This window comes from Brachionichthys hirsutus, chromosome 14 (genome assembly GCF_040956055.1).
Source record: "Brachionichthys hirsutus isolate HB-005 chromosome 14, CSIRO-AGI_Bhir_v1, whole genome shotgun sequence".
Taxonomy (NCBI): Eukaryota; Metazoa; Chordata; class Actinopteri; order Lophiiformes; family Brachionichthyidae; genus Brachionichthys; species Brachionichthys hirsutus.
Window position 1 is genome coordinate 4,285,500 of NC_090910.1, and position 136,596 is coordinate 4,422,095.

The 136,596-nt window shown below is 43.8% G+C and overlaps 2 protein-coding genes across 2 annotated transcripts; one reads left to right on the plus strand and one right to left on the minus strand.

Moving 5' to 3' along the window:
* Positions 1-12,135: 12,135 nt before the first annotated feature.
* mpp7a (MAGUK p55 scaffold protein 7a) lies at positions 12,136-90,664 on the minus strand. The gene is given in 20 exon segments (XM_068748210.1): positions 12,136-12,407; positions 17,047-17,190; positions 18,467-18,575; positions 21,165-21,258; positions 24,075-24,155; positions 28,620-28,790; positions 34,954-34,986; positions 35,547-35,567; positions 36,097-36,121; positions 36,123-36,151; positions 41,463-41,527; positions 42,174-42,370; positions 44,177-44,251; positions 44,841-44,926; positions 45,227-45,308; positions 56,218-56,349; positions 62,537-62,617; positions 71,649-71,726; positions 79,591-79,709; positions 90,628-90,664. Coding segments are annotated over 20 exon segments (1,839 nt in total). The 3' UTR covers positions 12,136-12,227.
* Positions 90,665-117,300: 26,636 nt separating this feature from the next.
* On the plus strand, positions 117,301-131,420 carry waca (WW domain containing adaptor with coiled-coil a). The gene is made up of 13 exons (XM_068747851.1): positions 117,301-117,507; positions 117,707-117,737; positions 118,509-118,701; positions 122,042-122,133; positions 122,912-123,027; positions 123,118-123,230; positions 124,896-125,150; positions 125,847-125,969; positions 126,204-126,352; positions 127,028-127,134; positions 128,588-128,774; positions 128,870-128,997; positions 130,351-131,420. Exons 1-13 carry the CDS (start codon positions 117,467-117,469, stop codon positions 130,418-130,420), a joined length of 1,605 nt encoding a protein of 534 aa, XP_068603952.1. The 5' UTR covers positions 117,301-117,466; the 3' UTR covers positions 130,421-131,420.
* The last annotated feature ends 5,176 nt before the right edge of the window (positions 131,421-136,596 follow it).

Below are 136,596 nucleotides of genomic sequence, written 5' to 3' on the forward strand. Positions count from 1 at the left end.
TTAGTAGTTAGAAGTAATCGTCTGCTGTATCGACTACTCAAATGGACACTGGTTCAAGAAGCCACTGGGAAAAATGCACGGGGCCTTTCTTATAGAGCGATAACGAGAGCAATGCCAAAGAAAACATAACTGCTCCTTAAAAAGGCTCCGCCTGACGGATATCTCCACATTAACCGATCGTTGTGTCACCCATCAAAGCAGGCATGGTAAGAACCAATGAAAGGGAAGTTCGGCAGTAATTAGGATGTAGAATATGTCGTAGTTTGCTGAAAGTTATGTGCATATTGTCCACTATACATGAACATTAATGAAAGCTGGTTCTAAATGAGTCTCAGCAAACAAAACCTGATACTGTTGACAATATTTTTCACAACATTGTTATTGGTTGAGGTACTTGTGGACATAAGCCTGCAATTGTGGTTTTCAAATACTGCGTACAGTATGTATTTTAAGTGCCAATCGTGTAGTGCCAGTGTTTTCTTTGGAGTGGACGGGCACGTGTCAAATATAGAACTAAGAGAAAAATTCATGGCCGTAGGGATCCTTGAGGAAGACAATGATGAAGACTCGATCCTTGTGATTGAAAATAATTTGTGTTTATTTTGGTGGTGATTCTGAAAGGTGTCACTCGACTTCAAGAAAATCTAAATGAGCACATTTGTGACCACAAAACATATCTTTGAGAAAGTCATTCCACCGTAAACCTGAATATTCTAAGCCCCTCTGACCAACTGATGCGGCGCTTTCTTTAATTCAGAACGCTGTCATTTAATGTAAAAATAGGAAAGCAAACATGAAGCCATGTTCACAACGTCAACGGCACGACCTTCGCTAACATTTCCACGGCTGCAGATTGAGAATCCCAGTGTCTGTTTGAGAGGGCAGCGCCTTGTTTCACATATTGTGCTAATTTTATTTTATTTTAATGAACACTTTGTAATATATTAAATCAGTGCAGAGTGGATGGAACATAATGTACAGACTCCACAAGCCCCCCTCAAGGCTGATTGGTTTCCTTGCAGCTGCTCACAGCAACTTGTGGCTACAGTTCAGTTCCCTGTGGTACACCTTCCTTTTCTAAACAAATCTGTAATGGAGTTCCCTTCCACAGGTGTATGTTAATAGAACTACAGGGGCAGCTCCTCTACAAGGAAGTGCATTGTGGGATTAAAATGATCAGACCCCCCCCCCCCCCCGGAAAATATCATTGACGTAGCTATAAGACAAAGTAAAGAAAACATGTAAATATACAAATCAATAACCTTTAGTTCAGGGTCAGACAAGGACGTATTTTAAAAGTGAAATTATTTGGTTTTTAAACTTCATATTGGAAACTGAAATAGAATAAAGTTTAAAAATGGATTAATATGACATTCTTAGTCACAAATGTGCCGAGTGTACTGTTTGACAAATAAATGAGAGTTCGCTCTGAATTCAGAAGAAGCATTCCCGTCTCCAAGACCGAAAACCTTTGGTTCCTACATACCAGTGGGTTAAGCCCTGGCAGCCGGTGACCAGCGTGTCATCACATACTCACATTCACATGTGTACAAGTATTAAAGGCAAACTCGTCCGGCCAAGGCTAATTGGCCTGTTGCCTTTAGGCAAATATTTGTAGTTGGGCCCCTTCCTTGTCCCCACCCACAATTACCCTGGCATCTCCACAGTCCCTTCCAGTAGTCCACACAAATGCCCACAAGCCAGCCAGTACTCCTGTGCCGGGGTAAAACTGGCTGGACCCGGGTTTCTCGTCCGTCAGCTGGTTTGAGGTACTTTCAGCAACTTTATCTGGGGATGCCTAATATGTGAGTGGAATAAAAACTAATAAAGTAATAATAATCTTACAACTAGTTTTCAGGGGTCTCTTCCAAAGCCACTTTGGAGTCAAGTAAGGGGCCCCGGGGTTGGTGCTGGCGAAGCTCGGTAGCCCGGCCTCGTGGTGCCGGGCCCTGGGAGGATGGATGATGACCTTATAGAATATAATGAGCAATGGTTTCCATTTGGTGTCAGTCAGCAGGCTTTGTTTTGTGTCACTCCGTCATGTCTCCTGTCACCTCTGGATGGCTCACTGTCAAAATAAGAATGGAAAATAAAGTATGAAGAATGAGTTAAAACGTCAACGTGAAAGCCGTCTGGTTCACGTGAGGATATGCTGGCCCCACCTTGACCTGTTTACCAGTTAAAGGCTTCTAAATACCCTTGAGCTGGCAAAATCTGTTCTGCGGGACTGATCGCGTTGCTTCTGCCCCGTCTCCCCGCCCCCCCCCGCCTGCAGATAGCAGCTGGTTCTACTCTTTCAAGGCATTCAGCATGCTTAAATAAAAACACAGATCTCTCCCTCTTTCCTCTCTCCTTTCCTTCACCTCCTTGCTCCTCCGCCTCCCTTTGCTTCATCTCTTACAGTAATTATTAGTTTGAGAGTATGGTCTGAGAGGCTGTCCACATTTGGCACTGCCTCAACCAATAACGCTCGGAGAGCGGTAATGTGCTTTGACTTCTGCTTTAGAACCTCTCCAGGAAGACATTGGAGGCCCTTTGTTCCTCCCCTCGGTGTCAGGATGAAGGTAGAGCTGAGAGTATGGGGAATGCAAGAGTAATGAAAGGAAAGGGGGGGGGATTAAATGTGGATGTCGAGTGGAAGATAGAAATGGAAAAGGTGGGAATGGGTAGAGCAGGCGAGAACAAACGAGGCCGGAGACATGATAAGTGCATTGAGAGGAGGTCCTCTGTCCTCCCATCATTAGCAGGGAGGTGCTATTTGAGATCTTCATTTTGGTGGCGTGCCAGTGTTGGCGCCGCCGGGCCAATCAGACAAAGACAGAGGAATATTACTCCGTGGAAATAATGAGACCCCCCCCCCCCCCCCCCCTGAAAGGCCTGAAATGAATTGCTGTGAGCAAATCTAATTTTCAAGGGCTGTACCTGGAGACGACTCGGCTGCTCATCACATCGTTTATTACGAACAGACGAACCTGCTCTGTTTGTTATTCTTAATCCATCCAACTCAAATGGGTTTGAACTCAATCTGTCGGGCCTTCGCTTTTTTTTATGTGTTGGTGATTATTACCGCTGCAAAGGAGAATTAGATGTTGTACGTGAACCCATGTTTGAATGTTTGTGTTTAAAGGGTATTCGCACATTTAGACGACGTTTTGTTGTTTTATTTTTTTATTTGGTGAAGGAGAATTTAATCTCAGGAATCTGGATCAGTTTCTTCAACAACCAAAGATTATTTTAGATTTTGCAAAAATTGCCAAAAGACCAAGTAAAAACAAAAGTGGCACAATAGAAACATTTAATTGGATAATTTAATAGTGTTCCCAAATTTGTCTTCCTCCAGTTCCTCCTTTCATTTTAAGAATTTTGGACAGTTTTAAATATATGTTAAATAAGATAAATTATATTTAATTTTTGTCACATAATGCAGAAAATGCTATATTTATTTTGAAAAATGCAGTTCTTGAGTGTCGTTTAAACAGGCTGTATCTAAGAGCTACACAACATTCAGCTTTTCCATTAGAAATAATGACGTCGCGGAGAGACAAATAACAGAATAATTTTCATGATCAGTGTTTTCTGCCAGCATTCCTCCTTGACTTTATTTGCAGCCGAAGTGATTATTATTATTTTTATTCTTCACACCTCTTCAGCAGTGTGTGTGTGTGTGGGGGGGGGGGGGGTATCAAGCAGAGAAACTGGATGAATAAATCCTGACTGGTGTTTGAGGCTTTGTGGAAGCGGCCTGCTGACCGGGTGGCCTCGCTTTACGGCCACCGATGGCCTTTGTTTAACCCACGTTTCATGGGGAGTGAGATAACAGACGCTGACCGCAGATTTAAAAGGTGTTTGTTCTATTTCTGTTAAACTGTACATTTTAAGGCATAGCGAGAGTTTTAAAAGGAAACACACACACACACAAACACACAAAAATACTGTGAAACTCATTCAGCTGTAAAACAGCCGAGGTGCGAGCCAAGAAGTTCTGTCCATCGGCTGCGTGAGACTTCTGTTTCATTTGAGACGGCTCCAAGTAGTTGCAGCTTTCGAGATAGAAAATCTGTCATTTACACATTTATATTTACGCTCAAGAGGTGGCCTGTAGTATTAGTAGATACAGTCTGGCTAATGGTTATAAAATGCGCTCATACTCTACAAGCTATTTATAGACACCATATTTTCAGACACTCTGGCTGCTACATCCTACTTTGCACCTTTAGTCATTGGGAGGCTGCAGAAGCAGGAAGGCATTTAGTGCAACAGGCATAGCGTGAGCATCAGGTAATGGCCGTCTCTTACCGGCTGTTTCCGCAGTAGCCTTTTGAGCAGTCAAGCATCCCTGCAGCCTCTTTGAAGCACAAGGAACATTGTAAATATGACTGGTCTTTGTTTCAAAGTTATTAATGAGCCAAAGAAAGACATTAAATTTCAACAGTGGAGCGTAACGATGAAGCTCTGACTAACCAGTCCGTGTGTGTGAGCTCCATCGCTGCTCTGGACTGCACACACTCCGGATGCATCCAGCAGCCTCTCTGGGTGGCTGCTGAGCGGTCAGTGTCTTTCAATAGTGGGCATCCCCTCCGCCCAGTTAAAGGGGCGCTTCATTCTTTTAACCTCCGGCCCAATGCACACCCGTCCCTGTGGAGCGTCACTCCATCCATCGATCGTCTCGTCGAGAGCCGCTTTTCTGCTTTGAGGGTAAAAAAAACAATTTGTATTTCTACATGTTCCTCCAACAGGTCTGCTCAGGACAGGGCCTAGCATCCCAGACTGTGGCGTCCTGACCGACCTGCGGCTACGTCACCCTTGCAAAGGGACACGACCCTTTCCGAAATCAGGCTGCTTCTTGTTATTCTTCCTTTGCGTAGGATCCCTCTTCCTCCTCTCATTTGGTCCCCTTCTTTAATGATTCCTGCCTTGATTTTGTTTGTTTTCATCCTTCGCTTGAATCACGTGAGCTCCGGTCATACCTCCCAGGTGGTTAACAGGCCATCCATGTTGGGGAGTTCTTGATTGGAACCACAAACAGCTGGCAGCGAGTGTGTGCGCAGTCACCCCGCGCTCCTCCTCATACCTAGCGATAAAAACAAAACAAAAAACATGACAACGTGTCATAGCACGGTTTGTGGCGTCTGTAGGTTCAGAGGCCATGCCTTGGCTTGTAGGCCCTGGAAACAAAGGCGGCAACACATCTGCCATCAAGATCCTCCCCGGTCCGTCCTGCACGGGGTTGATAAACTCCAAACTCCTAACATGTCATCATGTCCCCCATAACATGGCAATAACAATGTGATGCTGCAAGGTCTGTTGCAAGGTCTTCAACATATAGATTTGATCAACCTTTAGTTTCTAGGGAGTGCTTGTTGCGTTCACGAACACGGCATGTTAATTGAACCTGTTTTTTTGGGGGAAGGGGGGGGGGGGGGGGTTTGCAAGCACAGACTCGCGATGATGAATTACTGTACGTGAAATCAACGCCAAGTCTCGACGTTCGTTCGTTCGTCCGACATTTTCCCCCCTATCAGCCCAACACGTTATTGAAACCGTCAAGAGCACAAATGTATTTCATGTTACATTTGGCATTCAAATCGAATAATTTTCAATAAATTAATAACAAGGCCAGGTCCCACCAGACTGGCTTTGCACCGTCGCAAAAACAGATGCTTGGTGACGTAGTGACTGCGCAGCTGTAGCTGCTGAGCTAACCGCTAACACGCAATCCTGCTGCAAGCGCAATTAGAACAGCTTTTGCAGAATAGCTGTAGTTTGCTCCCTGTCTTTTAGCAAGTATATTTCTGCTGGTAGAATCACAGAGTTCATTAAAAGATATATTTGTACTTCTGACTCAATTCTAAAAATAGCTCAACTCTTTTATGGCGCGGCCTCCCACAAACAGGGCGACTAAGCCGCAGCATGATGGCCTCATCCGCTTTTTAACCCCCCGGCTCTCTGCTGCCTCTGAAGTTTGGCGCCGTCATGTGAGATTTGCTTGGATTTAGTTGTAGCATACAAATCCACTAATCACAGCAATTAATTTGAAATGGATTGATTTTGCCATTCTTAAATGTTGCCGTGAGCTCTGTGGATGGAAAAACGACGCTACCGTTTGAGTTTTCATGCATCAGTGCTCCGAACTCTGCACAAAGTATTCCGTTCTCCATTCAGACACAGAAATTCCAACGGATCTGAAGGAAAAGAGAACGAGCAGAAACGTAAGCTGTAAGGCCGGACAGCTACATATCTGTCTAAAGTTTATAGCACAAAGTGGATGAAGATCATCTTTATCGCACCGCCGTGCTGATATTTCACAACAATTAGTTCCTAATAAATGGAAATACACATTAACACGAAGGAAAGACTCAATTTGCATCTCAACCAACATTTAATAGGCACTTTACTGTCCTATGTCCTAATCTATTCAGGATTATGTAAAACCTTTAAATATACATCTGACAGGTTATCGCTGTGCTATAATGAACGATTCATTCAAACACCACTTTCCTCCTCACAGATCTGCGTCCTGACCTCCCTTTCGGTTTCAGAAGGCTGTCGGCCCATCTGAGGCCCGGAATGGAGCCGAGAGCTTCTCATATATCTCGGAGGTCCTGGCCTCAGGACTCCGTGGTGTAGCTGCTGCCACGTGAAGGTAACTCTAGCAGATTCAATATTTTTGACCAATGACCAGGGCCTCCTTGTAATCCACTTAGCGTCATCACACAAGGTCAGCACGGTTACCGCTGCTGGGCTCTCACACACCCCAGCTGGACGCGCTGCCACATTCCTCCTGAGTGGAGTAGGCTTTGGAAGATAGTGGAACACTGTTTTGCTACTTACATTTGCATGTATTGGGGTTTTACAAAGTCGCATAGTCTCTCGTATGGAAGCAGGCCCATTTGGAAGGCAGCTGATTAACTGGAGGGGACCCCGATAGTGTCGACAATCATTTGTATCACCTTTAAGGAAGGTCCTGATCTCATGAGCGCTCCTTCCAGAGATGACAGATCACAGTCTAATTAAAACTGCTTTGATAGAGAAAAAAAAGAGTCAGACGAAGGCTGCAAAGAAAGTTTATGAAAACACAGGTGGACACCTCCTTCCTCCTTCCTCGGGCCCTGTGACCTGCTTTAGCTCCACAAGTGTCAGAGGAACTTTCAGCACACAAGAACCCTCGGCAAACTTTTACCCGTTTGTCTGATTTTCAAAAAATACATCCTGTGAAGCCCAAGCGGGGCGGTGCACACATACGCCACCCTGCATTAATGACCAACTTGTGCTACGGCTATTAGACCGAGCATGTTGTTATGATTTTCCACACACACTAAAAGAAAAGAGTTCTCAGGCTGGGAAAGAATAAAGGGCATCCTCTTTGCTCCCCACCCTCTCAGTCCCGAGTTCCTGTAATTGAGAAATACAGCTCAAGGTAACATGCCCCGAGGACCTTTGCCTACAGACATGAGGTAATGGGTAGGGCCAATTAGGCTGAGCAGAGAGGATGGGCAGAATCTCCTGCCCTGAAGCCGCATTAGTCCACAGAACTTCTCCCTATGGTCAAGAACATTTACCCAGGGATGAGGAAAACAGAGAGGCATCGCTGGCTGGCTGGTAAAACCATGGCGATGAGACTGAGTCACCACATGAAAGGCTTGGGTGAAGGCAGGAGAGAAGAATGGTGGAGAAAGAGAAGCTCGAGTCTGAGAAACAAAGGCTCATTCAGCATCCCAGCGTGCGTCTGCCTCCCTGCACCTCTGATTCTCATGATGTAGTCGTCCCGACTTATCGCATCCTGCGCCGTTCGGGATATTGGACCCGACACTGCGATTTTCAATGCCGTAAATCAAAACGGCTGCAACTTGAGACGCGGATGTTTCGCACTAATGGTTTCCGTAATGCATCGGGAAGACCTTGTCAGAACCTCAACGACATTCCGCCGGGTCCAGGATTGGACTCGACCTATCAGACTGATCCACAACTTGATACTCCTTAGATCGTCTAATCGACCCACGCCGCCTCTTGGTGAGCTCTGGCGCTCGCCTCCGAAACAATGGACGATGCATTGGATTTACGGACATGAAAATAAAGACATCAAAAGGGCAAGAAAGAGCGATCCATGAGACCTTCCTGTAGTATGCCTGTAATCTTCAGGAATTTAGCATAAAGGCTGAGCTTAATTTACTATAAATCCACAGATTCATAGTTGCTCTGCTGAACTGCAGAATGAAAAGGGGAATAGACGGAAAGCAGGTCTGCTCTGGTGAGAACCAGAACCGCTCGTGTCCGTGGCTCGGCCTCCCCTCACATGGCAGCTCACCTTTCAATGGATGAAGATGAAGAAGGATTTGTTATCTTAAATCAGTCAGGGACTGCGGGGCAGACTTTTATACAACTATATGAAGATTGATGAAAGCGTTGCCTTTCTTTACTGCCACTTACTGTCGGGCAATGCCTCTTGCTGTTCTGTTTCTTGATCATATACACAGAACCGGTGTACACACACACACACGCACAGTATTTTTCAGTCTTACATCATCACTCATCTAAAGTACCTTGGCATATGTTGCAGATTCCGGCCCCGCCGTTACCCACGAAGGGGAAACCTAATCTGCAAACACGCGTTCCTGTCGTCCCAAGTCGAGAGCGGACCAACAAGGGCATCCAGACTCCACGCAGCACTCCCACCTCTCTGACAACGGCGTATGTGCTGCTGAAGGAGCAGGGCGATGACACGCCAATGAAGCGCAACCGTTTGTCCGTCACCACCTGCAATGATGTCGGATCAGCCGCTCATCATCGGTCACAAGGAAACATCTTGGGAGTTCAGGGAGCGTCTCATAGCCTCGAGCGGAGTGCTATCAAAACAGGGACACCCCCAGTTAAATAAACACAGACAAAACCCTGCAGCCGATGAGATCGTCGCCGAGTAAAGAGATGAAGCAAGTGTGATGGAGTGCGGGGGGGGGGGGGGGGCTCTGAGAAGGGGCTCAAAACAACAGAGTCTGAGATCAGGACACCTTTCCTCGTGAGAGCCTTGATCTGCCTTTGGCATTGCAACAAAGGCCTGTTGTGTGTTCGGCCTCCGGGTTTCCCTCAGTCACCGTTATCCTAATTAAGAAGACAAGAGGGAGGAAAACACAGACGTGGTGTCGTCGTTTCCTCCCTTCAGCCTGCTTACCTCTCCTCATCCCCCTTAGACGGACTTCCACCCCTACCTGTTACCCATCAACGTGAGCAGAGAGGAACAGCACTAATTGTGAAGGAGAGGTGGCCTTATTTGGACCACAAAAGCATTTTTATGTAACTTCCTCACCTGCAGAACCTTCCGGTTGTGTTGCTGGCTGGAAGTCGGCCTTCTCAAGAGCAGCCTTAAAAAATCATCTCCACCGACCCCTCTGTTCACAGAGCCGCTGTGCCGAGTTAGCAGCTTGGCACACAACTATAATGAGACACTGGGGTTTAATTGAGCTGCAAGGAGTCATTGGATTAAGTCCGGCGTCTTGATCCAGGAAACAGTCTTTCTTTAGGCGCTCAAACTCCACCTATCTTTCAGCGCATTTTCAAAATCCGCAGACACCGGAAATCTGAAAGAAATTTGCAACACCACTGCAAAAAAGCTTTCATGCTTGGTCGACCTGGAAATTTGGCACATCGGATAAAAGCAAAATGCAACAATGGAAAGAGCCTTAGAGAAGCAGTCATCATGTCTGAAATAACATCAAACATCATACATGAAACAAACATAAATGCCATATTCATTTAACATTTTCCACATCAATTTAGCTCATTTGAGGTTCGTGCTTTTGCTGTGGCTCTTAAATTACGTCATGTGGTGACTTCATCCTTTAAAATTGTTGAACGGGACAAAACTGGAAACGTAGCACAAAAGACTGTTACTCTTAACGTGTCCAATTAATATTTACGTAACAGCAGGGAATGGAAATGCAGTTATTTTCTTTTGAGGAAATTCTGTTTGTTTTATATTTAGATGGAAACTTGGCTCAAGACAAGAGCACATATGAATTTTATTTGGCATGTGAAATTCTGGAGACACAAAGTAGACCATCAGGAAGCCAAATTATTAATACTCATTAATTAAAGTTGGATGGAGTCATTTGCAGGGGCTGATATGTGAGAAAACAGTCAGTGATTGACTTATTGTCATTTAAGTAATAGAAGGTCACACTTAAAAAACTACGTAGGATGCACTGCTTTAACTTGTTGAACACACAATATAACTCAACACTCTGGATATGCAGGTTTAGTAGGCCTTTTAATATAAATTATAGCAGGAAAAATATAAAATCTTATTTGCCGCATAAAAAAGCATTTAATTTTCCTTCAAGAAATTACAAATATTTTCTGGAAGCAAAATAAATCAGATTTTGATAAATAAAACCAAAGTTCAAGGGCCAGGAATTCAAGATGTGAAAAAAGGGGGGATTCTTTAAAAAACAACAACAAAACAGTGAAAAAGACTCACGTGTTAAAGTCATTTATAGCGTTTTGTATTGTTACTACTAAGCAGCAATAACACTCACACTACCGTTCCATCAAAAAGATACAGATCAAACACATGTTAATATCATAGGTGGGAAAGTTACAGTAAATCAGCAGTAAAAAAGAAATAGTCTCTTTACAACCTGAGCAGACAAAGACAAAGAGCATCTGTGCATGGAGACCGACGGCCAAACTGAAGCTATCTGTGGACAATGTGATTGGATAAAAGAGACGCTGGCGCTGCTCTCAGGTCTGGATTCCATGTCTCTCTCCAAAGTTACAAAAACATACCAGCAAGTTTCAACCTTGATAAAAACTCCAACGAAACCACAAGCTCAGAGATTTCTGAACTCAGGCTAGCTGCTAGCTTCCAGGCTAATCCTCTCTCCTCTCCAGCGCCACACATTTATATCGATAAGAAAATAAACTGGCGAGCCGTTCCCTTAAAGTGTAAAATGTTACCATTCATCTTTTAGTAAACTGACTCCAGTTTTAACACGGCTGCAGCATAATCGATAACAACAGCCAGAATGAATGAACACATTGTTACAAATTAATAAATCAGAGCTAATGGGAGGTTCAAATAAGCAATGCACTAATAAACCAATAAAATAATTCTCATAAGGCCAGGAGTAGCTACTTAGCATTTCTTTGAGGTCAAATCCTCGATATGTGCGGTGGGGCCCCCATATTAGAAGCTGAAGCCACATTTATGCGAATAAAAAATTAAGACTCCACTGTAATAAAACACAATTGCGAACCTTTTCTTCAAACCGACAGCCAACAGTGTCCATTTCTGGGAATTTAAGTGGCAAAGCTGTTATGCTGGGCATCTGAAGGGTGGCTTAAAGTTGCTCCTAAATTGAATACATAACACCTAAATAAAACGGCTCTCTATGTGCTTTGTCGGGGAAAATTAGACTAGTGTGATGGAATGAAAACACTTAGCGAAAGACGAGACTGCTGTGCATAAAGTTGTGAGAAAGGTGGCTACAGTCGGGGTCAGGTTTCCCCGAGACGTCACGATGTGTACAAACTGTAAGAAAAATAACTCGAGGATAGAAAAAATATATTAATTTCTCTTAAATAAAATTACACTTACTGCCCTTTTCTGACGAGTGTACCTGAAAATGTTTTGTTTGGAGTAACAGTCACGGAAGCGTTGCAGAAGCACAGTCAGACACAAAAAGGCAAATTCGTTTTCTCTTCTCCCTCACAAGTTGTGCTCTTACAGAGACAAGTTGTCCACCAAGAAGACAGATGCCAGTCCCTTTGGTTTCTAACGGTCTAATGTTACAAACACACTAAAGACTAAGTCCAGGTTGGCGCGGGCCGCTGGTGTTCTGGCAGGGTCGCTGGTGCGTTAATGGTCCAGACTCATTCCACATCCTGGCTCAGACCAAAATGGCTTCTAGTTGGGTTGTGTGACCCCCAAACTATGCACCAGATCAGTGCCCAAGGCTCATATGCTGGACCGGTACCCTAGGCCTCATCCCGGTTTGATCTGGTCGGACCTGAAGAACCAAATCAAGACCACTGAGGTGCAAACCTGACCCTAAGCAGAAGCTGCTTCTATTCTCCGTGTAGCTTAGGTATGGCGATGCAGCCGTCCCGTTCCGTCTTCTTTTATTCCCGTTATACCCCCCCAACACCGTCCACAGCAGACGCAGAAAGACGAAACACGGCCTCGTCGTTTGTCCAAGTCTTTCCCTTTTCTCCTTTGACAGTCTGGTTGGACCTCAGGAGTGAGTCCAGCTAACTGGAACCCAGTGAGTCTCCATCTCCACTTTCCTCAACGCCAACCGCAGCTCACCGAAGGCCGTCGAGAGGTCGTCGTTGACGATGACCTTCTCAAACAGGTGGCCGTACTGATTCTCCATCGCCTGAGCACTTCTCACCATCTCCTGAAAGTCTTCCTCCTGTAAGACACGCAGAAGACGACGGAGGTGAACCCAAAGAAAGATATTTGGACCAATCAGAGAACAAGAGGCTGTCTGTGTGCTGCATAGAGATATATGTTTACATACTGTAAATGCAAATCATCTTTGGCCTTGAACTAAACAGGAACCTTGCATACATGGTAAACATAGAAATGAGTGCTTTTATTTATGCAGGTCGCTGTATTGATGATCCATGTAAATTAGTCTGCCGGCTAAACGGTGACGATTAACTGAGCTATCAGACTCTATTGTTTTGCTCTTGTTCTGAGATAAAAATTTCAAAATAAGCTTATTATTACAAGAAGGAACTAAAAAACAATAAATAAATAAATAAACGGATGCTGACAGAGGCATAAACAGGGGTAGTCCAGAAGGATGAAACGAGTCCTGTGTCATTATGCAAATGATGTGTACAGGGCAAAGAATGGAACCACAAGCTGACTATGTGGAACAGCCAAATAATATATTTTTATCAGGTTGGGTCAAAGTGGCTGCACCGATTTAGTTTTGTGTTTTCACTGGAGACACCCAGCTTTAGATTTCTGTAGATACGGGTTTAGAGGAAAGCTCCTTGCCAACACACAATATGAAATACACACAGATGCCCATTCATGCTCAGACGCGTAAACACACACATACACACTTATATGCAAGCAGGACTGTAGTGTACACACACAAACACGGCCCTGTTAAAGTTTAAAATGACTCAAATTTTGGCGATACTCCTTCCAGTCAGGAGTTACTGCAAAATGTTTCGGGCAGTTTTCCGCTTCGTGGCGGGTTAGCTGTGCAGCTCCATATAAACATCAACTCGCTGTGACACTTCGCTTAAGTCCCGTCAGCTTTTTCGACCTGGCCGGCTGGCAAAGGTCGTCCTCTCATGCTCTATTGTCTTTTGTGAGGAGGTTGCAATGGTTTGATGTACATGTTGGAGGAAGAGGATGAGCCAGGCTGCAGAGAGTTAACAGGTCGGTGAGGAAAAGCTGCTCCTCAGTGGGACCGCAGTCAGGACCAGCGCTTAAAGGTGATTACTGCGTCTAACGCCAGGAGGTTGACCCCCTCCGGTCCTGCCTTGGCGACATGGGAGGCGGAACTGTCTTGTGAGTGTAATGTTTCCGTGTCCACCGGTGAGCCTCTGTGTCTGTCTCCAGTTAGGCCATTCCAGGTAAGAGAGCATTAATCAGAGCAGGAAGCTGCTAAACAGACAGCAAGCTGGGTGAGGAAATGGAAAGAGAATAGAAAAAACAGAGGAAGAAAATAATAAGGTAGCTGTAGGATGAAATAAACAGGGCAGCGGGACTATAACGAAGGTAAAAGAGGAAAATGGAAAGCCGGGCGAGTGGGAGTGAGTGGATGTTCTTTGGCGTTCACTGAGCCATGCTGGATCGCTTTCCTCTAAGCTGATGCCACTTCTGGAGGGCTGGTCTGAGGAAAAGCTCCAGAGACTCATTTCTCCCGGCTGCCTTTAGGTTGCTTAATTTCCACATGAGAACGATGTGGCGTCTTGAGCCGGTGCGATCCCAGAAAACACACACCTGTTCATTCAGCTTTACATTAAGGTTGCATAATACAGTAATACCTTGACATAAAAGTATACTTCGTTCCTGGACCGAGCTCGTAACTCAAATCACTCGTATGTCCCCAAAAAATAATTTTATAATAATATAAAATAACTGAAAACAATTTAATCCGTTCCGGCCGTCGAAAAACACCCAAATCAAGGCTAATAAAAATTTTAAAAATGTTTTAATTGCTAAATAGAAACATACACACACACACTATGGTATGCAGTATTACTGTACAATAAAATCTGGTTTTATTATGAGATTAACAGACGGCCGCGAGGAGGAGCGATTTAGACGGTACGTAACACCTTATTTATTCTGTAATTGTACGTACACTTACATAAACGCTATGCCTTTGCAAGGATTTGTGTTCTTGATAGCATCCTGCTGTTTGAGGATTGCACATATCGTCCATGTACTCCACTAGTACTGCCGTGCCACTTACGCGGACACCACGGAAACGCGTGCAGGAGACGAGTACGGAAGGGTGGTAAATACCTGAATGAGTGACGCGCTCGCAGCGCTCGGCCATTTAGCGTCAGCATCTGGAAGTTACTAGTATCTCAAAGCAAAAATATTGCTCGCAGGTTTGCTCGCATCTCGGAACACGTGTATGTCGAGGTATTCCTGTATGTGGTCAGAGCATCAACTTCAGAATGCACGCATGTGCGGTAGTCACATTAAAGGTTATGGGTAATTAACTCAAAGATGTCATGCTGCAGCTTTTCACTTGCCTTCTAGAAAAGTCTGTCTGACGTATAGCGTAATTTACTATGATTTAAATTATTCTGGCTTCAAGGAGCTATTTTATTTTAATTTTATTATCATTGTTGGTCAGACGTGACTGACTCGCAGCCCCTGCCATTTAAACGTGTCAAGTCCGCTATGAAAAGGTTCTAGAATGATTGAATCTTTCCAAATAGAGCCATTAAAGTCGTCTGGTGAAAATTCCTGGACTGGATCATATTGCAATATACTATATCGTATAAAAGAAAACTAATGCAATGCCAGTTATTTTTTTTTCCAGCTAAATCTATTTTAAATGATTGAACCCATTGCAGAAGATGTGACTTTTTCGGCAATGAGCACATTAGGGTCTGAGTTATGCGTTACAGCAGCATGTTTTTGCTTGTTTCAACATCACGCTTCAACTCCTCTCCTGAAATCTGAATGGGCTCCAGTTTAAACAATGGTGCTAAAGTCAAACTGTTCTGCTCAAACAATGAGACGACTGTTCCTCGGCTTTTACCATTAAAGCAGACCTGCCTCCCCGAGGGAGACATACGGCTGGCGGCGGACGGAATGTGCCAGAGACGACTCATCCATCAACAGCTTCAATTTCAGAGTCTTTAATAATAATCTGGGGTGGCTTGTGTCCTTCAGGACGCGCGGACGTTTTTGCTCCCTGGCTGAAACATGCCTCCTTGTCACCGTCCAATGAGGAGCATTTGTGCGACTTCACAGAACAGGACAAGCCAACAACAGTACAGCAACGATAACACATTGTTGACAGGACCCCTGCTGTGAAGTGAGGAGGAGACAGAGGGAATCTGAATGACGCAGGTCTATAATCTGCATGTCTGTGCTCAGCGTGTTGCGAGTATCAGTGTCCTTCCACTGTGACCTAGCTGCACACGGTGTGTGTGTGTGTGTGTGTGTGTGTGTGTGCGTGTGTGTGTGTGTGAGATCACACCTGGATGTGCCTGACTGAGCAGAGCAAAAGCCCCACAGGCAAAGAATCTGCTCGTCAATGAAAGCACAAGATTGAAATGTTACTCAGAGTTCATAGATTGGTTCTTCGCTGTGTTGCAAAAGGGGTTTTAATGTGATAGTCGACGCAAACGTTTATGAAGCATGTCAAAAAACAAAAAAATTAATAATTTTGACCGGATTGAAGAGAATTTAATACAATACAACTGCTGTAGAAACAAGAGACATCAGGTGGGGAGACATCAAAGAGTCAAAGCGTGGCGCAGAATGCAGATCTGTCAGTAAAATCTTCTCTCGGTTCACTTTACTGTCCATCATGTGGTCAGATGCATGCTGCTCAGCATATTTCTGCCTTATACATTGTTTTTCAGGAAAGGGAGTTTGATGTCACTGGATTTTATTCTTTTTTTGGGGGGGGGGGGTGGGGGTTGGATTGGATTGGATTTTATTCTTCAAACATAAGGTCAGCGGTGCATATTTCAATATATTAAGCTTAAAATGAAGAAATAGTTCTGGAATTTGATGGACAACTTATCTTCTAGTTTTCAAGAGAACAATTTAGGCAACTTGAGGTGTCTCTTGTTTCCATGTGTTTTTAATAAAGACAACCCTGCCATGTTAGATTCACGCCTTTACACTCCAGTCCTCAGCCCATCACCTCCTCCACTGCTAATCTGCGGTCTGTCAGTCCCCGCGTCTCCCTCAGCCTCCCTCACTCCTCATGTTTCTCCCCTCCTAGTATCCCATCAGGCCACGTCTGTTGCTTTGTTGACTGGGATGTTGGCCTAAACGCTGCCTGTGGTGAGCGAGACACGCGAGCAAAAAGCGTGAGCGTTGAGCTCCGGGGACCAATGGGGCTGGGAAAACCATCATCCACCCTCAGCCCGACACCCCTCCTGGTCCCCCCACCAGGCAGCTTCTACTGGCTAATTGGTTTCATCTGCGTCCCTGTTCGGCTGGGGAAAAAGGTGTGTAAGGTATGACCTCATCAGTCAAACACACACTCGAGACGCAGCGTCCAGTTTTCCTGTTGTTTCTTTGGCTGTTGGTCTGTTCGGTGTTAAGTCATTTGGTTGGACTGTGGTCCCCTGATACACCCGTCATGTGACTGAACTTCTTCTAACATAGAAACGTTTATTTTCTTAGTCCTGATCCAATTTCCTGACGTGGATCACCAATTTCTCTTTTAGCTTAAGCCACTCCTGAAGAGCATTTACAAATATCCATCTTGGGAGGATGCAGCTGAGGCGCTCGCTACTGTTGAAGGGATTTCCTGCGACTGACTAAATGAAGGAAATGTTTTTATATCTGTAATGAACAGCCGTTGATCACTCGTTCCTTACCGTGAATGACTTGGCAGTTCCCTTGTCATCCTTGCCTGATATGACTTTGGCGTTCTGTCTGGTCTCCCTCAATCTCTCGATTGCCGGAGGCTTCACAAACACTATGAAGGGTTTAAATTCCGCCGTCCGCAGGTGCTTTATTGTCTGGGGGGGGGGGGGGGGTTGACATGAGCAGAAAAAAATTGTGTGAAGGGAAGAGTAGTAAAACCAGAATGCAGAAGTCATTTATGACGTTTTTGTGTCGATATTAAAAGGATTCAGTGAACACTTGTCACCTGCAGGTAGAACAGGACGGACAGTCAAATCAAAAATCTTGACTGATCATGCGGCGGTGACGCCCTTCTATGTCCTTTTGCTGAGTTGCATAAAAGTGTCTAAGATTCTAAGGACCGCTCATCATTGTTCACTCTTTCCGTTACATATTTGTATTATTATTATTAAATTACTGGTCCCATTTTAGCAAATAAAATAGCTTGATGCTTTGATGCATCTGGTAATATATCAGTTCTTTTCGAGGGCAGAGTTTACACATTTCATAATGTTCACATCTGGCTGGCATTCTAGTTTCTGTGTTCTGGTGGCAAACACACCACAACTCTGGTTCCTGAAAGGTAGACGAGAGGTCAGAGTCGGTTAGCGGTGGCGTCAGGCTTCAGGCACCGCTTCTGGTGCCGTGATCAAGGCATCTCACTCTGCTAATAGCCAGTGGATCCAAGCCCACAACTGATAGGAAGGTGGTGCAGAACCCAAAAGGAGTGGCAAGCGAAGAACGATTGTCATCACCCGCTCACCACACATCAGCACGGGCCCGGTGTCAGGCTGTGACGCTGCTGATCTTATCCGTGAGGCATGTTGCAGAATGGGCTCAGAGTGAAGCTATCGGCTTACACAACAACACGACTGTATGCCAAAAACAGAGGAACACATGCTGAAACGTACATGAGCTTCCACAGACTCTTCCTCACACACTCCAGCCGAGGGCTCCCAGGCGGAATCTTAACGCTGCCCAGGCTGGGGCGGTTTGAAAACAAGCCAGGCTAATCTATAAAATGGTGTTTTTTGCCAGTGTGCCATTATCCACCGAGAAAAAACAAACAGAGAGGAGCTTGTCGGGGCAAGAGGCTGGAAGATAGAGGCCTGGATTTGCATTAATAGGAATCGTGCTCCAGGATTTGGTGACCTCCACGACACATAAGCCAGAGAGGAAGCCTTCAAATAGAGGAAATTTAGCAGCAATTGCTCCTTCAAAATGGCACTTTTGAAACCTCCGCTGGTCGAAGCTGACCTTCGGAAAGCCAAGAAAATGAGAGCTCCGTTTCTGAGACAGCAGCAGCAGCAATGGGTTAAGCATACAAGCATAGCAGAAGCGAGGGACAGTGGGATTAGGAGGGGATGCAGAAGAGGGGTTCATGTCACTCACATGTGGCTGGACATCCAATAAACACACTTTATTCTTGGAGAGGACGGCGCGTACAGAGTCTAGATTTGTCCCGTAGTAATTCCCTTTGTATTCGCCATACTCGATGAACCTGAGGGGTAAAATGGACAGATAGAGAATGCGGAGATGAGAAGATCGCATCCTTTGTGATGCTTCTGTACCAGGATTATTATTCAATACAATTCTAATGTCCTTTGAGAGTAACATTAGAATCTCCTAATCTGGCAGACTGCGTCAGCATACTCTTGAGATTCATTTTAGAAATAATGACATATAAAATCCCCACAAAGACAGGAGGATTACTGTTTCAACCGCTGACAGATCGGAAGATAGCATTCTCGAGCAGAACTGAAAAACCAGACGTTTTGGCCCGAGCGTGTTTTTTTTATATAATCCCTTTACGCTGCCCCTTCAATCAGTAACACCTGTTTGTACCAGAGAGACCACAAGTCCATGGATGCAAAAAAAAAAAAACCTTCCCTCCTTCAATCCTTGAGGATTTATGCCCAGCAAGCAAATGCGTGGGCACAAAGCAAACAAAACACTTTTCCACCAGATAATCTTCCCTCCGTCACACCATTAAGATGTAGTGAAGAAGAAGAAGAAGAAGAAGAAGAAGAAGAATAAAAAAGCCACCAGGGTATTTTTAGCTGAAAACAAGAAGGAAAAAAAGTGAGGAAAGTAGCGGCGTGGAAAGAATGTGAAGCTAATAGGCTACGTGGTACGGTCTCAGACGGCTCATGACGAGTGTCGGACAGAGTGCCGGCCTCAAACCGACTGATGCCAAGCAAGGAGAAGGATTTATGGTAATTGGCCGTTTAAGAAGGTTTTACTCAGCACATCTTTAATGTAAGGCTGCATTATGCCGCCAGAAAAGTAACATTTGGATCGAGAGAAATTCATTAAAGCGCATCCAGTAAGTGGCCCGAGTAATGAGTCACACCTTGGAGAATGCGCTGCTGTTCATTAGAGGAGAAGGTATATAGATTACAGAGAGACATGTCCATGGAGCTCTGACCATACTGAATGGACCGTCGGCCATTTGGACACAGAACAGGGCTTCCCTTGGGAAAGTTGTTCGGGCTAAACACACGTCGCTGTGGCCTCATTTCAGAGAGCTTTTATTTCTGCTCATTGTTTCTGCAGCATGCAACGAGGCATAACGCAAACAAGTTCATCTCACTCCTCGTCTACTTCGCTGCCCTGTAATTACAGCGCGGAGTGTCCCACGCATCCACCCCACATCACAGCTCGGACACTCACCCCTCTGTCTCCCTGAAAAACATTGCATGACTTGATCTTCACCGCAACATAACCTAAATATACAGCCCCCCCCCCCTTTCCCTTCCTCTCCCTGCATGCCCTGACACTCCGTATACACTCACCACCACAAGCCTCCTTCCTTGTCTTTAAGTAATGCGTGTGTGTTTGAGTGCATAAATGTTCTGCATGCACACCCTATAGTATATCGTTTCTCCCGTCCTCCAGTTCACGTGAGACCAGCGGAAAGGCATCAATCATTCCCCTGACCATTACAACTTGCAGTTCAATTTGCTGGGCCACAAATGTCGAGGCGGGGCCTCGGTGTGGCCGGATTCAGAGCGAGCGCCGGAGGAAAGGAAGAAACAGAGACGGGAGACCTCGGGGCGACTGTCTGGAGATGTGTTAGCGACATAGGGCTGGGTCCTGTCAACGGAAGCTCACACAGACGATGGCAGGGAGCCTGTGTGACAACAAAGGCAGCCGCCGCCGGACCGGCCGGGGTCCTGCCCTCCCTGCTGCACCGCCTCGTAGCGGGAGAGGGAGGCCGATGTTTCGCTGTGAGTCCCAGCTCACAGATTCTGAACGCAGTTAATTCCATTACACTTAGCTTCTGTACAACATAATGCTACATGACAGCTTAGCTCACTAACAGATTTGCTGGGGCGAAAGTCAATTACCGGTTCTAATTTACAAGGCAAACATTTTCTCTTGCATCTCTAATGTGAGGCGATGTGTGTCACTGAACTCTTCTAATAATTAACAAACAACCCAAACTGTCAATTATTTATTATTATATAGACAAAAATACGGGAGAGAAAACTACGATTTTGCAAAAGTTACAAATAAATCTTATTTTAAGAGAATTACGTTGAAATTTTACAGAACTATGATAATTTGTCATAATTCTACAAGCGACAAAAGTCATAATATATTTGTTATTTGTACATTCAACAACAAGAATCGTATTATTATATAGTTGCCACATTTTCAAGCATCGAAGAATATGTGACATTTTAAAACGCTGATTTTATTTTTTGATATTCTGCCATTTATCTTGATAGTAGGCGGAGCTCCAGACAGGATCCAGAGGTGGGAGCGTGGCATCTAAAAAAGAATCCCTCGCTGGAAATCAGCCTGTGCGTCTTAGAAACAAAATTATTGCAATTTATAACGAGCCATCACTGAATTGAGATTGACTGATCTCAGGATGTACTCGTATGTTGTCACATTCCAAGTGAAGAACTTGAGTGATACAACTCTATAGAATATGAAACAGCTGTTGGTATTGTGGAGCTATATGTGGTAGGGGGGGGGCATTAGTAGAAATGGGGGGGCACAGTTGATTCACTTTAGTGAGAGTTATAATCTGACAGTTTAGCCACACTAATTGTTTAGAACAAAACACTTCAGTGCCTACTTGTTGTTGCGGATGTCCGTTTCAAAAAGGTGCTTGGAGATGAAGTGGTACTCCACGCCATCGCTCTCCGGGTTCCTCTTGGGCCGACTGGTGTCTACGAGAGCAGGAGAGAAGCAGCGATTACCTCAGACCTAGACTCGGTGACTCACTGTTGAGGCTGAAAGCCTCTGAACTAAACCCGTTATTAACATCGCAGGAAGTCTGAAACACAGCTCGCGTGGCCATGCCAAGCCTTGTATATATTATTGTGTAATAGCGCCATAAAATACACAACCTGTCGGGCTGCTCGGCCACATAACTGACATTCAGTAGACTTTTACTGCGTGTCATTAAATGTGTCTCTTGTAATGCGGCTGCTGTGCCTGTGGAAACGGGAGCCAGAGCGTTAGCCGCTGTAAGGTAACTGAGTTTGGGTTCTCTGTTTACTTGGACATAAACCCTCGCTGTAAAAAATGAGCAGCACGTGGACAGAGTGTTTGAGCATACCTGTGGATGTGTGAGGGTCAAGGGGTTGACTTAAACTCCGGCTGGTCTCACAGGATCAAACATAAGACCCTGACATCGCCAAAACAAACGACTGTTAAAGTTTCATCGCCTGCTGCTGACAAATGTTTGCTCATTTCCTCTCTAGATTGTCCTTTTCGTCAGCATGCGACGTGGTTGGACGCTGGTAGTAGTGCCTTTCCTTACGATCCGAACTGATATAAAGGGTTCACGGAATAATGAACGGCGGGATTCATTCAGTCGCTCGAGAAGGAAAGACCACGGTGGTGGAGAAGACACCGAGTCGGACCTGTCATCGGGCTCAAAACATGAAAAGAAGGCCAAAGCAGTCTTGTCACGAGATAGCATATACTTATACCTCCCATTCAGACATGTTGTAAAACACACTGCCAAACAGCACCTCGGCAGTTAGACCAACCATCGGCCATGCGCTACTCCAACATAGCTTTGTGGTGTAAAAAAATAATTACAGAGAAACGAAGGAATATTCATCCATTCAATCCCAAATCATGGAAAATATCACCAACTTGGATTGGGATCAAAATGTTTAACCCCCCCGACTCTAATGGCTCATTGCAGTGTTTCCTGTCTTTCTTAGGAGGCTGGTTTACATTTCGCTACGACATTCGGGGGGGGGGGGATAAAGTCTAAACCGGGGCCACAAATCGGTGGTCTCCAAAGCTCCGGTTTTCAAATTAACAAAAAGGGGCTTAATCGGAAACAACAGCAAGTGTTAAACGCATCCATGTGTCCATTGGCAGCAATCAAACCTTCAAAAAAGAAAGAGAGGGAGACGAATCTTTTCCTCTAAACAAGAGCCAGGATTTGTACCATAAGTCTTCCATATGAATCAGGCTCTATTAAACGAAGCATCACAGGTCACATTTGAGAACAATTAACATGCCTGGTGGAAAATAAGGCCCCACTGATGTGATTTTAATACCAGGGACATTTCAAGTGTCAGACTTTGACCGGGACACATCAGTTATGCCACACTGCATGTAGCAAACACAGCAACTAATCGGTGGTCCTCATATTTCCTCAAACTCATGTTGCAGTTTCCCTCCAAACCACATATTGTAACTGTGCAATTACTAATGCCACTGCCCCGCTTAAGTATATGAATCAAAAAGATTTATTTGTCCCAACATGCTGGCTTTCAGGACATCTGCGCTGCAGAAACTAAAAAAGCTCACGAGCCTCGGTGAGTCAGTCGTTTGCAGCAGAGCTGGATGATGTTCAGAAGTTTGTCCCTGGGCCTTGAAAAAGGGGCGGAGGCAGCGGAAAAACGACAGACAGAAAGAAATTGAAGAATAAACTGAGAAAGAAAGGAGAGTGGGTAAGCTCAGTGCCAGTTCTTGAGGCTATGGATTGGCATGTCTTCAGCAGGTAGAAAAACACAGTTTCCTCCGTCATTCAGAGATTGTCATGGAGACTGAGACAACCTGACAATTAGGCTGCACAGGAGGAGAAACAACTCCCTGGGCCCTGTGAGGGCCCGCCACGCTGCCTGAGAGCTGCTGCTCACTGCCAGACGGCTCCCGGTGTGTCGACCTTCAACGCTCAACAGTACGAGCGCACGGGAAGCCTTGGCCGGAACGAGAAAGACAAACATCCTTCATATAAAGTCATTATGTGGAGTTGCTGCCGGGGGGCACCGTGTAATGGGAATTTGATGCGGCATTCTGAGCGCTTAGGCGTCTCTGAGAATGTTGCTTCTCTGTTTTTGTCATTGTGGAACAAGACAAAATTCAAATGGAGTCGGACGAGCACAGAGGAAAGCACAGCACCGATGTTTGAATGGTTGTTCTCCCGCTTGTTTCTTTTAACTCTGTCGCTATCTCAAGCATTGCTTGTTGAAACAGAGAAGAAGCTAAACTCCATGAAGATAAAAGGAGTGCGCTTGTGTGTACTGAGATGCATGAGCTGATTTACAGGTTCCCATTTTGTTTCTATCTCTACTTGCTATCAAATTAAATGCAAAAATGTCAAAACATAAAAAAATAAATTGAAAATGTAATTAAAAATGTTAAATGTTCCTACACATTTGTTCTTTATTCTAATGGTTTTAATGAATGTCAATTAGATTTCCTGTCTAACTGAATTATTTGATAATGAGTTCAGAATGTAAATATCTGAAAATTTCTGCAATAATACAGCATAATATTACATATATTATTATGGGTTGAACGTGATTACTGTATTTATTGTTGAGGATATCTGATGCCCCTACTCTGTAAATGATCATGTGTATGTCATCCACACATTTGACAAACAGCAATATGCATTTTTTTTTAAACAGCGAGAAGACAACTGGAATCCACTTGAAGATGTCTTAATGCTAGTTTTGATCTCAGGCGCTTGGGGCAAGACGGAGCGTGACAAAGACTCAGTGAATGAACTTACGTGGAATGGTCACACTGAAGTGCTGGGGGTCTGAGATCAAAAGTTTCCTCTTGAGCTCATTTGAGCCAACGCCTGTTGGTCCTGCACAAACACATAAAACATGAAAACAACTGAAGAAGACGCTGCAGTCAGAACAAAGAGAAGCAGCTATTCTGGTCCTTTCCTCTTCACTTGTTTAAGAAAAACCCCAGTCAGCATTTCTGCAATGTTAAAATACAACTTTAAGAGGATCACCGACTATAATGGACGGGGAGTCTATTTGTTATGTTTGCTGTGCGTAACTAAGGCTGCAGCCATTTGACGCCATCAGCCCGCAATGAACTGTGCACGTGAAAACATGGCAGCCACCGTGTATCAATTTATGTTATGTCATAAAATCTGTTTTGTTTACAAGACATGTTTATATATTTGTGTCAATGTATTTCCATAGTAGAGGTCTATGGTTGTATTTTTGTAGTTACAGTCGGGGTTCCCTTTAATACTGAGGAACACAAACATCCAGCAGCTTCGGAACTTATTTGAAACAAGTATTAAAATACAGAATGCAAATTGTAAAATTGCAAATGTTGATGACAATTGTTTGGGTTTGGTGAAAGACTGGAATCAAAATACAAATTGTCTCAATTTCCCATCTTTCTTCCTCCCGGTCTCTGAAACCAAAGTGCGACCTCATCTTATCTTGAAGGAGCTGGTCTCCATATCTTTGATGAACTGGACAAGACTTTAGTTTTGGACTCAAAAGGTTCGGCATTTCCAGTGTTGACCACAACTCTGCAGCGTGTGGCTGTTGTGAGAAGGTGCTTCATCTGGGCTTTGAGATTCCTCGCATGCCTGACGTTCTGGGCAGGCACTACAATCACATCAAACCTTATTGGAAATCTGTTTCTCCAGGCAAATGTGTATAGCAGGCCTGTCGGCTAAAACAAACAGCCGAGGAGTTCACTGAGTGATGTTGCGTAGGTGGAGAGACAGGGACAGGGGAACAGAGAGGGCGGGAAAAAAAATGTCGTAAAAGACAGGTTCTTATTGCTAAGAGAGAAAGAGAAAGATCCTATTTCCTCTTGTGCTATCTGGGCTAATCCTCAGACTTCATCTGGCATGAAACGAGGAGGCTAGCGAATGATCCACAACCTGACAAATATGTGTTGACAACGAGGCTCTGTTCTGTCTAATTTTTTGAATACCAGCCTCATTCAGACTGAATGCTTTCCCGTTATTTCTACACATGGTTTGGGCCCTATTGGGTGACTTCTGTCAATGATAAAAGCCGTCTCCTCAGCAATGCTCTACTGTGTACTGAAATGAAAAACAATAAATAAAAAAAGGAGCCCAAACTCTTTGGACCGATGGCACGAGGCACTTTGTGGTTGCCGTCTCGCGTAAACAAGCAACATGGCCAACCAAAGACAGCGATCAATCTTCGCTGGAGAGAGTTTTTCAATGAGGGCGGGGAGGGGGGGGAAAAAACTCTGCGGCGCTGGGAGTCGAGTGCTTGGTTGATTTATTAAAATGAGGAAATGGAGTTCATTTTGAATTTGTTTCGGGAGTACAGGAGGAATGCAGCAGCGCTGTTTGAACAAGGCTGCGGGCCGATGTTGTTGTAGGTGCCGAAAGTGGCAGAGCGTGCTAACAGAGGCTCTTTTATGGGAGCTATCGCAGCGGTGCAGACAGTCATCCCAGCAGGCCACAAGCCCCCTTACAAGTTTGTTTGCTTGAGTCTGAGCCTAGATATCAGGGTTCACACACAGGGGACCAACAGAGTCATTTGTGTTACCCAGGGTATGACTTATTGCCCCACTTCTGCATGCTCGTGAAACCATTTTCACCTTGTACATCACTCCCCTGCTTTGCCACTTGTGATATCAATAATGCATGGCAGCAGGCCTTCACAGAATACCTCAGGTGGCGATTAAAGCTCATTCCAGCTGCATCAGTGCCTGCCAAAGCGGCCCAACAGGCCCACTAGCAACCTTTACAAGCAGAAGCAGCCCCCCTGCGGTCCCGTTACATCGTTTGACCTTTAACAGGCCACCTCTTTGTTCATTGTTTCAAAGAATGCCCCAGTACAACAACAGCAATCTGAATGCCACAATAACGGGGCATAAGTTTCACAAATATGTTTGGACAAAGCTATAATGTTCATATTGCGAGTTTATGTTCTGTCTCTCTGGCCCCGTTGAGGCACCTTTGGCCTTACAGTTTGCCATGCCAGTAAAAGTGTCAGACTTCATTACTGCGCTCATTAGAGACGCTGCTTTCAATATCGTGAGCTTAATAACCTCCAGGCCAAGAGCAGAGCACATTACATACAGCTTGCACAGGGAGACCAGGTCCCGGCCTGCTGAGCCAAAGCTCTGGGCCTCAGAGCCTTGACCCAGCTTAAAACTCGGCAGACCCGGCCTGCCAAATACTCGGGTCAGAGAACATTACAGCGCTACTCACAGGGGTGCTGCCACATTTAGAGGATGACAGTGTAACCGCAGATAATTTACAGGGCAGTGCTACGACGTTTTAACAGCAGGGAAGTCCTCACTGTTGGATACCAAATAAACACTCACGTAGGGTATCGGGGCATTTGAAATATGTCATGGCTAACCCAAAAATTAAAAGTTTTCAATTCATCAGAAATGCAGAAAGTTCAGTGTGTCACATTACAAGGAAATATGGAAATCAGCAAACCCTTCTGTCAAGTTAAATAATCACATTTCCTTAAAGCCACCAGTGGTTAAGTAAAGCTATGCATGCATTATGCATAAACATATTTTCATTGGCCGTCCGGCTTAAAACGTATGAAAACCAAGATAAGCATCTAGAATTTTTTTTGAAGCCAATCTTAAGACTGTTCTTTATTTCAGAGCAACATTTGACAGCCGGTATTTCGTTAGTGGCTACTGTCAACCCGGACATGCACATGAAGGAAAATACGTAATACCTTTGTAACCAACGTTCTACAGACTAGTAAAAGAGCTGCTTCCAAAATGAGTAACATGCCATTAGTTAACTGTCATGTGGGGTTACAAGTTAGCAAAAAAAACTTCTGTTTTTAAATCTAAAGAAATATGAAGAGATGTGTAAATCAACCTGGCAAACAAGGTCAGGCTGGAATTAAATAACAGATCTTATTTATTGCACCTAATTGTAACTTTGCACTGCTATTCAAGAGTGCTTTATTCTTTATTCTGTTATTATAATAAGGTTAAATACTGGTACCTGTTTTTATATTATTTGTCCAGATTGTATCAGCTGATAAATGACTGCTGGTATTATTATTACAAAAAAAATGTATTTATTAAAAGGCAGTATATGATTAAAAAGAAAACAGTCTTATACATTGAATTGAAGTGATAACATGACACGTTCTCCACCTATACAGAAAGGTACAAGCACGGTTACCAGAAACGTTTTTATAAAAATGGAAAATCAAGAGACTCTGGGGAAAGGAAGACAGAGCGAGAGGGAGGCAGAGCAACATAAAGCAGATCTTGGCCCTCCACTTCGTTATGAGTGAAATTGTCCATAAGTTGTCCTCCAAATTATGGAAGTTAATTGAAAATATTTACATTAGCATGACAGGTGGGAGAGGTTCAGCATCCTCCTCCGTCTAAGGCTGTGTCGTGCTGGTGGGAAAATGAGGTTGCTAATTAGCAACACATCTGATGAAGTCCATGCTTTGCGTGGAGAATATAAGTGAACCACGGCCTTGGTTAATCAGGCCAGGAGCACACCTCTCCAGAAAGCATGCATGAGGAAAAAAACAACCTTGTTGCCAGCAGTCTTCATTTTTAAATTAACCTCACAATCTGTCAAAAGTGCTGCTGGAATATCTGAAATGTAAAAAAATGAAGACTGGAACGGGCCAGATGAGTTCCCAGAGTGCATATCTTACCCTCATGATTGGAAGGAGTGACACTGAAAAATTTGTGGAATTTATTTTGTTCCATTTGTGTCCGGGACATTCTTGTCATTTTTTATTTATTTTTTTGTTGCAAGTAGCATGCTTAAAAAGGAAAATGTGGAAAAAGCTAGAACTCACTGATGGTACAGTTGGCCCTCAGAAAGATCTGCACCTGGCTCAGCAATTGTTCCACCATCCACTGGCAAATCTTCCAACCACAAACACTGAATAAGAAGCTGCTAAATTCATTTCAAGGCCTTGGCACGTTATAAAGTTCTTTGGAAGGCTTTGTTACACCCTCGCTCTGCAAGGCAAGTGTTTACAATTTCATCAGCTTGAAGAGGACGTTGGGAGGCTTGAGCCATGAATGAAAGGGCTAAAACGCGACTGATGAATATGAGGTCTGCACTATCAATTCCACTGAGCGATAACAGAACAAGTTATGGATCCTGGGCAAGCCTTCTCTTGGTTGGGGTCATGTGAGGGCAAAACCAAACCAGCCGGGGCTTCTGGAGATGCAGAACGTTTGAACTCAGCGTGTCATCATGTCTGCATGTTAGGGTATTTATGCAATCTATGGTGCCAACTTTAACGTCAGTAGAGCTTTAGAGGAGCAGCAGCTCTTGATAGTGATTTTCGCCTCTACTCACCTACTAAGACCACTAGTCTGTATTTGGCTCCGTTCTGCCTTTGGTACCGCGTGACCTCTTCGTATGTTGGCACGTCTGCCATGTCATACATTTCACTCTTCTTACACTCGTACATGGACTTGTTTGTCTTCTTGTCCTTCCTACTGAGACGGAAGCTTCTTCTGAACCCAGCTGGAGGTCAGAATGAAATTACAAAAAGGAAAGGAAAGGAGACAAAAAGAAACACATTAATCTACAGTGACTGTGGCAGCATTTAAGTCTATGCGGGTAAAGTCCAACAAAACGGCATACACATAAGCCTGCAGCTGTGCAAATCGATTTATGGTTGTTTCCGTGTCTTGGCAAACACCTCATCAGTTCAATGCCCAATACCTCATTTTGTGTTACGCGGCCCAGTTTTATGACGGCTACCTTTGCTTTAGGTGAAAGAAGAACAGTGTAACACTCAGCCAAACAGTTTCCCTGGATATCACACGCAAACGCTTAACTCACATTTTCCTCTGATGACATGTGGTGGATTTTAATTATCTTTTTTTTGTTGCATACCTCTAGGAGAATGAGGTGATGTTTAAAGGATTTAACATTTGTGAAAAGCTATAAAATATAACTCGGTGCTTTCTCATTACCAATATTTCCTCTTTAATCAAGGCAGCAGTGACTGATGCTCGGTTTTTTTATTATTACATTTATCTCGTAGTAATTGCCTGCTACAGGATGTGACTTAAATACAAGCCGGCTAATGTTTCTTCATTCAACAGTCGGTCTAAGATTTACAATTCAGTCACACTGCTAATTTACATAATGGTGAGTTAAGTGTGTGTGTGTGTCATTTCGATGGCCAAAAAGGGATTGCTGGTACGTGTGTGTGTGTGTGTGTGGTTTCACCAGAGATGAAGAGGGGATGATGAACCTCTTAAAATAATAGAGAAGAAGGGTGGCTTTAGTCCACAAAAATACTTCTCATCGTATTTTTACTGGTGACTAAACATGTTGCCATTGAAACAGAAGTTATGCCAGTCTGCTGATTTAGACATACGTAGGTCTGGTCAAACAGACTGCCCGGGGTATTGCTCGGTTAAATACAGAGTTGCAAGTCTTACCTTTAGCTGAACTTAAATTTTTTTAAGTATTTCTCTAAGTACATATATATTTTTTATCCTCAGATTGTTTTTTAGCCTTCTCTTCCACTATTTCAATTTTGAAATGAACTCAAATAGATAATGTAAAAACACCAATTAAGGTAAAGTTGCATGAAAATTGTTAATGAAAAATAAAACACACTGTAATGGTGACTTTGTGTGTGTGTGTGTGCGTGCGTGTATATATCCGAGTGCATTTATAGTTCTCCTTTGAACATTTCGTACAGACTTTGTTCCACTGTGGGTATGCCGTGGCTTATGCTGTCTGTGCCATTTCTCCTGTGGTTAATCCACTCATACCTCTATCCCCGCTCCGTTTTAGCCTCCACCACAGTGGAAAACACACCACTCATTTGCATTTCTCCTGTAAAGCATCAAGCTGTAACCAAAACGCCGAAGGGCTGACATCATTATGATAAACATTAAAACGATATCCTTTTGAAGGCAAACAGTCAAAATACGTCCCATCTTCAGTTTTCAATCAAGGAAGGGCTGATTAAAATTGGATTGAATTACTTTGGATAAAAGATTTGGCTTAATTTGCTTCAAATAATATTAAAATAATTATCTGATTCTCAGGGAAAATATGGATAATTAGAATTTTCGATTCTTGTATTGTGAACAGATGTTCACAATCAGTTTATCCATACCTGAAAAGCTAAGACATCGTTCTTCTGAAACAAAATAGAAATACATCCACATATTGCTGTACCCAGCATGGTGGAATTGTTCCTTCTTTGCGTTCATTGCCAGATCGCAGGCACATTTTAATGACAGCCGCATACCACCACCCACTTTGTCAGAGTGCGTTGACGTTGAATAATAAAAGAACTCCGCCTCCATATTTATTGGCTCGATTTAAGAGATATGGTTACATAATTTTCATCTCTACCTGGAAAAGAATCAGTACATCTTTCAAAGAGCCTGCTGACAACAGTTCCGTTTGAAGTTTCCCTGGAACCAGAGCTGAAGCGTTTCAGTGTCCCGGTGTGACTATCTACACACACACTGCCTTGGAGTGTGGCGTGAAAGTTTCCCTGCTCAAGTCTCACAAGCACATGCACCAGGCCGTGACTGGGTAAGTCCCAATGGATGCAATAAACACTTGTGTACACCTACATGCTCCGTCGGTCACGGTTTCCCTCTCTAACACACCGATGCTTTGATTTTAATTTCTTTCACGGAAAAAGAAAAATTGAGGAAAAAAGAGAAGCATTTAATACAGTGGAAACACAAACTGTAATCAAACACACAGAGAGACAAGTTTAAAAAAAACTGCCGCTTTAAAGTCACGAGCAGTCAAGCAAGGCCATTTTCCAGCATGATAGTATCTAACAACTACTTAAGAAATGTGCCATGTTTGTAAAGGAAGTGCCTGAAGGGCTCTAAGAATAAAAGTGCGACTACAAACTGCCCACTTGGAAACTAACATCCTGTGAATCGCTACAAAACTGCACCTATACAGGAAATGGCTAGAACTGTAGTACAAATAAAAAGTACAGCCCAGTAAAGACAATGGGAGTCTGAAAGGTCTGAAAGAAGAGAACCCTGAGAACAATATGAGCATCAGGCCCTCCAGACATCATGCATGGGCGATCAGCAAGATCCCAACACGGAGAATGAGAAATGACGGCTGTTTTTTCCTCCAATCAAACGTGATTTCCTGCAAAGGAGGGAGAAAATGTGTGGCAAAGCAAAGAGAGAAAAGTTTCATAGTGAAAACACCTGTCGGGGGGGGGGGGGGGGGGGTGCAGCGAGGGCCACGATCGAGGGCCTGTGGCCTAACTACTGTAGAGGGGATCCGCTGACAGCAACAGTGCCATCCTCGCTCTCCCAGTGGGGGCCCCTCGCGCCTGTGGTCTAACGGAGACGACATCTATGGCATTAAGCGGGCGTGGCAGCTGAGGATTGAGTGAGTATTACGCTCCAGGCTCGACGCCGCGTGCTGCGGTTTAACGCTGTAACACTTAGTCCTGTTCATGGGCACCGAATGTGGGAAGCATTACCGGCTCTTTCAAACTCATTATTCTTGCCGCCCATTACAGGCTTGGTTGGAGGGCCTAAGGCTCATGGGACGACGCTTTCCACACTGTCAGCCATTATTATCCCAGGAGTGCGTAAAGGGAAGAAGAGTACTGCTCCTCATGACGCAAATACAAAATCCTGGCGCAGACAGAAGGACTTCTCCGTTTGATTTAGCACCGGTCACAAATGATGCCTTGGCTTTCAGAAATCACGGAAGCATGCATGCAAAAATATGCCTGCATTGCTACATATCTGATTCATGTCATTGTGGACAACAAAATATACTGTAAAGAAGTATCCAGAGGATTCAAGATATCAAGGAGAATTAAGAGGGGACACAGTAATACCCAAAGTAAAGGATATACCCCAATAAAACAGAAGTGTGTCATTCAAACACCACCTTCCCCCCCCAGCTGCTAACATCTGTGAAAATAACTATGCTGCAGCGGTAAAGCTGGCTCCATGGCTGATTTGATGATTTTATCAAAACGTCTAACTACGTCCAGAAAACAGTGTGTATCTGACTCTAGCGCTGGACTTTTGGGACATTAATAAAACAACACTGAAGTGAAGTTGTGCAGAGAGAGAGAAAAAAGTAGTGCATTTATTTACATTAACTCGAATTTAATAGATTCTAGATCCTATAGATATTTTGTGACTGTCTGAGGAATTGCTGTTATACGATGATGGAAATATGCATATGTGGCAATCCGCCGGGATGAACTAATTCAAATGTTATCTTGGAAGAAAATACTCTGGTAGTAGTTTCCGAAGCCTTTGCTCTAATCCATTGGAAAGTGCTACCCAGCAAAATGTTACAGGCTTATTGTGGTGGAACATGGCGTCTGGACTTTGGCTAAAAGAAATCCAGTTGTGTCAAGTGATATTTGTTTTTTCCTCCGTCTTCTCCAGCAAGCTCTTCGAGTTTGGGTTTTGTCTCATTTCACAACAAAGCGAATGTATTGTTGAACACAAATATATAAAAGGTTTTGGGATCATTGTAATTATGAAATAATTGGCTAGATGACAGCGTTCCCATTGGTTTCAAGGGCCTAATGTCCTAATTGTAAATAATAGAGTTAATATAGAAATACATGATGACTAATATTTATATACATTTTAAAATGTGATTTTCAGGTGAAGAAAATTAAAGTCATAGACAAAGAAATCAACACCTAATTTAAATAACTGGTAAATAATGGTTGCTCCAACACACTGATAAAACCACACCTGCAGTCTCTGATTGTACCCAAATGTTAGCTATCTTAAATAAAAATAAAAAAAACTTCTATCTTAGGATGCACATTTCTACAATATATTGGCCCAGTACCGTGGGGAAATACCAGTATGGTGCCCTACACCTCCAAAACCATTAAACTTGCTGCATGATGAACTCATCTCACTTTAATCAGCTTACAAACCTTTTCCATTTCTTCATAATTTGGACATGGATTGTGTGGATTTTTATATATTCAGCTTTAACAGATCTAGATCTCTTTCCATGTCCTTCATTTATGCATGCATCTTTCTCTCTTTGGGTGTTGAATGCTTTGGAATCAGTTTCGAGGTGTCACCGAGCCTCCATATCACAAGTGCATTAATTTTCTGGTTTCGATTTCAGCTGATGGCACTAAGTCGTCCCCCCCCCCCCCCCCCCCCAAAAAAAATAAAAATAAATCTGCATCTGTATCTCTCTGTGTCGTGTTTAAACTCCTGAAACAAAAGTCTGGAAGACAAGAGGCGAATATGCTATTGGAGGCAGCTTTCCTCCTTCTTGAGGATGTCTTTGGGCCTTACAAGCATTGCATCACTGTGAGAGGCACGAAGGAAAGCAAACCAAAAATTGAGGACAACAATTGTCGACACCGTCCCACCCTCCTCCTACATTTCCCCATGCAAACTCAGTAGCATTGCAAAAGCATCTGTAAGTTCTAGAATTTCAAAATGTTACGAACGGACCAACTTTAAATCATACGACCACATCCAACAGGCTGAAAAGCCACGCAGCAAGTACTCACATAGAGAAGATGTTATTATAACTCACAATTTGTTTATTTTTTTTATCCTGCTCCTCCCGAGGTTCTCTCATTTCAGTTAAACCTCGTTCTGGGCTGCTGGAGTCAAAAAATGCTGCTAACCCACTTGAGTGTTTGGGTACCAAGGAGGAAGAGGAGAGGCTGAGGTCAATGACCTCATGAAGGAGGCAGGGTGATAGTAAGGGCAGGCCTGAAGGGGACAGAGAGTAGTGGGGGGGAGTGGTGTTTGGCATAGTTCAGTGTTGAGAGGTGACCCTGATTGAGCCTGGCAGACGTGGCTCAAACTCAGTATTTATAAACTCACATGTGACTGGATAGCCTGTGAAATCTGGAGTAAATGGTGAAGTGTGGAAGGAGGGCTCTGAGGACAGTTCACTTCTCGACCTTAACCACTGACGATACACATAATTGGATCAAGAAGGGAAGATGGCAAGAGAAGGAAACTGAGACAATTAAGGAAACAAGGGAGACAGATGAGCAGAGGGTTTTTCTGCAGCCCTGCTCGTAGGGCCCGCTGTCCTCCAGGGGAACTATACCTTGAGAATTGCTGGAGGACTGACAGTGATAATAAAAACATGATGGAGAACATGGTCTGACAGTGGATTGGAAGCAACTCTCTGGGAAGGGCTGCAGAACCATAGCAGGCCATGGTAATTGTCATTAAGTCTGACCAGGACCACATCAACGAAACGAGCTCTCGGCTGGACCTCCAAAACAAGCCGTCCTTCTAACCTAAATCCGCCCAGAACCAAAGATGTCTTCAGACCCACAGCAGAGGCAGAACAGGATAACTACTACATTCTGCAAATCCGTGACATGATCTGCCAGTGCACTTATTCTGTCAGCAAAAGAGCCGAAATAGCTTACCGTTGGCCAGTGTACAACTAGAGAACTGTCCTTTGTGTTTTTAGAATCCATTGCACTGGGCTTGAAAAGGATATGTTGAGCACAGCATGAAAAACGGGGGGGGGGGGGACAATTCCTCATTGGAGCATGCCGGGGACGACAAAGACTGATCTATGAAGGAAGGGCTGAAGGATTGGGGAAGCATTAATGGAGGGAACACATGTTTTGACCAATGCCTTCACCACTTCAAGAGGGCAGAAGACAAATGAAGGAGAACACAACTCTCACCTAGTTGGAATCCGCTACGAGAGTCGGCATCTTCTGGTGATGAGAAGAGAAAGAAAGAAGCGAGAGAAGAGGCACAACATCATGTTAAAGAGAAAAGACAGACAAGAGCAAAAGGAACCGGTCCCTCTTACCTCATATTGTAAAGATGGAAGTACAAGTACATGGAAATATACAGTAGTACATACAAAAACACATACAGGGAAAGTTAAATCTGATTATATATTTTTTTCGTTAAAATATCGCTCACTCTTAATTTCCTTCACTGCTACCAAATGAATGGATAAATGGAGGCGAGCATGGGAGTAAGATTCTCTGAATGATGTCTGAGATATTAGCTTTGACATGAGAAGACGGGCCATATGAAAACAAAACGAATGGAGAGCAGAGGTTAGAGGAAGAGCTTTCACCAATCACAAATTATTTTACTGTTTTAAGGGTCTATTCAATGGGAAATGTCAGATTAGTAGTACCTTTGATCTCGGCTGTGAGTGCAATAAGGGGCAAGGGATGCAAACCACACAGTTAGGAAATATTATGGGTCACAAATACATAAGTTGAGGGACAAGATGAGAAGATAAGGAGTGTAAACCTACCAAATCCTATAGCCACATCAGCTAAGAAAGGCAAAAAACAAATGACAAAATCAAGAGCTAACATCATGTTTTCATGTCTGTAAAAGTGCTCAGCACCATTTAATCACCATTAATCTACAATATAATAATTATCAATTATCATCATTGTTTCTAACAAGTTAAATTACTACACTAATATGGCGAAAACGAAATTTAAGCCCTGATTACTACCTCAGCACTCCACTGCGAGTCAAGGTCTTCATTGGCGGGTGAAGTACGCACCGTTACATACAGCGATTCCCTTATTTTTGTAATTACTTAATTAAACAACACAATATGTACTTTAAGGGGATTCTTAACCCAAACCATCCATGTGATGACATTAATGACATTTAAATGATGACAGAGATGCAGTTGAAACCTAAAGAAAAAGCAAGTAAATTGACCATTTTAAAGCACTATTCTGTCATAACTATGTCTTTTATAATTACCTATAAAAATAACTCACACTCAGTGAAGAAACATTTCTACTGTTTCTATTTCGATAGGCGGCATTTGCAGCCATCGTTACCCGACGAGACACAGTCTGCGGACTGCGGTGCATGTCTGTTGTGTATCCACCGTGACTTCATCGAAAGAAACAACCGAATGAGACGCCGCTCTGGAATGCAGACCGACATAGTTTGGGGATGGCTATGACATTGACATTCCTAAATGAGACAGGGATACAGTACGACAGCCTTTGAAATGACTGCAGATGTTTCTGAGTGACATCAATACAGCTATAAGAGGATAATTTGAAATGGTAGCCCATTGGCGTGCGTGTGTATGTGTGTGTATTTGGTTTAAGAACATTTGGATGCAGTTATGAATGCTTCCTTCCCTTCACATGGTCCCCCCCCCCCCAAACAATGTTAAATCAAGACATACATAACAACATCCACCACAAGGAAAGGCTCACCTTACAGCACCATGGCCATCGGCCCAGGTGCGCCGCGGCTCCGGGAGAAGTTACGTCACAGTCAGACTTAATGACTAACGAAAACAGCCGTCGCTACCAATCACTGCAGAAGTTGTTGAACGCAAGAAACATCAAGCCTCGGAGCAAGGACTGTTTGGAAGTTTGGACCTGTCTGCCTTTATCTGACATCTTGTTTCACATTAGCGGCAATGTTCCTCTTGATGTTGCGCCCCCCCCCTTGTTGTAATGTGTCATTATAAGTCAAAACAGCACCAAAACCCTATTTTCAGTATGATGAGGAGCAATTCTATACGGGAAGATGGAGGGAAATTTGAAAGAACAAACAATATGAGCAGGTAGAAAGATCTAAAATACATCCAAGTGCTGCCCTTCTGACCATCCCTTTATCATCGTGTGCCTATCTGTCCCAGGAATAGTGTGCATCGCCTAATGGCCTCGCAGCCTTGTACGCCAACATTCCAAGCCCATCGAGTCATTGACAATGCACAATGCTAATTGTAAGGACCAATGGCCAACCTGTTTTCTGTGAGTGCGCAGCCAGGCCTGCAGTGATGGCGGCAGCAAAGCCTATTATTTACCGAGCGGAGGGAGTCATGGCCGCGGAATTCTGCAGACATTCACAGTGTGCAGTCATCCAGTCTAACATCAATTAACTGACCAGCTTCACTGGATACCTCATGGCCAACCGGCCCCCTCGAAAACGATACCAACTTCTGGGCATATGGTGTGTTGCCCACATACCAAAGATTCACCACAGAGGATGGCAGAACGGCTGAAATGAGGAAAGTGTTGTAATGAAAGGATGGACAGCATGAGTGGATCTATTGTTTGTTAAAGGACCTTCCCAGTTTAGTTTCATTTGGGTTCAGCCTGGTAGATTTGGCTCTTGTTGTTGTTGGTTATAAGCAGCATAGGACTATTAAGATCTGGAAACATGGCTAATGTTTTAGCATGGACTGAAAGTGTCTCGCATACAGAACATAAACACTTCAGCTCCATCATCTAAACAAAAGCATTCAAAAATTAAATCAAGAAATGAGCAGCTAAACCCCTTTTAATCCTTCAGTGCACAAGAGAACCGCTCTGGCCTGTGTTGAACGAGACGTCTGTTTTAAAACTGTGATAATAGTCTGGATAATACTTTTACAATTTGTGTTTGATTTCTTGACACTTAAATTTGGAGTTTGCAGTCAGCGGCCAGCGTGATTAAATATCTAATGTAAAGCAGGTAACAAAACAATCCTCACCATCATGAAGTCAATCAATTTGATATCATCAATTGGAATCTCAGAAATGTGCATTATAAATGGGCTTAAGCGCTGCAGTATATGGAGAATGAGACATTGGTGTGAGCCCATCTCAGCACCCTGTAAATGGTCTTGAGTTATGAGCTGATGTAACCCTCACAGCCAGCCAGCGTACAGATGGCCTTCTCTTTGAAAAAGGACGACATAATCACCTTCTCTCTTGCTTGCTATATCTCGGTTTCCAAAATGGCTAACATGAGACCCGTGCAATTTTCCAGATGACAGAATGAGATCTTTGTCACACATCATTTCATCTCCAAATTTAGAATAGTCTGGGTGAAGTAGTGAAACAGTGTACAGGGCTGGTCTGCATTAAGAAGCTGACCTTCGATTTATTATCCTATATATACACATATATGACTAAATGAATTGTGAGACTGACAATGACCAAATGAGCACATCAGTTCTACTGCAAAGTAAAAAAAAGAACTGCGCTTTAAACAAAAGGTTGGTCTAAATGGTGTTTTATAACACTAACCATTGAGAAGGAAATGGAACTGCACCCATCATGCTTCTAAATCTACTCCCATGCCTGTAAGCATTTAAGTTGAAAAATGAAATGGATGGATAAATTGAAGACGGGGTGGGGGGGGAGGGGGGCAGGTTTCGGGGCCACTTAAGACCAATCTGGGGTGCCATTTAAAAATGGTTCAGTCGCTCACAGGAGAGAGAAGGGGCAAGAATAAGAGGATAAGCCCTCATATATGAAGAAAGTTGTGGAGACCCCAAGGTGAGCGATAAGTGTGTGCACGTGTTTGGCACACTGCAAACCAAAGCAAACAATCAGACAGTGGAGAGGCCTGCATGTCAGACAGAGGTGCAGACATGCTGCAAGAAATCCCAGAGAGGCGTCAGTATGTTCAGAGAGAACAGATGGGGGGGCTGGCTGAAGGCCAGGTATCGATAGAAGGGAGCTGGCGGGGGGGCGTGGGGGGGGAGAAACCCAGAAGGCAGGTAAGGAAGGCTGACAACATGTGAAATGGTTGATCTAACCCTTGTACCCGATTCATTATTGGCTTATCTGAGACAACTGAAGGGTACTTTAGACATCAATTCCATAACCAAAGAATAGATCTACAGAAAAAAAGCAGAGTGAGGAAGGGGATTATTTATATCCCACAAATGTTGGGTGTAAATGGACACGGTTAAGCAGTGTTTGCCACAGCCCCTTGCCAAGACCAATGTTGTTCCAGGCGACAGAGCTCCCGGGCTGGAAAGAGCGAGAGAATAAGACCCACACCTCAATCAACCCCATCGCCGTCTGCTTGGTAGCAGCAACATCTCCACAGTATTCTTCAATGAAGTTGTACTTTTATGGCAACAGAGCCCTGACAGTCTGTTGGGTATGGGGGGGCCTGGATCCTACTACCAGCGGACATATCTGCTACTATGTGCGACAGCTGGCCCATGAATTGTTGCATCTTTTTTTTTTTATGCAACTGAATCCACAGTTAATAACTGCATTTTTTTGTTTGGTTTTTGGATAATGAGAAACAAATTTCTGTTTGTTAGAGTGAATGCACGCATGTCAACAAACTCCTTATTCCTGCAAACAGGACTCCGGTAACCCTTACAGTGTGTGTCTGACGTTAGGAAGAAAGCATTGCTACAGTAAAAATGAGTCTCATGTTCCTTTGCCACAATTGACTCTACGACATTTTACACCTGCCGTCTACATAGAAAGGAATGGGGGGGCGGGGGTTACCAATCCCATAATTCATAAGAGGAACTGGACCATTAAAATGAAATAGTGAGGGAACAGTACAGCACTGTCAGTCTTTTTAGCAAGCTATTTCTGGCCATCCTGCACCAGTATGCCAGTATGCGGTTGAACATAACCAGGAAATGACAACATCCATAATTCAGGAGGCTTGAATCTGAGGTAAAGGAGTCTAATGCTAATTTTAGAGGTGGTCAGCATAGCTCTGTTGGTTATTTCAGAGCTACATTTTTGAAAGAGTCACATTACAGTAAGGGCTGCCTGCCATGCTGAGGGGCAAGTAGTCAAACGGACAACACGTCCGGCTCAAAGTGGTAATCTGCAAAGGAAAGCATGGCCTATAACAACTAGCTTTTGCTTCAATGGCATCATCATCCAACAGGCCAATAAAGTAAAATACAAGTGTGGTGTATTTTCCCCAATGGTTCATATGTTTTGGAAATGCAAAATGAAAGGGGGGGGAGAGAGACTATAAATTGTAGAGGACAATCTAAGTGCTCTACATATGAGGTAATGAATATAAAGACATTGGCAAAGATGTGAAGACAAAAACAAAGAAGGGAGAACAAGAAAGGCATCATTTTAGCATGGTGAGGGAACGTATATTAAATATTTCACTGTTGAGGAGTATTATATATGAAATATTTTATACTAAATTCTTTGTTATGATAATGTATGAAGCTTCATTGTTTTTGGAAGGCAGAGACAACGCTAACGCTAATGTAGATTAATGTTGTTTTCGGTACAAAATGTACAAGAACCACAGCAGGATGTTTTCCACCTCCAAGGCTTTGGTCCAGCTGGATGGCCTTCTCTATGTGCACTAAAGCACAATATCTACGAGCTAAAGTCGTATTTAGCAAACGTTTTAACACTGCTGAAATATTCATGATTTGGAGAACGCATATCTTGGAGATCTCGTAAAGAGCTTTTTAGGTCAGCTGCTCAGGGCTGCCACTGTCAAAATCTTAGAAGGAACAGCTGCAGGCCTTCTTTTAAAGACAGATGTGCATTTTTGACTTGACTCATGAGCAGCTTTCTAAATACTGGCTGAATTTTACATTGGAAATCCACAAGGAAAGCCATGACAGCAGAAAAAGAGGTTATTAAAAAGTTATCAATAGATCTGATTAACACCCTTCGAGAGGCAGAGCATGCCTGAAGGAATATGCAAGATTTAATTGCCGATATGGATCATCTGCATTCAGAAGTGTAGTTAAAACGTTACCATTTTAATGAATTCATTAATTAAAGACGACCAAGATGCCTGGACAAATATTACACAAAGACAACCCCATGAGATCCACCACATGTCAAAGTATACTTTGGATCCAAGTAATCTTTATCTGACGACCTGGAATATTTGCATTTCTAAGGCTAAAAGAAAACTCACTATGTGAGACGGCACTCAGAAAGCACAGCCTTCCATCAAGGCAGCTTTCCCTAACATTGCTGTTATAGGCTCTCGCAACAGAAGGTATACATATAAATGAGCATGAGTTGTGGGGCCTCAATCACATTTTATGGTTTAGCGTTGGATCGTTAATTCATCATTAGATTCTCTGAGATGCGGAAATTTCTGGTGTTTTGGCTGGAAGGCGGAAAGGCTCTAAGAGTTTTTTTTTTTCCAGAGGGTGAACGACCTCCCCCTTTGCATTAAAACTTTGGATGGCTGAGGGCACATCAACAACACATGGAAAGGGGTATATGGTGAGAAATGATAAGACAGACTGAGAGACTGAAACATGCAGCAGACAGGGAAATAAGTAAGGAGGGTAAATTCCTACAGAACATTTGTTCAGATGACAGGCATGAAGTAGTGCAAGTCTACAGCACACCTCAGTGGTAGGCCAGTGTGCATGAGTCTTTTCATTCGTAGTTAGTCAGTAATTTCCTCTGGTTTATCACAGTAGACGATGCATGCTTACATGACCGTCGACTAGAAGTCCTCTGAAGCAGGAGAGTCGCAGCAGGTCGCTGCAGTGCAAATCTCCTGGAAAAAGACAGAAAGAAGAGAAGAAAGAAAACGGAAGAATGAAACCATCAGTTTTCATGGTCTCACGGGGAATAATAAACACTCTTCCTATGCTCGAGAACACAGTTTTCAGCAACCACCATTTTCGCTCAGTCAGCTGAGACTGGTGAAAGAAAAGCGGCGATGAGGCGAAGGCAACACACACTCTCTATTGACAAAACTTAACGGTTAAAAACTTGAATGTTTATGAAATGCTGTCTTTGACTCTCCTCCCGCTCTGTGTGTGTCTGTCCATTTCTCCTCCTTCGTGCTCTCAGAAGCTGCCAAGAAACTGCCCCGGCCTCATGAGCTCTGTGCTGCACATCAAGTGCGGCCGTCCGAGTGCACGCTGATGTGCGATTTTCCATCCACTTGCTGTCCAAAGTGGATCAGCACCAGCACTATCATTTTCTGTCATTACTCATTTCAGGCCAGACATTGTGCGGAAATCCAGACAATTTTGGCAGCGTGAAGCAATAATAATAAAAAAAAAAAACAATAGAGAAGATTGTGAGAGAAAGCGAGTGAAACCTTTGTGATTGTGACAGCAGTAGACAACTGGGCCAGCCTTGTTAAGAGGCAATAGTAGACAAGAGAGGCAGATCTAGCAGGGGTCATTTCTTACCTCTCTTGGAACTGTTTGGATGGGATTAGGCCAGCACGCAAACTGGATTCTCCCTCGTGCTTGGCCTGCCACCAGGTTGCATCATCTTGGCTCACAATCTGAAGGATAGAGCGATTCTTGAAGGCCAGTCCGGCCTCCTTACATGGGATGGCTTTATCGTTCTTAGGGTCGTAGTCGAAAAGTGCCTTCATAAACACCTGGACAGAGGGGTGGAAGGGAAAACAAAGAGCTGGATTGAGGGCACAACAGGAAAAAGCAACGGGTTGATTTCCAAATTACCTTTCCCTTCATTGACTGGAGTGCAAACTCTAAAAGGAAATCCCTGCCAGCAAACACAGAAGGTGCTTCACCAATGCTCAGGACGATTATTCTTAAAAGATCATTGCAATCAGAGGTTGGAACCTGAAAATGCAGGCCAAGTTAGTCCCCCTATGCTGTTCCATCAACACTAAGGATGGACTAACCCCTGTCACCAGCTTTCAAGCGTGGTGATGCTTAACATCTCCGGAGTCAATGATTGCAGTTGGAAGCACTCTGTTCCACCCACTGATGAATTCTAAACACAAACTAATATCAGGAATCTTTCCACATAAAGGAACAAACCAATGCAGAAAAAACAAATGTGTGTTCTTTCTGTAAAGACTTGCTCTAATTTACTTTGGCAGAAGGGATGGGACACACCTCATCAACACAAAGGGGTTTGGAGCTTATAGCGGAAAAATCACTGACATCTTTTCCTGTTGTGGGAGGCAAGCTATAACCTAGAGCACCTTGCTGCGTCTCCTCTCCAAAACGAGCTCTGTCATGATGAGTTAACACTCCTAAGACACCGCAGTAAATGTGGAAAGAGAAGAAAAGAGAGTGAAAGTGCATACAAGTGAATCAGACAGAAAACAGGAGAGCGAGGGAGAGATTTAATTTGTTGACGTTCTGTTGATTTAAAGAGCTCGTACAATGTACAAAAATTATGTTTCAGACAGAGGCAATCATAGTAGCCTCTCCTAAACTACAGAATGCACTTATCCAAGAACAGAAATGGAATAGAAATATAGAAATAGATCATTTCCTCGATATAAATATATGAATTGAAACTTGATAATTTCCTTGATATAAATATATAAATGCAGAGACTATTTTCAAATATAGTCTCGGCTAAATGCCTTTGGAATCCAAACCAGGCGAGTTTAAACCGTTACACGACGAAGAAGGATGCAAGTCTCTCACCCTGCCATGCACACTGTTACATCGTGCACAATGATAAAATGCTTTTCACCATGGAGCAGGAGATCAGTGAGCGGATACCGCCTGTGTGTCTACTACTGATAGATGAGCTTGTGATAAATGGTGCATCAACACCCCAGTGGGTGAAAATGATGGTTTCCTGGTTGGAATGACAGTCAAACCAGCTTTAAAATAAATAGCTCCAAGCTACTGTCTTGCTGGTGCCGTCCGCATGAATGAAGATAAATTTGTGCGCATGTGGTTAGGTGTCAAACCTCTGCTTTGTATTTAGAACTGATCGTTGTCAGCAACTCTTAAGCACCAAAAGCTGGTGAATATTGTCTATGCCCTGCCCGAGCTACACATTAAATTGAGACAAATTTGTTGTGATTCTGTGAATATGAATCTGACAAAACTGTGCTAGAGATTCCACATTGTGGCTCAACAACAATATTCAAGATCAAGGTATTATAAAGGAAGTGCTAATTCTCCTGGGGAGTCTGATTGCCTTGGTGGTTTCAGTCCCTTGATTTGTTTTCTACTCCAACAGGAGTAAAAGTATCTCTGCCAGTCTCTCAGAACTGAAGAAGCCTATTGGTTGAGAGGTGAAATGTCTTCAATACAATTTTAAGTCCAGTTGATTCTTTTTTCTTCTCTCTCTCTTCGTGATTTACCATGACCTGGATGACTGAGAACCAACTCAGACATCAAGGTATCAGGATTTTCTGAGTTTATTAGGATAAATCTGATTCAAACAAAGATGCAGCCAGGACAGAAGTTACCTTAGGCTCCTTGGATGGAACGTCGTCACTGATACCGGGGATAACTTTAAAGGTAATAGCTCCCTTTGATTGGGCCTGCATGTAAAGACAAGACAGATACAAATTGTAGAAGCACCAGTCATCTATTAGGCAAATATTTTACAAAAGCAATAATCCAGTGCAAATCGCATAATGCAAAGTGCTGTTTGATTTTTCAACAATGGACAAGTTCATGGGACTGGATGTCTCTGCTTGGAAAGGATAGTGTGTGCAGGATGAGGTTGGTGGGTGATCGAATGAGGAGTGTTGAGAGTGTCTGAGAAAGCCTCCAGAGTTTAAGACACTCTCTCTCCCCATTGCTGAATTCACACAATGCTGAAGCTTGTTTGCGGCCTGTGGCAGAGCCTTAGAGGAGCTTCTTAGCATTATCCTCGACTAGGAGGTCTGCGTGGCTTAATGCAGATAGTCTAAATGCCATGAAAGACTTTCAAAGAAGGTCCAACATTTGGTCTTCAGCAGGGATGGGAGGTCTGGGGTCATGGATAAACTAGGAAAGGCTGCGTTTGTTTTTCCACAAACACAGAATGCTATCGTGGACTGTAGCAGAAACACAGGAGAAACCACTGGGTAGCACAGAGACAGAGAATGGATAGAACATAGCCCCACCACACAAACAGGTTCTTACCAGAATACGAATAATTTCTTCTGGTTTCTTGTCATCCACAGGAATTCCATTGACCTCCTTCAGCTCATCTCCCACATGAATTAGTCCTACCACAAAAAGTCACACTGTGTTTTAATGTCCTAATACAAATGGTGTACGGAGTAAAGGTGCAGTGTTCCTCTTTTTGATGGTTATCATAATAGGTGGTCAGAGTGATGGAATTTTGGAAACACTCGTGCATCTCCAGCTCTGATTTACAAGCAATTCACCCAAAAACCGGCATTCCTTGCCTGCGTGTGGCAAAGAGCCTTAACTAGTGGAAGAACTGTGGTCTTAACATGACTATCTTGAGCTGGTCTCTAATTTTATATGACTATACAGTACATGAGTATAAAGGTGGAACTGACCACTTCTGTGGGCTGCCCCTCCTTTCATGATCCGGGCCACGAGAATGGCTCCCGTGTGATCATCCTGCCGTATTGTTGCTCCCTGCAAAGTAATAAAAATTTCACATACAATTAAAAATGGTGCACACTAGTATGTTTAAAGAGGCATTGTTATAATAACACAAAATACAGTAAGAAACAGCTTCCCAAGAACTCATCCCTCCACCTTATTCTCGCTGCTATCTGCATCAAATCCATATAAAACAAATCTGTTAAATTAAAAACAAGCCTAAAACCTTTCTGATCAGCCTCAATCATGCTTTATTTCAGCTCACTTCATCTATTGCTGAACTGGACGAGTGTAAAATCTCACTCGCCATACATCAAATCACATTGAGTGTGATTTTCTTGTTTGCCCTTCTCAGACAGGACCAAAGTAGTTCTGGCTACTACCATTGATGGAAGGAATATATATACACAAAAGAAAAGAAAAAAGCCAGCTCCTCAAAGACTACAAAGAGCCTCTGGTTTGTGCCACTTTTCTATTGCCATTAACATGTCACCTTGGCCGTTTTCATGAACTATTCACAACTAATGGTTTTCCTCCTAGATAATGGTTCCCCTCAAGGTTTTTGGGGATGAAAACTGGGAGGGACATCATGATAGGACAGTGTTAGAGTCTACAAAGCACTAACCCAAGAGAATAATTGGGCTAATTACAGAAAATGGAGACTTTGCAGTTGGAGAAGAGTCAGTGGGGCAGGTCAGTAAGAGGGGAAGGCACTGGCAGACTTCATGTCAGGGTCAGATATAAGCCTCATTGTGACTTAAACCAGCAGTACGTGAAGCAATGGCATCTAGACAGACAGAGTCATCATTTGTATGTGTGTGTGTGAGAGAGAGAATACAGAGCGGCTGGACTAATAGATGGACTCTGAGAGACAATAGGGGAGATGCAGGGAATCTCACAGGAATATTCAGACATGTGGCCGTTAACTTCCTCTCTTGGTCTCTGTCTTTGAGCTGGCTTCAGGCCAGCGGTCTGATGGATGTTTTTATTGCATCCCCTGAGGCCACTGGTGGCTGGTGGCAGTATAAAGGCTAACTAAACAGCTAAGGGCAGCCTTGAACTCAGAGTCTGAAATGAAAATAGGCGGTCTGCACAACCTCCACAGACATATGCGACACGCATGAATATCTCTGGAATCTGCTCACATATGGTGTGTCAATAAAAATCGTGTTTTGACACATATGTCTTAAATCACATGTTGAAACCATGATGCCAGAAACACCACTTTTACGACTTTTATTGCAAGTGGCAATAGTGATTATAGAGCAGCACATTTAGAATGCAAACACGAACAGACAGGGTCACGAACCCAGATCTTACAAAAGCAAGGAGACCATTTAATGCCCTATTCAAATCAGTTTTCTTTATGCGTCTTTACACCCACAGACAAACAAGATAAATGAACAGTCATTATTTTTCCCATGTCTACTATGGGATACTTAAAATGGCAGTCATTTTAGAAGTTTTCTTCTCACCTGTTCTTCTCACTGTTCTTCAGTGCCATGGGATTCATAGGCCATTGAAGCCAGGAGTAAGGGAGCTGGAAATGTATTAAAGGATGGAGAGCCTCCCCTCATAATCTGGCCAACCCCAGGCTGAACTCAGCTCTGGTACGGTAGCCAAATGAGCGCTGCGTGATAAGAAAAGCTGAGTGAAGCAAGAAACGCTTCAGTGGCAACACAGGCGAGATAGACAGGAGCGTAAGTGTAAGACCAGAGGAGAGTCGGAGCCGACAAGCTGACTGGGAGGGACGTGGATGCGGACATAGACAGTGGGTGAATGCCATGAGGTCAGGGTTAAAGGCAAGGCTGGGTATGAGTGACTCAGTGGATGAATAGCAAGAAAATAATGCAATTAAATATGAGGCGAGACTAATGATTGCTGAGAGGGAGCAAGAAAGGTTTCGAAATGATAGCAACATTGATCCATCATATGACAAATAGGATTTTTAATCTTGTGTCTATGCTTTCCCAAATGCAAAAAAGAAAGAAAGCAGTGCTACTTTATCTCAACCACTGAATTATTTCAACCCCTTGGTAAATTTGTCCATCTGAGTAATGATTAAAATAACTAAACATTATGAGAAATTTTAGTATAGTACAGGAACTGATTGTTATCAATAAAATATGTGCTTTTTTTAGTTTGTCAACCTGTCGAGATTGGAGGTGTAAAGCTTTTCACTCAAACAGCAACATTTTTAGATTTACAACTTTACCCATACTTCTGTTTTTGTTCTGTTTCTGTTTTTATTATAAGATGAAAGCAATATAGATCTAAGAAAATACAAAAAATACAATCTTAAGCTCTATAAGATCACACATTTCCTCAATTCTCGACTTTACCACATTTCGCCCTCCACCTCAGTACAACGTACAGTAAGCCTTGATTCTGTCAAAACTACAGGGGTACATCGGCCTCTCCTGAAGGCCCGACAAATGCTTTGGAAGCAGTGAGAGGCAGCTGGAATGAGGGGGACAAATCCAGCCTCCTGAACTAAGCATCACCTCCCTCAGAGCCTTGATACCCTATGGGTGCTATCATCAACATTCAGCCAAGCATGGCCGCTGATGAGGAGTCCCTGCCCTGCTAAACCAATACATAAACAGTCAGGCTAGAACCTAAATAAGCTCCATGGCGTGCGTGTGTGTGTGTGTGTGTGTGTGTACATAAGGAAGAAGCACGGTAAGTGAAACCCTGAAGCACCAATTTAAGCTTCCTGGTGTAACAGCTAAGCATTAGCACGAAGTTTAAACTGAGCCTTAAACTTACTGGCACATGGAAGCCATTTCAGACTTTTCCTTAAGCATGGAAACAGTGCAGGAAGTCTTCTAAATGTCAAATTCTGTCAAAGCACACACACGCATGAACGGCAGCATGTGTAGGTGTGTTCTAGCGAGCATGCAAGCGTGTCTGTGAGTGTATTTCTATGAGCGCAGCCCTGGGTGTCTACCTGAAGTTAGGCCAAACAGGCCTGAGAGAAACCTCAAAAGACTCAATGATCGATACCGGACAGTCACAAAGCCTGATGAACGTGCTACGCTATGTGAGCAATTAGAGACAAGGCGCCACTTAACCATTGGTCAAGTGACTCGACTGCACTAGTTTGCATGGAAAACGATAGCTGAGTGGGCAGACATGATGGTGAGAATATTTCTCTATCTTCTGTGGGACTGATTCTCTCATGCTGTTGGCCATTTCTGCAGCTCCTCAGATGAGTATAAAAATAGACCCAAAAGAGCAAGTTATTCCAAAAATGTATCTCTGAAGCATCGAACGTACCAAAAAATGCAGTCAAAAATAGAGACAAGAGGGGGGGGGGGGGGGGGTCCATCTTGGACTGAGAAAGACCTTCTAGCTGTGGTCAATTAGTCATAAGTAAGGCGATCCGAAGCCTCCAGCCCTTTTGTGATCAGCTCCATATGCAGCCGCTACTCCCAGTTCCATTTCCCCATTTCTAACATATAAATGCCTCCCGATTATTATTGTTGGTCTCGCCAAAACACAACAGCTTAGCCCATGGAGTGGGAGTATAACAGCGAGATACAACTCGAGCATCGCTCGCCATCAACCTTCTCACTGCATGCACTGGAGAAGCCATGCTAACGTGGCAGACACATTAAGTATGTGATGACAAATGGCTCACACCTCATCCAGTGAGAGAGAGAGAAAAGGGATTGATTTTTGGCTTGAAAGTGTTTGTACATTAGTGGGAATGGAATGGAAGGAGGATTGTCCAGAAAACTGTCAGTGCACAACAGTGCCATGAAACGTCAGGAGATAAGACGTGTAGGACAAACTGAATGTTGGACGTCTCATGGCGTTAGTCTGCCTGGTATTGGCCACGGTGAGTTTCTTGCAAGCCAAGGGCCAATTACGGTGCCCTGTAGCTGGTGGTTTGGACGGAGGGCTGGATGACACGATGGAAGCTGGACGGCTTGCGCGAAGCTTGAATGGATGATGACAAACGCTGGCTAGTTGTCTTGGCCTGGCTCATCACACGTCTCAGTGTCTAGGGAAGGCTACGTGTGTGGTCTGTTTAGAAAGTGGTACAGCGGGAAAAGAAGGACACTGCTCTTACCTTACCCGTGGGCCACAATTAAAGTCACAACTCCGAAGCCGCTCGGGAAAACAAGCACAGTGCCTACATTTCGAAAACACAGTCCTCACAGTGCGTACCGAGCACTCAAAACATCACCCCGCGAAGCAAACCGAACGCTGTAGCTAAAGACAAACATTATTTCTCCCTCCAAATTGAGAGTGACAAGAGAAAACAAAACGAGGGATGCCCGGGTATTCAGGCTGAGGTGTTTTGACATGATGTCACTTAACAGCAAAAGTGTAACAATGACAATAAACTACTGCCGACTGCGGTGTTGACTGCTATGTTTAGAGGTATAGGTTTAGTGGAAACATATGCTCGCATTCTACGCACCAGATGTTGACCATGGAAAAACCTAAATACAAAAAAGGAGGGAATGAGCCTCCAGGACATTAAAACACAATTACCTCCAATCATATCCGGTGTTGAGGTGTGTCATTTCATCTTACCTCCCTGAGATGGCATACAGCCCTTCACACATAACGCACATGAGTTTTCAAACAGTCACGGGCATATTTATGGGTTCTGACACACTTCCTTGAATGCCACAGATTCCAGTGATTCTCAGAAGGAGTAAAATCTTGTAATATTGGTATATTCAGTCATTATCAGAAAGACCACTTACTATGTGCACTTATAAGGAATAATACAATGTCTTAAAGAATCAGCAGGTGCTCAGTTAAAACATCGAGTTCCTGCAAGGAAGGAGAAGAAAGGAGTGAAAGCTAACCAACGATCTCTGATGCCACTTGGCCATCCCCGCCCTGCTGTGTGTCTTTCCACCCGTTTTCTTGTACTGTACGACTTGCGATTGCAACTAATAAAAGCTACTTGCTCCCCCCCCCCCCCAAACAGGCTCTGGTTTCCCTTTTTATTTCCTTAACCCCCATCTTGACCTACCAGTCGTAATTAACAAGCATAAAGAGAAACGGGATAATTACAGTGACCAGCAGCGATTCCAGGAGAAGCTGCCTGGTAATGCGATGCAGAGGAGCGACTTACATTCATTTGTCTTCCTCTTATGTCTTTACCTCCCCTCTGCCTCTTTAAATCTTAATGTTAGTCATTACCTGGTTGCTATGAAAACACACTTTGCAGCCCACCACCACACTTTCATACAGGTGATGTTGATATGGGCTGCGTGAGTCAGATTGTACAGATAGCTCATCAAATGTGTGTACTTGTTTCCACACTGTCGGCATGACTCACCGCGTAGACTGAGTGGAATCGTCGTCTTCTTGCTACGAGCTGGACAGTGCCAGCTATTTAGTCATTGTGTACTGTATGTGCGTCTTGTCTGAGAGTGCTGCATGAGCTCACACAAAGAGACAATTGTGTCACGGGAAGAGAGAGAGAGAGAAAGAGATGCATCACTGCTGTGGGATTATTTAGCGGTTTCCCTGTCTTCATCCCAACTAAAGAAAACAGCACTTTCACATGTCACTTCTCATTTCCAAAGTGGGCTGGGTAGCAGGGCCGCCACGGAGCACACGGCCCGACGCGCAACAATGGCCACATTCAGTCTCTGGGTACTCCGCTCGGGTCTTTGCGGAGTGCTAAGCGGAAAAGAGCAGGAGTGCCGGGATGCTTTTCCATGTTTATGATTACACATGATGGGAGGAAGACGTTTTATTTAAGAGGGCCATGAGATTAGGATCTGGGAATGCCTCAGATGTGGCTTTGGAAGGCTTGCGTGATTTCACATTCACAGCTCAACGCGCTGGAAGGACGGCTGCTGGAGGGTTGTACACGTTCAGGCGTACAAACAAGAAATATTCTGTCATGTTTTTTTATTGCCTTGATTTTTATGATGTGCTTTTGATGGTTTTTCTGGATTAACTATTATTTAATCCCGAAACAAACAGAAAACTACATTTGAATAATATTGCCAATAGTCAATTTGATTGTGAGCGCTTAAATAAACAACAAACCAAATATGTTAAATCATATCTTACAAATATGTGCTGGACACACACAAAAAAATGACACATTGTGTCGACGCCAGCAATGTTCTCCACCTGTCCATGTTTTACAGCCTGGTGCTCCGTCTTTCTTTGCTATGCTCCCAGGGCGCTGTGGCCTAATCCATCAAGTGAAAGATGTATTGCTTTTAAAGCACGTGTCTATCGGTAAAACACTAACATGTGTGCCGTCTGCGCTAATCACATTAGCTGCTCCATTAATTTCCAGGCAGTGTCATTGCTTTCTCCTTGCTTTCCACGTTCTGATGTAAACAGACAACAGTCACAAAACACACACACACAGTCATAAAACACACACACACACACATTCCGATCTCTTCCTTTACAAGAAGTTCTCTGATTTTGCACAACAGTCAAACGTGCCATTGTGTAAACCAGTGTTTGCATATATTTGCACCTCCATAGTTTATGCCATTTATACTCAGTTGAGATGGACACCGACTGTTATTATTTGAAAGTCTTTGCAAATGCTTCCAGACAAATAAAAACAGAGATCTGACTGTCCTCTTTGTGTCACATTGGAGGCACAGATGAGAAAAGCATGGCACCCCGTCGACCTGCCAATGGCTCATACCCGCCACCGCCATTCATGGAAAAACTAAAGACGTCACAAACCAAATCGATCGCAGGACTTTCCCGTCTCGTCGTAATTATCGAGTCGCTGATTATGCAGAGAACATCTGCCGACATCAATCATGCAGCTGGAGCTTTTACAATGATAATAATGCTGGACATGTCATTTTCATTTGTGTGCGCAGCAACGTCAATAGCGCTGAAGCTGTGGGTGTGTAATGGGAAGTCCGGCCAGATGCACGGGGATTCAGGCTGATTGGGAGCCAGACATAGTGGTGGTGTAGCTGTATTGATTGGTGCTGGCTGATGCCAGACAGCATACTGTGCAGGCATTGCCAACTGGATGGCACAGACACGGCACTCTACAGTTTCCACTTCATTTCACTGGATGACACCCAGTCATAATGGGAAAACCAATCTCGTTTGTGGTGCAACGCAGAGCGTGGAGAAGAAGGGAAAAGGAGAAGCAGGGGAGCGATAAAGCCCGAAAACGGTTCTGGTACATTCCTGGTAGCAGGGATTTCATGCCTGCTAATGATGCATACCTTTGAGGGAGATGGCATGGGTAGAGTTACAATTTCAAATTGGCACAGAGAAGGCAACACGAAGGTACAGTAGAGCTATTCTAAAACCATTACTCCTGAACAAGAAGAAAGAATGGTTTGCCAGGATGTCACACACATGGTACACGCACACACACACACACACACACACACACAATGAAAAGTTATTTTTCACCCTACTATGGGTCTCTCTGACAACACACACATGCATATATGTAGGGGCCTCGTGGCATGCGGGCGTGCATCGGGTGAGGGGCACCACCATGATCAACGCGCTTGGACCAGTTGAAGGGGATCAGTGCCTTGCTCAAGGACATGTCGGCAGTGCCCCTCTCTTCAGTCACCAGTTCACACTCCATATTTTCGTCTGGACTTGGACCGGTGACCCTCCGTTTCCAAACCCAAGCCCCCCCCCTGAGACACTGCCACCCCAAGAACTGTCCACAAACACATCAGTGATGGAATAAAGGTTAAAGGCCAATGAAATTAATCATAAGAAATAAAATAAAAAACTCTTAAAGGCAACAATGCCTTTCGGTCATCTCAAATAAAAAGGTGCAACTACAAATTAAAGCACATAAAAATGATTGGAACAAAAACTCAATAAGAGAAGCTCAGTGGAGGGAAGGAGAGTCAGACAGACTAAGATGGCTTGCTAGTGCCAGATGAAGAAGGGGATGAATGGCACAGTGACAGCGGAGAGCGCTGGCACCAACTGAGCGGCACCGCGCAAGATGACATTATGAATGAAATGAATAGAGGATGAGGGGAACAGATTTGACCACAGCTTTTCAGCCTCAAATGTTCTCACATCATAGTGACGGTCACCCTGAGAGCACAGCCTCCCTACAGGCATCAGACTTTTGCTCCTTAATGCGTTCTGCATGTGCAGAGATTTTGATTTTCCAGAATGTTTTGGGATCACGCTTAGGTTCCTCCATAGCAAAGAACTGTGACGTAAATCTTTTAAAGCAGACATTCAAACAATTATTACAAAGCCTGGAATATCACTACACCAGAAGCCAAACGAGGCATTTAAGGATTAAATGCTTCATGAACTAGAATTAAAGCTTTTACGGTGGATTTAGCACAGAACACGTTTTCAGACTGTTTCACGATCCCAAGTTTTGTTTCGTTGTTGTTGTTGTTTGGCAGGGAAATCAGTTGTTAATTTGTGAAACATGAGCACATTCTGTTGTCCTGTTAGTCATCACATCACTTATCACAGTTGGCAAAACTTCACCAGCCCTTTAATGCTTAAATTTAGACTCCCACCAAAACTGCTAGGAAACCTTGTCTAAAGTGAAGAAAGATGACCAGAAACCGGAACAACCATATCACCAAGAAAACGAGTTAGAAGGAAGAGGAAGAGTGATTTGGAGGCATTTTAGCAGGTTCACTGAAATTTGGAATGAGTTAGGCTGTGCACAATTACAGCAATTTATCACCGCTACTGAATACAACCCACTCGGCTAATCAAAATGGATGAAGTGCAAAGAAAGAGGTCCGCATTTCTACAGTGCAACGTACAGAATCAAGCAAAGGCGCAAAAGAAAATGAATGAGAACAAGAGCAAGAGGTGAGCTGGATCGGAAATGAGATATTGTTAAACTGCGCGTTCAGGCTCATCATATAAAATAGAAAGTTAAAGGCTACATTCTTAAAATCAGAATAAGATTTTTGATCGGAAGCGTACCCGATTTAATTGAAGCGGATAAAATGCGCAGCATATATTACCGTTGGACACGCCGTTTGTTTCGTGCATCAAAAATGACACTTCCGATGTTGCTGAAAGCCAAAATAGCAGCACTTTAGCGTTTATTGTTTCATTTCATGGGCACACAGAAAACCCTGCGGCCTGCAGACAAATCCCTCTCTTGTCCACACAACGGACAAGCCTTAATTATAACCGCAGGAGATTATGGGCGGCAGTTGTGCCTTCGGGTCCCGTGAGAGGGCAGCCTGCAAGGTTTAAAAAAAAAAAAAGAAAATGCTCCACAACAACGCTTTGAATTACTTTACTCCAACGTGTAAGACATCATCGTATATTTACATTTAGCTTTCAAAGTGGTGGCTAACACAAATGAATAAAATCACTTTTATAACTAAAATGCAAAGCAGAATGAATGCTCAGTGGCTTGCTTTTTTAATATACATCTGATTTTGTAGATTTTAATGCATCGTATCCTAAAGGTTGTCAACATAGCTAATTATTTTGGATGATAAGAGAGTTCCCAACGCAACAGAGGTTGCGGTGATACAGAAATGATACAGTGTTCAATGATAATGATAAGAATGCCATTGGGAATTGTTTTCTTAAAATGTTCTCACTGTTGACCTTAAACAAGTGTGGAGGTGCATAAACTTCGGTTTAGATGCCGTCACATACACCTATAGTCAAAACTCACAGTAGCTGGTGTGGACCCTTAAACTCCAGACTGAGACTCGTTGCAACAACAAAATGCTGTACGGTATATGAACACCTTGAAAACTCTACAATAATGGACAATATTGTGTTTCAGATATTCTTAGACCCAACTGCTGAGAAGAAAAAAAAGTCATGAAATGGAATAAGACCAGGCTGGATGATTAAGCAGGCCGGGTCGAGTGTAACTCACCTTTGGGTAAATTGGATCAGACTCAGGAGAGGCCACAGCAGAGAGAATGAAAATTGCTCCTAACCACATTATTACATTCAGCAGCTCTGCAGAACATGCAACAAGCAGGAACCCAAAAATGGCTTAGGTGTGTTCTCCTTCCTCTGGGGTGTGGTGAGAGGAGTGCGCCGGCCTGGAGCCAAGATGGCGGTCAGGGTGAAAACCACAAAGTGAAAATATAGGCAGTCAGGGCCAGGATATGTCCGGCGTGGATCAAAGATGGGCGGGGCCCAGGCACACAACACAGACAGACTTTGAGGAGTGGAGTGCTTGTGTCACTGGGGTCAGACAAGAGAAATGAGCAATCATGTCAAGAGAACAACAAGATAATTAGGCAAAAGCAAAACAAAATTACAGCATTTGGTTTACCCAATTAAGAGTTTCTACAGTAATTGAGGCCAGGTCCCAAATGTGCCTTGCTCGCTGGCAAGACCAGGGAAATGCCAGGAATGGCAGCCATCAGACGGCACAAACAAACAACCAGGATGGGGAAGGGAAAACAATAATGCCAGCCAAAATAATACAGTTGGGGGCATGAGGCCGGGACAGACACGTGGTTGTTGACGTCTCGGACGATGTCTGAAGCGCATGGATGTGAAAAGCATGTTACAATGAGAGAGTAACGCTGACCGGGATAGAGCTGTTTGCAGACACCAAGCCTAGACTGGCTGAAAATACTCATGGCCAAGAGCGGGGCAATTGTGGTCGGTTTTGGTGTGCTTACAACTTCAAGGTTGTGGCTTAGAGTTCCAAAGGCATGAACCTCAAAAGCATGTACGGTATTGACTTCGCTTGGTGGTGCGGAGGCTGCTATGATGCAAGAGGTATTCAGGAAATCAGAGATAAGTAAACAAGTCCAGATAGCATGATGACATTTAATAACGACGCACAAAAATACCCGATGACGCATTCATTTCAGATAATCATTAAATATCAGCAAGTAGGTGGATGTGGAACAACTATCCAGGAACATTGTGGCTTTTATAAACTCCAAAAATAAAAAATAAAACTATTTCAACCTTCTGAACATCAAGTTTTACAAATGTAAAAATGTCTAAAGTTACTCACAAGAGGGTCCTTGTTCTTGACAAGTCTTATGATTTTGACGGAATCCTCATCGTCGTCGATGTCTTCAGGCAGTGGAGGTAGTTCAGGGTCGTAACTCTTCTGGGCCACGGTGTCATGGACCGACAGGAGGCTCTAGAGGAAGGAGAGGGATAGAGGGATGGACGGGAGAAAAGAAACACGAAGCCAGGAATATCAGTCAAACCGCAAAGTCCTTAGTTTTACCTCGGTCTAATCGGTAAAATACAGTAGAGCAATACATGCTATTAAGGGTTTCATCCATCACGTCTTTTTTCTGGGCAGGGAAGAGGAAACACAGAGGCTTCAGGGAGGATAGTTATGAATCGGAGCGTCTCACTCAAGTGCTGGGTGATGAATCTGAAAACATTCACAGCCAGAATTTTAAACCACATGAGTTAATTGTCATTAGGCCGCCGCTCTCTCACAACAGAAATCCCGATAGACTCCATGATTAAAAGGTAACCGGCGCACGGCCCGGGACCGCCAGTGAAACGATGGGGAGGCAAACTTGGCCACTATTTTCCACGGCTGATCCTTTCCAGAGCAGGCAGGCAAACACTTTGGGAGAAGCAATGTTCTGCACGGTTCGGCGGTAGGTTCAAAGCAATGAAGTTCTCGGCGGCCTCAGATATTTCACATGTTCACGAGCAGACATTAAAAACAGAAGGGACGCAGACAAGAATGATGCCATTGAGATGTTCATTTTTTTAAACTATTTAACGACTCCGTGTCCGGAGATGCAGCTGCTGGACGTGTGCTTCTTTTTCCACGGTCGAGGAGGGGAGAGAAAAAGTGAGAAAAACATCTTTCAACCCATGCGCCAAAGAGAAAGAGAGAGAGAGCGAGGGAAGAGGAGCAGTGTGCTTTATGACATGGGAGCATGCTGCAGTGCTGCATTCAAGATGTTGCTAACTGGGAGCAGATGAGAGGAGGAGACACAACAGGAGCTCCGCAGCCAAGATTCACTCCGAGACGAGATTACCAACACAAATATGAATGCAGACACGTAGTTCGTGTTGTACGAGGCCTTGGTCTATTTACCCCATTTATCACATGCTATAACTTTAAAGGGGCGATTCTACTTTATTACAAATAAAGTTCAAAGTTTAAGAACCGGCTGTGACGAGTCTAACGTCAAACAAAAGCAGCGCATTGAATTTGAGTGTTGCATTTAATTTGCTGACCCTTCAGCTTGGTGTCATAGGGCGCAGGGCAAACTCATCTCTGAGATCTGATACTAAAAATATTATATAATATTATATATAATAATCATTATTATATTAGGCCGTGTGACAAAAGTGTAAATACAATCCTAAAATGTTTTTTTTTGTCATGTATGTCTGTGACAGCAAATGGGACTTTCAAGAGAAAAATATGAACCGAAAACCTGGCTGTATTTTTCCAGCTTTCTTGCATAGATGGATGCAATAAATTAAGGCAGCGGGGATGCGATTACTTCCTCCATCCATGAATTTCTGTAGTTTCTTGGTTGTTCAATTCAAGCTTTGCTCAAATGTCATTAATCCTAAACGCTGTTTGGTCTCTAGTTTTTAATTTCATGCGTGAGTTTGATCATTTCTGAGAATGTCTGTCTGTACCTGGCTTTCATTCAGAGCCACATTCATTCACACCTTGTGCTGTATCGTCTGTGGACACTGTCCTCATGTGATGAAAGTAAACTCATGTTAATGTGCTTTAACATAGATATTGTTTTCACAGCTTTATGTCGTCTCAGTTGAAATAATTGGTGATACATTTGTAAAAACTTCACCTATATTTGTAAAAACTTTATAAGAGCACTAACACCTTAACAGTCCATTCAGACAATACAGCATAGTCAATAAAACAGTTCTAAAAAATGCATCTGACTTTAGGAACACCATAATATTATTTAACTATTTACTGCTCTTAACCGACAGATGGTTACGGGAAATCTATTTTAATTTGGTTGCTTCGTAAAATTGCTAGTTTTCTTGCAGCAAATTACTTCAATTTAGCCTGTATTGTGACAGCAAATCCTGAGACTCCTTCCAAGTTTGAGTTGGACACATGCAGCACTGGAGCTCTATGTATGGGGTCCGACTGTCAGTCTCAGCACATGATCTGGTTCGCAACGACATGTGGGTCAGCCAGGCTTCCATCAGCCACACGCCGGGGGGGGCATCCAAATTAGTCCCTATGGGATGAGAGCGGAGTAGTGCTGAAACAATATGTCAATCACAGATTGATGTAATGATTCATTAAGGCCTGTTTGGGTTTTCTTTTTCTTCCAACTCATTATCTTCCATCTCTATTTTTGTAAGTACATGTCTGATTTTAACCTGTGGAAGTAAATATAATTAAAAGGTTTTTCATAAATATATATTAAATATGCATTAAACCATCAAATGGGAGGCCCAGGGATGTATGATATGGATGTTTTCAGGGTAGATAGATAAACACTTTATTGATCCCAAAGGAAAGGGATATGGACTATATGCTGAAAAGAGAAACGCAAGTAGAAAAAAAATTAACGTTTAGTTTAGTGTTAAAGAGAAACTTACTTCTTGTAAGGGTAAATAAAAAAACACCAAATAGAGATAAGTTTTTTTTGTGCTGCATCTCGAGCTCCACATTTCCTTCTCGTGGTCACCTCAGCCCTTCCTCTACCAACCTGCCAGTTGTGGTTTCCTCTGAACTCATTATCAATCATGTCTAATATGCTGACCTGCAAATGTCCTCTCATTGATAGTAACTTCCTTAAATCTGGAATTGCTCCTCCACCACTGCATTCTCCCTCATGGCCATACCTAACTATGCGTAACAGAGACACAGCTAATTCCTTGTGTTAAAAAAAAAAAAAAAAAAAAACTTTCTAGGAAGTAGCAATAACAGCTGAATGCTAATAGGTAGCACATGGTGCATGCCCTGGCTGATGACAGCTGACAACTACGCAGGTACAAATGCTTTACATACACAAATACATCCTCTCTGGGTCGGTACACGTCAGTGGGTCTTTGTCATGCCATCTAATTAAATCTAGGGTTCAAATCCCTGCACAAGCCCGTTCAGCATAAGCCTGAAGAGAAGAGGAAAAAGACGATTGAGAGACGGAAAAAACCATGAAGGGAAGCCATACCAGCCTTGTTTTCCAGGCATCCCGTTCCTTCTCGGTTCGTGTGTTTGTGTCCATTAGACATAATGAGGATCCTAGAATAACAGATCACTGAGCTTGACTAAATAAACCAGTTCGTACATTCCTGGCATTGGCCTCTCATTAAAGCCCCCTGGTCCTGTCACCGGCCTACTTGTTTTTCAGCAGGTAATGTTGGATTAATGCAGGGAAAACCGCTCTCCCCATGCAGGCAGGAAGGGCCCTACTATGGGTATTCAGGCTCCGAAACGCTGCTGTAGGCCAGGTGGGATTTGACACCCATGCCCACCCTCTCGAAGCACTGAACCTCAGCCTGCACCGCCCTGACTCAAAACACATTCTGTAAATGTGCACACACACACACACACACACACACATACCTCCGTACACGCTGGTGGAAACAGACGGCCATTATAATTGGCACTTTCATCATTGTCAATATTAGTCCTGCTGACGGGGGCTAATATGGCTAAATGTTGTTTTTTCATGTGCAAACGGTAAAAGAAAAAGATTGAGGCAGAGAAAGGAAGGCCAGAAAGAGAAAGGAAGAGAGATGAGAGCTTTAAACAGGCTGATTTATATCCCCACCCTAGGTATGGATCATTTCAGCCATAATTAAGAGTGATACAGTTACTATCGCACAGAGACGCCATTCAGAGACAGCAGCCATCTGCTTGTGTTTTACACCCCCCAGCCCTGTGATTTACGCTGAGGTTGGCTGGTGTGGTATCGAGTGCCCCGGAGCACAGACGGAGACAGAAAGAGAGCAAAGTTTTAATACTTTATTCTCGAATCCCACATGCTGCCTATGGTTTGACGCGCAGTGACAGGGAATCTCAGGGAGCAGTGAAAGCCCTCCCTCCCAACCGCGATGCTGGAACTAATCTATTGTTGACCGAGTGTTCCCTCCAAAGCCAGCAGGAGTTTTCAGCCTGGTTTGGTCCTGCTCAAAAAGCAGGAATAATGCTCGCCTTCAAACGAAACAAAAAAAAGGATTACATACAGGCTTCTCAAAGTGAATGGTTTTTCAGATTTTCAACCTCATTACAGAGGAAAAATGTAACAATGACAGTGTTTGATGAACGGATTCTCATACTGTGGTTGCGTTTTACATATGTTGTTTTTCTTATGGTATTTAAAGCTCATGAAATGTCTCTCAAAAAAGGTTTTGTTTTTTTTATAATCCCAGCATTTTGTTTCGTGATAACATTCCAGTGGACTCTAAGTCGCCTCCTTTGGCTTCGGCTACTTTTGTGCTTCTCGCAATGCTGTTGGCCGATAGTACAGGAAGCAGTAACTGAATATTTTCCATTGTTTGGTGAGGAATTGTTTGGCTGACCTTGTCCGATGCTGGAGAAGAGGTTTGCTGAGCACCATATGGAGATGGTGGGGGTCACATAGTGACCACAGTGAATTAAAAAAAAACAACAACACACTAACAGAGAGAGATAGGGAAGTTAAGAAATTCTAAATCTAGTTATAGAACACTTCTTTGATTTTTGCAAACCCTGTAGTACACTGAGATCTATAGGCCTGCTACAATCCTCTCAGATTATTTGAGTTTGCATGATTATTTTTGCATAATCATTAAAATTGTTTTCATTCACCTGTATGAAATCAGATGACTGAAATAGAAATACTAAATCCATCAGTATGGTCGCGTCATTTTCCGCTGCTTGATGTCAGATGAGCTCGTTAATGACGTCATCCGGCTGCGTTCACGCCGTTATAAACGAGGCTTTACAGCCACCGACTGCTCTTACGACACTTTGTAATGCCCACCTTTTTAAGTGAATCATTTTCGCGGCGAAGCCGGACACCAGGCCAGAGCTGTGAGCACATTTTGTTTTTTAAGCCAACTGAAATTTTTTTTTTGTAGGAATGGATTTTGTAGTCTAAAAATAAATGTGACAGTGCCAAAAAGCTGCTTTTCTTTGCAAGGTGTATTTCAATCATTAAACCATACAACAATGGTGGGATGAGGAACAGGAGAAGGAAATTAAAAAGACAGATGCACCAAGTCAAACTGTACAGTCAGCTGGGGAACACTTTTGACTGATGCTGAACCCCCCACCCCACGGAGGTGCCGTGGCAACAGAGAGCTAAAGGACGGCACAGAAAGTGGAGGATTAAGGATCACATCACTCCTACAGAGTGAGGCCCGCCTGACCCAACGCCCCATCTCCTCTCCCCACTTCACCGGCTGGTCGTTGCCTCCTGATCGATGACTTTCACAAACTCTGCCTCTCGATGGATTGACCTTTGCCATGCCACATGCCTCTGCCGCGAGCGTACCGTAATTAAAATAATAAAGGAGGTCTTCTCCCGACTGATGCACGGTTCCATAGCAAGCGCACTGAGCATTTATCTGGCACCATTTCTGTTTGGACTTGACAAAGACAAAAGGAGATTGCACAGTCCCCTTGAAGCCAAAGAAGGGGGGAGCGACACTGTGATGGATCGAGACCATTCGTCTTCAGGATAGTGTGCGATTGCTTGATTGCGTTTGCATCCACTGTCAAATGTTTATTTGATTGTCGGTGTTGATCGGTGGTGAATTCCGACGACACTAATGATTTTGTGAGGCTTCACACTGTGCAGCTGTTGATCTATCATCGTGGACGCCTGCATTGCTACATTACATCACCAGCATGGACGTGTTTTGGACTGAGCCTCTCGGGGAACTCAGATCTTTTTACAACTCCTGACACTGAGCGGTATTTAACTGTTGTATTGTCTTGTCATGAAGCAGGACTTCATACTGAGATGTTGTTTCTGGCAGAGGCAATTAAAAAAGGAGCCCGTCCAACTCTCCTTCTGTCTTGCCATCGTGCAGTCAGCTCTGTCTGGCTGGGACACCCGGGGGGGGGCTGATGGATGACCACAGTTATGCATTTGAAACTAAAAATTTTGTAAATTAATTGTCTGCGTAACGAGGCCAGCGGTCACGGCCAAGGCGACCAGACAGATTAAGGTCTGGAGCTCGCCTCCACATTATTTTGCATACAGCCCAATACATCACATCACTGTAAGTGTTTGGGTGATAAATCAGCATGAATGAAAGCCAAGGGTTTGATTCACCTTGTTAAAGTCAGATCTGCCTGATATTCTGATGATATTATGGTTTAGACCGTAAAAGCTGTCATGAAGAAGTGGAGCGAGACTCACCTTTACATGGGGTTTGGCTAGAATTTGTAGAAGCTCTTTGATTTCTTCCTTGGAAGATTTCCCATCCAGCTGCCCAGACAACTAAAGAGAAGACAAAGACGGTTCAAAAATACGAAAAGGAAACTTACAATAGATAAACACGCACTATCCCATTAAGCATGCTAGTAGGAAATTAAGATTTAAGAATCACGATGATTTTCACAAACAATTTTTTACGAGGTCACACTCATCAGGAGCGCCCTGATCAAATTTGCAACTAGAAAAGCACTCGGAGAGCGCAGACCTCCGCCGAGCACCTCAGTCGCTCTGTGTCGTGATTTACACCAAAAAGAATGCCTCTAAATTTATTTTATCTATAATTTTATATTCTATTCTTTAACCACGAAAGCAAACCTTTAGCAATCGGATTGATATCATAATTAGGAACACTTTCAGTAATGGCCGATTCTTCTGGCTCGAGATCCAGAGCTTTTGAAGATACAACAAATCCTTTTGCCCACTACTGCAGCAGCTGATTAGTGAGATGTTTAACAGGTGCGTCTCGTTCAGTTCAGCAATGCCTCCGCAGGTGTGCAGGGGCAGAAATCAACCTGCAGCAAAAATCACCATAGCAACCCTCACAAATGAGCTTTTACACATCATAGTTATACCCGACTCCTCATTCTGGATCAGATCCAGAAGACATTTTTCATGATGGTGCATATTGGACTTTGATTTCTGGTGGGTGAATTTAATGCATATTTTACAAGATCTATAAATTTATAAATAAATGGGATCCGGATCGATCCGGATGAAATTCGGTGGGGAGATAGAGATCCCCACCCTAAAGGACTGTGTCAAATTCCATAAATATTACCGGTAGTCAATAATCAACCAATATATTAAGAAACAAATTTTGAAGCTACCAAAACATTTAAAGTGACCCAGAATCCAGGATCTCTTGTGGATTATCACCAAAATGTAATCAATTGTTCTTGGTAACATTCCCAACATTTGGTACAAATTCTATCAAGATCCATCCAGAACCTTTCGAGTTATCCTGCTAACAGTCAGACAAACAAACCAACGCCGGAGACAACGTAACCTCCTCGGCGGAGGTAAAGAGCCGATTTACAAATGTAAATGTTCAACCGTTCGACAGACAAACATCTCACAGAAAGGAAACGAACCCAGAACCTTCTTTCTGTGAGGCAACAGCGCGACCCACTGCACCGCCCTGATTACATCTTATGCGAGTAGAAAATATTTTCTGAAGAGGTTTGTGTGTCCACATCATCTCATGCAGCAATCCTCCTTATCTGTCAAGCTTTGAACTACTTCAGTAAAAAAAACCTGCTTATGAAGATGAACACTGATCTAATAAAAAATATTATATCAGGGAGTGTGTATGAGTGAGTTAATCGCTGAGATGCATGTGTAAAAGGTATTTAATAAATGTGTACGTACTTAATATTAATGTACTAATTAATTACACTTTATTTATGGGGCTCATTGGACAGGAATGGTGTCATTGTTGTGGATTAGGGTTAGGGTTACGGTAAATCACTGAATTTACCACCATTGTCCTGATAATTTACATCAGGATCACATTCAAATGAAACTCACAGGTGGAGAAGAGGTCAAGCCATTCTTTCTGGAAACAACAGGCAGTATGAGAGCATCTCAGAGCATCTGGACCAAGTTGGACTCCATTCATGATGAATGTCTGGTAGCTGAGAGACGAGCGACTCTACTACGAGAGACCGGGCCACGCTCCTCCGTCTGCGCTCTGATTTATGGCTGATCCTCCTGGATGCGGCGTTAGTGTGGAGAGGAGAGGCGAACATTTGCACACAAAGACCTGCTTGTTCCTAACTGGGATCAGGGGCTAACGTCGGCTACACAAGTACGGCCACTGGAGATAGCAAACTGGGGTTTGACGGGAGAATGAATAGCGATAGATCACACGCACACACACACACACACACACACACACAAAGCCCTGTTATTCCATATTGGTCACATTGTTCTTGATTCTTTGGTTATTTCAGGAAATTACATAGGATGTGTCAGCTGGTTCTCCACTTGATCCCGTGAACTCATTATGTAAGAGACAAATTTGTTTTATTATTTAAAAAAAGTGCATTTGGAATTTCAAGACAGATTTTTGTTCCATCCAGCTGGTGAATACTGGCTCAGGAAATCTGTCAACTTCTGCTTCGCAATAGATGTGTACTTTTATTAAACTGCTATTCTGTTTCCAGTCCTGATACATCTGTGTCCCACTATTGCTCCAGTCTACATGTCTCTGTGTCACCACTAATCTGTTGCTCTTTCTGCCGTGTCTTTTCCATCTCCAAATCAAGGCTTAAACACAGAGGATGGACATGTTTTGTGCCGACTGTCAATGCTTATGTTGTGATTCGTAGCACCACAAATAATGCACAAAACAGAAAGTAGAACAGTGTCCTGATGAACGAATGTGATGCCATTCAGTCAGCTATTCCAATGAGCAGAATTCTTCCAACTATAAATCACTTGAAAATGTTTAAAAACGAAACAAAAAGAAACTTTTAAACCGAAACCATTGAGAAGCTGAAGTTAAATCTCGCCACGGTGCAGAGCACTCCTTGAAGTGTCGACAGAGGTTGGGAAACTAGTTTGTTTGACTAATGACCTCTGTGGTGCAGCAGTAAGGCAGCGGAGGTGAGGCTGAGGTAAAGTATGGGGGATGAAGGTTAAACAGGGGTTAGGGAGGGCACCGCGTCACCTGACTTGAAGACATTGGGGGGGGGGGGACAAGTCATCATTTCCATAGCTTTAACCAACCCAAGGGAAAGATATCAAACTAATGAATAGTCCTATTTGGTCAAGGTTATTCTCGCTGCACCTCATGCAACCTTAATCAAATATATACAAGAGACCAGGAGAGGAAGAATAAAACCAAAACGTGGAAAGACAAAGGAAAAAAAAAAGGCAGTAAAAACACAAGGAATGAGAGAAGAATGGAGAGGATGAAAGAAAAGGTTGGAGACAAAGGTGAGTCTGGCTCAGGGTCTTTAGTAAGGAAAAATCTCTTGCTGTGATGCTCGACATCCATCATGTCACTGCCCAGATGTTTACAGCGAAGGAGGGGAGCCCAGAGAGCAGCGCACCCCCAGTCCCTAATGTCACCCTACTGACACACCTCGTCCCGCGAATCAGCGTGGACGGCAGGTGGGACATGTTTGACAACACGCTCTGATCTCTACCTGTCAAGCTTTCACGTCAGAGTCAGATTTTCCATGCTTAAACCTTCACAAAAAGTGAGGGAGGGGGCACAAAAAAACAAAACAATGGTGGTGATCTCCTCTGAGACTGTTTATTTCATTTGTTAAATGTCATGGCAGGCGCTGCGGCGTTTAGAATGTCGGTTTACAGCTCTCTCCTGAACCTGGACAGCTAACGGCTCACCACTTTGATATCTGTAGCTGCTAGTATATCAACATATTTTAGAGTGCACGTTTATAACATGAAAGCTTTTTATGAAAATGGAAAGGGGGAAAAAAATAAATGATCTCAGCCAGTCAGCATCATCTATTTTATATGATAGATCAAATACATTGTGGTCTGATTTATTGAGTAAGCGCTCGATAATATATCTGTCGGAATATGACCTGAATACATTCTCAGAGAGCATTCTGATGTGATTTTATATGGTAATGCACTAAAGGTTTTCCTATTACTGTAATCTTTTTAAGGACGGAGGCTCTAAACTCTGGCTTTCACACCGTCAGAAATATAACATATTCAAATAATCACATTTTAAGAGATTCCAAGTACCAGAAGGAACAGTTTGTAAAAGTGACTTCAACCTAAATATATTTCAAAGTGCTCATTATAAATATCAGGTATCATTTGAATTACTTAATGCCAATGCTTAACTACTTCACTAATAATGACATGTATGCCAAATATAAACTCATCAGTCTCTATTTTGGATAGATGAGCTTAATAATAATGATCCATGATAAACCAGAAGTTAATCCATAGAGTCTTCCAAAGAATGAGAAGGGAATTAAAGGGATTTCTGCTGATAATAACAACCATATGGAGACATTTCTTATATTGGCTGCAGAGTTCACTCAAAGTAATCAGATAGGTAGATCTGTCTATATTAACTACAACGCTGTATATCAGAGAAAATAAGATAACCCAATAAAAACTGGCCAATCTTCATAATGTTGTGGCTGCTTCTCGAGCTACTCATTCCAGGTTTGGACTGCATACTATACTCTCTGATGGCACCCAGTGGGCTTCCAAAGGAACAGCAGGTATTTGGATGAGTATAAAGATGTTGGGAGGTGCGCCAGATAAGAAAAAAAAAAAAGTGAAAGTAGAAGAAAGGGAGTCGGACACCTGGACATGCGGCTGTAGTTCAGGCAGTGGACCTGGTATTCAGCTTAGTGCTGCAGAGGCATGTGCAGCTTTCATCGGGATTGACAGAGAACGATTGGAGCGTAGGACTGCAACAGATGACGGCAATAATAAGGCAAAAAAAAAAAAAGCATGGTGGGAAAATGCATTTGTTCAAATGTTAGACTTACCACATTTAAATCCTAATTAAGATGCAGTTTTAATAAACCAATGAGCAGAAACAATATTTTCCATTTTAATGTTCAATCATTCATCTTCTACCGCCTTTCCGCTTTGCGGGTCACGGGACTTGCTGGAGCCTATCCCAGCTTGCTACGGGCGAGAGGCGGGGCACACCCCGAATGCGTCGCCAGCGAATCACGGGGCCACACGGAGACAGACAACCATTCACGCACACACTCATGCACTACGGACAATTAGGGGCAGCCAATTGACCTAAATGAAATGTTTTTGGAGGCGGGAGGAAACGTGAGAACCCGGAGAAAACCCACGCGGACACGGGGAGAACGTAAAACCTCCGCACAGATAGGATTCGAACCCGGTAAACACTCTACCACCATGCCACCATTCTATAGAATATTAATAGGAAATAATATTTCATAATATAGATAATAATCTAAAATGTTAATATGATGAAATAATAATATGAATATCTTGGTTTCCCATGTTTGTTCTGTCAATAACAACATGACCAATGTCTTTAAGTTAATTCCCCTCCTGGTATTTAGGATTTCTCCTACTGAGAGGGTGAATCCAATTAAGGCAATTCTTTGTCGCCTTGTGATGATATTGAACGGAATAATCAATACAGTTTTCATACCTGTAAATGAAATGTCACTCCTCAGGGGTAACAAACATAATGTCTGGTTCTTTTGATTCTGAGGGCTTTAATAGAATTCCGGTGATTTACGTGACTCAGTTTTAAGGCGTGATGTTGATGGCAGGGCATAGAACGCTTATTTAAGGGAATCCTTTCTTTCAAATAAAGACCAAGCAGCGTGTTTTTTTTACTTTGAGACTATCCATTGCAGTACACGGCTTTGCAACAACACATTTTCTGACAGTTTACGAAGTCTTTCCAAGCTTTTTAATAAACGTCACCTAATTTTCTCCTTTTGACTTTATTCTTGAACACAGGTCCAAACAAAGAAAGCAAAAATAAACCATTTCTTTAATTTAAGAAGGTTTAGGAAAGTGTTGCTGGGCGATACACCGATGAAATCCAACTTCCTTCTTTGTTTATTCACCTGCATCATTCCGTACCAGGCTGGTGGGAACTGTATTTTCTCATTTGATTTAAACATTACAGAGAAAGCAAAAAAAAAGCGGCAGAACTGTAGAAAAATAGCATCTCTGCAATGAGGCAAGACCACCTCTATTTCAATCCTAATGACCGTTGGAAAGAAACTGCGCGCAGCAATAAATGTTGATGCACTGCACATCCGTAAGAGCGTGTGTGCAGTCACCCAGCAACATGTCTCCCCATGCACATAACGCAGCGCCTTCTGCTTGGACCCTGCGCCGATGGGGATTTGCTGGTTTGTTTGAGCAGTGGCAGTCACCTGCTGCGTGTGCTAACACAGTGCAGTTGGGGGTCAGATGGGGGTTTAAGTGTCATTTTATGTTAGGCAATAAATTAAACCTCCATTACCCGAAACCCAAGCCCAAAATGAATTTCATTTAAATGCAGATCTCTCCTATAGCACTTCAGTCCTCAGACACCACTTCAATAGCGTTCATTTGGAGCGGTGACATGGGTGAAAAACAATCTGCTTTAAAAATGCATTGCGACGATCCGGGGTTAGGGGCTGTTGTTTTTTGACTAGCCAAGAAGGAAGGCAGACTCAGAATTGTGGTGTGCTATGAGATGCTTTGATACATCATCTCTCAGATACCTGATAATCCCAGGGAGACACTTTGTGGGGTGTTTATCAGGAAGCATAAATTTGACAGTCTGTAATTTGACAGAAAGAATGAGAAACAAAATGTGTAAGTGGGAGTGAAAATGGAGGCAGATATTTTTTTTTTTTGGGGGGGGGGTCCCCTGAACAACCTGGGGAGGCAGAGCAAAGAGAAACAGAAGTGATCCGTCACTTTTTGCTGGCTGCCCTGAAACTGAGTTCCTGTCCTGGTGTCGTCTCGCTTGTGACGTCCGTCCGCCCAGGACGACGTGCAAAGTATGAACACAGATAGAAAAGAAGCAAAAGAATCTGCAAAGCTTCAAGAAAGATTCTTAGTCCTCTCGATCCTCTCATGGGAACCTTCAGGATGGTTCTGGCGCCTCCAACAACACTTGTGGCCTGTAAGGGCAGGAAAACCGCCCCGGCCCGCAACATGCCCTCTCTTTTGTGGCAGCCTCGGGACACTCTGGACTTCTTCCTCCTCTGTCTTTATCCCAAATGACTGCAAAGTCTTCAGCCAATCTTTCTCTCATCTTTCCCCTGACGTGCTACTAATTAGGATGATGTATGGCTGTGGGCTCTTTAGAAGAGGGGGGGGGGGGGGGAATAATCGGAGGCACTTTGATTACAATAAACAGAGCTGGGAATTTCAAACAAAACCACACACCAGCACACGAGCCTTCCTTTCTCCGTTCACTATGCCAGGCTGGCTCTTGGGTTTACACAGGTGTGGTTATGTGTGCGCAGGGGTAAGCACACACACACACACACACACACACACACACACACACACACACGTGTGGCTCTGAGCGAGCGTACTCGCACGCTTACGGTCACACGTGGCTTCCAACAAATATCGCAGATGAATATGACGGTAACAAATGTCAGCATTTATACAGCAAATCAGGCTGGAGGTGTCATCAGCAGAATGTCAGCAGCACTGCTCTGGTTGGTATTATGGGCTGCGTGGTGACAGGCTAAGTAACGAGAAGAGACTGGACACCGTAGACGCCTGCTATGGTGTTTCCTCTTTCTGAATATATAATGTGCGCTCTCTTCCGCAGTGTTCTGTTTATATGACGCGATCCATTCTCTCGACAATCATCTGCAGTTTGTCTGCGGCCACGATTTGTCGCAGCCTGCTCGTCCATCTTTAACTTTCCTCTGCATCAGTGAACTTTCTATCTGGTTTCTGCCCAAGGAAAATGATCGGCTTGTTTTTTAGAAAAAAAACTGGATATTGTGGTGTTTTGTTGGACGTTAGACCAGAGAATGGGCGGGACCGTTAGGCAGTGTGTGTTATTTTAAACCAAACTGAGGAAGGGGCAATTCAGGGCAAGAGGTGAAAGGGGACGAGCATTGCCAAATGCATTGCCTGCGTACGACTGGGATGGCTACTGTGTGTGTGTGTGCGTGTGTGTGTTACAGACATGAAATAAAGACCTTGAGTTCAGTCAGCACAATATTCTAATGCCGTGAGCAGAACAAGATAAACTATCTACCTGCTGAGACCAAGACTATAAGCAAATCATGTTTGCTTGGTTTCAAAGTCAAACAGTTCGATGGCATGCGAGACAAAGAAGTCATAACGTGCGTGTGGGCGGGTGACAAATTGAAGGAACAATCTAAATAAATCAGTCGTTGAACATAACAAGAGCCGTCTGCTTCATGTAGAATATAAGAACGGTTTCAGGAGCATGATGGGAATCAGTGCGCTTTGGCCTTGGAGCACTAATGGACACGTTTGACCTGTAGGTAGAAATAAACCGCCGACGCGCCTGTTAGCCGCCGTCTTGTAAATCCACATTTAAAACCTTTTTGCCTGAGATCCAGCAGAAATAAATAAAATGCATATTGTGAAAACAAATGTCACAAAAAAAGATGATACAAATGGACGACTATTCTTTCCTGCGCTGTTAGAAAAACAGGTTTCAACAAAGATGGTCTCAGCCACCAAAATTATTTTACCTTCCAAGATCCTCCTAACTGCTAAATCCTCACATAACAAGCTAAACTAAAGTCAACTATAGCCTCAACATATCATTACATGGAGCAGATGATGAGCCGTTCATTTCATGCAAACCTTTCGGGTGCTTTCCCCTTGAAATGTGCCGTTTGTTAAGCAGCGCAGTTCTTCTGGTTACAAAAACACGGAATCGTGGAGCTGAGTTTCATTTGCTGCCGTCATAATAACTGGATTTAGATCAATGCTTTGAGATTAAATGACGTCCTCATCGATGCAGACCACCTTCCTCTGTCGTGGACAGGGAATTGTGATCATGATTAGCCCAAATATCTCTTCTTTATCTGTAAATGTGTTGATTTTCACTAGAATCATGCTGGTACTGAACAAACTACCAGTGACGACAGAGTATGTTTTGGCTGTTTCACTGGACATCGTCTTCCAGTGCATGCATCCGTGCATCGATCACAGCTTTCTATGGAGCGGGGTACACCCCGGATGCATCGCCAGCGCATCGCGGGGCCACACAGAGACGCACAACCATTCACACACAATATGGAGTAATCAGTTCACCTAAATTAAAACCCACGTGGACATGGGGAGAACATACAAATGGTGCACGTAGGATTCGAACCCGGACCCTTCTTGCTGTGAAGTGACAGCGCTATCCACTACGCCACCAAAGCAGAAATGATGGAATGGAATGATGCTCTTGTAGAGTTTCATAGTGGAAGAATCCCTGCCGAAGCCCGTTGCAGCATTTTTGAGGATGCAGGGCTACCTTGCGTGTGTATTTTAGGCTCATTTCTACAAATTAAATGAGTAGAAACCCTCCTCCCAAGAGTGAACTTACTTCCTTGGCCAGAGATGCAGTGCTGTCCAGGACAGGGAAGGGCTTGCTCTCCTCGTAGTGCTGCAGCAGCTCATGGATCTGAAAGGACAGATTGCGTTCATCATCAGTGCAGTTTGATGGAGGGAGCAGGTCAATGTTGGGATACAAAGGTCATGGCGAGGCCTCTGTGAGTAAACACACACACACACGTGTGACCTCATCGTGTACTGCTACAAGCACCCACGAGATGTACAGCCTACATCTCACTCCCTGTCGCTGAAAATGACAAGGAGTCACACTTCCAACGCATGCACACACAACAATGTAATACGTGCCTCAAGCGAGCACAACAGACTGCTTCTAAGTGTTACAGCGATCTTATTCACTGTACAAATAATCCAGCTTTTTCCACCATGCATATGATATGCCCAAGTGGCCTGGTGAGGATTCCAAATCATTTCAACAGTCTGGTTGAATTGGCTAAACATTTCCTTATCTGTCTCAACACCACAACTGCAAAACATTGAGAGACAAAGCTGCTTCTCTGGAGGGTTACTAAAAGTAGGCCAACTTGTGTGTAATCGTTTAATTATTCACACACACAACAATACTTCATCGCTCAAAAACGTATATGTGGAGCGGAGCAGGAATAATTTATATGCATGGCCGTGAACTTGCACCCACGCACATGCAGTCAGACTCACAGCCTCACAACTGTGAACTCCAGCCTGCGTGCACACAGACACGCAAACCATCCGATGATAAAAGAGTTGCTGTACAGGACAGTGAAGACAGCCCCCCGCAGGTTGTTGTCGGGGCTCATCCGAGGACAGACAGGAATGAATACCCTCGAGCCAGGCCCCTCCTCAGTCACTCTTCAGCCTGAGATGGTGAAGGGGACGAAGGCCAGGGGTCTGACTGATAGGTGGGCCCCGGTCCCAGAGCGCCGAGCAGCCCAGATGTCCCACAAGGCATTCCAGAATGATGGTGCAAGAGAAGGCCAAACACACACACACACACACACACACACTGAGCTGTGTCAATTTGAGACTCCGTTTGACACAAAACGACAGGGGAAGCAGTTTGTTTGCTGTCACGCTGTAAGCAGCTACAGATGCTGCGGGCAATTAAAACATCTGTTTTAAACTCTGAGACATGATGTCTCTTCCTCGCTGCACACAGCGGTAGCACAACTGGAGATACGGAGGATGTTATTCTGAGGTGAATGTTGTGAAATGACACATTCTGTCCCATCAGAAATGTTGAAGCATCAGGGAAGTTGTGATTAGTTCCTGTAGAGATGAGTACGTCTGAATATTTCCAAGTTGTCAGCTGTCCGATAGAATGTGGTCCACAATTATATATATATATATATATAGATATTAGTACGTCAACATTGGTTCCATTTATCCACACAATCTGCAGCGATATGACTGTGTCTTAGCCAACAGAACAGTCATGCTTCAAGGTCAGCTTAAAGGTTCAAATCCTTGTGTAAAGCCAACATGACTCGGCTATAAAACACGGGGCATTAGGCGTGCCACGGAGGCAATCTGCTATATGCTCAAGGGAGGTAGCTCAGTTGTAGAGCAGAAAAGTCTGAGTTCTGGACTATACGATATGGCAGCCAAATGATCCTGGAAAGAACAAGCAAGGGCAGGAGGTTTTGCAATGGCCACAAAAAGTGCACGAACTTGCACGAGAGTTAAAGTTAAAAATGAGCACAAGCTTGAGTAGCTTCCATTGTTTAGGCAGCGCTGTCAAACTGCTGTTCTATGTTTTATGGCGTCACACTAAAGGATTGAACGCTGCCAATCTTGGGCAATTCCCCCGAAAATCTTTACTCTCATCTGTTTAGTTTCACATGGATGGTTCTTATTTGAACAGCGCCACCCTTTGGTCGGACTCGTCAGCCTGTTCTTCTGCAGCAGTGGGCCGTAAAAGCACAGGCAGACAGCTCCGGTTGCTTCGTCTGTCCTGCTCATCTTTGTAAGAAACCAGATGAAATAAACGATGAAGGTTGCCAGTGTCTGCAGCGCTCGAACACACCGCAGTCTCAGGGACATCTGCTTAGGTAGTTGCTGCTCCGTCACCACTGCCTGCTTTCTTACTGTGGAATTTCTCCTTTGCTCATTGAGCAAATGCATGAAATGCTTTTATTTACAGTTCCCAATAATTTCCAAGTGCCTGTCTATGACGCAGTTAAGTATTCTAAAGTCATTACCCCCCCCCCCCTCTTTACGGAGCACATTCTGCGTCCCATTAGTGAGGTAGAACTGTTCCTGGCACACCTTGTAAAATACAAAAAACAAATATGTATATATATATTAAAAAAAAGAATATTCAAAGACATAGTGCAGCAGCCATGGAGGGCTTAGTTCAAATCACAGCAGCACTGCTGGACACTCAACTGAAACAAAGACCAGGAAGTTTCTACGATGAGAAATGTGGTGCGAGGTCGACGTAAAATAAGGCAGGATCAAAATGCCCAAAACTCAGGAAAGAAAACTCCCTGAAGTAGAAGCTGAAAAGATGAATGAATGTGCACCTTCAGTGAAAGCTTTTAAAAAAAAGAACATTATAAAGGAGCAGTGTGAGTCTCGTCTACGCCGAGGCCTCGGACTAAGCCATGTTTGCTTCCAGAAATACCCTACAGGCATAAAATACACACAGCAACACAAGCAAAGTAGAAAAACACGAAAGAAAAACACAAACACAGAGAAGAATTGATATGAAAGAAATTACAACAAGGACAGGCAGGAGCAAAAACATCACATCCATCATCTTCATCGCTTTGAGACAAGCGCACTGAGAACTGTGAAGGATCACTGTGAAGGTTAAAGGTCAAACACCTTAGAGGATTTTCCAGAAAGGCTTTTGGATTAAATTCTGCAGTTCAACCTTTATTTATGGTCTCTTACTGATGGAAGGCACGTGCAACAGTAAGAAAAACAGCGACCTTCTGAAGCTCTTATTGTCAACCTGGAGAAATGGTAAAAGAGGAAAGCCTGCCATGCAAACAGTCACTCAGTGCAAGAATATTCTGGTACGGAAAGAGGGAGCCAGCGTGCATGAAAGTGAAATCTTGATAGATGGAGAAGTGCAACTGATGGAAGGAGAAAGAGAGGTCTGAAAATCATAGGACTGGGTAGTGTTTCTGTTTCCGGGTTCTGCAAGAGGGCTCAAGGCCTCTGGTTAATGTCAAATTCCCAAAAGCTTTGTACTGGTCTGGGTTGACGCTCTTTATCCACCCGGGTCAGATCTCTTGGTCGGATCCCGGACACCAATGCCAATGCGCAGTGACCTCGCAGACTAGATTAAATTAAGGAAAAGGAAAGTGGGAGAATTCAGGCAGACACAGGATTGCGCTGGAATAGCTATGACATTATATGTTTTCACAAGAAGGAGACAGGATGAGATTCGGTTTTTCCTCTGTCACAGTAGGTCAGGGTACAAGTGTTGACATCAGGTCCTGGACATTGTACTGTGGTACATGAGGCAATCCTGCAGAAGGAAGTCCCGTTTTCTGTCGCTCCGGTGAGATCGTGTGGCAGCATTAGACAATATATGGTGAATGTATCAGTTGGTGTTGAATAATAACATCTATATTTTAAACAGGATTGTATAGCCTGTATTTTATGCACATAGTAAGGAATCACTGAGTCAATATTCCATAGCTCTTCAATTATACATGTTGGAACTCGTGTATTTCAGCTCCTCTGTGAACCCTTGCAGAATCGCATACAGCCATTACTGTGGGCACCCTGGAGAACCTGAGTCGGTTAGAGCAATTCTGCGATACATAATTAGTCATCTGTTTTTATGAATCTACTCATCAGCTATTATTTAATTATTTATCAGTCAACAGTTGATTATACGATTTCCCTCCGTGGCTCCTGCACACAATAGAACCCGTGCGCACTCTGGTGCCACGAAAGTGCAACGCTCAATCGCAGCAGTTTACGATGAGCATCCTGAGACAGACCACCAAAAACAGTGGCATAAAGCCAGTACACACTTACTGACTTACTAATCAGCTTGATTTTACTACTGTCAGTTTGAAATAAATATTCATTAAGACTTTCCTTTAAGAGCATCAGGTGAGCCCATGAAGTCATCAGGCAGTTCCCAGGCCACAGGGGAGGAATAAATCCACTACGTAGGCCAATAAACCTAATTGTGCTCCTATGCTTCATGTACTGTTAAAATTGGTTTTGCGTTTTTTAGACCTTCTGGTTTCATTTTAAGTCACTTTTTTTTCTGAGGAATACAAAATGGGAGTTGGTAAAAGTGACCTGGAATAATAGTTGTGGGAATCACTCCAGAGGTTTTCCTTGATTACCAATACAGACCTTGACCTTTGACTCTGATGATTGTTAAGGTTATTCAGTAACAGTACTTGATGTAACTGTTCTTTGCAAAGTTCTCACCCATTCCTGGAACAAGCTTGCATTCAGCCTCATCCATCTTCCATTCATCGTGTCATTCTGGATTAATTCAGAGTTTGTGGACACTGAGCATAATCATTTGATTTTTGTGTCGTAATAGATCATTGATCTCCATGAAAACATGTAAATGGTATCCTGAGTTTGAAGTTTAACATTGGAAGGAAAGCGATTCCTACGTTTTCAAACAGTAAACAGCCACGAGGGTTGAACGACAATAACTAAAGCCTGAACAAACTTTAGAAACGCTAATATATCAAACCCCAAGCTTTGTCAATAAGCCTAAATCTAACTCAGACGCTAACGAGGCTCTATTACCACGAAGGTTATCTCTTTTAAAAGACAGAAATGCCCTTGTCCAAAGCACGATTCACTCATCACTTTCTGAGGGTTCTTGTTCCCTCAAAATAACATCTACAGACCACAGAGGCAACCAGCGCACAGAAGATGCAGACCACAGACAGCACAAGTGGATATCTTTGGTGGAATAGGATGAGAGACTGAAGCACGGATGATTAACCAGATTTCATTGCTGTGAAATGGATGCGGGGCTCAAAATCACTTACTTGTTGCAGAAGGATGAGAGATTTAAAGCTATTTTCTTTCGGTGCTCTTCTGGGGGTGTATAAAACAAAAAGCAGTGCCAACAGGGCAGGTCTGTGGCTGTTGTCAGGCAGGAGAATTGATAGACAATGCAGGGTGACTCACAACTTGGAGTTCTACCATGAGCTTGATCCAGTAATTGATGGGATACCAGGTCTGGCACGTCACGAAATACAGTCCAGTTTTTCTGGAAGGGAACTCAGGTCATTGAGACTTTCCACTTGGGTACAAGCGTCAGCTGCAGCACCTTTACGTGTCATTAAAGGCCTCTGGCACTGAAGAACAGCCTGGAGAGCAAACATCAACGCAGCCTTGTACCAGCGATGCAAATTCCAAGTCGATTCGTAACTAGAATTGAAGGTAAAACCAACTGACCCCTAAATGAAGGGTCTAGGGGTCTCGCCGAATGACCTGCTGACAGAAACTTGGTCTAAAAGCACGGCCCACCTGAGACAGGTGGAAATTGAGTATTGTATTTTATTTCCTGTGGCTTTCGGGAACTGGAACTTGGCAGTGGAACAGCGAGTGTGGCGGAATTTAGAGAAAGCACTTTCGAATAGCCCCTTTTAATTGAAATGAGGGGAACTGTCTGCGTCATTTGAGCTATGCTAGCTGCATGCGCCAGCCAGCACTCGCATTTCAAGTCAGTTCTGATCATGCACCTCGGAGAAGTCTGCAAAAAGAGGCAAACCTGTAAGCCCCCCCCCCCCCCCCCCCCCGTCTCCAATGAAAGATGATATCAGAAGATATGCGCTTCATCTTTGCGACATAATAGGATTAGGAGGGACATGAGCGTCTGTCCCGACGATCTGACGAGGGGAGACAGAAAGACTGTAACCTCAGTTTAAAGCCTGAACTCTCTCTTCTTGTCTTCGTTTCCGTCTTTGACGCGGCTTGCAGCGGTCCTTCCATCTCCCTCCAGACACACTGACCAGCAACTGATGCTCTATAATTAGCCAGGTGAAGCCTGAGCGCTTCCAGATGAGTGACCTGGATGTCAGCCTGTCAGATTAACGTGATGTGTGTGTTTCCTCTCTGCCGTTTAGCCCTTCCCATAGTATCACATTCACAGCCTTTTCGAATAAAAAGGTGAAATCTTCGGAGATTTGGTGGCAGGGGTTTAGGGGAAGGGCACAATTAAGGTTTTATTAATGGCGTGTCACTGATGGTAGCCATGTTCACCTGAATGTTTCGTCTGCGTTCTGGTCTTTGCTGTAAGGCGAGATGGTTGTTCTGTACTCCTGTGTGTTTTAAAGTCGGCCTGTCTGTCCGTTTGGCATTCAGGCTGACAGGCTGGCTCACATCTCAGTACCAAGTAGAGAGTAGAGGAAACACATAGTCCTGCTGGTCTGGAGCAGGGCAGTTTCCATTTACACCTCCACGGTAACAATGAGCGACAATGAAAGCGGCTCAGTTTCCCTCCGCTGAATGAATAAAATATTAAGGAACTAGAACTAAGATTATAAGGTTCTTTGATGCTATTCCGATGTATATTATCATTTTTCCTTTTTGTGGCTGTACTTATTCAGTAGCAACACTGAAATGGGTCCCATTAGCTAACGTGACTACTACTGTACCTTCGGCTTGTCCCGTGAGGCGTCGCCACAGCAAACCAACCTCCTCCACTTCACCCTGTCCTTTGCATCGTCCTCCCCAACACCAGCCACTCTCATGTCCTCCCTCACTACGTCCATGTATCTTCTCCTGGGTCGACCTCTAGCCCTGTTCCCTGGCAGTTCCATCCTCAGCATCCTTCTACCGATATAGTTCCTGTCTCTCCTCTGGACATGTCCAAACCATCAAAGTCTGGTCTCTCTGACCTTGTCTCCAAAACGTCTAACCTTCACTGTCCCTCTTATTGTCTCATCTCTAATCCTGTCCAACCTGGTCACTCCCAAGGAGAACCTCAGCATCTTCATCTCCGCCACTCCTAGCTAACTGCTCCAGGTGCGCCAATCATGGTGGGGCCTTCACATTATTCCCTCTCCGCATGCTAGGCCCTTATGCATAATGTATGTGTGTGGTAGTTTGCAGTGTGCCAATAACAATAATAAAGCATTCTATTCTATACTAAAGAGAGAGTTGTTATCGGGTTAGTTGAATTCTGGGACTGACAAACATTTTATTTATAGGAGAAAATCCATATTTTTCAACATGAGATGAAAGAGTCCAGGTGTGGACAGCAGACAGTCCTAAGTGAAGAGGAGGTCAGGGCAGAGGTAATGTTTCATACATTACCTCTGTCTATCTTCTATAGTATAAAGATATCAAATGCACACATCTTCCCCTTAAACTCTGCAGCTGGCTACTTTAACAGACAGTAACCGAACCGCAGGTCCATTCACACTGGCAGAGAGGGAGTTAGAGGATCTGGGTGTGGAGACTGTTGGAATAACAATGATTTTAGTGATGTGTGAATAAGACCTGAGAGAGAGAGAGAGGTGGAATAAAACGCTGTTGAGCAAGGCAGCAAATGTGTGTTTACATTGAATTGGAGAGGTTGGTTGAGTGGCAAAGGTGACTTTAATAGTGGGTGACGTGTATTTAGAGGTCAATTTTAACATTAAACTGACTGAATTTTAACATGGCTATCATCTGTCTGGCCTGAGGTTGTGATAACTTTTATGCATTTATACTGAGATTTGTAAAAAAGCAAGACAGATGACACTGTTGTGAGATAGTTAGTCGAATAGCCACACTTTGAATGAGAAAATGTGAGTAAAATTACTACAAACTATTGAAAACATTTTTTTTTTACCCTGCTGGAAATAAAAACTCTCTGCATTTATGAGGACCTGTGCTGCAATATGAATTTACTATTTCAAATGCAAACAAGTGCAGAGACCAGGCAATAGAAATACTAAAGCCAAAACAAAATTTCAACACACTTATTATTATTTTTTTATTATTATTACCTTGATCAATGAGTGGAAGCTTCTCTCTCCAAACATGTCTTTGAGGAAGGTGTTGTCCTCCGGGCGGCTGACGTGGGGCTGCAGATGGGAGGGCAGAGCCGCCAGCAGCTCATATAGAGCTACAGACAGAGAAAAGGAGGCAGAGGGTCGGTATGGAGGTGGAAGCATTCAGAGACACACAAGAAGCACGTACACAGAGACGGATCCACGTGTTTAAATCAGCAGCTTGGTGAAACACAAATGAAAAAATAACTACAAAACTCAAACACACACAGGTCTTTGTTTGTGTCTTTGCATCTTACACCAGTACAAACACTCAAAAATAAACACACACCTTCAGAGTGACAACGTATATAAAAAATAAATACCAAAGATACTCTTCGACTTGTCCCCGAGATGAAAAGGGGGCAACAAAAAGCATTTCCTCAAAGCCTATACTTCCCACTAGTGTCCCCATTTTTCCTGTTATTTGAGGAGCACTGCTATGCCCACTTTTTATTAAGTGATTTTAATCAGTTTAGAAGTTCAATATTTTCCATTAAGCATTCAACCAAACAGATAGCACACATGCTTCAGGATAATTTCCATCTCCTCACTTCTCTTGATTAATGTGCACGTGTTTTCTAAACGTGAGTTCAGGACGAGGTACTCAAGTTAAATCCCGTGAGGCTGCTGTGGTGGCTTTTACTTTTTTTTTACATTGTAAGTCTGATGTACATGGTCTTAGATGAATGAAGTGAAGTGAAGAGCATCGACTGTCATGAGACAAGTGGACATTTGCACTTATATCGGCCTCTTATTGTCTCTGCCCTGTACTCCCCTGAGCATAAGAACAGTGTTGGTGACAAAGGAAAAGGGTGCGATCGATCAGCAGACCCATATCTGACCCTGAACTCCTTCAGAAAAATGCAAAGTAAAATGTGTAAGTATTTTTACGGATTACTAACCCGTCTTGTAAAAGGCATGAACATTTCAAATTCGATTTGCAGGGAATCAGACTTGGAGGTTGATGGTTTCAAGATTAAGTGGAGGGAGGTGAAGCACTTACAGGGAGAGAGCACAAAACCAGTAAGTGAGCGGAGTTCCTTCCAAACACAACACAATCCTGGAGTAATGGATAGTAGCAGCAGATACTTGTTTGTTGCACTGTTCTGGTCTTCAGCAAGGCTGCGATCCACCAAACCAGGGGCTATATCAAAGTTCAGCTCAGACAAACTGCAGTGTGACCAAGTATTTTTTTAAATGCATTGCAGAAGACCCCCACATTCAAACTCCCCTGAAACAACCGCGCAGTGTTTGAAACCTTTTGAAGTGACATGCGATCATGTGAAAGAACTCTAAACACTTTCACAGTGGAGCCATCGAAACGTCAAAACAAACCAAAGTGGCTTGGCTACCTCGCTCGGGGTGCCTTTCATCAGACCCCAGAGCGAAGGAGGAGTGAAAGAAAGAGCCACATAGGCAACAGAGTAATTCACAGCTGAAAATGATGGATTGGAAACCGCGGCCAGCGTCGGTGACTGCATAGCTGAACCGGCGGGTTAGGGTTAGGGCGAGTGCGTGCCGGCGGCTCTGACCATTCGGTGGGAGAGCCGCGGCTGATTTAACTTGCTGTCGCTGCAGGGCAGTCTGATCGATGAAGTGTCGTCTGCCACTCAGTCCTCTGCGTTTCATTTTGGGAACGTATATGAGGCTTGGGTTGCAGACGCGCGATTGAGGCATATCAAGAAGATATTCCTTTGCTCACAACACAGATTCGGTGTCGTGGTAGTGCCTCATGCCCGACACCACTACAAACGTTTTGTGGTGTGGCGGGAAGAAAAGAGCGAAAAGGCCATTGAACAAGAGCAGTTTTACACACAACACATGTGCACCAGTTATTACAGTGACCCCCCCCCCCCCCCCCGAGGTTTGTCCCTGGTGTGTGCTCATCTGATGGTTCTGTGGTCCTCATCACCACAAAGTTTCTAGCTTTTAGCGAATGCAAACCCGACCGAGGGGGCAGCCGTTCTGCTCCGACTTTTTACAACTTGGAACTCCCAAAAGAACATCTCACATAATATATATATAAATATATTTTAAATTAAAGAGACATGTGATGAGGTGAGGGGTGTAGAAAGGGCGTCCAGAGTGAGTGTGGGGAAGAGATATGGTAATGTCATTACAAGTGCTGGTGTCGAGACGCTGGTAGGAGGAGAGAAGTGGGAAGCAGAAGAGTGAGAGACCTGAAGCAGGGAGTCTCCCCATCTGTCTACAGTCAGTGATTCAATTCTCCATTCATTAACAATCCCTCTGTGTGCAAGGCTGGGATGTGCACCGGTGACAAGTTTGGGTAAACAGATCAAGTCAACTAGCTCCTCATCAACATGGAAGCTGCTGCTATGCTTGCCTTCTGGAGGTCACTGTGTCAACCTGAACCTTGTGAACCAGAGGGAAAGATGTCAAAGAGCCAAAAGCTAAACAAGGACTATGAAATTAAATGCAAGAATGCATGGGTGGACATGCACAGAAGAAACGGAGGCAGAACAAGAGAAAGAGGGGACTGAACGAAAAGAACAACCACAGCGGTGGTAAAAAATCAGCCTGCGTGGACTTCATAAAAAAATAAATCAATCCAGGGCGAGACGTACGGACACACCTATAGATCTGTAACCGAGTCAAGCATGGACAGCAGGAGATTAAAACGAGAGAGGGGGAAGGAGAAGAAGAAAGGGAACAAGACTGTGCCAGACCCTCACCACTGAAGGCTGGACTGAGTTGCAGGGCTGGTGTGGCTTCATTTGATTTGTTTTGGCCAGAATACACTGGACCCTCTCGTGCGGCGGCTCAGCGTATAGCGGACCTGGCAATGTCTTGTAGTAGACCGCTAGGTTCTGTTGTGGCTAGCGCTGGACCAGTGCTGAGGTCCTGCAGACCAACATGTTGTGCAAGATGGCCGAATCGGTCTTCAGAGAAAGTCGAGAGGCCAGGGCCTCCAAAAGCTTCCTGTACGGAGGAAATGACCACTTTAGCTGCCAAGCAACACTTCCACTCTCACGCCCACACCTCCACAGCGTTTAAAGAAAATAAGAGTGTTTTTCCACTGATCCCTTTTATGTAAAACGCATCCCAAAAAAAAAATACAAAATAACCCGAGACAATGAAATGCATTAAACATGATACGCATCGAATTTACTAGTCACACAGCTCAAAGTCCTTCGAGGTTTTCCTGAAGCAGTGGAAATCACAGAGACTAATCTGACAACATCTGAGTTTTCACGGATGTAAAATACGACCCGAGCACTCCTTCTGTAAGGTCGGTAATTTCTACTTACCGGTACATGTCACGTCAGGAAACATGGGCTACTGTGAGACAAATGAATCAGTCTGTGCATAACTTAGGTGTGCAGCGGCGATCTAGAAAGGCCACACTTCCATCTGGTAACAGAAAGACAAACTGTCTGTCTGGTGAAAACAAACTTGTTGGAATACCGGAAATTAATGTTGAGTTTCAACTCGATTTCCTTCCCTTTTGCACTTTCTCCCCAGGTGTCAAATGAGTTATTGACCTCCCTCATATGCTAAAGCGTCATCTGTATAGAAAAATGGTGACATGGGAAGGAAAAAAAAAACAGCTGCAGACTCCGTAGCAGGATCCACTCACGGCTTGATTCGCCTCCTTATTCCCCATCCAAGAGAGGAGGAACAGCTGCCTCATTTTGGAAGATGGAGTGCAAAGTGGAAAATTAAGAAAAAAAGCAGTGAAGAAAACAGCTGTATGGACACACGCGGACATAAATGACATCTGATTAAAGCATATGTGCCGATAGAAGCAGATTGACACGAAAAAATACAGCTGAGAGGAAAAGACGAAGGTTTTCTGCAAGAACAGGAAATAATTACGGTAATGACTCCTGCGCTGATGTAAACACGATTGTCCGAACGGAGGCCCTTTGACACGCGGTGGGTGGGGAGACGGATTCAAACAAAGAAGTCAGAAGTCAAACAAAGGAAGACGTGGTAAGAGATCCCAGCACACATCGGGCAGGTCATCAGTCTGCTGCACCAGGCAACATCTGTTCTGTCCGAGTGTGCCTGACCCCTTAAAAAAAACAACTTATTTCGATTAACTTACCACACAGAATCATGGAATAGCAAAAGCAGCACTGGTTTACTGTGTGGCATCGCCTACCAGACATAAAATTATATAGTATTACAAGATGTATTAACCGAGCAGACACTGTGATCTCCGAACATAACTTAGAATGACTTCAGCAAAGTTCTCCTTGGGGGATAGGACCGTGGTGAACCATGGAAGAGCATGGAGGGAGGTCATATTTAAGGTTCACCCATGTCCACGCTCGCACGCACATTCAAGGCTGCAAGCCTTCCGTTACCAGGTCCCAAAAAAACCAAACCGCCTCTCCACATTAAAGGGGGTCAAGGAAGGAGCCTTCAAGAGTCATCTTCAATGATATTTCAGTGTCACAAACTTTGAATAACTCAATCGTTTCGAAGGGGGAGGGGGAGGGGGGGGGGGGGCGGAAAGCACAAGTGGCTTTTGCAAGATGTTAGGGATACGCGGAATGGAAAAATGACTTCAGCGAGTACATTGGGCCGGTCCAGGTGCAATCAACCGTCACTCCGATCACATATCGACTGTTTCACTACCACAGGCTGAACTCTGGATGTATGTCATTTAAGGGCCTTCGAAGGATACGAGGCCCTTTCTGAGACCAGGCCTCATTCAGGGGAAGCAACAGGAATATATACGTTGGAAGATGTTATCAATGTTGCTTTTCAGAGCCAAGGTAGGCCAAGGTTTTCAGAAAGATTGACTTTATTTCATCGCATTTTCAACATGCCGTCAAATATCACACGGTAAGTGGCCCAAGTGTCCTCTGCTCCCCGCTTCAACACACCTTTACACATCAGAGTACTGTCAGCACATTGAAAACAGAGCTCAGGACAAAAGTACAAGTCCAATCAACATAATTAGATACATATAGGCTGTAGGATCTGTCAGCAACAATCACACTGCAGGCAAGGGGGGGTAGAATGTGTGGAAAGGCATCAATTTTCAAATATACGATTTGATTAGCAGTCAAGGAGATTCTCGATGAGTATTTTTTGCGTGAAATGCCAATCACTACTTCGAGGAAATTTGGTATCGCTGATCTGAATAGTTGAAATTTCATCCAGCTTTCTTACCTTAATTCCAGAAAATTAAATATAATGCACAGAAAGACAATGGAATGGATAATGGTGGAATCAAACACAATGACAAAAGCTTCAGAATATCCGGAGAGACGACATGATGAGACAATATTACAGGTTTGTTGAACGCTGTAAGGGAATAAAAACAGCAGCATTTCTACAAGTTTGTAAAAATACTTCATATTTTGCTGCCTATGTCTCAAAGTGGAGGACAATTATGTAGCATCCCATTGTCAAGGAAGGCAGATAGTCTGTGAAGCCGTTTCAAGGTCTTTTCTAAGGCATTCCAAGCTGGCCCGTGACCCCTCCTTGGTGCCCCGCGTGCTTTGGAAGGAAACAGTTTATAATGTAATTTTACCACGACAAAAACTAGAAGAAATCTTCCTATTCAAACAAATGAAAGTTATCATTCCTCACTTTCCGTCACACTCACTTGATTTCTCTCTTTTACATCTGCTTCCATTGACTTGCTTCCATTTCCTTTTTGGTTTTTTGTTTTTTTGTGTGAAAATGATGTGGAAATTTTAGTTCTGATGTAACTGGAAACAGGGAGCTCTTCCAGTGGCAACAAATTCTTGTGTTTTTGTACTGTATCACCGCGGCACAGAGCTGGCTACTCGCCAAGGGCCACGACAAATGAATGGACGCTGCCAGAGGAACACAACCCCCACTCACCTACCCCCCCCCCCCCCCCAACAAAGGCAAAGCCCCACGTCTCCCAAGATTTGAAACCAGCCAAGACCAGATGCTCTGGATTTTTGACATCAGAATGGAAAAATCCGTTAACCTTGACAGGGGGGGGGGGGGGGCGACACACACAATACGGCCTTTCTTATCATATTGTTCACATTATAACAAGATTTGTGTTGCATTTGTTGCATTCAAGTCATAGGAACATCTTAATCACATAAATCATTGCCATCACAGGGCTGTCACCTTCTCCGGCAGGGAATGCTCAAAATCGTGGCTGGAATCACACATCTATTGCGCCCGCACAAGCATGCACACACGCATCCACTAAGTCATCGGTGTATCTGGTAAATGCATCGTCCCGTTGAAAGATTTCCATGCAAGTGTCGCCCACCTCCTCCGCAGCTGTGCATGGCTGAACCTGAACCACCCTTATCTTTGAAAGCAGCGCGGGGGCTGTAAAACTCGATAGAACACACAGGTACGTCCTGGAATAACATAGTTAAATTTAACAAGGTTAATAAAAGGGCATCAAGGTCTTCAGACAGGCCTGCCTGCCCGTGTGTGTGTGTGTGTGTGTGTGTGTGCACTCACTTGGGTTGGTTTCAGGTGCATGGTTTACAGGCCGCTGTGCAGCGACAATAATGGCACATGGGGGGCTTGTCAGCGAACAGCTGACTAGGCAGCAGTTTGGGATATGGCTTTCAGTTAACACTCATTTGAAAATACAACCAGATTACTGTCTCATTGAGAGAAACACACCAGGATTAAGGATTTTATACATGCCATTCAATAAATTCATTTTGAGTGATGTAAGGTTCACTCAAAATGAATGGAGGCTCAGAAAAGTACAAATCTGAATGTGAAAACTAAAGACGGCAGGTTGTGGATGTAATGTAGACATGAGCGAGGGACACAGAGATGTTGCTGTTGAATCTGTCTTTCCATAAATGGTGACAATAATATTCAATATCTAATTATATTCATAAAAGAGACATCACAAATATGAAAGCAAGATTTTTATACAAGTACGGCCACTGCTTCTAGAGGTTTAATGGACAAGAGAGCTGGATATTGTTTGTTTTTTTCGTTTTTTTTATCTAATAGACTTTAACTGAAGAGTAAAATAATCACTCCCAACCACAAATGGTCTGAGCTGTGTGCTCAAATTAAATGCCACTTAGACTGTGTTTAAACATTTGACGAATATTCTAAGTGTTCTAAGTTAGTGAATCCTTGACTCTTCTAACACGCCAAACAGGAGATTGCGAGGCATCACCTCCCTCTATCCTAAACGGATTCGAGTCTATCGCCGTGTTTGTCCATTCCACAGCTCTAAATCTCCAATATCACCTCATTCTACCTCTCCCCCACAATCGAACCGTGCTACCACAAAAACTATGAATCACATAACTACAGAAGCAGGGAGGAAATGGGGCTACAAGGAGCGGACACCCACTCTCGCTCCAGGAGGCTCACTGACCTCTAAATGGCATAAACCAGATGTTGTAACTCCGATGGGTGTCTGATGGGAGGGGCTGTGAGCTCCTCACCTCCAGACAGAGCGCTGCAGCAGCACGTGAACTCTGCATACAGAGACACGAAGGGACACTGCGAGAAAAGTCATGCATTACTTCATCAAAAGGACGCATTTTTTTCGGTATTTTGCTTTTTAAATGAAATATTAAACTTTATATTCACACCTCACTTTATGGTCCCTGCTGCCTATAATATTTTCAGACGTAAATCTGTCAAAATACTCTGAATATTCTCTTATTTTGTGGCTCAGTTCTGCTGCGTCTGTAAACGTTTGACTCTCTCGGGGTCATGGAGGTGGCAGGTTGTTATTACACTTGACTGAACCCCCTGTGATGCTGCAGCAGGTATTTCGGTAGGCCACAGTATAAATCAGGAGAAACACAATCACCCCACACAGTGCAAAACAAAGAGGTAATAGTATTTGGTGAATCTTGCTGTTTCCCAGCTAACAGGGTTCAACAGGGAAGCAGCAGACAGGAGAGTGGGCTGGTTTCGTCTGCAGATCCCCGAGCTGGAAGCTGAAGTAAAACGAAGATGAGCCAAAATGATCGGAGGCATAACCGTCATCTGCTCCCGATTGAGGCCACACGAAAAAAACCTCCATTATAAAATGTGGAAGAGGACAGCAGCTGTGGCTCTACCGAAGGCCCATTACAAGTATATGGAGTCTTTGCATCGGTTAATCTGAGAATTAGAGCTGCAAGGATTGGAAAATCAATCGGCAACTATTCCGAGTCAAGATTATAAGGAAGGATTATTTTGAATTCACTTCTCATAAATTGAAGGAACTGCTGTTTTTCTATGTCATTTATACCGGTTTTTTGGACTTTGGAAAAATGAAGTTTGAACATGTAATTTATGCTTCTTGGAAATTGTAATAAACGTTTCTCAGTTGCTTTGCTTTTTTGAACTTGATCATTTCAAATAAGCAATTTGCTCATTAATTGCAACCCAAAAAAAAAAGCACTTTTTGTTGCCGCCTTAGACTCATCACTTAAACCTCCCTCTGGGGCAAGTTTCACATTTATTACCCTGCCAAACCTAAAGTTTCTGCTTAGTCTTGGCTGCTTTCTCTCGGTGTGAACTGATCTATGATTTTGTATTAGATCCCAAGGACTGCAGCCAACAAAATGTCACATAACAGCATCCTAAAATACAGCACTGGGTTATCCTGATGCAAAAGGATGGAAGGCAGTGGCTGTATGACGCACGCCTAAAGCGCTGCCATAACTCTGCTTCCAATGCATTTATGATAAATATAAAAGTCACACGGGGAAACAAGTCCTCAGTAAGCCAACCGCCAGGTCAGCCTCTCCAGCACTCGCCACACTCGTATTTTAAGGCCAGCTTTCAAACGCTTTTATTGTTTTTCAAGTCTATCTTGTGTGTTTATGGCTCTGCAGACTGGCTAGTCTGCTCAGGCGCTGGCAACATAAGGTAGCGTGTGTAAGTATTGGCATCTGCCACACGTAGAAGACGTTTTGTTTGTCTCGGAGGATTTATGAAGGGCGGCCGAGGTGGTTCTACCTGCATGCCAAAATGTCCACAACATTAGCGGAGGGTCCTTTTATATCTGCTGTCGACGTCCTCTGAACTGAGGCTACCCATCAGCTCAGATATAAAGTACTGAGACCAAACTGGACCAGATATTTTAGATTTCCAGACTAGGCTTTTTCTTAAAAAGAAGGTGGAGACAATGACTCAGTGTTGAGTGAAAATTTATATTTTTACAAAGCGGATTATGTCTTGAAGAGGTGACATGTTTTGGAATATTGTGAGCTGAAAGACACCTTACTGATATTTTCTCTCCTCTTTGACTCATTTTGATCACAGGTTAGGTAATCCATATTATCTCTTACACATAAGATTAAAAACATCAGCTCAAAAGGAAAATGTTTTAGTAAATGTTATTTTTCTGCTCATTTTTTTTCTTAATAAAACATCCTAAAAGAAAGTGTACTCAAACATGTATGTAATATGTATATGACTCCATCTTTTCCTAAAACGTTCATTTTCTGTGCTCTTAACTACCTTTGCTTTTCCTCTGCTTTGCTAACAGTCTTGAAAAATCTAAATGATGAAAATTAACTTTTTTACATGTATTAATGATAACAGAATGGGGTCACGTTATTAAAATAAAATGTCAGTTAGATTTATCACAACATTGCTATTATTTCCACATAATTCAAAATATAATGATGGGAAATGAGGTGCAATAACATCCTGAGAAAAAAAATAGTGATTCATTTTCATTATTAATGATTTTGCTGATTACCTTTCCAACTAATTGATTACTTGTTCGGTATATTTAATGGTTGACATGTCGTCTTCAAATTACTCCTTCTGTATATATGGCAGTCTGAAATGCAAATACTTTTCATGTCCACAAATTAAAAACTAAACCGTAAAATGTTTATATAGCAATTTCAAACATGTTTGCTTTGAAAAAGATTAAATCAGTTAATCAATTATCAAAATTACTGGAAACTCATTTTCTCTTTATTGATTGATTAGACTAAAACAGCCAACATTACACACAGTTTCAGTGAAATTTCACTGAACACAATCCAGTTCACAAATTCATTCTTCAGAAATACAGCTTCGTAATGATTTATTAATAATTGGAATCGACTCTAATGGGCTTCAGTAGAAGATAATTTTTTTTACTGTATCCACGTATTTTCAGCGCATCGCTTCTACACTGTAAAGCTGTAACCTCCAGCGCAAACTAAAGTGAAAAGTAATGGATGAAGTTTATGTTGCAGGAAATCATTAATATGAATAACAGAATTCCCATCATCTGAATGGTTTATCCAATAAATCAGAAGCATTATTCTGATACCGAGATGAAAACTGTCAGGGTTCGATGTAAACATACATTCGATGCAGGGTGGTCCTGATGCCAGGCCGGCCTTAAGCATCGTTGATTTCGCCAGCCCTGCAGTTCAATGACGTTCGTCAATAACGTTCATCGTGTTTCACCTGCAAACTCGACTTCACGGGACCATCACGGGAGAAGCGGAGGAGAGGAGCCGGAGGAGTCGTTACGTGTTTTATTTAGAAAGCGGAGCCCTCGCCGGTAATTGCTCAAAATGATTCTAATCGTAATTGACGGTCTGGCTTTCTACTTTGTCTGCACGAATTTCCGAGATGACTGGGGCTACAGTAACTCTTTTAAAAGTCTGGACACGGAAAGGCACAGACTCTTTATCCATCAGAGAGGGACTTAATGTCTGTCCTCCTTTTGTCCTTTTGCTATCCTGCTCTTGTTGGGCTGAATCCGCTGTGTGTGTGTGTGTAGGTGTGTGTGTGTGTGTGTGTGTGTGTGTGTGATCTCGCCGGCCATTAAGGCGGGCTGGGGAAGACAGAGTTCCAGAGGGGAGAGGTGGTGAATTCTCCCAGCTGTCTTAGCTTTGACAAGCTTGACGTGTGCCTCACTCTGACATCACTCATACACACACACACACACACACACACACACAGACACACACACACCTCACAACAGAGCAGAGAGGCAAGAGACATTGAGATAGTTGAATTGTGACCCAAGATTTTTACGACAAGATCCACATTTCATGTACTTCGGATCATTTTTGGCCGAAGGGACTGTACCTGGCTCGTGGCCGGCCCCGGTGGCCAGGGCTGGCATGACTCCGACCGGTTACTTCCTGGTTCCCCCCCTCAGGCTGTTGCAAACGGCAGCGAGGCGTCAGAGAAGTGATCTCCTCCTCCTCCCCAGGAACCGGTTGAGATTAAGGACAGGCTTTATGTCATGGAGGCCTGCAAGAGAACATTTTAGAGCCTGATTGTCAAATAGTTCAGTTGCCACATGCACACGTGTGTCCGTATCTATCGAAGAGTGTGTGTGTGTGTGTGTGTGTGTGTGTGTGTGTGTGTGATGGGATCTTGCAGCAGCCTGTAACTATCTACCACAGTAGCGAATATGAATTTGTCTGTTGATGATGCTGATTTTGCCCCCCTAAGCTTCTGAACGCTCTGCTTTGATTATGAGCCGACGTCACCTCTCCGCAGATGCACAGATGTAATGCACCGCTATCCCACGCTTTATTCAGCATCCAATGGGAGAAAGGGGAATTTGTATCCATAAAACAAAGTAAGTAAGTAAATGCAGCAGGAGTGGAAAAGCATTGCCTCAAACGGAACGCCGGATCAAACAGGAGCAGGAAGACAGGGAATGTAGACCACAATAAAATGCAGAGGATGAACATGTGTAGCTGCAACACAACCACTGGACAACAACGCAACAGCAGCTCATCTCTGCTTTCACATTTGGATTAACCTCAATGTAAAAGCTGCAGAATGATGACTCGGAGTCAAATTCAAGTTTGAAAACTTCATACTTGAGAATCTAAAATGATTAGACTGAGACTTCGTGCTGCTTCCTCTAAACATGAATCTCAATCATCTCCTCTATTTAAACAAGGAAAGATAATTAAACCAGCTGAAATGTATAGATGGGAGTTATCTTAGTTAGTTACTAAAATACTAAACATTTAAACTTGCATTTGGCCTCTGGATTGAAAAGTAGAAGAACTTGTGTATGTGTGTGTGTGTGTGTGTGTGTGTGTTTTATTCTCAAAGAGGAACATGTTTTGGGCTTGTATTCTGCCATAATATGTGCTTTCCATTCAGAGTGGACAGTCGACTCATAATATGTAAAGATAGCTGCTTTAGGGTTTCCTTAAATGATAAATACAGTTTGATGATCAAGTGCTGTGAGGTCGTGAGCGTTGTTGACTTCCCTGTTGAACAACCATTTTTGCAGATGGAATTCATCCTGATGTGACTCGTGCAGAAATGCTCATAAGCTCTGACCACATTATCTAAAGTCACGTTTGTCTTTCCTCTTCCTCTCTCTCTCGCTCTCTCTCTCGCTCTCTCTGACACGAGGAACTCGCAAGTTTAGCAATTCAGAAATGCTGCATGTTTTAACTTTAACTGAGACCATGAAGAATCCGAGTGGAGTCCCTCAGCCCGGGACAGCCACATCGCTTGGGCCTTGGTGTCGACACGGCCCATCTCTTTGAGCCTTTCTAAGGAACCAGATGAATGCTACAATTTATTACAGTACCGGTATATTTTTTAAAAAGGACACCAAGCAGGAACCCTAGCAGGTATCACACAAATGGTCTTTCTGTAAATGGACAGTAAGAAATAATTTGGTTTGAATCGTCAGTGATAGCCTAATGTTCAATTACGTCACTTTCCATGTTGTGCTGAATCAGTTAGCATCACTTGGCTGGAAACAGGAATAGCCAAGACACCTGTACATTGCCAGCTCATTGCCCTGCCCCCCCCCCCCCCCCATCCCCCATCAATGGTGAGGTGTGTCCACACACAATTGATGTTTGAGATGCCGTGTCTTCACATACACCTCAGCAGTTCGGAGAAGTGGACCGGAAACGTCCTGCAAATGTGTTTTCTGTAAAGCAACTTTCGCTCAGCCCCCACAGTGACAGCTGCTGAGAGAGAGACTATTTCCTGGCGCTTTGCCCTGCATGCGTGTCCAAACACACGCAGAGTTTGAGGCTCAAACCTGCCAAGACAGCAGCCCACGTAGCGAAGCGCTACCACGCCTGTCTGACACACGAGGATTTGAACTCACCTCTGGGCCCAGCAGACCCCTGCAGGTGAAGCCTTGTGGAAAAAGCATCTACACAGTCCCGTCCAGAAGATGCTTGAGTGAGCAGGTAAAGTGACCCATTGAGACTGTATCAGAGAAAAGAATTGTTTTCCTCTGGAATGAGCACATGATGTACAAAAATATGGTGCATCCATCAAACATCTCTTAAGAAAGAATTCATTTTCCAACCAGAAGAGATCTGGGAGATGAATTCAGAGTCCTGCTACATTGTCGCGCCAACACCGGTTTGTAGGCCAGATTTATATGTCCTTCTACATAAGCATAAAGCGCAAAACAGGTGAAATCGATGGAGTCACGCGCCGTCCAACTCGTTGCCTCCTTCAATAAAAGGTGCAGGAGCGGCGCCATTAGCAGTGACCACAAAATCTGTCCAGCAGACCGGCCTGAACAAGAGAACGAAACGAACAGCCCCCCAAACTCACGCCAGGAGAAGTGACCGATTGCTAAATCGGTTGAGTGTTTCACGCAGAGGTCAAGAGCACAGTTTCGCCTTTGGATTTTGTGATTAGAATGACAGACTGGAGGAAAGACCAAGAATATGAATACACTTGAGGGATGCCAGGCAGTAATATCAGATGTTTGCTGCGGCGAAAGGAAATGACGACATAGTCACTGATCTCTGAAGAAGAATCCCTCTTTCCGTGTGAGGAGCGTTCTTTTTTTAATAGGCCCAAAAGCATCATAACAGAGAGAAGCATTCCCAAAAGTCAGAATTCTCCAACTGTGTCCGATCTGATCCCACAAAATCAGATGGTCATGAAGGAACACAAGGATCACTTTGCCATGTGGACAAGAGACGGGATACTATAATTGCAAAAAGCTGTTCCTCCCTAAGCCCTGCGTTGAACTGGCGGCTTGTCCAGGGTGTGCCCCGCCTCTCGGCCGTTGGCTACTGGGACAGGCTCCAGCATGACCCGCGACCCGTTAACGGACAAAGCGGTTCAGAAGAATAATGAATGAACGTTCCTCCCTGACAACTACCAAAGGTTCTGCCTCCATCTAGTGGGGACTTTCATCATTGCGGAAACAATTCTCCCCAAACCAGCTGAGAGAAAACCCGGAGATCGTCTCCCTGGCAACGACCTGTATGTATAGGTGTCAGAAGATGCAGATGGTGTCTCGCACAGAGTGTGAAACCCGAGGTCGCATCTGTATTTAAAGAGAAAATAAGTTAGGATGACTGATGGCTCGGTGGAAGAATGGAATTATTCTTCTCTTTTCAGAAGCAGGCCAGCGTCTCTTCCAGCCGGGGCGTAGGTGGAGCTGTCTGACTCTGCTGGACGTTAGGAGGTGAACGACAAAGACTGTAACACCCGTGATTTCAAAAGGTGCCTTGAGTTTAGATCTGATGCTTCCTCCCTTCCTCCTACGGGTGGGACTGGATTACAGGAAGACCTCCATTCAACGCAACCAGCCGTCGTCATCAACATTCCCTGTCGGTGACATTTATGCAGAGGGTTCACCGGGTGGGATCATTTTCATCACAGGATGTGGCAGAGGGTAACTCTTCCTTTTAGCACCATTAAAACCTTCCCATGTGCCGTTGTCCCACATCAAGGGACAGGAAGGCCTGCTATTGGCTGGGACTTTTACTGGGCCACCATGAATGACACAGATCCTCGACATAGCATTGACGGATGACTCATCCGAAAACCACCCCTGTCACACCTGCTCTGGTTACAGCCGAAAGGACCGGATCGCTCCAAAGCGATGCACCAGATTAACCGTACGCTGGCCTGCTTCAAGTCTGATGAGTTTATGAGCATCGGTCCCTGGTGAGACGGTACCAGACCCATTTGTCTGAGAAGATATATTTAAGGTCTGGCCGGGGATGGGTAATTCAACAAGAATGTAGCAAACAAGACATTTAGAACCTCTTAATCTTGTTTATGGCAGCTAATCCTACTAATGCCCAACGTGTGCTCTTAGAAGAACACTCCATCATGTTCGGCGACGAGCCTCTGTCCAACCACCATTAGTCCGTGTTCACTCAAAGCAAGGTTGTATGCTAAGTGGGATGGGCAACACATGCAAACACTGATCCAAAGAAACAGATCCCAAGCAAAGTGAGCTTATACATTAAAAGCATGACATGTTGATCATCCATGAAGAGTCATCTGAAAATGACAAATGCACCAGATCATGTCCCAAAACACACATGAGTATTTACCATATCCGCCAATCCTCAAGTGAGTACATTTTGGATATTTGCCAACCTTTAGAATCACATTAGAATAATCTTTCCACAGAAAATATATTTAAAAAAAAAGATGTGTAGAAAACAAATCTACATATTTAACATATATTTGCAACATCTGTTGAAGCTAGAGTTTATGGCATGTTTTTGGACAAAATGATGCCAAAAATACAATTTCCATTAAACAACAAATAATAAAAATCGTAGACATGCCACAAGGCCCAGCTATGCATCGCGGTTAACATATGTTTCAAGTGTGATGGAGCTACTGTGCGTTATTTCTGAGATGTGCTTCTGTCACAAAAGAAAAAAGTAGAAGTGTTCCCTTTCTGGAAAACTATGTTCTTTTACTTCATGGTCCATTGGTGAGCTTAAGCTCCCGGGTATTGGTATGAGGTAGCTGTGAAGACAGACTGGATGTAAAATCAATTTGTATTTCAGCTACTCTACATCATATTGGCTTGCAGGAACCGCAAAGTGTCAAGTCCGACCGACAGACATGGATAGAGTTACAGCCACATGCACACGACCGTACATGACACAGTCATAGGAATATAATTGCAGTGTATCCAAATGTGGTAAAAGGCCAACGTTCATTTACACGCATGCACACGGTGGAACTGCGTTTCAATGGGCTGTGCATAATTGCAGTGTACTAAACCGTGGTTAGGGGAATGTTCATCCACATGACATTTAGAAATAATATTATTTCCAGAAAAAAGAAAATCAAAAAAGCCCTCCTGATGCCAGCGCAAGCATAGGCAGCCCTTTGCCTTTTTCCTTTTTCTGTCTCCTCTGTGGAAAAACACATTGTTTAATAATGTCTTTCTCCTGCTTCGGAACGCTGCTGCCAAAATGTCACCGCATCGATTCCCATTAAGCGTGAGGCGTACGATGCTGGCGGGACAGGGCTGTGTTTTCAGGCGTGTGCCGTACGACTTCTCGTTAAGATATGCTAGCTTTATGAGGGATTGGGGGTGCTCAAATTAAGGCTCAGCGGTGCCTGGCACAGCCGACGCTCCTGGAATGACTGACTCCAGTAATAACATGAGCAATAGGAAGAGGTGCATGCAAGTGGAAAGCAAATGGAGACGGAATAAGATTGTGAATGTGGAATATCAGGGAATTTGATGAAGCAAAGAGGAGAAATCAGGTCAGAATCAGGGATCTAGCCTTTTGCACATAAAACACATTTGCTTATGTGGATGTGTGTGTGCACTGTCAGCACATACACACCTATAAGTGTTTGAATAAGTCAACCTGTCTTTCTGGAAGCATGAAGTCAGTCTCCCCCCAACAGTGACCTCAACACAGAGAATTTCTTTGTATAGAAACTGTTTGTCTTCTTTTCTAATTTACAAGAAAGACCATGAGGCTCCAGTCTCTTGTGTAGCAGACGTGTATCACGGAATACAACAAAACTTGGTGGAACAATCAAGCTTGCTTCAAGACTTTCAACTACCGAGCTTACAGATTCTCACAACCTCAGGTGACTTGTTCAACTGCAGTCTGCGGTATTCCTGCAGGCAGAAAAGATCTATCCATTGCTAATAGATAAAAGAGAAAGTAGAGGAGGTCAAGACAAGATCCAACAAAAGATTTTCGAAGGTGAAAAGTACAAATGCTGTGCAAGGACTTACCAGGACACGTCTTCCTGCAACAGAAACAGTTACACCCACTGCTCTGTTGGAGTGCATGCAAACTGAATCCTCCCAGGAACAGGAAGACGGCCACCTGCTCGGCGTATCGGCTCACCTGAACAGACCTGAAACTCTGGTTTATCTTCCTGCCACAGAACTCTCAAGCACCGCCCTTTTGCTTTACATCACACATCATCACGCAGTTTGGACACATTCAGAAAGAACCGACAGAACCCTGGTGGCGAAAAAGGCTCGATTGATAACTCATTGCTTATTTTATGGTTCTTCAAAAGAGAAACCGTTTTGCTTTTGCACCAGGACTGGAGTCGTCTTTCAAAATGTAGTGACAATAAATGGCCAGTAGATGGAGACATCAGCTCACAAAATATGCCCAGTCTATAAATCTGCATGGTTTCTTCATTTGTGTGTGTGAAATTGTGTGACCAAAAAGAAGTGTGTTTGTCTCTGTCCTCTTGATGAGCTCAGAAGTGCCATGATGGACGGCTTAGAGACAGTGGTGAGGACAGCCATGATGGACGGCTTAGAGACAGTGTCTCTGAGGAAAAGACAGGAGGCGGAGCTAGAAGTGGCGGAGATGAAGATGCTGAGGTTCTCCTTGGGAGTGACCAGGTTGGATAGGATTAGAAATGAGGAAATAAGAGGGACAGTGAAGGTTAGACGTTTTGGAGACATGATCAGAGAGACTTTGATGGTTTGGACATGTCCAGAGGAGAGACAGGGACTATATTGGTAGAAGGATGCCGAGGATGGAACTGCCAGGGAACAGGTCTAGAGGTCGACCCGGGAGAAGAGACATGGACGTAGTGAGGGAGGACATGAGAGTGGCTGGTGTTGGGGAGGACGACGCAAAGGACAGGGTGAAGTGGAGAAGGTTGGTTTGCTGAAAAAGAAACTGTCAGAGCTATCAGATCTAATTGTTGTGTCAATATATTCTGCCATGAAAACAACTGAAGGACGGACAATAATGATCATAAAACATCTTGAAATCCAATAATTTATTTTACACTTCAACTACGTCCTTGTCTTAACACCTCTAGCAGCTCTTCATCCTCCTCCCATCTCTGTCCTCTGGTTCCCATGCAGACACAATAGCTCTTTGTCTCTTTCTGACCCATTCACAGAGGAGACACCACTAATTCCTCTGTCGCTCTCTCTCTCTCATGAAGACACATGCATTCACACTGTCCAAGCAGAGTCACCATGGACCTCTTAATGATCGTTTCAATTAACCCTTGACATGAATGGCAGAAATATTATCCTTTAAACTCAACAGAAGGATGGACAGATGGACTGTCAGTGGTGTTGCAGGGAAAAGGAGAGCAAAAATCACTTTGCTTAATCAAAAGATATAATTGAAGTGAGTGCATCATTGCTTTATGTAACAGCAGGTTGATATTAGCCTCACTAATCTGGAAGCGCTTCTAAATGCCAGTGTTGCCAGGTAACCTGCATCCTGATCAGTTTGTACCGGACTGTATTACTCCACCTGGGGTGCTTGGGTGGGAGCAAGGGCTTAAACAGAGACACAGACAGCTGGCTCAGACAGACAGACAGACAGAGGAACAGACCAGATTAAACAGATGAAACAGCAGCCATGCAACTGAAGCCTTCAGTCGAAGCATCCGTCCAACACTCGGGTCAAAATAACAGAACAGCAGCAAGAAATGGAAGGGAGCCTGGGAAAGAAATAAAAGTATGAAAGATAAGAGGATGTGTGGCGGGCAGACATCCATCTGTCCATCGTTACAAACCCAATATTGTTTGGTTGACTTTAGGACACAAATAACCCGTCTGACTGTTCACACCACCCTGCTGCTGAAGATAATCCCTCACGCCATCAACGAGGATTTGAGTGGAAGTTGTAGATTTGGTCACATCGGGCCAGCTTCTGAGCTGAGGCAGCGGTCCTGATGAGAACTGGGTCGCGTATCAGCTGATATTAGCGATAAACAAAAAGCCAAGCTGCGGAATGGTTGGGGTCTGCACCCTGTCCGAAAGAAGACAGCCAAACACATGCTTTTCATCTTTAGAATTAGCTGAGGATCATGAATGTAAAAAAAAACATTGACATTTCTAAAGTCCTCTGGACCAAAGTTAGAAGCAATTATCGTCCATTGTGCTGTCTTTTCAAAAAAAAACGTATGTGACATAAAAACAGACTGATTGTACTGAATAAGAGCTGCTTATGTTAGAAAACAAACACTTAATACAGTAGATGACACACAAATAGTGCGACGTCATTTTTTGCAAGATACGAGATTCCTAATCCACCAAAGGAGTCCATGCAGTGAGGATGTGTCTAATGCTAAATACAGTACAATACGATACAGTTACTCACTCTTGCAGGAAACTTCCAAACTGCTGGGCATCCTCAATGCCGCCTCATCCTTTATCACGCCCCCCCCCCCCACTACCACACAGAGCCCACGGACAGTAGAGAATCACTTGTGAAAGGGAGCATCTTTAAATGATGTCTATCCTTGTGAATAAAAGGAGCACTTGTGAAAGACAGTGAGGGAGTTTGTTGAATACCAATGTTAGCCCAGGGAGTTTCCACAAGTGCAAAGCAGGGATGGTACCGCCAGCCCCCCCGAAGCAGTCCTACTGTATCTCAGCATTTACAAAGGTGCTCTGTTTAGACCGGATTTATACTCATATCTAATATGACAACTAATGTTTATTAAATCTGATGTAGACAAAGTCAAGGTTACACATTTTCCTCAAGTGTTAATTTCAAAGACAACTGGCTTCTGAAGGTAGGGCTATCCATCAAGTTTGGACAGCCTTCTGCTACATGTGCTTCCCCTTCTCCTAAAACGGACTTAGAGTATCAGTAACTAAGTAACAAAAGATGGATTACACTGGATATCCTATGAAAATAAATGTGCTGGGGGGAAAAAAGACAAGAATGCTCAAAACTCCAATCAACTCCAGTGGAATCAATTGAGACAATTTGTTTTCTGCACACAGACGGGCGTTTTAAGAATCATCATCTCAAACACGCCAGACCTTTCTCCGTCACACTTAGCCAGGAAGCCACTCTGCCCCTCTTCCTTCACTGGTCCATGACCTCCCATCTGTGGACTGGGCATATGACCCCCCGTGAGAGTACTGAACAAGTCCTTGACGTGACCCAGACCTGACCCTGGCTGGAAGACGCAAGACAGATGGGCCGCAGCAGCCTACAGCTGAGCACAACACTGAGCGTTGTGTGTTAAATGGGGGTGAGTGTCAAGTCTTTCGTCCTTGTCCAATCTCCTTCGTTTTGATCACCTGTCCTGATGGATATCCTGATATCCCCCCCCCCCCCAGACTCCTAACGGGCATGTGAAGCAATATAATTCTGCATCAGGAGCTCAGGATAATCCTGGTTTGACCCCCCCGTGTTGCTCGTCTCCTGCTCTGTGGCCTCAGGATGAAAGCTTTTAGTTTGAAAAGGCAGATCCTTAAAATGTCGAGCAGTTAAGCATAGTGTGACCCAGGTATGAAAATACACGAGGGGTTCCATAGCGAGACTATGGTCTGTTTTTAGAGTCACATGGGTTATAGAGTCTGGTTGCATGGTGGAGGGGGTAAACTAGAATGATGATTATGGGGTTTATAGTGGAGATAAGACTTTGTATGCGTGTGCCTCTCTCGCCACAGATTCTTTCCCCGTCCTGGTTTTTTGATTATGAGTACTCAATCATACCAACATGTGCCTGCTTTTCAAATTACAAAAACCTGTAGAAACAATCTAAAGCAGAGCAACAGATAGGTCACAGCGACACAATATGGTATTCAGGGAGACTGATTTTGTTTTCTCAAGCAGGGACACTCCTCCCTGATACTTTTCGGTGCACACCCTCTCTAAAATGCTGATTCATTTTTAAATGTCATTTTTATGATACTGAGCAACATGCATTCTTCTCTAAAATCGAATACATTTCTTCAGTAAAATATTGAAGTCATGACATTGCACTACGTTGTTCATAAATGGAAGAAAAATGGCAAACCTTTCAAAATTGAGACTCCCATGACCTCCATCCAGCGATGCCCAAATTACCAACAATAACTAAATCTATTTGGGTGACAATAGTTTCTACAAGTCTCTCAGTCGAAAACAAAAACAGTGTTTAATGTTTCATCGTGTGTATTTCTCGCTTGTCTTTGCACCAAACTACTCGCTGCTGGTAATTCCGCACCCCTGGGAACAACAACAAACCCAACAGTGGGCAAGTCATTACATGCAATTAGCAGTTAGACACTGAGACGCACAACAGCCAAAGACAAACGGTGGTATTTAAAGAAAGATCAACTCAGGTTGATAGTAAAGTCTTAAGAGAATCGTAATAAGACCAGGATGATTGAATATAAAAGGATTGTCTATTTGGAGAAATACTGTTTCAGTCGACCTCTCAGTTAACTTATCCAATCAACACATTCCTCCAGCTCAGTACAGTACGGGACACAAAGGGTTGCTGTGAACCCTATTTCCTGGTACCCCTAATCACTTTTGCGTGGGTGCTGGTTGCTAGGAAGAACAGTAGGCATGAAGTAGGGAGGCGGCGTGGTGCACAATGCCGCGATTGAGTATCGCAGTGGGCGCCCCAAACTCTAACGTGCTTCATCTCATTTAAATGTCATAAGCCTGTAAATGACAGTCTAACAACGCACTGGAACAGGGTCATCAAGCGGCTTAACGCCACCGTGTGTACTAATGTTTGTGATGGAGACCGAATGAAAGTTTCGGACCTCCTAGTCACTATTCCTGTAATCGAGGTATAATTGCCTTCAGTTCCTTTCAGCTTTGTGCTGCTTCAGATGCTGGTGCGTTTCCAGGGGGGGGGGGGGGGGGGGGGGCATTTTGTCTGGCCAGTAATTCAAGAATAACCTGATAACAACACATTCACATTCACACACACGCCAATAAATTCACTGTACCTCCAGAGTGACCGTCAACACAAACACTCACGCACAAAGGGAACAAATTGGAGCAAACTGGGGTTCAGTATCATTTCTTGAGGACACGTGAAAAAGTTGAATAGGGAATCAACGACCTTCCAATAACTGACTATTCTACCTCCTGAGCCATAGCCATACATGCCTCCACACAGCCAGCACTTCCTCCACTGAAGCGGAGGAGTATCACTTTCTACCGCAGCCTGCCTCTCATCAAACCGCTGCTTGGTCAGTGAAATCGGAGACATGGGGAGGCAGTGTGTTAAGCCTGGAATTAAACATAAGTCTTATAAAGATAAAGAAAAAATCAAATATGAGCGATTCAAGAGTTCATTTGAGAATGCTTGTGCAGATTCGCATTCATTTGGATTATGTTAATCCTCGACGGATGCATCAGAAGAAACTGGAATTCTATTGGGGGTTTGAAGAGGTTTGACTTCCCAACAGGCTTCTCCAGGTCGTTGACGTGCACATTGAGAGTCTTGGAAGGATTTTTTGTAGAAGCCTCTTGAATGAGAGGTGAAATGTCTTCACACCCTAAATAGAGGTCCTTTTGAGTCAACCTTTGAGGATTCATATGAGTACACTGGCATAGTTTGGATCCAATTGTGAGGTGATTTTGAAGCAAATTCTGGGAAAAAACACAAGAAAAAGAACGTCAAGGTTTTGTCAAAAGATGGAATTGTAGCTGTAATAAAGTAGAGTAGAAAAAGAAGAGGTCACACAAGAAATAAAGCCTTTAGCAAACTGCAATGAAGAACCTACACTGAAGGAATACAGAAAATAAATCAAAAATACAAATAGATGGTGGGCACAGCTGGGGGTTAAATAATTTCAACATCAGAACTAGAAGAAGTCTTTCCATCTCCCATTAAGCCGATTATTATATCTCATCAAACATATACTATCTGATGTTAGAATTAACCGTTTTTGTATTATAAAGTATGTCAATCACATCAAAATAAACATAAACTACTGTTAATTAGGCTACGTTAGGAGGTTAGAAGGTTAAGTTCTGGAGAGTTGAACAACAGAAGAGTCTGTACCTGTGACTTTAAAATCTATCCAGCTTATTGCAGTGAACAATCCTCAGCAGTTTATTTGGTTTCAGAAAAAAATATCAGGAGTCATTTTGGTCACCAAAATATCTAGGTTGAACTTTGCTTTCGGTCTTTTTTTTTTTTTCTCATACCGTTTACGGAATTTATTCGGTGCGGACGCTTCATATTCCAGAAACCACTTTTGAGCCTAACTTTGACTTTGTGAGTGACAAACCAGGAGGGAACCGCCTTTGTTCATGAACTCTGCAGATGCTGAATAAATAACTGCTTCAGACTAGAGCAGTTTGACAATAAAGACAATGTAGGATCATAGCAACGCTCAATCCACCTTCTGGATACATCAGGTATAGAAATACAAACCCAGTTCTCTGAGTCCAAATAGGGAGTCGCCCTGTAACACGCTGACACTTCTTGAACTGTTTTTTAGGATAACATTCTTGGAAATTAAATCACTGTTGGTTGGGAGAGTCCACATATTCTTCGGCGAGTTAGTGGAGGAGTACCTGGCTGCTATATTTGGAATGAGATTTTACCCATGTTGAGAAGTGAAGCAATCTGCAAACTTTACTGGGACCAATGAACACAAATACACAAATCTGGATAAAACTACTCTTCTGCTGATACAAACACACACAGGTGTATTATGCATCCACACAGCTCTAGCTCTAGATACCTAGCTCTACTCAGTAATAATCCTCATTTATGTGAATGCCATATAGTGATAACCCCCCCCCCCCCCCCCCTGGACTTACTAGGCTTCACTGGCCTAAAAACAATAGTTAAATAGTAGGATAAAATTGTGTATATTATTATGGGATGTCAAAGCCTCAATAGAACCAAACACATTCTACTAAATGACACCAAATATAAATCAATGTACTTTACCCTTTTTGGTTCAGATTAAGAATTAGAAAGGATGCCACTGTTTGGGCTCCTATAAAGTAACAATCTGACCCTGAACACACCCACTGAGCAAATATACCCAGGAGTGCAGAATACACACACACAGACTCACCATAGGAGCGAAGCAAAAGAGCATTTCTGTGAATGTTGCTTAGACACATCCATTTGTTGAAGCATTTAGTGTTTGCCAAGCTTCCCTTGTTAAAGCCTGTTAAATCCTTGTTGTTGGGAAGATCGTCTTTTCTGACAGGAGGACACAGGAAGTGTACGCCCAACTTCACAAGCCACAAAGTAATGAGCAACAATAACCAGTACGTGTTTATAAAAAAAAAAGAAATCTCTCTCAAGACGTCTAACTTTTCTAGGAGCATCGACTAATATTAACATTATAGGTACGATTTAACAGCAAGATCAATAATCTGGTCAAAACCAACAAGCAGCAACAACAACAGCATACAGGGGAAAAGCTTACCAGGGAACATGTCACTGGTGTTCAATCAACACTGCAGCCCAAGAAGCAGCCCAAGAAGTTGCTCTCACGGTTTTATTAGTTCCTCCCTCTGGGCTGAATTTGTGCTACTCAGCAGAATCTCCTGCTGCTCTGTTAGTCTGGAGTGAAATGTGGACGGTGCTAAGCGCTACAGATTAGATGAGAGCCATTATTAAGTCATCTGGTGCAGCAGACCTTCTGTTTCTGCTTTGGTGCAGTGTTTAGTGAGATTTCAACTCCTCTGATTCTATGCCACATTGCCACTACTGCAATCCTCAATCAATCTCTAGTCATCTTTCTTCTTCTTCTTCTGCAATGTCTCTGGACATTGTGATGACTCCATCCATCCATCCATCCATTTTCAGCCGCTTATCCGGGGTCGGGTCACGGGGGCAGCAGCCCAAGCAGGGAAGCCCAGACTTCCCTCTCCCCGGCCACTTCTTCCAGTTCTTTCGGGGGGATCCCGAGGCGTTCCCAGGCCAGCCGAGAGACATCGTCTCTCCAGCATGTCCTGGGTCTTCCCCGTCGTTTCCTCCCGGTGGGACGTGCCCTGAACACCTCCCCAGGGAGGAGGCATCCTAAATACCGGTAGATGCCCTAGCCACCTCATCTGGCTCCTCAACGCGGAGGAGCAGCGGCTTTACTCCGAGCTCCTCCCGGATGGTCGAGCTTCTCACCCGATTCTAAGGGAGAGCCCAGCCACCCTACGGAGGAAGCTCATTTCAGCCACTTGTACCCGCGATCTAAAAATAATTATTTCTGCTGCATAATATACATAATTCAATAATTTAAACAAACAAACAAACAAAAATCAGACAACATTAAACATTTAGAAAACGCGTTTAAAACTAGGAGGGAAATAAGAATAAGTGGTCATATTGCACAGCTCTTTCCACAGACATTTATCATCTATAAAGCAAAATAGCCAGTGGAACCAGTAACATCTGCGTTAGATCCCTTATGGTCTTTATGTCATTAAAAGCTGTTAGAATAGCTCAAGAACTGGAAGGTACCAAAACACCGATGACGAGAAAGAAGAGGCCACTTCAACATGATGCTTTTGTTAATAACCTCCACCTGCAGATCTGAGTTTGCAAACCAGTGTGTATGTTGTTGCTTTGTCGTGTACGCTTGGTGAGTATACGCCTACCAGATCACGGCCACAAGTTCTCTAAAGAAGCACTCAATTCCACAATGGCCCGCTGACACACAATACTCCTCTGTTCCCTGAATGCCAAACGCCCCAGTCATCACCCTCCATGCCACCCCTCCCCACTCCTCCTTTGCCATCTATCCCGGATCTTCTCTCTACGTATAGATGCCTTTCCCAGACCGTGACAGAGGCTGCTGGTGGTCAGTCAGATTAGCATCCAGCTGCTGATAGTAAGATTTCAGAAAAAAGAGCCGCTTTGTCTCGATAAGGTGCTGCAAACCAGAAAGTAAGAGAAAAGTGGGAGGCTAGAAAAAGCATGAGAGCTTCCAATCAGCTGAGAGAGTGTCTTGGTTGTTATTATGTAATAACGTGACGACCCCTTCATAGTTCCTTATGTTATTAAATATCAATGGCTGATTCTTTCAACAGTAATTTATATTTACTATACCTTTATAGGTATTTTTTTTTTATAAATATTGACGAGCTATTACATCACACCTGCTGTAGGCTTTGAGTTCCTAAAAATGAGTCAATCGATAAAAACTCTGCTAAAATATTTTAGCAAACTGAACTATGAACCATAAACAAACTCTCGCAGTGACTGCGGACCGAACCGCAGCACCGCCCTGTAAAGTTCATCTATTCAAAGTCTATTCAAATCCACGGCGACGCGATGAGCTGCGTGATGCTGCAGTCGCCAGCAAATTGTTGCAGGAAATCCAGAAGGTCTGTGTTATCGACCGCTCAAAGCAAAAAATATAAATATCATGCTTTCATTTCTGTTACCAGAGCCAAAAATCTCCACTCAAAGGCATTCCTGTAAAGTCACTTAGCAATTAGTGGTGGCCCAAAGAGTAAGTCAGCAGAGAGAGCCGTCCTTTGAAACAAGCCTACGACATGAGCCGAGGACGATTACAGATGTTTCAGTTCTAGCGTGCCTTTGAAATAAACTGCATCAATGTTAGGCTCAAATTAGGTAATTTTACGCCCACTCTGGCACAACCTGGCAACTACAAAACTATGTGGCAGCATGTGTTGTGGGAAATGTGTATTCCACCCAGTGAAGCAGAGAGACACCAATATTAGCATTAAAATCGTATCCCGTCGTTCGGTAAAGCTCATTAGGCTACATCTTAAAGCAACATGGACAGGGAAATCTGTGTCAGGTTTGGGGCACTGGTATTGTTCATGTTAGTTTACTGCTACATTATCATTACATACAGAGACATTTAAATAGCATAGAGCTAATCCAAGATAATTATTGTGATGGAAACACCTGGTATTTTCAATGCTACAATCTCAATTCCATTTAAATTAGTGAATTAAAGCAGAATGATGTTAGAATGATGGAACATCTTAGTACAGACATGGGAAAACTATGGCTCGGGGGCCATATACGGCCCGTTAGGCTTTATAATACGGCCCGCTGAACTTGTCCAAATAATATAATGAAATAAAATTTTATTATAAACCTCATTCATTTTACCTTTTTTTTCCCTTGTAATGCTACCTGGAAAAGGCCAAATCCTTTAATGTAACGGCTTTTACACGTCATTTATATTAGTTCACACAAACACTCCATCCATCTGTTCCTTACCCGGCCCCTCTATCAAATTTCAGAACCCATTGTGGCCCACGAGTCAAAAGGTTTTCCCACACCTGTCTTAGTATGACTAAAGTAGGGCCAAGTCTTTGGACAGAATCAAGAATCCTGCTTTCAATATCTGATAAAGACACTCCAACCTTCTCACAGCTGACTTGTAAGCTGTGTTCCCAAAAAGTGCTTAGTTTTGTATTAGTAAAGTATTTGGTTGTGTATGTGTGATTTTGAATCATGGCGGTTTCAGAAGTCAAAGTGGCTGCTGTGGAATGTCTGTTATGGTCTTATCTGCTCAGATTCACCTCTTTTTTTTTTAAAGGAAGAATGCAGAATTATTACATCTTTCAAGCATTTACACAATCTCACCCAAACCCTACCAGAAATGTCTGCACTGTTAGATTGTGTGCAACGTGCGGAAGTTCTTTATTACATATGTGCTTAGCTCATCCTAGTTCTGCTTCTTAAGATGTTTTATTATGTACCATTTATACTGCAACATATGTGTCGTTCAACCTGTTCCCCTTATCCTCCATTATCTAGATTATTTAGTGTAATCAAGTGGGGAACGGCCATGAAAGAGCAATGAATGCACAGTTAATGCTTCTAATGGGCTGTTGCGAGGGGCTATTCACAGTTAAATTGGTGTAATTGCACCAAATGAGCAACAAGGGAACAACAGACCGAATGGGCAAGTGGAGTGACTGTGTGTTGTGCGGACACAAACGCACACACAGAAGCTTGAAATCATGCTTTCAAGTTTAGAGAGAAAAAAAAAAAAGGCATTTACACACATTTGCTGATTAACCATTCACGTGTTATGGAGCATAGTTTAGAGGCAGATTATAGGGCAGCGACCCCCCCCCCCCCCCCCCGGGTCAGTGGGGGATGGGGGTTGACACAGCAACAAGTGTACAGAGCTGTACAGCTGACACTGCTTGAGATGTCTTACACACAAAGGGGGGATTTACCCTGTAAAACCCTGTAAAGGGGGGGGGGGGAAAGCAAAAGAAAATCCTCTTGGACTAATCTGCATTATTTAGAAGGGCCAAGGTCTCTGCGTGGCCCCACCCATCGCCACGTCCCTCTGATTCCATCTCTGTCCCATGCTTACATCATTTAGAAGAAACATTCCTTCATTAATCCCTCTTGGGGAAATTACTTTTTTCACTCACGCACACACACACACACACAGAGGGAAGATTGCAGCGTGAAAGAGGGACAGCCCCGTAGCAGCACCAGAGAAGCAACTTCTGGGGCGTTGGTGCCTTGCTCAAGGGCACCTCAGCAGCATTCAGGATGCGCACTATGACAGTAAAAGTAACAAACAATAAAAGAAAGCCTGATCTACCTTTTCTGTATTCCGAGAATTACCACACATTCCTGGACCACTGTTGGAGATAGGAACCACACGGTTCCGTGGTGTAATGGTCAGCATTCTGGGCTCTGAATCCAGTAATCTGAGTTCCAGTCTCGGTGGAACCTGTTTTTATTCTCAAAAGTCTCTTGACATCAACAAAAGGTCCATCATATTGAAACTTCAGTGATGACCGTGATCAAAAATACCAAAACTGAACAACTGTTGTCAATGTTTGCTCCAGAGATAAATGTATTATTGAGGGAGGTCCAAGGCCAGAACAATTAAAGAAAGCCTGAACTACCTTTTTTATGTGCAATGTTAAATCAACCCTGAATATAAAGAAAGCAAACACAAACATATGCATAAAAAACTAACAACACATTCTGAAACAAAACAACATGAAATGGAGGTTGGGAGCAGTTTCTGCTACCCTTCATGCTAAGTGCTGACAATACAGTGGTTTCTACCTACAAAAGTTCTTGAAATTATTTGTCATTCACAAGGGAAATAGTATTCCAAGAATTACCACACATTCCAGGATCACTGTTTGTGGCAGACAGTATATGGTTCCATGGTGTAATGGTCAGCACTCTGGACTCTGAATCCAGTGATCCGAGTTCAAGTCTTGGTGGGACCTGTTCATTCTTAAAAGTCTCTTGACATCAACAAAAGTTCTATTGGACGAATGCAAGCATTTATTCACAAAACGAAATGAAACCTCAATGACGTCCGTGATTAAAAAATTCCAGAGCTGAACAACTGAACAACTGTTGTCAATGTTTGCTCCAGAGATAAATGTATTATTGAGGGAGGTCCAAGGCCAAAACAATTGAAGAAAGCCTGAACTACCTTTCTGTATTCAAAGAATTACCACACATTCCTGGACCACTGTTTGTGACAGAACTTATATGGTTCCATGGTGTAATGGTCAGCACTCTGGACTCTGAATCCAGTAATCCGAGTTCAAGTCTCGGTGGAACCTGCTTATTCTCGGAAGTATCTTGACATCAACAAAAGGTCCTCAAGGACAGTCCAGACTCCATGCATCTTGGTTCATAAAGACCACACCGGTCTGGTTTTAAGTTGGTTTAGAACCAGCCCCCCTCCGGTCTCAAAACCAAGTTCCTATGGACCGAGCTATTTATTATTGTGACCTTACAATTTAAATCTTGGAGTTTCTGGAAGAAGAGTTTGTGTTCCTGTAACTTCCTGTCAGCAAGGTCTCTCAGATCAACAGAAAGACGCAACTGGCAAACATGATTTTAACATAACTGTATCTCACCGAGTACTGACTCAGGATCAGTGAATGCATGGTCAGGTTACTGTTGCTTACATCTTCTCAGATTAATATGAAGGAGTAAACAAAGTCAAAGGACCAGTGGTAACCAAGATCCCTCTGGTCTCCAAATATCAACACAGGCGTCATGAATAGTGCACACTCGGGGTTCACTAATATAGCACCAGGACATGGATCCTGCGAGTTTAAACTTGGAACTTTGAGGTCACGTAGCAAAAATGGTAAGTACAACCTTTCCTGCTCCTTATCTTTGAATATGGTGTACAGTACTTGCTTGCATACTTGAGATCACATCTGGAGAGCAACCGTTACTATGCCAACAACAAACACACAAACCCTCTACACTTGGGCCTAGTCTGGTTCTGTTGAAGCCAACGAATGTACTTCATTAAGGGAGGGCATATTAATACTAGGAAGGGGTGCGCATGGAAAACCCTCATAAATGAAACGAGGTTTAACAAATAGGTTTGACGTGAGGCAAGTGAACCCACTGCCTCCCCATCTAAAGCTATAGGCTTCACTCAGCACTAGCAACTTGGATACAAGCTGTGATTGTCTCACAGGTTGTCTCCACTTGCACATGACCGTGCAGCAATTTCTATAAAATAAATATTTTAGTTTTTATATTTAAGGTTGAGTCTGGAAGAGTATTACACTGGATTCCATTCCTGCTGTAACCCACTGCATTTATCTGGGCTTGGGACCGGCTCAAGGGAGACATTTGCTGTGCTACGCTAGCTCCTGCTAACCGTGTTGCCTATGAGGCTGCATTTTAGCTCTGAGGAAAAGGCAGGAGGCGGAGCTAGAAGTAGCAGAGATTGAAGATGCTGAGGTTCTCCTTGGGAGTGGCCAGGTTGGATAGGATTAGAGATGAGACAATCAGAGGGACAGTGAAGGTTAGACGTTTTGGAGACAAGGTCAGAGAGACCAGACTTTGATGGTTTGGACATGTCCAGAGGAGAGACGGGGACTATATCGGTAGAAGGATGCTGAGGATGGAACTGCCAGGGAACAGGGCTAGAGGTCAACCCAGGAGAAGATACATGGACGTAGTGAGGGAGGACATGAGAGTGGCTGGTGTTGGGGAGGACGATGCAAAGGACAGGGTGAAGTGGAGAAGGTTGATTTACTGTGGCGACCCCTCACGGGACAAGCTGAATGTACAGTAGTCGTAGTATATTACTTTTTAAACCTGGACTTACAGAAAAACAAACACAGAATTTGTAAGATTAAGATCCGCCTCCGCTTTCTTCACAGCAGCATATCTGCACAGAGAGCCCAGCATTGGATGTGGAAACTTCTAAAACCAATGCAGGGGTCTGCTGGCTGGACTCATTCCTGAACAGCGCTGCAGAGTCTCAGACTGTGTCGAGGGAAACCCTACACCTCTGCAGGCCAAGCAAAGGGCAAATCAACGCGAGACCCCTGGCTAAGACATCGCTTTAATCTCCTCATCTAACATCAGCACAAAGCTCACAAGTCCACTGTGGGCTCAGAGATCAGTGATAGCATGGAGTAAGATTGTGATTATGCAAGACAGACAGATGGACGGATAGACGGATAGACGGATAGACGGATATTGATGGCCAATTTGATCCTCTAGTTCCAGGACGTTTGCCTTTTATAGTTTTATCACGTTTTAGCTGCTCAAGTATAATCATTAAATAAAATAAAACATCTAAAACCTAAAGGATATAGCATAGATACAGTATTAGATACATCTGCTTGTTAACCTATTACTCGTTTCATATTTCATATGCCAAGTTTAGCGATGGCTAGTAGTATAGGAGGTTCACCACAAAACGGCAGATGAAGGTGCAGGGCGCTTACTTCAAGCTAGTGCTGTGTAAACAGTCACAATTCAGCGGGGCTAAAAACTATCTGGCATGCTCTCTTTACTTTACATTGTTGCTTTCGCTTCAACCCGATGCAAGAAAGATCGCATTCCTAAAAGGAACAAAATATTTCGAAAAACAATCAAGTGACAATGACGAGAGCTGTTTTGAGATTGAAATCTCTATATTCTTCACGCACCTAAGCCCCAGGAACAACATGACTGCTGCCAAACAGGAATGGAAGCCAAGTCTCTCCTCAATCTCCAGCTCTGAATGGGACACTGACAGGTTTCTCAACAACGCACTCCAGGCTGTTGCAATAAGGGGAGGTATTCTGCTCCAAATCTGCAGGTTGCTCTGATGATATCTGGGACTTGAACCTTGCATGTACTGCATTCTCGTTTCCCACACAGCCATTCCTTCATCCCAGTGACCCGCCATACCACGAACAAAACCGTGGGAATGTGAGCTATGCTGAGCCGCAGAAAAGGGACACCTGTCCGGACAACCAACACGGGGCAAAATCTTCCTCGTCCGAGCCCCTTGCATGAATGCCCATGAAACAAACATCTGTTTTCAAGTGAGAGGATAATGATGCCACCCCACACTTGTCAGGATGCTGAGCTGTTGACTCACGTAGTCTAGACTAATGAGCTTAAAATATTAAGTCTCCGGATAGACTCTTCCTCTCTATGTAATACACAGACCAAAACAAACCAGTTTCTAAGCAAGAATTTAAAAAATGCATTTGGTCAATCTCAGTGAGAAGATTAACAACTGCTGAGAAATGCAGAAAAACCATTGAGGTTTCGGAGTTTAAACATAGAATTGTCAGTGATTCCACTCACTGGCATTCAAATTCAAGGAAAAAGGTTGATCATCCTCGTATTGCTGTCTCTGTTTGTCGCAGCCAAACCTACAAAACGATATTAAGAGACCAGAAAGGAACAATGAAGTATGGCACTAGATGCAAACACTGCACCTTGCAGGAAAGTGGCCAGCGAGGCTTCAAACTAATGAAGCTACCCGTAGCATTTGGAAGAAGGAATGAAGAAAGGGAGAAAAAAAAAAAGACAGACAGATCTTCCAAGATTCAGGAGTTATACAAAAAATGAATCCAAAATCTTTACTAAAGCAAAACAAGGAGATTTGTACACAAGAATGGAATCAAATAGCTTTGATGTGGTAACAATAACAGCAGCAGTGGAACAAGCACAGAGCACCCATTACGAGTCCCAGGTTCCACGGAGGCAGGCGAAACGAGAGCATCGCTGCAAGGGAACGAAGCTGCTCCTGAGCCTTGCAGTGCTGCTTTTATGTGTGCTTTAACAACACAGGACTCTGTTGAAGGGAACAAATACACCAAGGCAAAATAAGCATTTTAATTCCTATTACTACTGACCTCTGACTATCAAATGAGCTGGAAGGCATTCATACTGGACAAAGTTATTTCAATACGTTGCGTGACATTGACTCATGCATAACCTCAAGAAATACAGTAATGGTTCAAAGGGAAATGTTTCCTGTATCATTTCGCATATATAAATATAAATTAAAAGTGTGAAGAACTGTAGCAGCTCATGAAGTAATAACAGCTTATAATGTAATTAAGTTATTCTTTCCTGCATTTATTGTAGCAATAGTAAACAAAGAAAATGCTCTTAAACGACTTGGACGACCCCCTCCCTCGTTCCTAATCCACCCCATTACTGCAGTGCCACCGATGAACAAATCATAGTCAGACACACACCTCTGTCTGTTCTTGTGGTCTGTGTGCAGGTGTGGCCGTTATGGGCTTCATGCTTCACCACATTTTGCAGAAATTGTGTGATTTTGCTTACGTACAGACAGAAAATCAAAGAGTTGAAAGCATGTCCTTCAACCCTGCAGGAATAGCAAAGGTTAAAAACAACACTTTCCTCACAGTATAAGCCATTGTTACATTATGAGATGCTATTACATTATGAGCTGTTATTGCATTACGAGCTGTTATTACATTATGAACTTGTATTACATTTAAGTTATTACATTATGAGATGCTATTACATTATGAGATGCTATTACATTATGAGCTGTTATTACATTATGAGATGCTATTACATTATGAGCTGTTATTACATTATGAGCTGTTATTACATTATGAGATGCTATTACATTATGAGCTGTTATTACATTATGAACATGTATTACATTTAAGTTATTATATTATGAGCCGTTATTACATTATGAGATGCTATTACATTATGAGATGCTATTACATTATGAGCTGTTATTACATTATGAGATGCTATTACATTATGAGCTGTTATTACATTACAAGCTGTTATTACATTATGAGCTGTTATTACATTATGAGATGCTATTACATTATGAACATGTATTACATTTAAGCTATTACATTATGAGCCATTATTACATTATGAGATGCTATTACATTATGAGATGCTATTACATTATGAGCTGTTATTACATTATGAGATGCTATTACATTACGAGCTGTTATTACATTATGAACATGTATTCCATTTCGGTTATTACATTATGAGCCGTTAATACATTATGAGCTGTTATTACAGTATGAACTTTTATTACATTTAAGTTATTACATTATGAGCTGTTATTACATTACGAGCTGTTATTACATTATGAGCTGTTATTACATTATGAACTGTTATTACATTTAAGTTATGACATTATGAACTTGTATTACATTTAAGTTATTACATTATGAGCTGTTGTTACATTATGAACTGTTATTACATTTAAGTTATTACATTATGAACTTGTATTACATTTAAGTTATTACATTATGAGCTGTTATTACATTACGAGCTGTTATTACATTATGAACTGTTATTACATTATGAGCTGTTATTACATTATGAGATGCTATTTTAAGTTATTAAGTTATTTTAAGTTGTTTTAAGTTATTTAAGTTATTACATTATGAGCCGTTAATACATTATGAGCTGTTATTACAGTATGAACTTTTATTACATTTAAGTTATTACATTATGAGCTGTTATTACATTACGAGCTGTTATTACATTATGAACTGTTATTACATTATGAGCTGTTATTACATTATGAGATGCTATTTTAAGTTATTAAGTTATTTTAAGTTGTTTTAAGTTATTTAAGTTATTACATTATGAGCCGTTAATACATTATGAGCTGTTATTACAGTATGAACTTTTATTACATTACGAGCTGTTATTACATTATGAACTGTTATTACATTCTGAGCTGTTATTACATTATGAGTTGGGACATGATGGGAGCTGACCAAGTGCTGGGTCTCCCAATGTCTGAGGCTTGGCTCCGTATCTCGCCTCGCCAAGCGACACGACACGCTGAACTTCCTGGGAAGTAGGCGCTCCGTGTGTGTGCGTGTGTGCGTGCGTGTGCGCGCGTATCGGGTGTGTGTGTGTGTGTGTGTGTGTGGAGGAAGTTCAAGGTTTGTATCACAAGGAAATTTGACATTATGCTTCGCGTATATGTTAGTAAACCTCGACCAGCATGCCATTTATAAAGCTATGCTAATATCAGAATACGCTTTGGTGTAGTTTGTTGTACTTCTCGCTAATTCCAGTACATTTACTGTAATTAGGATACATTAGGACTACAACAGATGTTCGCTGCTACTTCATAGAACACACTCATGTCGAGAGTTGCTACGTCATCGTGAGATTAGTCGCGCTTGTCTTCCTTGTTGTTCATTCATAAAATTCCCACCAGCGCTGCGTCGTTGTCTTGCTCGGCGTGGTCATTGTGGACACACGTTTATTGCTCCACGCACTGTGTCGGTACTCACTTTGTGTCGGAGGTCGGAGGTCGGAGGTCGGAGGTCGGAGGTCGGAGCCGAATGGCGGAATCTCAGGGTTACTCCGAAGGTGCGCTTAACTTCCTCGGCTGTTTAACGTCCCCGTTCGGAATGCGCCCCTTAGATCTCCTTAACTCACCCCCGCTCTCCGCAGCTGTCGGCTGGAGTAACCTGTTAAATCGCTGACTTGGAAGCAGTTTGATTATTCAGACACCGCTTTAGCTGACGGATGTGCGGCGACACAAGGCTGTTCTGAGATCTGCCATGTACCAGATTTTCATGCATACGATGCCCAATCTGGTCGTTCATTGGTCGGCGTTACTATTAAGGCGGGGTTAAGGCTCAGGTTGTGTATTTTTATTGGCTGCATGCATTATCTGTCATCTGAAAGCTCGACGTTCGAAAAATAAAATCGTGTTTTTACTGCCTATTTTTAATGGAAATGTGTTATTGTCAAATATAGATATTTATGAATGCAATCGACAATAGAAATAATTAGTTTTCAACCGTTTTTGCATAAACAAAATGGCCTATTTGGGATTTTTTAAATATTTTTTGTACTAAAGACCGCCCCATTCCACCCTTAGATCTGTGTAAAATTAATATTTATTTTATAGCCGTTAAATCATAATCCTTACAATTTCAAACAAGGACGTCGATCAAGCTTAGCCTACTTTTTGTTTTTTATTGGTGAGATCACTCGCTCCTCTCACAATAATTAATTGACGATATGTTTTGTTTCTTTTTGTATGTTTCCAAAGAGTGGCCATCATTTGGGTGTGTTTTCTTGTTGTTTTTTCACGCTGTAAACACAAAGGTGGTTTGATATCTCCCCCTACAGGCCATTATAGGAACAGAAAAATAACAGCTGGAAAAACACCATGAAGTATGTGAGACGAATCTGCCTAAACATGATTCTAAAATGTATCGAATGTACGTTATATTTTCTTAAGTTATTCCTGTGTTTTTCTTGACAACGAAGTGTGTGTAATCCGAGTATCCAATTATTAAATGCCGTGAATACATATTTGAACAATACGAAAAGTGCTTTATTTCATTTTACAATTCAGACTCACAAAAACATTTGCTTGTAAATGTCTTTCTGTGTGTGAAAATGTTATATAAATCTAGAAGTTCTCGATAGAAGCATTCTCTTTCTTGAGGCCGCACTAAAGAGCATTGTGTGCCAAAATGCTGAATAGCAGCATCTTTTGTTCTCAGCTGGCAATATGATGTGGGATAGGCTATATTGTCTATGAAAAACGGGGCTTGGCAGCCCTTCTCTGACAACAACTCATTATGAAACCTCTTAATCTGTCTCCAACAAAGTTTTGGTATACAATACATAATTGTATTTTCATCCAGCGATGCTCCATTTTTTGAAAATATATTAATTTGTTTTGACTGCAACATTATTGTGTTATTTGACCATGATGTTGTGTCCAGACCTTTATTTCAGGTAAAAACAGTGAATACAAAAATCCAAAATTTTTGGCTACGGAGCCTTTGCTAAATGGACTACGGGAACCATGACAATGTTTTGGTGCACTCTGCCTTGTCAAAAAGTGATCAGACCAAGATTGAGGAACTCTTAGAAATAAGAGGGGTATATTTGAAATAATTAATTACTGTGGCGATTACCTGCGATGGCGAATTATGACCACTAGATGTCAGGAGAAAACAGGTCACGACAAATATAAGCTTGTTTTGGCCTACAGTATATTTTCTATGCTTTTATATTTTTATCTTTATGGAAAGCACTCCCTGCCAGAGGCTAACGGACTCAGTTTCTGAAAATATAATATAAAATAAAAAAAATACACCTTTATTCCGACGGGAGCAAACGCAAATAAAGGCTTCACAAGTTGGGTTCTCGACAGTTTGTATCCCGGATGTTCCCGTCGAAAGAGGGAGGTGGAGAAAGGGGATGGGTGCCATCTAGGTTGCCAGGTCTGCTTTATAGTCACGATTACGGTTGTCTTTGAGGCAAGCTTGACAAAATTGTTAGACACACGCGATTTGAAAAATAATATTTTTATATTTCCTATAATGTGTGTGTACCTAATACACTTTTTGACAAATGTACTCATATTTTAGTTCGAGTAGTAACTTAAATAAATATAAGCTTAATAACGTTGCACATCTAAGCCAATAAGCAAGCATATGGAGATGGTAAGAGTGCATAATGGCAACATAGCACATATTTGCGGGAGGGGTTTATTATCTGGCAACCACGCGCGCCGCGCCGCCGCTGTGTTTTGCTGCCAGTCGGAGACACGGCTGTGTTCGAGTGGGAGATGGACTGAGGGAGGGCGCTCTTTCGACCAGTGCCGCTGTTAGCATTGAAACATCCACAAGCTAGGCTTAAATAATTGAAGATTTCAGGTCGCAGAATCTAAAAGAAAATAAATATACAGTAACGTTACCAGTCTTTCACACCCCACTCTAAACACACTAACACGGCATTGATGGTAATGTATGCGAGGAAACAACCGAGACTCGGCGATGGGTAAACATCTTTTAACGTTACTTATTCCGATTTCCCTTTTCCTCGTAGCTACGCTTTTGACAATCCGCCATTTTTTTTTATTGAAACCAAAATAAGTGTCTGGAAACTTGCATGCTCAGCAGTTTCAACACTTAGAACTATTTCTCAACATTGACATTTGAAGATTCAATATTCACGGCGGTTTTCTTTCCATTCGCAGGTGCGACCGAAGAGATACTCAGCCCTACCAGGTACTTGTTAGCTAACCCTAGCCTGCTAGCTTGCTAGCAGCAAATAAGATTAAAATGGACACTCTAGTTCAGGCTTCTGGAGAGCACAACAGGCCCCAGTCAGTGCGGAAAATATCGGAAAAAGTCATCGATATTACTTAAAATTGTTGTCTGAGAGCGGCAAATATTTCCCAACATAAATGCCGCAAGTTAATGTCAACATAGAGTAAATGTTTCCGTCGAATTTAGTTAAGATATATACGATACAGGCTGTCAGTTAGCTTGCTAGCCAGTCCGATCAGGGCCTGACCGCAATCTGTCATTTTAAAGCTAATCTGTCGACACAGCAAAATCGCAGTAAAATGCAATTTATTAGTGTTTAACTAATCAATAGTAAACAAGCCGCAGCGAATGTTACTGCTGGCCCTTTCTGGTATGTTTACTTCGTCATTCAGAAATTGTAAATGTCAGTATTCATAAACATAGTTACGAAGTTACTTAATGTGGCTACTCGAAGATTTTACACTAAAAAAAGAATTCGTAGGCGTAAATGTGTTGCTTTAAATGTTAATTAGCTACACGAATGGAGATGAGCCTAAAAAACTAAAACCCAAATATGTTCAAACCTTGGTGTACAAGTCTCCTGGTACTGCATTAGTTGTACAACAGCACCATAATATGCGAATACACACCACTACTGGATTGAGAGACCCCTGTTGGGTTTAGAAGGCTGAATGTCACTGTTCATACGAGACAATCGATGGTAGTGGGCTGTTTGATTTGTCATTGCAGACTCTCAAGTACTCCTCAAAGAGCCACCCGGGAGGCGACCACCGGCACGAAAAGATGCGCGACTCCTCCGATGTCACTCCTCCCTGCAAGATGCTCCGGAGGGCCGACAGCCCCGAAAATAAACACGCGGACAGCACGGGGCACAGCAGAGCGAAAGCTGTCCACGCACACCGGGCCAGAGAGCGGGATGGAGGTGAGGCGCCGTGGTTACTGGTTTATATCGCCATTTTGTTTTTTTTTTGTTCTTTTTGATGGATGTTGGTACGGCGATGACCAAGATAATTACGCTGTCATCTAGTTCATTAGACATTTTCATTTTCATTGTCTCCCCATTTATTAATGTCTCAATTAAGGTTGTTGTATGTTGTTATTTGTACCTTTTAGCATTCTAGACAGAATTTCACTTGTCAGTAGGAATCAGCGTATTCAATGATTTTTATAGGAATGAAGACAAATGCTTCATTATATTGGAATCAACGAGATGTTTTTGAAGTGGAGGTTTGAGTAAGAAGTTGCCATTTGAAAATACATTGTAAGAAAACATGAGAACTATCTTTTTAAAAAAAGAATATCTCATTAGAAGTAAATAACTTGGTCTGTAGATGTTTACTCAAAGGGTTCGTGAAAAAGTACTGAAGCTTTTTTTTGTTTTTACGTTTGAGATTAAATGATTTTAGCATGTACATTTGAAACCAGAAGTTTACGTACCCTATATAAAAACACACGGGCTTTTCTTTCTGACTGTCCGACATGAAATCAGAATAAACTATTCCTGTTTTAAATCAGTTACAATTTACCAAATTATTTCGATTTTTTAAATGCCAGAATAATGAGAACAGGAATATTTTGGACAAATTTTTTTATTTATTTTTTAAAAGTTAAAAACGCCAAGATTGCTATGCCTTTAAACAATTTTGGGAAGCCCAGATGATGATGATGTCCTCTCTGTGGAAGTTTCTTTATTGACATCACTTGATTTAATTAGAGACACACCTGTGGATGTGCTTAAAGGCACACCTGAAGCAAGCTGCTTCATTGTGTAACGTCATGGGAAAATCAAAAGAAATCTGTCAAGATATCAGGAGGAGAATTGTTGACTTGCACAAGTCCGGTTCATCCTTGGGTGCGAGTTCCAAATGCCTAAATGTGCCACGTTCATCTGTTCAGATGGTTATAAGCATCATGGGAACGTCCAGCTATCATCCCGCTCAGGAAGGAGACGGTCTGAAAGGTCTCCATCAACCCAAGGACAAAAGCAAAAGACCTTGTGAAACGAGTACTGCACCGACGTGGGCTGAAAGGCTGCTCTGCCAGGAAGAAGCCGTTACTCCAAATGAAACACAAATGAGACGGATTACTGTTTGCAAATGCACACAGGGGCAAAAAGCTTCATTTTTGGAGACGTGTCCTGTGGTCTGATGAAACCAAAGTTGAAGTGTTTGGCCACAATGGCCGTTGGTACGTTTGGAGGGAAAAGGGGGACGCCTGCAGGCCTCAGAACGCCATCCCAACTAAAATATGGGGGCGGTAGCATCATGTTTTGGGGTTGATCTGCTGCAGGAGGAACTGGTGCACTTCACAAAATAGATGGAATCTTGAGGAAATATTGAAGCAACATCTAAAGACATCGGCCAGTAAGTTGACGCTTGGGTGTAAGTGGGTCTTCCAAATGGACAATGGCCCAAATCATACTGCCAAACTGGCTACGAAGTGGCTTCCAGCCCAGACTGAACATTGATGGGTAGCGAGGGGGAGCAAGACGGTCTATAAATAGTTCTGTCAGGAGGAATGGGAAAAATTCCTGCCAAATCTTGAGAAAGTTGTGGAAGGAGATCCGAAACGTTTGACCCGAGGCATACAGTTTATAGGCAATAGTACCAAATACTAAGGAAATGTATGTAAACCTCTGACTTAGAAAAACATGATGAGAAATTGTCCCGAAAAAATTGTGTTCTCGTTATTCTGGCATTTAGCAAATAGAAATAATTTGGTTAAATTGTAGTTGCCTTGAAACAGGAATAGTTTATTCTGATTTTATGTCGGACACAGGGGAAAAAGGAAATGTGTGTTTTTATGTGGCGTACGTATACTTCTGGTTTCATCTGTATACCGTGAGCTATTTTTAAGCGTGTGTCACAGAACTCTTGCATGTTAGCGGGAGCGTGGAGGGCATGTACGTGCAGAGTTTAGCATGATGTGGAGCTCATAGACATAGACGGCGTAGACACGTGTTCTTTCCTTTAGCAGAAACTCCTATTCTTACAAAAAATGGATTGTAATTGGTCCTCAATTAAAAATTATTGTTGGGTTTATGGGTATCAATCAACATTTGCCATATACAATTTTAAACTGTTAAACCAGAAATCACTGCAGTCACTGTAATACTTGAGTCGCAGCTCATTCAATTGATGCGTTATATAGCTAGATGAAAGGGCGTTTGTATTTTTACAGGTAATCTGCTCATATTATTTAAACATCAAATGAAGCATTCTGAATGCGCTGAGTCCCCTTTAGCGGCTTCTGTTGCACCACCGGCTGCAAGAACAGGCATCGCTGTCCAAGTGCTGAACGGGTGCTGAAGCAGAGAGCATGTAGGGTAGTTTGGTGCGTTTGAGTCGATAAAGTGGGCTGTCTGTTGACTTTGTTGCTGCTGTCTTGTGCCGCTTGGCTGGTATTAAACGTTATGCTGTAGGTAGTACCGGTACATCATATGCAATACTTGTCCTTCATTTAGCACACGTGCCGGCCTCCTTTATGCGTCCTGCCCAAACGCAGCATCCTGGGTTATCTTTGCCGTAGCTCTCGCATGCGACAAAGAATCGTCTATCCCGGCGGTCACCAACCTTTTCCAAGTCAAATCACTTCTCATGCACAAATGTGAGCCAAGATCTTCTATTCTTAGATATGAGAAATTAGCATCCATGGAAATTGGGCCTTCTGAAAAGCTCTCGCTATAAAACTACGCAAAGCACTCTCCCAAACACTGTTGTGTTGGCAGTTTAGACACAATAGAAAGGAAATGAGCAGTGACGGGATGGAAACGCAGCGTGGAGCTGAACAAAGCGTGTTCATGTTAATACGCACTACTGAACGTTTCATTTCTCGAGGCAGTGTGAACTGCTCTGGTGCAGAATGCTGTGCAGCGGTTCATCTCTAGCCAGTGATGGCGTTGACTGCACGTTATCAGGCAGCAGCTCATGGTCAGGAACGCCTTGCCTCGCCGTCGGCGAGCTTCCTGTCAGGCAGGCGGGTTCTCCGTTTCCTTGGTTTCGTTTGCAGTGTGTCCCCGTAGTCGTCGTCACACACTCAGAGATGTTACCGTTGAAGTTGAACTGTGACATAATCTAGATTAAGTCCTAAAACGTTCCTTTCATGATGGTCATCAGACTTCAGAGGTTGGGTTGCAGTTTTTTTTAATTGCCTTCCTGTTGAGGAGCCAGATGTTTCATCTGGTTCTTTCACTGACTGTTCCTGACTGTTTCTGTCTGTTCCTGACTGTTTCTGACTGTTTCCCTCTCCTTGTCTTGTTTCAGGGACCAGTTATTCTCCACAAGAAAATTCTCACAACCACAGTTCCCTTCATAGCTCAAACTCACATTCGAACCCCTCAAAGACCTCAGACACAGTAAGTGTCGCCATGGCGACGCATGGTTTTTCCTGTCGACCAGCCTGGATTGCCTCTTTTGTCATGTTCTCGATGCATCAATATAAACCTTGAATGCTGCTACTTCTATAATATTTATTTTTAATTTTCAGCGGCAGAAAAGTCAAACCTGTCTTTCTCTCGCTCCTACGCTCCTGATGGATTGTTTTCATTTTCAAAAATGTATTTTACTTGGCAAAGAAAGTAGTTGAGAAATAAATTCGTAAAAAGTAAAATGTTGCCACTGATTTAAAAAAAATAAAAAGGCAACGTTATTTTACTGTCTTAAAGCAAACTGTGTAATACTGTTGTTGGGAGAGCATGATGAAGAGTAAGTGTACATTATATACAATCTAAGGTGCGCATACTAAACGGTGATAATCTTTATTACCGCCCAAGGATCAGTGAAAATGTGGTTGTTGGCATATTCCGCGTTTCACTTTGCTTTTCATGATTGGATAAGGAGACGGGACCGTATTAAACTCGGCTGCGTAATGAGAGTACGTTATAATGTAACTGAGGCTGTCGACTCTAGATAACGGCGTTCTAATACAATGCAGGAAAGATGAGCGTAGATCACTGAGCATTTCGGCTTTTGTTACTTTACCAACCTCACGCTGTCTGTGAGCTGCAGGCCGGCTGCCGGTGTCTCCACAGCTACGGGACACGACACGCATCACAAGCTCTTACATCAGATCTCATCAGCAGACAATTTGATTCTGTGCGTCCTCTCTCATCTTCCTGAATATCTTCTTCTCAGCCTTACGAACCCGGTGAAGACTGGTCGGAGCACATCAGCTCGTCTGGAAAAAAATACTATTACAACTGCAGGACGGAGGTGTCCCAGTGGGAGAAGCCCAAAGAATGGCTGGAGAGGTGACCCTGACCTCTTATTTGTTCAGACTTTATTACAGTGCGTCACCTAAATATTTGTTTTGGCATCAGCAATGTTTCTATGTTTCACAGAGAACAGAGACAAAAAGAGGCCACGAAGACTGCCGTTAACAGTTTCCCCAAAGACCGGGACTACAGGAGGGAAGCTCTGCAGGCGTCGGCGGCGTCCGGCTTTACTGGTCCCAGTAAGTGGAACAATGCGCATTATCATCAGCAGCAACGCTGCCAATGAGCATAATTACATCGTCTTGCTTGGCTTGCCCAAAGTAGGGTCGTATATTACTCTGAAATGGGGTCGGCGTTAATAAGCATTTTGCTTCTGCCGACTCCTTTTGGACTTTTCGTCTTCGCTGTTGTTCACTCGTGGTTTTTATTGTGCCAAACTTTGAAGTGCTCAAAAGAAAAAAGAGCTGAACCGAGTATAAATATGTTTCCTATCATGCCACCGTCTTCCTGCAAAACTACCTGAAGGCCCTTCGGGCTGAGCTTCATGGCTGATCAGTCAGTGAGGACTGTGCCGAGCTGACCTTTGGCTGATGAATGCTAAGGAACTGCTTAGAAATGTCTGATCCTTTGCTCTGAGCAACATACGGTGGCACAATACTCTAACTAATGTGGCCGTCTCATCTTAAGAACAGTTGGCGTTCACGCCATCGACGTAAGTCCACGTTTTCCGTGGATGTTCCACGCACACGTTTAATGTCGTCTTTGAGTTGGACTTGGTGTGAGTGGGGGAGGAAGTCCGGCCTGCATGCCCTCGTTTCCCATTCAGTGCGAGTCCCAGTCCCTCACATGAACTCTCAATAAGGAGCACAGCTTAAGGAAGGAGTACGACCTACGCCGGTTTGTTCCCAGTTAAACTGAGTTTCCACGTTGGAGCTGGACGCCGCACCGTTTCGTGATCCTGCGAGCGTTTGTTTAACTTTACGTTCCTTCTCTGTACGATTACATCGTTTGAGAGTTCTGGCACACTGGGCCGATTTCACTCATTGTCACTTCAGTTCAGAGAGAATCCAGATTCATGTCAAAACAAATGTATCAGTTTCCAAGTTACAGGACGAAGGAAATGGACACGTTGCTTGACAGCACCTTGAGTCGCCTTTGACGCGTGTGAGGTGGGATGCTGTGTAGCAGAAAGACTCCCAGTAGCGTGTACTGTCAGTCGGGCGTTTCTCCCGCTGCTGTTTCTGTAGTTCAAGTATTCTGTCCTTCCCTTGTTAAAGTCAATCCTGAACATCGCCTGGAAGAGTCCCCCTTGATACCGCTCGCTTTTCACCAGGGGTGTAACGATTCAGCTCGCTATTCCCCTCTGCATTTATCCGGGCTTGGGACCGGCTCAATGCTCCCTATGAGGTTGCATTAGGTTTCAACTTGGTCATCATTCTGTTTGTTGTGTAACACCAGAGATGTGTTTATCTCTCCATTTATGCTGTTAGAAGTTAACGTTTTATTCGTCTTTATTTTGAAGATCTTGAACCTCTTTCCTGCTAAATTATTTCCAAACAGGAGATCTACAGCCCTCTTTATGTTACTTACTTTACAAAGGATGATTCTTTACTTGTATTTCCTGATTCCACTATAATAAAGTGGAATAATTTGAGTCATTGTGAAAACTACTACTAATGATAATAACTATAAAACACAATACTGGGCTATTTTTCCAAACTTTAGGTTCTCATATTGTTTATTTGTTTTTAGTACAAATACTGAAATAGTAATGGAGTATTTAGTATTTATAGCAAATATGTGATAATTGTGAGTTTACTAGCAATCCATGTCAGTCCTGAGTCGAAATCCAGCCCATAATGAGTGAGACGGCCCCCTTTCATAATCCCTTCTGCTGCCTTCAGAGTCGGCCCAGGGTGAGAAGCCCACAGCGACCCTTTGCCCCCAGTCCCAGTCATCGTCCTCAGGCTCAGGGAGCTTGAATCCCTCATCGGCGCCCCCTGGAGCCTCTGCCGCCACGGTGCCGGTGTCTCCGGTCCTGCAGTCCCACGCCCCTCCTCTACTTCAGGACCCCACCCTGCTCCGCCAGCTTCTCCCAGCACTTCAGACCGCCCTGCAGCTCAACAATGCCAGCGTGGACATGGCAAAAATCAACGAAGGTACGACGAGCTGAGACCAGTGTCGGCGTTCACTGCAACTCTCCACGCAATGAGCTGTTTGCCAGAAGTCAGCTGGCGTGTTCTCTCGTGGGCTGATGCACAATAAAGCCAAAAAAAAATCATTGATATTTATCATTGATGTGCAATTTAATAATAAAATCTAAAGAGTATAAAGTGCTGATCGGCCATTTCATGAGATGCGTTACCAATCTGACGTTGTTGTTGGTGAGACCGTAGAGCAGTGACTACAGACTGGTAGTTAGCTGCATTAGAGCCAAAGTGGGGGGGGGGGGGGGGGGAGGGACTAATCAGCCTGTTTCTAGCCTGCGTTGCTGTCTGGACAGAGAACGCCTCGGGAGCAGAGAGAGCTTTCAAATTGGAGCTGGAGAGTAGGATGAGCAGCCGGTCGTCGTTGGGTCGAGACACTGACTGTAACTATTAGGGACGTCTTGCAGGCAGCGCACCACGAATCCAGTTCATCCAGCTCGGAGAATCTCCCCCTGCTGTTTACAGTCGGCGTTAACGAGTCGTACGTTTGAGCATTTTCCATTCAGTGGGTGAGGAGCATGTTAGCTCGGGCTAGCCTGGCTGCTCGTTGACCGTCCAGTAGAGAAAGCCTTTGTCGTACGTGCAGTTAATACACCGTGCCTCAGAGGAGCAGAAGGACGGCCTGTAACGATGTCTGTCTGCCTCTAGTTCTCACAGCTGCCGTCACGCAAGCTTCATTACAGTCGATGCTCCATAAGATCCTCACCGCTGGACCGTCGGCCTTCAACGTCACGACGATCCTGTCTCAAGCTGCTCAACTCTCTAGCCAAGGTGAACGTGGCTGTCTCGCTGTCTTTGGTTGTAAAAGTTCTGGCTTCCATATATTGAGTTGAAGATGATGCAGCTAATTCAAAATGCCTTTTCTGACCCGTGTGTTTGTAAATGCGGTCTTACTGGGTGATTCTGATCGTCCGTCTGCTCCGTCGTCTTCCTGCCGGGTAATAAATGTGCTCGATTGTCGTGATCCCTTATCTTGTCTCGTTGTTTCGCGTGCCCCTCAAACAGCTCAGCAATCGAACCAGTCCCCGATGTCGCTGACATCGGACGCGTCGTCGCCCAGATCTTACGTTTCTCCGAGGATCAGCACGCCGCAGACCAACACCGGGCCCCTGAAACCGCTCCTCAACACGCAACCAATCATCTCGCAGCCGAAGGTGAGGCAGAAGGTTACTGAGGTCGGCAATCTTTGAAACTATTTATTCTATTTTCATTAGAAGCAGTTCCCAGTTTGAACACAGGGGCTGCAGGGCTCTGTGTTTTCAGCTGTAAACTGCACAGACTGATGTTTTGGGGTGACTGTGGTTCGGGTCGTCCGGTCTTTTGAATCCCGGCTGCCGATTCGATGACTATGAAACAACTTGGACCAATGAGAGCGCACCAGAAGGAATCAAAAGAGGAAGGCGGTGCAGAAGTTGGCAGAACTTGTGTCAAAATAAGTTGTTGTCAGACTAGAAGTACCAATTATGAACTGTAAATATTGTAAATGTGAGTAGAACCTATAGCTAGAGAGCAATTCTTGCATTGAATAGAGTTGTTTTCTCAGAATGAGAACAAGTGAGTTGAGGGACTCAAAGACAGACAATTGAAGACAAATGGGACCTCAAGGCTCAAAGCACAGACCTAACATGGATGCAATAGGCGGTGGAATTGTGTTTAATGTGCGTTTCACTCGGATCTTGTCTTCGCTACGACTCCAGATGTCATCAGAATTGTACGGAGTCGGGTTCCCTGTGGGACCGGCCGGCTTCCTGTTGTTCCTATGATGCGGGCTGCAGCTTGTGTGTTGTGGAGAGAACGCTCATGCACTGTGTGTGACCTGCTGTGTTCAGGTGAGCGCACCTTCAGTGAAGCAGGCGTCTCATCCCCAGCCCCCATCCCAGCAGCCCCCCTCCAGCGACGTCACCACGGCTTCACCGCGCACCCTCCAGCGGCAAGGGTAGGTACGACCACGATGCGCGCGGCGAGGAAAGCGGAATGGGGCCGTCTATTAATGGAAACTGCTGAATGTTGCCTGTTACAGTCAAGTTTAGTCCATTGTTCCATTGCTTCCAAATTAGTTTTCTTTTAAGGAAGGAATTTCCTTTGGGATAAATAAAGTGTATGCAGTGGAGCCTCGTTTTTTAAATTAATAGTTTAAAATGCGTCGGAAGTCGAGCAGATTGTCGGAGTTCCCTTCCCTCCCAACACCGCGGGCAAAAAGGTAAATGATAGAGAATTGTGTTAAATTAACTTTTATTACGCTTTTGTTTTTTGTATTGTTTACACTTTTATGTGTTTAGATACGTAGTTGCGTATTAAAATGACTGTAGGTTTGTACCGTAAACAGGCATTTATCTGCTGCGTAGGAACGGGCTAATCTAGTTTCCATCATTTCTTATGGGAAATATAGTTTCTGCTTTCGAACGAGTTATATTTGACAGATGTTGTCCTGAATATATCAGGAATGTAGTATTGTGGTCATTATTGCTTAAGGACTTGAGCTACGTGTTTTATGCATTGATGTGCTGCAACATAAAATCATCACAATGGAAATCCAGGCTTCCCTCACTTAACGGAGGTGAGCTCCGAAGACCCCGTCGCTAAACGATTTCGTTGACCAACTTTTTGTGTGGTCAAAAACATTTTACACACAATGGACCCCACAATCCGCTGGTGATGCTTCCGGGCTGTACCCCGCCTCACACCCATAGAAAAGCTGTGATGGGCAGATAAAGCAGACTTGAAAATTAGTGAATTTAAATATATATAGGTACATACCTGTACATATGTATGTACTCGCAACGCTCGTCATAACAGCGATTCCTTGTTAAACACGTACTTTCAAATATCCGAGTCGTCGTTTAAACGAGTGTGTCGTTGGTGAGGGCCTCCCGGTGCGTAATGAATAATGGAGATGTTGCTTCAGAAGTCGTTCGTTCGTTCAGGTTGACAATGACGCCATCTGCTGGCCATTGGTGGAACAATAAGTGGTTGCTGCTTCCAGTCTATTGTCATTTCATTTCCATGCCTGTTTGTGGTCTGAATTATCAGGAGTGTTTTTTTTACTATGAAAAATACTTTAAAGTAGGACTGGACGGTACTGCCTAAAAAACCGATATCTCGATATTTTTAGGCTTTATCGCGATACACGATATATTTATCTCGATATTCTGATTTCTCCTCTAAATTCAACCCTTTGATGCATAAAATGACGCAAATATAATGATTGACGCAGACCCTTCTGTTGGATTGGAAATTTGCGTGAAAAAGGGGTGGTGGGGGGGGGTCACAGTGTCCTGCGTCCCAGGAGAGAGTGGGGGATGCTGTGCACTGAGCGACAGCTCGACAGCGATTGGAGCCCAACACAACCATGAATAAACACTGTGCCTCATTCCTGGGGTGGGTTGCAGGAGTCAGAGGAGTCCCTCCCCAGGGTCGAACCACGTCACCTCCAGCAGCAGCAACCCTGCCTGTGCCCCCACCGCTGCCTCGGCCGCCCGGCCCTCCTCTTCCTTCACCCCCGCCCTCGCCGCCCACTTCAATGAGAGTCTTATCAGACATGTGCAGGGCTGGCCTGCGGAGCACGCAGAGAAGCAGGTGTCGAGTCTTCAGCCTCTCATTCTCGTGTCATTTAGTCTGATTGAGCTGAAAGCAGCAGTTTAAACCCATTTTGTTTCTGACGCATCCTGAAGGCGTCGAGACTCCGTGAAGAGGCTCACACCATGGGGAGCATCTGCATGTCGGAGAACTGCACCGAGCTCAAGAACCTGCGCTCCTTGGTCCGGGTCTGTGAAATACAAGCAACGTTGCGTGAGCAGAGGTGAGAACATGAGCGTGTCCTCTTAGCGTGTAGCGTGCGCCTCTCGGCGTGTAGCGTGTGTCTCTTAGCGTATAGCGTACGTCTCTTGGCGTGTAGCGTGCGTCTCTTAGCGTGTAGCGTGCGTCTCTTAGCGTGTAGCGTGCGTCTCTTAGCGTGTAGCGTACGTCTCTTAGCGTGTAGCGTGCGTCTCTTAGCGTGTAGCGTGCGTCTCTTAGCGTGTAGCGTGCGTCTCTTAGCGTGTAGCGTGCGTCTCTTAGCGTGTAGCGTGCGTCTCTTAGCGTGTAGCGTGCGTCTCTTAGCGTGTAGCGTGCGTCTCTTAGCGTGTAGCGTGCGTCTCTTGGCGTATAGCGTACATCTCTTAGCGTGCAGCGTACGTATCTTAGCGTGCAGCGTACGTCTCTTAGCGTGCGTCTCTTAGCGTGTAGCGTGCGTCTCGTAGCGTGCGTCTCTTAGCGTGTAGCGTGCGTCTCGTAGCGTGCGTCTCTTAGCGTTTAGCGTGCGTCTCTCGGCGTGTAACGTGCATCTCTCGGCGTTTAGCGTACATCTCTTAGCGTGTAGCGTGCGTCTCTTAGCGTGTAGCGTGCGTCTCTCAGCGTGTAGCGTGCGTCTCTCGGCGTGTAGCGTGCGTCTCTCGGCGTTTAGCGTGCGTCTCTCGGCGTTTAGCGTGCGTCTCTTAGCGTTTAGCGTACGTCTCTCAGCGTTTAGCGTGCGTCTCTCGGCGTGTAGCGTGCGTCTCTCGGCGTGTAGCGTGCGTCTCTCGGCGTGTAGCGTGCGTCTCTCGGCGTGTAGCGTGCGTCTCTTAGCGTTTAGCGTGCGTCTCTCGGCGTGTAGCGTGCGTCTCTCGGCGTGTAGCGTGCGTCTCTCGGCGTGTAGCGTGCGTCTCTCGGCGTGTAGCGTGCGTCTCTCGGCGTGTAGCGTGCGTCTCTCGGCGTGTAGCGTGCGTCTCTCGGCGTGTAGCGTGCGTCTCTCGGCGTGTAGCGTGCGTCTCTCGGCGTGTAGCGTGCGTCTCTCGGCGTTTAGCGTGCGTCTCTCGGCGTGTAGCGTGCGTCTCTCGGCGTGTAGCGTGCGTCTCTCGGCGTGTAGCGTGCGTCTCTCGGCGTGTAGCGTGCGTCTCTCGGCGTGTAGCGTGCGTCTCTTAGCGTTTAGCGTGCGTCTCTCGGCGTGTAGCGTGCGTCTCTCGGCGTGTAGCGTGCGTCTCTCGGCGTGTAGCGTGCGTCTCTCGGCGTTTAGCGTGCGTCTCTCGGCGTTTAGCGTGCGTCTCTCGGCGTTTAGCGTGCGTCTCTCGGCGTTTAGCGTGCGTCTCGATCCAGGCACAAGCGCTTACCTTTCTGGGTGTTTCCTTTTCCTCCACAGGATACTGTTTCTGAGACAGCAAATCAAAGAACTTGAAAAGTTGAAGAATCAGAATTCTTTCATGGTCTGAGAAACTTCTGGTTGGAAGCTGTGATCGGCATCGGGGGGGGGGGGGGCGGGGGGGGCCCATTGCACATAGTTGATCAGTTCCTGTCGAGGCCAGTCTCAACGCACAGGAGCTGCAATCGGGCTGGCGTTGGATACAAGGACGAAACAAGAAGAGCTGTGATAGGCTGAGGAAGAGGAGGAGGAGGAGGAGCGTTGGACAAGACTTGGTTTTGTTTTGTAAAAACTCCCAACGGGACAGAAATGTAGATTTCTTGTGGATGTTATTCTGTATGCTGTAAATACGTTTCGTAGGTTGAAGCCACGCCTCTCAAAGCTTTTGACGCCGAGGCGACTCGCCGTTCCTTCGCGTTTGCTCGTCTGCGGACTTCAAGCTTCGTTTTGTCCGTTCAACGATCGCTGAGCCGTTGGAAGCGTGCGAACGGAGGAGGACGTTCTGAAACGGGACGCTTCGCCTACGGCTCGACGGCACAGTCGCGTCCGTCATCGCTTTGACTCCGATAATCTTAATCTAGAATCTCTTCCTTGCTGCTTGGTCGTGGTCGACGTTCCCCCTCTGCAGGTCGGTGGTCCGTGTCCAGCATGTCCTCCTCTGGACATGTCCTCCTCATGTCCTACCGATGGAGACAGTGCCTAGTGGGGGGGTTGGGTCGAGTAAATGCGTGCTGCTTTGGACCATCCCCTCCTGGTTTTCTTCTTTTCTTTGATTGGTCGGTTTCTGTTCCTCCTCCTCCTCCTCCTCTTCCTCCCGGGTCGTTCCTTTGTACAGTGCGCTGACGCCCGCGTGAGAAGGTTCTATTTATAAGAGTTGTAGTGACGAGCAGTAAATCACAATGGTATCCACGCTTTTTAACTCGCACCCACCGTAGGAGTGTCGTATTGCAGCTGCAGCAAGGTAGTGGCGGATGTTTGTGCATGACCTCTAGCGTTGTCGGGGGCAACGAGAGGCCACGAGGTCAAATGTGAAATGTACGTATTGTAATAAACGAGTTGATCTAAAGCGAGCACTGGTTATTTTTATTGATTATTGGGTTTGCTTCGTGCGTCGAGTGCCTTGTTGAGTCGCTGACCCGCGGACCCACCGGTTCCGGTTCCGCTTCCTGTTTCCTGTTGCACCGAGTAGCTTCTGTAGCGCCCCCCGCTGCCCTTTTGTTGCCCTCTGGTGGGCAGAAGCCTCTCTGCTGAGGCCTGTTGTCTCTGCGCCGCACACGGTCAAGGTGACCACGTTTCATTGTAATGTTTCCTGAAGTATATTTACAAATGAAATAAAAGCTGCCTCTCCAGGGCCATGCTGTTCTTGGGTTTTTAATGTCCCCTGCTGCCCCTGCTGGTGGCTCTATTGCACTGCAAAGCTCTGCTACAGTACTGTGAAAATACATTTCCCCTCCTTGTAGATTTCTTGCTGTTGTTCTTTGTCACAATTGAATGTTTCAAGATGGATTTAATTTACGGAAATGGCCACTTGACTGGACACAACGTTGCGATCGTCCTCTAAACATAATCGTTGTCCCTCCCTTGGCAGCAACAGATGCAGTCGATAGTTGACCCTGACTGGAAATGAAATTTCTGTGGCTGTCGTGATCTAATTTATTTAATAATCTGAAACACTTCGGTGTGACAAATATGCAAAAGGAGATGAAATTGGGAACGGGTACTTTTTCATTGCATTGTAGATGCATGATTACACAATTCATCCTGCTGAACTCTTTTAGATTCACAACAAAATACTTTTTGCATGATTGTACCGACTATTATAAAATGTTAATATCTCAGAAATGTTTCTGTTCTTGTGAGAGTGGACTGATCAAGATATAGCAAAATGTTATTACAAAAAATAGGAGGAAGGCTGGCCTTCATCACGTAAACAAATTACTGTAGAAAGTTACCTGCCAACAAAATATTTCAGCTTTATATTAAATCTCAAGGCAAGATGTGATTTCGTATTTTAACTCGTCCGCATCATCGTGATATAACAACTTAAACGTGTAATGTATGTAGAAGAATATATTTTTATACAATGTAAAACCCTTACTGTTATATTTTTGATTGATTATTACATGCTGCCTGTGCCCTTTATCTTTCACTGTGGCTTCACGGACGTTTCAAACATGCAAAACAAAACGGGTTGAACCAGGATGAGTCTGGATGCCTGAGCGTCAGGTATCCATGGTGATCGTTGAAACTGCAGTTTAAATCTACATCGAGACACCGATACTGACTTCCTTTTAGAATGAGTCTTCGGAGGAACATTAGAGCCGCTTCTATCCCATCATGAGACGTATATTTTTAACTTATTTATTGGTTTTCTATGTTGCTTCGCATCTCATTTTCATACGTTTCTGTGCTTCATCTTTATACATTTCCTCAGACTCGCTGATCTATTTGCATATTAATAAACTAAGCTGCTTCCTTTTTTCCCCAAACCTATATTATTAGACAGATTATCTACAAAATAAAATGTGTGTATTAGAGCAGATGCAGCGACTGAATTAATTCCATGTAAAAACAAAGATGGATGCCGTCGGTTTCCCGTCACTCGGCCTCAGAATGCGGATCTGGTAACCCAGCCGGCTGCATCAAAGACTCCCCGCGGCCTGCACAGCTTCGGCATGCAGGCGCATATCTGCTCGGATGCAGACATCGCTATCTTCAAGCAAGAATAGAAAAGATCGCAGAGGATGGAGACGGACCGCCTGTCCCTCATTGGTAGGAGACCTTGATGTGACTCGCATCAAAGGGAGCGGAGGAAGAGGAGGTGTGAGAGGAAGTCTGTCCTGGTGTCCTCGTGCGTCTTGGAGCCGGTTTGAGGTCTAGATCTCCACCATGATCTCTGCCAAGTTGAACAGTTTCGTCTTCTCTCAAGGTTCGGGTCATTCTGGGTCTCGTTTTTCAGGCTCATCTCACAAACTTGACTAGACTTGACCTCCCCTTTAACCTTCTGAGCAACAGCCTGGGGACCTTTGCCCATGCGGCAGAGGGTGGGGGGGCTTGTCACACAGAGCCCCTATTGTTCAAACCAGGTGACACCTACAAGTCTCCTAATGTGTGAAAGCAGACACAATCAATGGGTGTGATACCCCCCCGCCCCCCCCAAAACTCCCCTCTAAAGTCTAAAGTCATGCTCATCCTCTCAGCAGGGAAAGACACACAGGTTTGTGTTGCTGCTGGGGGGCCTTTCAAGCCCCCCCCCCCCCCTGCTGGCTGGGAGCAGGTCCAGCTCATCAAGCTGTGTGGGTTTAGAGATCGTCACCTCTTTGTCTACAGTCTGGGGGGGGGGGGGGGGTCTACGGTTCTACATTAAAATAATGCCCGGTGATGTCATGCAGGATGTTTTGACTTAGGTTGTTACGGGGTTTTAATTAAAGCAGTTAAAGCAGTGTGGCATTGATGCGCTTGTGTTTCAAAGGAATAGATATACTCAATAATATAATTAATAATCAATCATATAATCAACTAGTTGAATAATTGTGATGTTTGCTCTGAGGCGGAGATGAAGATGCCGAGGTTCTCCTTGGGAGTGACCCGGTTGGGTATGTGCTTCCTCAATCATGTCATCATTTTATCTACATTTGAATTATGCTTTTAAGGTTTGTACACATTTAATATAACAAAGTAAGGTCATATATTGCTTATTCTCCTTTGCGGTTAAAACTGATGTCCTGTTTTCCCACCCATTCAATGGTCTGGAATGTCAGAGTGTTTAGCCCAGATTGCAGAAACCGTCCAATAAGATAGTGAAAACATGCCAGGGTCATTCTGCATCAGTCTGCTGGAGGAGGAAAGATTTAGGTGAAAAGAACCTCCCAGAAAGACGAGAAATCCTCAGCTTGGACTCGACTCTTTGCTCTTCATCGTTTCGACACCGTGGAAGTAAGGTGAGGCAAGAACCCCGCGGCAAAGATGAGGATTCATTTCATCCTGTCTGTTCAATAAACCTTCAAATGAAATCCTTCATCTTGTCCCGTCTGTGGAATCTCAGGACCCGGGGAGTTCTGGACTGCTCGACCAGTGAAGGTATATAAAGAAGTGATTGAGAATATTACTGCGTGATCAAAAGTTATAATTGACATTATTATTATTATTATGTCCAGGACTGGGTTTTTGGGAAAGCCATAATTTAGAGTTTCCTTTCAGGTACGTCAAATCTGATGGAACTGGATTTTGTTTTGTTGGATTTGCATTCAATTGCTCACATATTGTTACTGTACGGACTAATCCAAGAACGGCAACCAACACTACCTCATTTCACCACCAGATGGCGATGTTTGACTGCCGTCCGCAGGGAAAGGCTGGTTTGCAGGGATGAGAACACGGTTGGTTTATAAAAGAGGCAGTTCTGACCACGTTTAGTTCAAACCATTGATGTCAAATACCTTAATAAACTGATAATAGTCATTTTAAAGTAAAAACACAGACAGGGACACACTATATAAATAGAAAGTGAGGACTAAAAGATCAGAGCAGACATTCCCTTCATTAGTCCCGCAAAGGGGAAATTACAAAAGACATGGCGTGATTTAACACGCAACCTTCTGATCTGGAGTCAGACGCGCTACCGTTGCGCCACGAGGTCTGCTTTTATTGGATAATAAGACGTCTGTGGACTCCTGCACTTAGGTGTAATGACGTCACGCGAGACGTGGACAGGCGCCTCGGTGGAATTGCAGACAATTAGGGTAATTGTATAGCTTTCAGTGCTCACTTAAGAAGCTTCCTCATCCACAGCTCAGTTCAAACCTGCAGAGGACGCAGCCGATAGTCCTGCAGAGGACAGCCGATAGTCCTGCAGAGGACAGCCGATAGTCCTGCAGAGGACAGCCGATAGTCCTGCAGAGGACAGCCGATAGTCCTGCAGAGGACGCAGCCGATAGTCCTGCAGAGGACAGCCGATAGTCCTGCAGAGGACGCAGCCGATAGTCCTGCAGAGGACAGCCGATAGTCCTGCAGAGGACGCAGCCGATAGTCCTGCAGAGGACAGCCGATAGTCCTGCAGAGGACAGCTGATAGTCCTGCAGAGGACAGCCGATAGTCCTGCAGAGGACAGCCGTCCTGCCTTCAGGATGAAATGTCTCTGACTATTACTCTTCCTGTCTTTGATTGTAATCCATCACTTATAAAGGCAGATCGTGTTTAATGTTTATGCAGCGTCATCAATGCACGTTTTGATGTCTTTGGAAAGAAAGAAAGAAAAAAAGATCTCGCGCACGTGTTTTGTTGATCAAATACAATTGCGTCTGTGCACGCGCGCCGCGTTGTCTCTGTGGCGCCATGTGCCTTTTTTGGATTGCTAATTGCTCCGAGCGTCTGTCCGTTCCTCCCTGCAGCAGGAGCAGCAGCGGGGAGGAGCCAGGAGGAGCGGGGGAGGAGCGGGGAGGAGCGGGGAGGAGCGGGGGAGGAGCCAGGAGGAGCGGCGTCAACGTGGCTGCCATCAAGGTAACCCCCCCCCCCCAGGTAGAGCAACAGGCCGGGCTGCTTCCCTCATAGGAAACGCGATCAACGCACCTCGAGATCAATACGGTGCTGAGCTTTTATTTGCGGAAAATAATTTTTGCTAACATTTAAATATTTAAATAGGTCTTTGTCTATTTTCACACACACACACACACACAGAAATCTTGGAACCAATATGAGTCCAATTGAAGAGAGAGAGAGAGAGAGAGAGAGAGAGAGAGAGTACTTGGCTAAGAAAATAAAAGCACGCAGTCGGTCATTCTATTAAACTGCTCAGCGACTGAGAGAATAAACTGATGCAGTAATTTATACTCATGCGTTGTGTTGTGTTTACACTCATGCGTTTAAACACAATAGCGCGCCAAGAAAATACACATTTTGTAAACGTCGATGAAAATATCACAAGTTTTTGAAGCCCAATCGATTTAATTCAGTCATGGTCCATATTTGAGTTATTTATATATATATATATATTTATATTAATTACTAATTTAATTCATATAGTATCTCCTAATCGATATTCTTTCCTTAGTAATAGTCTTTCTTATTCACTTCTTTAAAGCGTCTGAATTGAAATTAGACTTATTTTGAAAAAGGACCTCCTGATCCAGCGCTGTGGGGTTTGTGACGTCCTATATCCTGACCAATCAGCGTGGAGGGGGGCGGGGCTCTGGCCGACCGCAGCTATTTCTCCTGTTAAATCGCGGATCGGACCAGTCTTCAGTCTTC

What these genes read in the sequence shown, in the direction of transcription:
- waca (XM_068747851.1), top strand. Translation starts at nt 117,467, where the DNA reads ATGGTAATGTATGCGAGGAAACAACCGAGACTCGGCGATGG. An exon ending in GAGATACTCAGCCCTACCAG is followed by an intron (nt 117,738 to 118,508) that starts GTACTTGTTAGC and finishes TTGTCATTGCAG; the next exon opens with ACTCTCAAGTACTCCTCAAA. An exon ending in CGCACCCTCCAGCGGCAAGG is followed by an intron (nt 127,135 to 128,587) that starts GTAGGTACGACC and finishes GGTGGGTTGCAG; the next exon opens with GAGTCAGAGGAGTCCCTCCC.